General features: G+C 40.7%; 4 protein-coding genes across 18 annotated transcripts; 3 read left to right on the forward strand and 1 right to left on the reverse strand.

The window, feature by feature from the left end:
• Positions 1 to 11794: 11794 nt before the first annotated feature.
• Positions 11795 to 18084, forward strand: LOC132376420 (retinoic acid early transcript 1E-like). The gene is given in 7 exon segments (XM_059942084.1): positions 11795 to 11836; positions 12101 to 12480; positions 14358 to 14643; positions 14905 to 15067; positions 15070 to 15204; positions 15871 to 16011; positions 16405 to 18084. Coding segments are annotated over 7 exon segments (1233 nt in total). The 3' UTR covers positions 16491 to 18084.
• A 5249-nt stretch (positions 18085 to 23333) lies between these two features.
• On the forward strand, positions 23334 to 84276 carry LRP11 (LDL receptor related protein 11). 9 transcript variants are annotated; one of them, XM_059941008.1, is made up of 8 exons: positions 23334 to 24262; positions 29951 to 30108; positions 43401 to 43542; positions 47887 to 48012; positions 48869 to 49075; positions 61644 to 61739; positions 62320 to 62388; positions 82952 to 84276. In XM_059941008.1, the coding sequence occupies exons 1-7, from the start codon at positions 23629 to 23631 to the stop codon at positions 62367 to 62369; spliced, it is 1413 nt and encodes a 470-aa protein (XP_059796991.1). In that variant the 5' UTR covers positions 23334 to 23628; the 3' UTR covers positions 62370 to 62388; positions 82952 to 84276. The 9 variants fall into 9 exon arrangements, with proteins under 9 accessions (XP_059796991.1, XP_059796989.1, XP_059796990.1 ...); XM_059941006.1 differs by lacking the exon at positions 82952 to 84276 and adding an exon at positions 76599 to 77997; XM_059941007.1 differs by lacking the exon at positions 82952 to 84276 and adding an exon at positions 65847 to 65936.
• On the reverse strand, positions 71747 to 118889 carry PCMT1 (protein-L-isoaspartate (D-aspartate) O-methyltransferase). Of its 3 annotated transcripts, none has more exons than XM_059941015.1 (8): positions 118646 to 118889; positions 100632 to 100736; positions 99379 to 99410; positions 89457 to 89561; positions 87498 to 87618; positions 85347 to 85432; positions 80897 to 81066; positions 71747 to 72551 (listed from the first exon to the last, which is right to left on the reverse strand). In XM_059941015.1, the coding sequence occupies exons 1-8, from the start codon at positions 118872 to 118874 to the stop codon at positions 72539 to 72541; spliced, it is 861 nt and encodes a 286-aa protein (XP_059796998.1). In that variant the 5' UTR covers positions 118875 to 118889; the 3' UTR covers positions 71747 to 72538. The 3 variants fall into 3 exon arrangements, with proteins under 3 accessions (XP_059796998.1, XP_059796999.1, XP_059797000.1); XM_059941016.1 differs by having other exon boundaries at positions 80850 to 81066; XM_059941017.1 differs by lacking the exon at positions 80897 to 81066.
• Positions 118890 to 121222: 2333 nt separating this feature from the next.
• On the forward strand, positions 121223 to 134881 carry NUP43 (nucleoporin 43). Of its 5 annotated transcripts, none has more exons than XR_009506133.1 (9): positions 121223 to 121380; positions 121693 to 121815; positions 122469 to 122546; positions 124203 to 124383; positions 125679 to 125814; positions 126846 to 126997; positions 129010 to 129132; positions 130050 to 130354; positions 132068 to 132153. XR_009506133.1 is itself a non-coding variant. In XM_059941014.1 (9 exons), exons 1-8 carry the CDS (start codon positions 121261 to 121263, stop codon positions 129491 to 129493), a joined length of 918 nt encoding a protein of 305 aa, XP_059796997.1. In that variant the 5' UTR covers positions 121223 to 121260; the 3' UTR covers positions 129494 to 129522; positions 130098 to 130129. The 5 variants fall into 5 exon arrangements, 2 of the variants coding, with proteins under 2 accessions (XP_059796997.1, XP_059796995.1); XR_009506135.1 differs by having other exon boundaries at positions 130098 to 130354; XR_009506134.1 differs by having other exon boundaries at positions 122481 to 122546.
• The last annotated feature ends 2657 nt before the right edge of the window (positions 134882 to 137538 follow it).

A 137538-nucleotide genomic window follows, 5' to 3' on the forward strand; every position in this document is an offset into this window, starting at 1 on the left:
CAGGTTTGTACCTCTTAATCTCCCTCCCCTACTTCTTTCATGCTTCCACCCCCTGTGGCAACCATATGTTTGTTCTTTGTATCTATGACTCTGTTTCTGTTATGTTTGTTTTGTTTTTTCAATTCCACATGTAAATGAAATCATACAATATTTGTCTTTGTCTGACTTATTTCACTTAGCATAATACCATCTAGGTCCATCCATGTTGTCACCAGTGGCTGTGGCTATTTATTTTTTAAAGTATAGAATTAATATGTGTTTCCAATAACTAAAAGGGATTGGGTATTTCATTTAAAATATCTATCATACTTGTAATAAATCTAGTATTATGTGGGCTAACTTTATGAAATTCATAAACTATAAAAATGATAGTAAGTAGAGGTGACTTCACCTAGTTTTGGCATTCACTTTGTTTAAAAGCTCAAGCATGTTCACTGAGAAAAATCACTAGCTTTTTCACTTCTGCAAACCTGAAAATAGTACTGCTTGGAAATATGATTCTCTATAGAATTTATAGGTGGGTAAGATGATTCATGGCTGAAATAGTATCATTCATCTGCTTTTACCTCCACAGTCTGGGAACATGCCTTATAATTTTGCCAAATGCCTACATGTTTCTAATATACTCTCAAAGATAAAGGAATTTAAGCTACCTGTATTCAAAAAGAAGGGGAGTACTGTCTGTAAATTATACCTCAATAATTGATTTACATAAAAGATGGAAAGAGAGAAGACTAACAATAGCTGAACAAAAGAAGAACAATGAACTTGTCACACCTATGAGTGCATCTATTGATCTATTGGTTGAAAAAGGTTTTAAAACCTTCCCCCACCTCCACAAGACTAGATGGCAGCCTAGTACAGCACAAAATCACTGGTCAGAGCTGGCAGTGAGCACAGCCTTCCAGCTTGCCTGAACCCGGAGAAACCGCAGAAGTAAGAAGGAAACAGATAGGCAGCAGTCTCAACAGCAATCCTGGAGGACCAAGGAGCTTTATCTCCAAAGTATTGAAGGAAAAGAGCTTTGAGCCTAGCGTTTTATATCCAGACAAATTTTCATTTAAGTGGGAAGGTGTGTGTATTAGTTCTCTATTTCCGCCATAACACATCATCACAAACTCAACTGCTTAAATCAACACACACTTACTTTCACACACTTCTTATCTGTAGGACAGAAGCCTGAGCTGGCTCCTTGGTTTCTCTGCTCTGGTCCTCACAAGACTGAAATCAAGTGTGGAAGAGCTGGGCTCGTGGCCAGAGGCCTTGGGAGGAATCAGCTTCCCACCACATGTAGATCACTGAGAGAATCCAGTTCCTTAGAGTGTTGGGACTGGGAATGCATTACGACCCAGGACTGGGATGGTGGTGCACCCCGCCTGTGTGGGTTTGGGAACCTTTCTTGCAGGGTGGTTTCCCCGCCCCCTACTCATTCCCCTCCTCAGGGTCTTCCTCCTCGGAAAATTCTCAGGGGCTGGTTGTCACCCTCTGGTCAAGGCCAAGGCCAGATAAGAGAAATCTGGCAAAAAATGATGTGTGGAGGAGGGGATGTGGAGCAGGGAGAAGAGGGGAAGAGTGTGTGGCAGGAAATACTGCTGCAGCCCCCCAGGCCCCAGCCTGCCCCTCGGGAAGTGGGAGCCCCTGAGCCATGCAGGGAACGACAAGGCAGTCCCACCCCACGATTCCCAGAAACATCCTGAAAAGCACACACACACACCCCCATCTGATCTGCTCGCACAAGCCCTTCTCCACACCACTGCTTCTGCCCTTGAACTTTACCAGTGGGAAACTGCAGGTGCAGCCCCGGAGCTCACTTCCCCAAACGCTGGCATCTTATCCCCTTGCCTGAAGACACATTCAGTTCCTAAACTGAAAAGTAAAGCCCACAGTTCCTAAAGTAGGCGTGATGGGGAAGCAGAGTTTCCCGAAGTATGACGCAGGGAATGAGGGTGAGGAAGGGCACCCCGCCACTTCTACCTTTTGGTCCCAGACCCATATATTCCCCTTCTGGGGACACAAACATCATAACGGTTATTGATTTAGAAAAGACTCTGCAAACTTTTCCTGTAAACAGAAGATAATGAATATGTTCACCTTTGCAGACCCTTTGGTATCTGTCTCTGTACCCACCTCCATCTTCGTAATGCAAAAGCAGCCAAAGACAACACGCAAACAAATGGGGGGCCAGGTGTGCCACTGTCCTAGTTTGCCAACCCCAGATTTAGGGTATATAGTTTCCCAGATATGGGTGCCACACCGCCAGTGAACCTGCTGAGGAGGTCCTCAGCCTGGGTTTGAAGAGCCTTATCCTGGCTGTGGCTTCTGGGTGGAGTGAATGTGCTAAGGGCGTGGGTGTGCTGTAGAGTGCCTTCCTGGTCCAAGGTGCCAGGAGAGACAATTCATGACCAAAGGTGTGACCAGAGGGTGAGTGGTAGTGCAGCATTTCTGGTATGCGGTCTGGACCACCTGCTGGTGCAGCTTATTTTTTCCCTGGAGCCCCGCTCATAGCAATTGCGATGAATCATTTCTATCTTATGACCACTGAGCCCATCTGACCTAATGAGTAGTGGCTGAGGAGCCCAGATCACAATGGGCACCTCTGGGTTGCCAGGTCACTTGACATCCTATGACCAGAGACCTCATCTCTACCAGGCCCCAGAACCATACCAGGAGCCACTTTTAAATGGTGTGGTTTTCCCCACTGCAAGTGGCATGGCCGTGCTTCAGGGCACAAGGGGTCTGTGCTGTGGGCATCCAAATGGAAATGCCATATACTGCATGCAGCACTTTTCCTACCACAGACACCTCTAATGTCATAGGTTCCGCTGGGTTATCTGCCCAAGAAGCAGGTCCAGCCACACTCATCATTCACCAATTGTCTGTGACTGCTTTTGTGCTAGCACAGCAGTTGCAACAGAGACCTATGGTCTGCAAAGCCTGAAATATTTCATATGTACCATTCCAGAAAATCTATGGGTCACACTGGCAATTAAATGGAGATAGAATGGGGACCACATCCCTGCAGCCTCAGAGAGGTTGTAGGTTGGTACTCATCTCTGTCATTTCCTCCAGGATATGATATTGTTTTACAGATACTATTTGGGGAATGAGGAGGCAGTGTCAGAAGTTTGAACTTGGAAATCACTACTATGGTAGCCCTCACCCCACGGTAATTTACTGACTACAAAGATTTTCCATTCTTGTTGCAAATCCAATGTATATGAAATGAGCACTGTGTTGGATCTGTAGACCCAGTGACACCCCTGTAAGCAGGACCTGGGAGAGATATCTATTCTTTACCTGGCCCTCATGCATCACTTCAACAACAGGGGGGGCCATGATGATGCTTCAGATCCGGGGCACGATGTTGGTCACAAACTAGGCCCATATGAACGTGGCGGGAGCCTCTGCTTCCCAGGGTCCACTTACCCGAGTCAATGGCCATGTGGCTTCAAAAGATGGGAAAGGCCCGAAGGACTTCGGCACTTGCTGTGGTGATGAAAGGACCCTCCTTGGGTCTGACAACTGGCTCAGTTCTGGAAACTGGGCAAGGATCGGATGTTTCGTTGGGATGGCTGCTTTCAGCCTTCTGATCATCCAGCCTTGTGTTTGTCTCTCTCTGTTTCATTTCTTTCAGTCAAGCAGTTGGTATCCGGGTTGGCCGCCCATCTGTTCGCCTCTAGGATTGCTCTGTGCTATTAGCCAGCCTCACACTTTCTGCAGTCAGGCCCTGGCTAGCATTGGGACCCTTTAATCTCTTTGACCATTGCACCTGCTTTGCTCCTGACTCAGACCACCCTCACCTGGCATCTGCTATTTCCACATTTTCCATCTCTAGTACAACTGGAAGCCGATTGGGAACACCATCTCCTGCCCCCATTCCTGACCTTCAGCAAGAGCCATCCTTGAGCTGTTGGAGATGCTTCTCATCCGTGCTTTCCTCACAGGCTCGACAGAGTCCTTCAGGCTTTCCCACCGAGCGGGGTGGACTGGACACTTTTCTGCCCTTTCCTACCACGTCCGCCCTGGCAGATTCACCTCCCTGAGCCTTTTGATCCCCTCCTCTACCACATGCCTTGGAAATTCTAGATTTTCTCTTTCATGCAATGTGGGCCAGGTAGCAGATTAGCAGCATCTCCCCAGGCCTTGCTGACTCCTGTGCCCCGTAATTGTAAACTCCCTTCTCCAGCTTTGGGTTCTGTGCTCATCCACCCCCACTGGGATCCTGCTTCCTTGGGAGCAGCCCCACACATTCTCCATCTCCCTGCAGGACACTGAGCGAGATTCTGACAATCCTCTGCCTCTAGGCTTTTCCCGCATAGCAGCCTGGCACGTCTCTGGAAAGGTTACGTGCTGACTGATGCCGGGTACTGACCTGGTGGACAAGGGGACATATCCAGGATGTGTGATTTCTGCCAGGCGGGGGCCTCCTCCTTCTCCTCAAGGAAGGGAGGGGCACTGCCTATATGGTGAGGGGGAGGAACCAGCAGGGCAGTCCTTGCTCTGCCTGCCCAGGCCTACAGATTTACTTTGCTGTCCCATAACTGCGGTAAAGGGGGTATATGGGTCCTTCTCTCCCACCCCCAACCTCACCTGTATTTTGCCTTCACAGATGTTCACTCTCTTTGCTACAACTTCACCGTCCATCCTAAGCCCAGACCTGGACAACCATGGTGTGTGGTTCAAGGCCAGGTGGATGGAAAGGTTTTTCTCTCCTATGATTGTGGTGGCACTAAGGTCCAATCCATGAGTCCCCTGGGTGAAGAGGTGACAGCCACAAAGGCCTGAACAAGGGCAGATGGAAACACTCAAAGACGTCGGGGACTTGCTCAAGGAGCAGCTGCCTGATGTTACCCCGGAGAAACACATGGCCAGGGGTGAGTTAGAAAGTCCAAGTGCAGGAGGAGCAGACTGGGGACTTAGCTGCATTCATTGTTTGGGGGTAAAAAATAAAATAAAGTTGGACATTGGTCCTTCCCTAGTAGACCAGTGGAAAGAGCAGGCGTTGGAGGAGAGAACAGGGCCAGATTAGCTGGGCGCAGGGGAGGCAGACACAGGTGGGGGCAAAGAATTTGTCAAGCCCAGGGACTGAGCCCCTTCCCACGTTGGGGGCAGACCCTGTCACCCCGCAGGGCAGGATGACGTGAGGTGTGAAGACGATGGACGCACCAGTGGATCCTGGCAGTCTGGCTTCAACGGACGGATGTGGCTCCTCTTTGATTCAGAGAATGGACAGTGGACAGTGGTTCCTTCCGGAAGCAGACGGATGAAAGAGAAGTGGGAGAGTGACAGAGCTGTAACCAAGTTCTTCAAGAAGACCTCCATGGGAGACTGTAGGGCCTGGCTTCAGGATTTCTTGGTGCACTGGGAGAAAATGTTGAAGACAAGGGGTAAGTGAGAAGAGGAGGAGGAAGTGGCAGTCCTCTCAAGGGGACATGGACCCACCCCTGTGTGTGTGTGTGTGTTTGTGTTTGGGAAAGTGATCCATCCGAGGTGGGTTCTTCCTGGGAGAACAATGGCCCCGGGCATGTTCTACCATCCTCCCTTCCTCTTCCCACCTCCTGACACCTGCCTCAGTGCACAGGTCTTGGGACCATTTAACATGGATTCTTGCTGACCCCAAACATGAGGGCATCATTCTGATTTCAGAGATTTATTTCGTACTGTTCCCTCTTTCCAGAATCTTTTTTTAAATCTCACCTATTCCATTTCTGGAAATCTGTCAATAGCACCTCAAACGTCAGCTCGTGAGAGGACTTCTCTGTTCCCATCCTCATGTGTCACCTCCTCTTCTGTCACAGCAGGAGTGAGTGGCTATATTGGAACCCTTGCTCCCCCATTAGCTGTCTGAGTCCCGTGGGGACATGGCTCATCCCTTCCCCCCATGTCTCCTCAGGACCTGTCACGGGGACCGCCACGTGGTGGAAGAGAACTGCGTGCATAGTAGGGGAACCTGGGCCGGGGGGCTAAGGCGGGATCTCCTCAGTTTGAGGTCTGGACAAGGGCTTTCACTCTTCCTGTCCTTGCAGCATCACCCACCACGGAACCCCCCAAAGCCCAGTCCAGGGCCACAGCCATCAAGCCCATCACTTGGATCCTCCCCGTGGTCCTCTCCTGCTCCATCACAACTGGCATCCTGGGTGGAGTCCTCTACAAGAACAGGTACTGAGGGAGGAATTCAGAGGGAAGGAAGGGGCGCCTGGCCTGGTGTGAGGATGGGAGAAGGTGAATCCCAGCCCAACCCCTGCCCCTCACTGAACCTCCTCACGCTGGAAATGAAGCCAGGTGAATAAGACCTCATATCGCTCGAGAGCAATCACTTGGACGAGCTCAGCCCTGAGTTCCGATAGCTCCTCACTGTCACATGACAGTGGGAAGGGGGAGAAGCCCCCACGAAGGCTTAGGGCCTGTTGCTGATAAAAGAGTTTAGCAAAGTCTGCCTGACTCAACACAGACACCGGTTTGGCAGGGCCCAGTGGTAGGTGGTGAGGGGACAGCAGGCACACACGGTGTGGGCAGGACTCACATTGGGTGAGAGCAGCATGGCGGCTCCACGTGATGCGTCCAAGCAAAGGGGACGCATCCAGGGGGCTAAGAGGAGAGGGGCCGGGGTCTCATCCCAGGAGGAAGGGGCGGGAAGGCCTTTGCAGACCCAACTCCAAAGGCCTGTTCTCACAGGAAGTCGCTTGGGTCACAGCAGGCAAGACACAAGGCCAACAGTAGAGACCGTGCAGGACAGAACTAGGAGGGGCCGGTGCTCCGCGGAGCGGTGGGGATTCTGGCTCAGCCCGTTGCTCGCACGTGGCCCCAGCCTCCTGCGGACCCCAGAGCCCCAGTCACTGAGCGGCCCCTGCCTAGAGCAGAGGTGACTCGGGGGATGGGTGGGACTGACCTGGGGTGGACGCTCCCAGGAAGAGATGGAGTGCAGCCGGGACCCTCATACTGAGAGCTGGGTGTGCTGCTGGCTAAGAGGCCTGGAGAGGAGGGAAAAGAAGGAGGTTTGCCTGCAGCCCTCCCCAAGGCCATGAGGACGCAAGGCCCCTCTTCCACGGGAACTGCCACTGGGTCCTTTAGGCCCTCCTTCAGGGAGGAGCAGGACCTGAGTAAAGGGAGCAGATTGAGTCCTTACTGGCTTCAGTCTTGAGCCTAAGTGGGTGGTAGCAGGGCCTGGGGCTGACTCTGTGATGCAGGAAAGGAAGGAAGAGGTGAGAACAAGCTGCCCGACCCAGGGTGGAGGTGGGGGACGGAGGACATACATGCCCCTCAGTGAGGGCGGGGCTGGAGGTGGGGAGGGACTGGGGAGGGGCAGCCCCAGGAAGGATTGCCTCCGCCCTGTGGACCAACACCTGTTTCTTTTCTGAAGGCTGACGGTGCTCCAAAGCCTTCAGACAGGTGCTCTGTCTCCCTCAGGGACTTGGCCTTTGCTTGGCCACCTTTGATCTCCTGCTGTTCCTGCCTTAGACCCCAGGAGATCAGACCCTATGAATCCCGAGTCTGCCGTCCCATCCCGATGACACGGCAGAAGCACCATCTCGTGGCCTTTATCACATTTGGTGAACATCTTACTCAGCATCTTTTTTTTTCGACCATATTTTGCCACTTTCTCTTGGTGCTAAGTGATGGAATCCCTGCACTGAAACGTTCAACTGCTTGAACAAGAAATCTCCACAAACAGGACACTTTCCATCTTCTTCTAGTTTGTGCAAAATCAGACTCTTCTCTGCATCATGACCTCGTTCTTGCAAATGATGATATTGCAAGAAAAATATCATCTGCTATTACAGGACCTCAGGGATTCTTTCTATGTCCAGAGAAGCAACCTCAGTGTATTATCAGCAGAGTGAAGTAAGTCAGAAAGAGAAAAATAAATGTCGTATATTAACGCATATATGTGGAATCTAGAAAAATGGTACAGATGAACCTATTTGCAGGGCAGGAATAGAAATGCAAAGGTAGAGAACAGACGTGCGGACACAGAGGGGAAGGGGAGGGTGGGATGAATCGGGAGATTGGGATTGACATCCACGACCATGTGTAAAATAGATAGCTAGTGGGAACCTGCTTTATAGTACAGGGAGATCAGCTTGGTGCTCTGTGATGACCTAGAGGGGTGGGATGGCGGGGAGGCGGCAGGGAGGGGAGGTCCAGGAGGGAAGGGACATATGTATACATATAGCTTATTCACTTCATTGTACAGCACAAACTAACACAGCATTGTAAAGCAATTATACTCGAATTAAAAAAAAAGAACAAAATTTTATTTATGACTGTTTCCCTTAGTAATTTATTACACTATACTGATATTTAAATCAATATCTCTTTATTGCAAAAAACTTAATTACTTCAGATTTCTGTTTTATAATCCAGGAGAGAATTCATGGCATTTCACCATTCTCCGTGTTATAGGATTAAATATAACCGGTGATTCTGCTACATTTCTTGTGGAAACAGAGAATGCAAGGATTGCTCTTAAAGTAACATGCAGTCCAGCTGTCTGTCTCAGACATTATCCACATACCCTGGATGCAAATGTATATTCTGGAATTTAAACAATGAGATTTCTTTCGATTGTGCCCAGATCCCCGTCCCCCTCAGCGGTGACTCTCCTGTGATTCCTCCGCCTTGACCTCCCTTTCTCCAGGGAGAAGTCAGTCTTCACAGCACAAACACGTCTACTTCGAAAAGTTGTTTTATTTCCCCATGGGTAGAGGATCATATTCAGAATAAATAATGAACTCCTACAAATAAATAAGAGTAAGTTAAACTCTCCTAAGTTTTGGGCAAATGCTTGAGTAGTTCACAGACGGTGAGTAAGCCTGTGAAGAGACTGAACATATCCCAAATAACCAACATGACAAAAAAAAAACACTGGGATACCCTTACACATTCATATAATTGACAGCATTTTATTTATTTATTTATTTTAACATCTTTATCGGAGTATAATTGCTTTACAATGGTGTGTTAGTTTCTGCTGTATCACAAAGTGAATCAGCTATAGGTACACATATATCCCCATATCCCCTCCCTCTTGCGTCTCCCTCCCACCCTCCCTATCCCACCCCTCTAGGGGGACACAAAGCACCGAGCTGATCTCCCTGTGCTATGCGGCTGCTTCCCACTAGCTATTTTACATTTGGTAGTGTATATATGTCCATGCCACTCTCTCACTTCGTCCCAGCTTACCCTTCCCCCTCCTCGTGTCCTCAAGTCCATTCTCTACGTCTGCAAATTGACATCAGTCATTGCTGCTTCACTCTGCACTTTTATGTGATGGAGAGGGCTTCGTTCCTTCAACCTCATGAACCCAACCTCTGCCAGCTTCACACTTTTCTTCTGCAGCTTCTTCACCTCCCTCAGCCTTCATAGAATTGAGGAGAGTTAGGGCTTTGTTCTGGTTTAGACTTTGGCTTAAGGCAATGTTGTGGCTCGTTTGATCTTCTATTCAGACCAGTAAAACTTTTTTCTTACCAGCAGTAAGGCTGTTTTGCTTTCTTATCATTTGTGTGTTCACTGGAGTAGCACTTTTGATTTGCCTTAAGAACTTTTCCTTTGCAGTCACAACTTGACTGACTGGCACAAGAGGCCTAGCTGCTGGCCTGCCTTGGCTTTTGACATGCCTTCTTCAAAAGCTTAACCATTTCTACCTTTGGATTTAAAGTGAGAGACGCATGATTCTCCCTTTCACTTGGACACTGAGAGGCTACTGTAAGGTTATTAATTGGCCTAATTTCAATATTGTTGTGTCTCAGGGACTCAGGAGGTCCGAGGAGAGGGAGAGAGGTGAGGGAAGGGAAGGTCAGTGGAGCAGTCAGAACACACCCAACATATATCGCTTAAGTTTGCCATCTGATATGGGCACAGTTCCTGGCGCCCCAAAACAACTACAGTGGTAACATCAAAGATTATCGATCACACAAAAGCAAGATCAAGATGGCCGAATAGGAAGCCCTGAGCTCCCCTTTCCCATGAACACACCTCAAGTACAACTACATACAGAACAACTCTCTCTCTCTGTGAAGATTCTAATGCTAATGTCTTCCAGAAACACCCTCACAGACAAACCCAGAAATCATGTTTTACCAGCTCTAAGGGTATCCCTTAGCTTAGTCAAGTTGACACATAAAATTAACCAGGACAAAGGTTTCATACTGCTTGAACACAGTTACTTAGGCAAGCTCAGCTTTGAGTTCTGATAACTCCTCAAAACCGTCAAAAGCCTCTGGGAAAGGACAGAAGCCCACACCAAGTTTTATGGCCTGTTGATGCTTAAAGGGATTTTGCAAAATCAGGCCTGAGGCAAGCCAGCTTCTCCCTTTGGGAGGGGCCCATGTGGGGGTGGTGTGGAGACAGCGGAACACAAGGCATGAGCAACAGGCAAATTTGGGTGAGAGCAGCATTACTTACAGCAGCCTGGACGTGGAGCAACCTAGTGTCCACTGATGGATGCATGGTGAACGAAAGTGATATATATATTCACATAACAGAATAGGATTCCTCCACAACAGAGAAGGAAATCTTGTCATTTGTGACAACATGGAAGGACCTTGAGGGCATTAGGCCAAGCGAAAGAAACCAGAAAGAGAAAGACAAAGATCGTATTATCGTGATTGTGGAACCAAAAAAGAATTAAAAAAAAAACCTCATAGATAGAACATAGTGGTGGTGATTGTCAGAGGTGAGGATTGGGGAGGATGGGAGAAAGGGGTGAAGACAGTAAAAAGTACAAACTTCCAGCTATAAAATAAATAAGTCCTGTGGATGTAATGTACAGCATGGTGAGTATAGTTAATCAGACTGTACAGTTGACCCCTGAACAACACAGGTTTGAACTTTGTGGGACCACTTTAACTCGGATTGTTTTCAATAAATACAGTACTACTCCATCTGCCATTGGTTGAGTCCGGCGTTGGTTGAATCCTCCAATGAGGAATCGCGGATACGGAGGACTGCCTATGGGACCTGAGCACCAGAGGATTTTGGTATCCCAGGTGGGTCCTGGAACCAATCCCCAGTGGATACCGAGGGACAACTGGATTGTATCAATATATTTGAAAAGTGCTAAGAGAGTAGATCTCAGAAGTTTTCACCAAAAGGAAAAACAATTTTAACTACGTGTGGTGATGGTTGTTACCTAAACGGTTATGGTTTTCATTTCACAATATATACAAATATCAAAACATTACATAACATGGAGGAAGAGTGATAGCAGAACCACTGATTCTGCTAGATTTCTCATGGAAATAGACAATTTAAGGAAAAGCTAGATCACCCAAGGGGAGCTTTTGCCCAGACTGGAACTCTGGGATACTCCTCGCAAATTCTCGGTATTTATAGTCTAACTGTCCCTTTGCCGTGGTGGCTTCTCCACATGTTCTCATGACAAGCCACCAGCAGGGTCCCACGGCAGATGAGCTAAAAAGTGCTGATGAACCACAGCCGGTAAGACGACACTCTGTCACATCTTACTTCATTCTTGCATCAAACCAATACACAGCGTCAGTGCGAAGTGAGGAGTGCGCGTGTGCTGGGGAAGACCCGTGCGCCTGGGACCCTGGAGGTTCAAGATGAATGTGGGGACCACTGTGGATGATGAGCTGGGAGGGAATGTTGCTAGAGAGAGTGGGTGGTGCCCTGCCCCCTCTGACTTGTCCTGGCCTTGATCACAGACGACCTAGAAGGGCGGTGAGATTCATGGAACCGAAAGCAGGGAGGGGCAGTCGGAAGAATAAATTAGATGTCCGGTGCCATGCACTTTTATTTATTTATTGTATCTATTTATTTAGCTGGACTTACAATGAACGCCACCCAAGAACGACTGCCCTGTGGCCGCTGCCAGGTGGGTGGGGAGGAACGTCTGATTAGGAAGCGTGGGGGACGGGGCCGGAGTTCTGGGAAATGGGGCGGAGCCGACCCGGAAGTCAGCTGGCCTCCGTGGGAAACGCGCAGTGAGGTTGTAACCTGTTCACCCTGAGCTGCTCGTGGAGAGTAATTGGCAAGAAGTAGCTCTCGGTCTCCAGTCCCGGGTCCCCAAATCCCGCCCAGGTTGGCAAGAGGAAGGAAGCTCGTGGTCGCCCCGCGTCCCCGTCCCTTCTCGGCGCAGAGACCTCACTCACCCGGCTCCGCGGCCCGGGTCCTCCCACGTCTCCCAGAGGCTGTTTGTTCCCGGCCCCGCGAGCCTCCCCGGAGCGCGGGACCTCGGCCCGGGCTCCTCTTTGTAGCCGCGGCGGGTCCCGCTCCCCACGACGCCGCTCGGGACGCAGCCGGCCGAGCTCTGGCCGAGCCGGGGCGGCGGGACGTCGGGGAGACAGACATTCGAGAGAAGACTGAGGGATTCAAACTGAAAACCCCGAGGAGAGAGTTTTCGGAACTTCTCTTGTGCTTGCAAACAGCGACAGCCTCAAGCTGGGAAAGCAGCGTTGGGTGGACCGGGCAGGCGAGGACCGCGCCCCACCGATCGCAGGAGCTCGGCCCCGGAGACGGGTGAGAAGGGAAGGAGTGCGCGGCGAGTGGACCCCACGGCGGGTCCCCCAAGGGTTCAGTCCTATCCCGCCATCCCCAAGCCACCACCCCTGAGACCAATGTGTTTAGCCAACCGCGCGGGGGATGGCCGGGGCGAAGAGGGTGGGGTGAGGGGAGAGATGCGGAGGACGAGGGGAACTGCCAGGCGGGAGAGGTTGGGGGCTGCTGGTTGATAGGAAAGGAATGGAATTCCTACACCCTTGCTCTGAGCTTGCTCCTCCAGTGGCCTTGGAGGAGTTTGCAACGTGCAAAGAACAGAAGCTAGTGATAACGTCCCAGCTTTTCTCGAGTCTCGGCTCCAACAGGACGGTTGGACTCTATTGCGCACCCGCCTTCGGTGATAGACCAGGTGCGCTCTGCCTGCAGCTAGCTTGATTAACACTGGGGTGCACTTGGTGAGAGTGAATCTTAATCGTTAAAGAGAAAGTTGGAGAGGTTAGGATGGAGACTGGAGGTGGGAGAAAATGTGGGACGAGGAAGGGAGAGATGGGAAAGGGAGGCAAAAGAGGCAGCGGGGAGAAGGGGAGAGGAAGTTCGTTGGAAGGTTAGAGGAGGAAGTGGTTGGTGGAATGAGGGAAGAGGAGATCATAATCCCCAGCAGTTTTGCTCACGCCACAAAACGGGTTTTTTTTGGGGGGGTGAAGGGGGGTAGGTCATTTAAAGTGAATTTTTTAAATATTTATTTATTTATTTAGTTTTGGCTGCGTTGGGTCTTCGTTGCTGCGCACGGGCTTTCTCTAGTTGTGGCGAGCGGGGGCTACTCTTCGTTGAGGTTCGCGGGCTTCTCATTGTGGTGGCTTCTCTTGTTGTGGAGCACGGGCTCTAGGCGCACTGGCTCTAGGCGCACGGGCTTCAGTAGTTGTGGCGCTGGGGCTTAGTTGCTCTGTGGCATGTGGGATCTTCCCGGACCAGGGCTCGAACCCGTGTTCCCTGGATTGGCAGGCGGATTCTTAACCACTGCGCCACCAGGGAAGTCCTAAAGTGAATTTTTTTTTTTTTTTTTAATATCATCACTTAAAAAAAAAAAAGAAGAATTACATTTCGAATACTTGCAAAATGCTCCCTTGGTGTAGTTGTTCTTTGCATTGTTTTTCAATAGGGCTTCCTCAGTCTTGGACTAAAGACTTTGGGCGGTGCTCAGGGGTGGAGGTACAGATACACGCCAGGCTACCTTTTGCGGGTTACTCTCCTAAAACTGCCGGGAGGAATGCCTCTGGCTCACACTACAGGTCTTCTTTTGCTGATACTGCTGCTGATAGAACCCAGGAAGACTCTGGGCAGTGAGTGTCCTGGGATCTGGAGACCTGGCTGGGGAGGGGCAGGATGGGAGGCGGGCAGGAATGGAAAGGGCCCCACAGTGGTAGGCACCTGTCCACAGTACTCTTAGGATGGTGAGGGTGTGGTTTAGCTGGACTGGCTGCCCCGGAGGTGTGGGGACCCCAGCCTAAGGCAGGGTGCCTGACCTGTGCTCGTGTGGCAGCTCTCCCTCTCCTGCCAAGTCCCACCTCCTACTCCAGGAAGCCTTTCCTGATGACCCGGGACCCATCATGAATGTGGCATGTGTCATCCTATGGTGTCTTTTTTCCCTTTTTTTGAAAGTCCTGTCTGTTCAGATAGATTTTAAGTCCCTGGAGTACAGACACTGTCTTGTATTTTTGGTACCTCAACAGTTGGTACATGACGCTAAAAAGATTTGTCAGATAAATCCTCCTGTGTGCACCCAAGGGGTCCGTGGTGGCATCAAAGTGTTTAATTAAACCTCAGACAGTTAAAGGTGAGGCAGGACTAAGGACGCAGCAGGTGGAGGGCGTCTGGGATGGAGGCCCCTCCCTCTGCAGCCAGGCCCCTCATGGGGAGTCCCCGGGGACACACCTGTGTTTTTCTCTCGTGGATGCTCCCTCTCTCTGCCTCGACCTCACTGTCGGATCTCAGTCCAGACCTGGGCAGCCCTGGTGTGAAGTCCAGGGCTCAGTGGACACAAAGCCTTTCCTCCAGCATGACAGTGACAGAAGCAAGGTCAAACCTTTGGGTCTCCTGGGGGAGGAGGTAAATGCCACCAAAGCATAGACAGAATTGAGCCAAATGCTGGGAGAAGTGGGACGAGAGCTCAGGATGGTCCTGCCTGTCATCACACTGGACAAAAGGGAGACCAGGGATAAGTACGGGAAGGGGTTGGGTAGCTGGAGACAGTCAGCAAGAGAGGGGAAGGAGCAGAGCACGTGCAGGGAAGGAGCTTCGTGTGAAAGAACGGAACACGGTCCAACCTGAGAGACCTGGTGGACCTGATGGGCAGGAGAGGGCAAGTCACGGACAGAAGCGCACAGGCCTCTAGATGTGCAGAGACACACTTGAGCTACGGGGGAGGACGGGCTGTGGACAGTCCAGGATGCTTCTTTGTGTGGGGACACAGATCTGCCCACCCTGCAGGTCAAGCTGTGTTGTCAGCGCGAAGCAGAGCGATGCACTGGTGCATCCTTGGACTTCAGCATCAACAGACACACAGCCCTCCTTGACGCGATGAACGTGAACCGGACAGTCGTCAATCCTGAGCCACAGGGGTCAAGGAGGAGTGGGAGAACCAGGAAGTGGCAGAGTGTTTTAGGATGATCTCAACGGGAGACTGCAGTCACTGGTTTAGACAATTCCTAGTACACTGGGAGAGCATGCTGGAACCAGAACCCACGGGTAACTGAGCTGGGTGTGGAGGAGATGGTAGCTCTCTTCAAAGGTCTAGTGCCTTCCCTGTGTGGATGTGAGCACATATGTGTGTGCGATTGAAAATATGATGGATGGATGGAGTGATTGATGTCTTGGTGGACTTCCTGTCTGGAGAATCAGTGACGGGCATAGCATAGGATTTCCCAGCATCCTCCTCTCCTAGCCCACCTCCCTCAGCACAGGAAGGAGCCCCCTTCCCCGTTAACCAATGACCCAGTCCCCCGGCACTGCTAGATGGTCCCCAGATCTGTATACATATTGTGCTTCCAGGCCTTCTCTCCTTCCTGTTGTAGTGATCCTTTAACCAGCTCAGATGTCACTTAACGAAGCCCTCACCCCTCCCCAGACAGAATTCAGCACCCCCAGATGTGTCCTCCTCAAAAAGGACTCCCCACAGTAAACAGGGCCACCTGCATGATAATCAGATGGACACGTGCTGTCTCCCTCAGCAGTAATGTGAGCTCCGTGAGGACAGGGCACAACCCCTGTTCATCTTCCTACCCCAGTGGTTTCACATAATGGGTCAGTAACTTTGCGGGGGGGGGGGGTGACATGTGCTGTCTGGGGACAGTAGCTGCTGAGGAAGGTGTATTCTTAGGTTTCACACGGCTTTTGCTGTATTGTTTGTTTTAGAACCACCATTAAATGCCCCAGGTAATGACCAGTCTGCATCCATCCAATTAATTGAATGGATCATCCCATTGATTTTCACCTGCTTCGTCCTAATTGGCTTCGTCGTCATGAAACTTACGAAGAAATCAGGGACCACAGCAGGTGAGATTCAGGCTGGCCTCTGGCTCCTGGGCCTGTCATGTTCTGCTAAGGACTTGGGAGAGGTGAGCCACGGGTCTCACCCAAGCGCCTGCCCACTGACCCATCTCTACCTAGAAATGCTGCACTTTCTCAGTCTTGGGCCCCTGCACTTCCCAGTAGGGCTGGGGATTACTCGGCTGTAGAAGTGGTAGAAGAGGCTGGTATGGGCAGCAGGACAGTGCAGTGAGGGGAGGGGAAACCAGGCATCCGCTCCTGTGGGGGGAGGGGGCGGGCAGGGTCTAAGATCTCAAAAGGTTGGGGGGGGGTGTTGTCTTGCTGAGGTGGTACCCAGGGTTCCCCCATCCTCTGATGATAGAGTGATTTAGTTCAACAATTTACCTGATGTTCTAACAGCCATTCCATCATCTGATGTTTCTTCCCTGGACCAGGAGAAGGTGGAAATGTTAGACCAACCCTTGGTGGAAAAAACTGACCCTTGATGACAGTCTGGCTGCTGATCTAATATATTATCTTCTACTCAGAGGTGGGTTTACCAAGAAGGTAAAGAACCCTTTGCTTTCCACGGCTGTTGATGAGCTCTTACTGCAGGAGTTAAGCGAAAAGGAGACATGTCCAACCACCTTGCTGTACCTTTGGGAGGAGCCTCTCCACTGTGTCTCACAGGCCTTCCCGTCAAAGGGAGGATCAGCACCTGAAATAAAAGAGAGCTCTGTGTGCCCAGTTGTATTGGACCGTTACCTAACACAGTACACAAAAATTCATTCAGAATGGACAAAAGGCTTAAATATAAGACCTAAAACTATAAAATCTTAGAAGAAAACATAGGACAAAAGCTTCATGACATTCGATTTGGCTATGATTTCTTGGACATGACACCAAAGACGCAGGCAACAAAAGAAGAAAATAGATAAACTGAACTTCATGAAATTTAAAAATTTTGCACATGGAAAGACAGTATCGAAAGAGTAAAAAGGCAACCCACTGAAAGGGAGGAAATGTTTGTGAATCATATATCTGATAAGGGATTAATATCCAGAATATATAGAAAACTCCTAAAACTCAACAACAAAAACACAAACAAGCTGATTGAAAAATGGGCAAAAGACTTGAACAGACATTTCTCCAAAGAAGATATACCATAGGCACATGAAAATTGCTCAACATCACTAATCATTAGGGAAATAGAAATCAAAACTGCAGTGAGATTCCCCCTCACACCCATTAGGATGGCTTCCATTAAAAAAAGAGAAAATAGCAAAGAACATAACGAGGTTGTGGAGAAATTGGAAACTTTGTGCATTTTTTGATGGGGATGTAAAATGATATAGCTGCTATGGAAAACAATATGGCAGTTCTTCAAAAAATTAAAACTAGAATTGCCATATGATCCGGCGATTCCACTTCTGGGTATGTACCCAAAAGAATTGAAAGCAGGGTCTCAAAGAGATGTCTGTACACCTATGTTCATAGCAGCATTATTCACAATAGGTAAAATGTGGCAGCAACCCAAGTGTCCACTGATGGATGAATGAACAAGAATAATGTGTTATGTAGACACAATGGAATATTTTTCAGCCCTAAAAAGAAAAAGATTCTAAAAAAAAAGAAAAGAAGAAAATTCTGACATGCTACAACAGGGATGAACCTTGAGGACATTCTGCTAAGTGAAATAAGCCAGTCACAAAAAGACAAATACTGTGTGATTCCACTTATAGGAGATATACTACTCATATAAGTGAAAAAAACATAGGACAAAAGCTTCACGACATTCGACTTGGCTATGATTTCTTGGACATGACACCAAAGACGCAGGCAACAAAAGAAGAAAATAGACAAATTGAACTTCATGAAATTTGAGAGTAGACAAAATCATAAAATAGATTTTATGAAAATAGAAAGGTTGTTGCCAGGGGTTAAGGGGAGGGGGTAATGGGAGTTAATGTTTAACGGGTACAGAGTTACAGTTTTACAGTGATAAGATCTATGGAGAAGGATGGGGGTAATGATTGCACAGCAATGTGAATGTATTTAATATCACTGAACTGTATACTTAAAAATAGCTAAGACGGTAAATTCTGTTATGCATATTTTATCACACACACAAAAAATGTTAAGGGTGTCCACAGTTCCTGGCTCATCCCTGGTGCTGCATTCCTGGCAGCGAGCCTCTTTCCTGACCCCTCCTACAGGGCTCTGAGTGAACCAGTTTACAGCAGGACTGGCTGCAGAGAGAGGTGACGCTGAGATGATGATGAAGTGGTGTCCACGGCTGAGCTGGGTTGGTAGGGTAGGGAAGGGTGGGGACAGCTCAAGAGTGCCTACAACAGGGAACTGAAAATGTGAGCCTGGGACCTTACCTAAAGCTGGAAGATCCCTGTTCCTGGTGTGGGTTCCCCAACAGGTCTCCCTGGTCTTCAGAGCCTGAGAAAGGGGAGGAGATTGTGTGACTGCTACTTTGCCTGAACTCCCAAAACTTTTGGCAGCGGGGACTTCCATGGTGGTCCAGTGGTTAAGACTCCGCGCTGCCAATTCAGGGGGCCCAGGTTCGATCCCTGGTCAGGGAACTAGGTCCCGCATGCCGCAACTAAGAGCCCGCACGCAGCAACAAAGATCCCATGGGCCGCAACTAAGACCCAGCGCAGCCAAATAAATAAATAGTATATATATATTTTTTAAATTTTATTTTATTTATTTATTTATTTTTGGCTGTGTTGGGTCTTCGTTTCTGTGCGAGGGCTTTCTCCAGCTGCGGCAAGTGGGGGCCACTCTTCATCGCGGTGCGCGGGCCTCTCACTATCACGGCCTCTCTTGCTGCGGAGCACAGGCTCCAGACGCGCAGGCTCAGCAGTTGTGGCTCACGGGCCCAGTCACTCCGCGGCATGTGGGATCTTCCCAGACCAGGGCTCAAACCCGTGTCCCCTGCATTGGCAGGCAGACTCTCAACCACTGCGCCACCAGGGAAGCCCCAGTAAATAATATTAAAAAAAAAAAAAAACTTTTGGCAGGGACTGGAATTAACTCCTGGTGGAATGGAAGAGAAAGATGGTACAAGTCAGTGAACAGAGAGGTGATGGGAAAACAAAAGAAGTGACTCCCTGAAGAGGTGAAGAGTCTGGCTCTGGGCTGAAAACCTCTGTGATCTCTCTGGCCGGCCTTACAGCCTCATGTGGAGAGCTGCCCTCCCCACCCCGGACTGGTGACAGCAGGGCACTGCAGTCTCTCTCAGGGCCCATGCCCGTCATGCTCTTCGAATATTCACACTCCCAGCCCCAGAGCCCTCCTTCCTAGGTCTTATTTTCCCAGGCCCTGGGCCAAGGTTCTCTTCTGGTGCTTCTGCTGAGGCCTCCTTAAATGAAGAGGACGGAGAAACCTTGAAGACCCTTGTCCCCCCTCTGACTCAGACCCAGTTCTCTCTCCTCCGAGTCCTTCCCCTGCCTCCACCTCAGGGTCCATAAAGCTGCTGGAGCCTTCTACTCTGGTCTCTGAACGGTGAGGCAACCCTACACAGGCCATTCCATTGGGGAAAATGGAATAGGGGAGTTGGCACTGCCTCTGGGTTCAGACTCTGGCTGTGCTCTCATAGTAAATGATCAAAGGCTTAACTCTTTCATTTTAGGCTTGTCGCTTTAATCAGCTGGACCGTCTCCCAGCTCAGCTGAGCTCCTTACAAGGAGCTGTGGGGTGTGGTCTGAGATGTGGAGAGACTTGGAACGGGCCAACCATGTCATGACCTGACCCAGGTTGCCTCAGCTTTGAGGCACCAACAGGAAGCAACACACAACTGGTGTGAGTCACTTGTGCCCCTAATAGCTGAGGGCCTTGGCTTCTAGCCACTGCTCTCTCCCCTAAGACCAAGAGGAGCTGCGTACCCCAAGCTAATGTCAGAGGGCGCCATCGGCCAGGCGAGCTGGGCGCGGTCAGGCTGCGGCTTGACCTGTCACAGCTGCTCCACTGGGCCCATCCGGAGCTTCCAGGGTGTCCAGAGAGATTTCTCCCTGAATCATCCCCAACTTCACTCTCTCTGCTGGTGCTCACCCACACTCATCCGCAACAGTGACTTCACTTCCTACCCACATTACATGTCATACTGTCTTCCAGAGCTGCAAAGTAAATAACCATTTTACTGAAATAAAAACCGAGCCACAGTCAGAGGTGCCCATCCCTCCCCTCACCACTCCTTTCTGATTGTGACCTGGGTAAGTTGGCAGCCTCCCTTAACCTGTTTCCTCGTCAGTCGCTCAGGGAGAGAAGCAGGACACTCTCACTAAGCAGTGAGGAAAAAGTGAGATCACATTTGCAAAGCACTTGTTACCCAGAAGATGCTCAACAAATATCAGTTCTCTTCATTGATTGGGGAAGGCTTCAGTTACTTTTAAAATCTCCATGAACCCCCAGAGAGAAGCCCTCTACTCCCTCCTCTGACTAGAGAACCCCAAATCTCTCCCTTTACAGAAATTCTGATTTCCTTTCCTTCACTATTTTTTTTTCTTTATTCACCTTGGTGCTTTTTCTTCTTGGTGGACTTGAAATACATTATTATAAATATCATATTTTAAAATACTAAATATGCACATGGTAACACAATGCACTGTTTCTTTGTGCTAATAGTAGCTTATATTTTATTTTATTTTTTAATTAAAAATTTTATTGAAGTATAGTTGATTTACAATGTTTTGTTAGTTTTAGGTGAATCACTGAATAAGTGATTCAGTTATGTATTATATATATATGTATATATACCATATACCAATCTATATACCATATAGATTATATGTATATATACCATATACCAATCTATATACCGTATAGATTATTACAAAATATTGAGTAGAGTCCTTGTTGTTTATCTATTTTATATATAGTAGCATGTATATGTAATAGCTTACATTTTAAATGGAAACTCTGAGCTCAACATAAAAGAGACATAGGAATTTTTTTTTTTTTATTGGTTGTGCCACGTGGCTTGTGGGATCTCAGTTACTGACCAGGGTTTGGACAAGGGACACGGCAGTGAAAGCACGGGTTACTAACCACTAGGCCACCAGGGAACTCTGGAAATTTTTTTTTTAATTAATTAATTTATTTATTTATGGCTGTGTTGGGTCTTCCTTTCTGTGCGAGGGCTTTCTCTAGTTGTGGCGAGCGGGGGCCACTCTTCATCGCGGTGCGCGGGCCTCTCACTATCGCGGCCTCTCTTGTTGCGGAGCACAGGCTCCAGACGCGCAGGCTCAGTAATTGTGGCTCACGGGCCTAGTTGCTCCGCGGCATGTGGGATCTTCCCAGACCAGGGCTCGAACCCGTGTCCCCTGCATTGGCAGGCGGATTCTCAACCACTGCACCACCAGGGAAGCCCTGGAAATATTTTTTTTAATTGAAGTAGAGTTGATTTACAATATTGTATTAGTTTCAGATGTACAACAAAGTGATTAAGTTAAGTATATATATATTTATATAACATACAATAACCTATAATGGAAAATAATCTGAAAAGCTATATATACATTATATATATATAATGTATATATAGTTATATATAATGTATATATATTTATATTTAGTTTTTTATATATATGGTTTTTCAGATTACTTTCCATTATAGGTTATTACAAGATATTGAATATAGTTCCCTGTGCTATAGAGTAAATTCCTGTTGCTTATTTATTTTATATATATATATAGTAGTTTGTATCTGTTAATCCCATACTTCTAATTTACCCCTCCGCTGGAAATGTTTTTTCTGGTCACCTTTTCTCTCATCCCTAAGCTAGATTGGATAAAATTTTTAATATCTTTTAAAAATTAGCAAGTAAATAACACTTAAAATTTCTTTAGTTGTTAAACACAATCGGTTGTATTTTACATTCTCCATTACCTTACTACACTGTCCATCTTTGCCAGAACTCTTTTCACTGTTTCCTTTGCAATCCCTGTTTGCATATGTATAATAGTTTCTAAAATAGGGGTACCTGCAAATCAGTCTTTCCTTCCATTGTGGTTTTCAAACATATGTATTTCCCACCATAAATAGAAAAACAAACTTAATATAGGTTATAGAAATGCAATTTTCCCTTAAAAAAAGGAAGGAGAGTATATATTTTTAACAAATGGGATTCCACTGTGCATACATTGCTGCCTCTTCCGTGTATCACTTAATGATGTATCTGGGAGATACACAATGCAAAGTATTCCACAGCATGATTATACCAAAATTTATTTAACCAGCTCTCACTTGTGTAGATTCAGGGTGTTTCCAGATTGCTTTTGCAAAAAAAGCAATCACCCAGAAATTTTAAAGTTTCACCCACAGAAACTTTAAAATTTCTCCTTTTCGTGGAATGGCAAGAAATACTAGATTTTTTTTTTTTTTTCTATTTTTACTTTCTAATTTCACCTCCTACTCTGTTCTGGACCTGAAAACAATGGGTTCCTAAACGTCATCTGTGAAAATAAAAGGTACAGGAGAGACTGCCATTTTCCAATCCAGTTATTTATTCTTACCCTCCTACAAATTACAGACATTTTTAAATGTAAAATTCACAATGTTCAAGTTTCTAAAAAAAAAAAAAAAATTCTGGATGTGCTAAAAAGAAGGAAATGTGATTCATAATCGTGAGAAAAACGAATCAATAGAAGCAGACCCAGAAATAAACAAGATGCAGAAGCTGCTCACGGGTAGCTAGAACTCTCAGGTGCAGCCTTCCCTGGATTGGACGTCTTCGTATACCTTATTAAGTCACGTAAAACACGATTCCTCTAGATCTTACAAGACCTCAGCTGAAGGCCTGTGCTCACTCTGTAGAGTGAACTCATCAGGTCCCCATAAGCGACTGTGTTCAGATTTCTAGTTAAGTTTGTGGGAAACTGAGTGAATGGGACTACTAGTTGTGTATTTTCCCACAGCACTGCCCGCCTTCTGTTACCCAAGTGCATTTTGGGGACCTAAGATGGAAACAATCAGGGGCGCCGGAGGTGAAGGACTGAACATGGTGCCTGGTGGTTCCCCAGTTGAGCATGTCCCTTCGCTAGAGCCGGCCCTGAGGTCACACGGATTTGTGGAGACCCCTCCTCCCCTTCTCCCCAGGTGTCCGTATCCCTTGGAGCTGACAACTGAGCAGGTCCGGCTGGTTAATAAAGCCTGGCGCGCTTATACACGAGCCCCGCGCAGATGCGGAGGGCCCCGGGTACAGAGCCCAGCTCAGGGACCGCTACCCCACTACCAGGATACTTTCCGGGTCTGCAAAACAGGCGGGTGTGGGCGGGGTCCCTGCGAGCGAAGGGCGGGCCTGGGCGGGGCTTGACGCGCCCCGCCCCCGCGGCCGCTTTTCATCGGCTGGTGATCCTCGTCCAGGCCGCCTCATTCTCGCGGAGCTCGCGGCCGCTCGGGGCAGAGAGTAGCCGGGGCGCCCAGAAGCCCCGGGAAAGGACGAGGAGCGGGGCCGGGCCGGGCCGGCAATGCCTCCAGCTGCTGCGGCGCCTGCCGGCGACCGAGCGCCCGCGGCCTCGGGGGCGCAGCTGGGCCCCGGGGAGGCCAGGCTTTGAGGCGCTGGGGCCTAGCTCCCCCGCCTCCCTCGCTCTCTGCGGCCCCGCTTCGGCTCGCTTCCTCCGCCGCCGACCGCCATGGCCTCCGCCGCCCGGGAGAGCGCGGGCTCCGGGCTCAGGCCGCCGCCACGGCTCCCGGCGCTGCGCGGGCTGCTGCTGCTGCTGTGCTTGTGGCTGCCCAGCGGCCGCGCGGTGGGGTCGCCCTCCGCGCCACTGTCCGAGCTGCACGCGCAGCTCTCGGGAGTGGAGCAGCTGCTGGAGGAGTTCCGCCGGCAGCTGCAGCAGGAACGGCCGCAGGAGGCGCTGGAGCTGGAACTGCGCGCGGGCGGCGGCCCCCAGGAAGGCTGCCCAGGCGGCGGCGGCGGCTACAGCGCCATGCCGGACGCCATCATCCGCACCAAGGACTCCATCGCGGCCGGCGCCAGCTTCCTGAGCGCGCCGGCTGCCGTGCGGGACTGGCGGCAGTGCCTGGAGGCCTGCTGCCTCGAGCCGCGCTGCTCCGTGGCCGTGGTGGAGCTGCCCCGCCGGCCCGCGCCCCGGGCCGCCGCGCTCGGCTGCTACCTCTTCAACTGCACCGCGCGCGGCCGCAGCGTCTGCAAGTTCGCACTGCACCGCGGCTACAGCAGCTACAGCCTCAGCCGCGCCCGAGAGGGCGAGCAGGAAGGCCTGGAAGCTGGCGCCCCGGCCACCGCCCGGGCCTCGCCGCGGCCGGGTAAGCACGCCCCTGGAGGCCGGGGCCGGGCCGCTTGGGTCCTGCTGTCGCTGCCCTTGCACCTGTTGGTGGCTGCATCTGGGAGACCCGCCTAGGCAGGGCCGCTGGGCCCTTCTCAGTCAAGTCAGAAATGAAACACCCTCGATCCAAATTAATGTAACTTAGTTGCGGGCATCCAGAAGAGTGGCTTTGATTTCCCAGTCCTAGGGATGATTTCTGAGAAACCCCAGTAGATTGATCAGAAGCGGGCACGATGGGCTGCTTGTGGAATTTTTCTAAGCTTAGGGAGGAATGCTTATCTGAAAAGATTCACAGAAATTCGATTTAATGGAGGAGAAAAGTTGAGGGGGAAAAAAGTCTATTTTAATCTCAGAGGTTCTTATAAGGAAGGCATGGTTTGTGTCAGGTAATTACAAGAGCAAAATCTAATTAGCTGCCGGATTGCTCATAGCGCACCCTTATTTCCTAGCTTGGCTCTCAGGATTCATGATTCCACCTAAAGTTGCTTTCATCAGATAAAAATAGGAAGGGAAATGTGTCAGGTTATTTTGAAGTGGGTCCAACTGATTCCCATGAACTATGGTTCTCTTTTTTAAAGAGGGAAAAGAAGGGACTTGATTTGTTGAAAACAAAGTTTAAGGCACCTCTCTTTTGAAAAGGAGCTAAAAAATTTTCATTTGATGGTTTTACTTTCTGGGGATGCTCAGAATGAGAAGACCCAAACGGGGGGAAAAAAATTGTAGCAGTTGGACGTTAAGGTTCCTGAGGGAATAAAACCTTGATTGGGCCTGCCTGTGGTCGGCTCAGTGTGTTTGATTGCACTCTGTTGCTGTTTGCTTTATGATAACACAAGAGTGAAACCATAGCAAGATTAGAGGGGCGTAGCCTCTGGAGTCTTCATGACCTTCAGGTCCAAAGAGAAGGGTCTGGAAATCTGTGTCCACAATGGCCCACCTCCCTTCCCACCTCCAGGGGAATAAACATCAAAGTTCACCCTGCAACTGCTCAGCCTTGAGGCAGACACTGGGAAGGACCCCAAAGTTTTCTCCCTGAAGTGGAGGCAGGAGGCACTTTCACCTGGACCCTCACCAGCATCTCTGAGGTCGCCCGTGGGTGTTACACACACATGCGTCCTCTGCCCAAGCAGGGACTCAAAGATCCCAGCACCAAAGAAACAAAATCCCTTTCCCTTTTTCTCACTGCACATCTGGAAGAAACCAACATTGCCAAGGAGAGCTTTCTTATAAGCCAGGGGAAACCAAAAGGACATTAAAAAAGGAAAGAATATGCCCATGGGGGACAGAAACTTTAGTTTACTGTAGAAGTTTCTGAATCATTTTTTCTTCTACTTGGTTTTTTTGGCCTTCCCTTCCCTGGGGCAAGTTTGTCTAGGAATTCAGTTTTGTAGATGTTCAGAGGTACACACAGATGACCACTGGGCTTGGTCCTTATTCTGGAAAAGAACTGCCTTGCTCCCAGTTCTTTGGATCTCCAGTAGTATGGACACATGGAAGGGTGCTTCTTAGCCCAGTGCGCCAAGAAGCGGTCTGCAGGTAGGGCAAACGTTACCCTACCCAAATGTCCTGTGTTTTCCCTGCCCAGATTCTTAACCTCCTGAAGTTCTCTGTGCTTCTGAGACTAAGTTTTTCCTTCTTGAGTGTTTTTTGTGTTTCTGAATCTTGTGAGCATGTGTAGTTTAAGGCTAAAGGAGCATGAAAATGGTTTAGAGAAGCTCTTGCAGAGAATTTGTTAGGGGTGCATTTGAGGTGAATAAGAAGAGCATGAAGAAATGGTGGAGGGCCGGGTGGGATGGGACAGCACACATTTATAGCGGACCCCATCAGCCCTGTTTGTTGCTGATGTTTATTGTTTGATGGGAAGCACTATTAACAAGCTCCTTAGACAAGTGAACTCACTCTGTCCTCACAGCACCCCAAATCTAGGTTCTTTCGTAATCCCCAGCGTACTGGAAGGCTTGGTGAGAGAAAGTAACCTGCCCGAGGGTCTCATAGCACCTAAGTTGTGGAGCTGTGCGTTATGAGCTGTGTTCTGGGTCAGCTGGCGTGTTTTTCTCCAGCAGCATCGGGCCACCTGGAAGCAGAGATGCCCTTGGTTGGGTTTCCAGGGTGGGACTGACGAGGTGGCTGCAGGAGATCATGGAAGAATGTGCGAAGGAGCGGAGGACGCTTAGAGAGGTGTGTTGAAATGACAGAATCTGCCTGCAGTTGCGTGCAAAGGTCAGGGCTGGGGACTCGAGGTCCTGAAACCTGGGTTTGAGCGCCAGCTCTTCTACCTGAGGGTCCCTGCTCGTCCTCTTAGGGCTTGAGTGCTTGCCTTGCCTTCCAGACGGGCTGTCATGACGATCAAGGGTGGACATGCTTTGTGAATTATAAAGGTGGCATTTTTTTTAGGAAAATGATCCATGCTAAAGAAAAAGTATGAGCAAAAAAGTTTATTATAGCATTATTTATGATGGTGAAAAAAATTGGTAACAAAATAAAAGGTCCAGTAGTAGAGGTTAGGGAATCAAAATGACAACTGTGAAGTTTATGTAGTGACACAGGCAATGGTAGGATATATGAATAAATATCAAAAATAGAAAATAAATTAGTAGGTTAAATTCAGGATGTAACTTTATATTTACTGTAACCAGAATACACATCCAGTGCCCCCAAAGTATAGTGGGAAGGACAGAGCCTTTCAGTTTGACAGATCTGGGCTGACATCTGAACTGACAAATTTATCACTTGTGTGGTCTTAGGCAACTAAGTTAGCCAATCTGACCCTGGTTTCCTCATGAGTATGACGCAGATGACAACACTTACCTCAGAGACCTGTGAAAGTTGAGTGACTTTACAGCTCGAAACACTAAGCATGGTGCCTGGTACAAAGAAATCACCCAAGAAATGGTAACTATTAATTATTATTATCAGCAGCTCAGATGGAGAAAGACAAAGAGTACACACCAGAAATGATGATAATCATATTGGGGTTGTGAATCATTTTTTCCTAACGTGTTGCTATTAAGAAAAACACACAATGGAAGAAAAAAAGACCACAAAAGCCAACAGAAAACTCAAGATGGATTTTGACCTGTAGTATCTAAGCCTCTTCCCTTAGTCTGGCCCTATTTCCATATCCTCAGCCTCGGCTGTATCATTTGCACCCACGCAGCAAGACCCAGATGCCAGACCTCTTCCTTGTCGTTAAGGCGTTGGTCAGAGCAGCGTGTTGTAAATCAGCGTAGCTAACGGTATACTTCTCTGTATAAAATGCCGCCTTGATATGCTCCATTAAAATTGGTATGAGTTTTATTTCGCCTCTGTGGATCTTACCAAGTGTGCTTAGTCTTCAAAAGAAATCAGTGTTTCCATAGTACTTAACATTGGCTTGTTACATTTTTATAACAAAAATTCCAAGTTACATTTAATCTTGTTCTTCATCAGCAAGTCAAATTTTTTGAATGATAGCATACTCCTTTCCTCTTCTCGTCATTTGTTTATTTTTAAGACCTCTTTCTGGCTTAAGCCAGCTTTGCCTGGACTTGAACTGAGGAGGAAATACAGCTCTATTATTTCAAATACAATGACCAATTTAGAGGATATGAGGATTTCACTGTGTTCATAAATCATATCTTTTAAGCTTACCTAAAGAAAAGTATCAATAAATGACTAACGCGATTATTTTTTTCTTCCAGGAGGGCCAGGATTAATTAGTTTTATAGTATATGGGATATTTCAGAGCTTACCTGATTTTTCCATCTTAAATCTTTCTTGGTTAAATCTTTGAGGACCTAGGACTTCACTGGCGGTCCAGTGGTCAGGATTCCGCACTCCCACTGCAGGGGCGCAGGTTCAATCCCTGATCGGGGAACTAAGATCCTACATGCTGCACGGTGCAGCCAAAAAAGTTTTTTTTAATTAAAAAATTTAAAAAAGAGAAGAGAGTGTGAAACCTTAGTGGAAGGACAAAAAAAAAAAAATTAAAAGCAACGTTTAAAAAAAAAAATCTTTGAGGGCCTAAAAATATATTATTAGTATCACTGCTGTTTATATCAGATAGGTGTATTTTAGTTTGTTTACTTAAAATGGTATTTTAACATAAATTTTAAAGCAAATAGCTGCTAATTATAATGTATTACTGCTGAATTATAGGATTCCAGAATTATGGGACTTCTCTGGCTGTCCAGTGGTTAAGACTCTTGTGCTTTTGCTGCAGAGGCCATGGGTTCAATCCCTGGTCAGGGAACTAAGATCCACCAGCTGCACAGCGCAGCCAACAACAAAAAAAGGGTTCCAGAATTATAAAGTGGTAAAACATTGTGTGGAAAGTGATGAACCTTCCAGAAGCAAAGGAAATACTCTATAAAACTATAAAAGGGCCTATTAGTAATGCAATTGTCATCTCTCTCCTTACCTGGGAGGAGCAGAATAAAGTCAACAGGCACTGGATCTTTGCTCAGGTGGAAAAAAGCAGATCAAATGTCTTCTAAGGCAGGGGTTGCTTATGTGGCTTATTTAATTCAGTTACTAGTCCTCATTGTTTTAAATGACTAAAAATGGGACTCATCTTCTCAGTGGACACATGTCCCCTTTGGCAATAGCAAGTGTGCTTATTCCTTGTAAACTAGCTCATGAAAAAAAAAGTCATCTCTCTTGGAGGCTCGCAGAAGCATTCTCATTCAGAAAAGCCACAGCTCTAAGACCCACAAGCCCCTCATGTCCTCTGTTGCTGGGCGTTGAGAGGAACGATAGATGAGAAGATAGAGCTACACAGGTAGGTCAGGTAGGTCTCTGAACATCCCCTGAAGCAAGGAAATGACCCAGTCAGGTTAGCATTCCGGAAGAGTCCTTCCAGCTGCAGTAACCACCCTTTGTTGCCTAATGAGAAGCTAATAGGATTGCTGCTAGCCCCAAACCTCAGGCACTGGACATCTGGATTGGCCCTTAGAAGTTTACTTGGGAGACAACTTCGACTGCGCAGAAAGAGAGCAATGTCTTAGCAACATCATTCGGAATAAGCTAAGGAAGTCCAGGCCAGAATTTGGACCAAGTTTTGGAGCTGGAGGAGGGAGGAAATAGTGGATGCCAAAAAAGATGTATTACAAAAACCTGTAGGGTTTTTTTCCCAGCTAAATTACTAAGTTTCTTTAAAATATATGTGCATTTGCGTAAGCTTACTTATAAGATGCTTAAATCCATTAAAATATTCACAATTCTGCTCTTAGAAATATTTTCTATATCTAATGGCTTCTATCAGTCACCACTGGAGCAGCTGTCAGTCACATATTACTATTTAGTGAACACAGTGAGCCTTAAATTTAGTACCATGAAGAACAAAAGGTAAATACATACTTGTTCGCTATTTTAGGATATCTCAAACTCTGTGCCGGTTTCTTTTATAAAAACTAGTTAGAAGCTGTGAACCTTTTGTGTTTTCCTAGATGAAAAATTGGATTCCAGAAAATTTCTATGTGAGTTTTATGTGACTCCAAGAACTTGCCTTAACTTTCCAAATTTAATTTATTACATTACAACGAAAATAAGAAAATAACTTTCAGTTGCTATACATCCTCTTGGCAGTTCTTTGCTGGACTACATCTAGTCTAGCAAACAAGTTACCTCTCTTAATAAGTTAGAAAAAAAATAGGGAACATATGTCTTGTGAATTATTTATTTTCTTTCACAGAAAAGGACGAGCCTCCACTTAGCAAGGCCGGGCAAGATGTTGTTTTGCACCTGCCCACAGATGGAGTGATTCTGGATGGCCGTGAGAGCACAGATGACCACGCCATCGTCCAGTATGAGTGGACACTGCTGCAGGGTGACCCGTCAGTGGACATGAAGGTAATTCATGTCGTAATTGTAATGAAAACTAATGTTTCAGTGCAGTGGTCTTTCTACTTATGTTACCCAAATGTCTGTAAGTTGGCAGAAGTGTAAAATGGAGAAAGCATAAGAATGATTGTTGAAAAAAATGTTACTATATGAATTTACTTTTCTACTGAGTAAACAGTGATCCTGACCACGTGTTTTATTTTTATTTATTTATTTATTTTTTGGCTGAGCCTCGTGGCTTGTGGGATCTTAGTTCCCCAACCAGGGATCGAACCTGGGCCCTCGGCAGTGAGTGCATGCAGTCCTAACCACTGGACCACCAGGGAAGTCCCTGACCATGTGGTTTGAAGCTTACCCTCGTTCTTGCTGCTTTTTTGTTGACTCCTCCAGAACACAAAAATGCTTCAAGGAAAAAGACTCATGCTTTGTTTTGTTGACTCCGATTACTTTAAAAAATTTTTTTCTGTCTTCTTTTTTGAGTTAAAATCCAAGTAGGAAATTTGAAAAATACAAAGGAACATAAAGAGGAAAATAACAATAGAATGAACTTACTCTTCACATGATCCAGAAAGCAACCATCTTACCTCGCGTTAGGCCTGCCTGAGATAGTTGAGTTAATTAAGTGAGGTGGGGTTTGGAGTCAAGGGCTCCTATTCAAGCGCTCCTCACTGATTTTCATCAGGCTTATCTGGGCTGGAATTGCTGCCGATGGCAATGTGCCACTTACCCAGTGGCTGCCTGTACACAATTAAGATACAATTGACATGTAACATTATGTGAGTTTCGGGTGTACAGCACAGTGACTTGATGTATGTACATATGGTGACGTGATCACCAGAGTAAGTCTAGTCCACATCTGTCACCACACAGAGTTACAGTTTTTTTTCTTGTGATGAGAACTGTTAAGATCTACTCTCTTAGCAACTTTCAAATATACAAAAGTGTTATTAACTGTAATCACCATGCTGTACATCATATCCCATGACTTATTTATTTTATAACTGGAAATTTGTACCTTTTGACCTCTTTCACCTGTCCCTTACCCCATGCCTCTGACAACCACCAATCTGTTCTCTGTACCTATGAGCTCGGTTTTTTTGGGTATTTTTGTTTTCTTAGATTCCATAATAAGCATAAGATCATACAGTATTTGTCTTTCTCCGTCTGGCTTATTTCACTTAGTATAATGCCCTCATGGTCCATCCATGCTGTTGCAAATGGCAAGATTTCCTTCTCTTTACACACCATATTTTCTTTATCCATTGATCCGTTGATAGACATTTAGGTTGTTGCCATATCTTGGCTATTGTAAGTAAGGCTGCATTGAACATGGGAGTGCATATATCTTTTCGAATTAGTGTTTTTGTTTCCTTTGGATAAATACCCGGAAGTGGAATTGCTGTATCAACACAGGGAGTCTCGAGTCGTGAGGAAAGTGGCTTTTTATTAACCCTGCCAGGACCCTTTGTAGTATTTCCTGGCTTAGGCAGATAAACTTCATCCAAATCACTTCAGTCAGAGGAGGTGGGGAAAATCTGTGTTGGTTTGCCAGGGCTGCCATAACAAAGTACCACAGACTGGGTGGCTTAAACAACAGAAATTTCTCACAGTTCTGGAGGCTAGAAGTCCAAGATCAAGGTGGCAGCAGGGTTGGTTTCTTCTAAGGCCTCCCTCCTTGGCTTGTAGTTGTCTGTCTTCTCCTGCCTGTGTCTTCACAGGCTCTTCCCTCTGTGGGGAAGCACTGACTTCTGTTTTCTTGGGACAAAGGCAAGAACGATAATCAGCTAGTCCCTCAAGACTAATTTAAACACACTGACTTACCCAACGATTAGACAGTCTTAGAACTGGACCAGACCCTCGATCAGCATCTTACCCAGCCTCCTATCCATACAAGAGCTCCTGCTTTCACATCCCTTCCAGTGGTCATCCAGTCTCTGCCTGGTATTTCCAGAGATGAAAGCTCATTAGTTCACATCACGTCACGTGACATCTTTAATCAGCTCTAACTGTTGGGCCAGTGGGGTGTTACTTCTATGCATTGGTGTTGAATCTTCTTTTTGGAAAAGCACTGAACACATCTTTTTTTCTTTGTATCAGCCGTTAAAGGTTTTTGTTTTTTTTTTTTTAAATGAATGTCACCACTTGGGATGGTCTTCTCAGAACTAAACATTCTCATTTCTTTCAGATGTTCCTCATATGAATTGATTTTTAGACTGTCCACCATCCAGCCTTTTTTGGATTTTCTCAGATTCATCCATGCCCTTCTTAAAATCTGACACCCCTAATTGAAACCCATAAACCGTGGTTCTTCCTGACACAGACTGTTACATCCTGTGATCCAGACATTGTCTCACTTCTATTAATGAAGATTCATTTACATAAACTATTTTAGTAGCTGCTTCACACCATAGGTTCATGTTGAGTTTTCCATTAGCAGGATCACCTAAAACCTGCTTCATCTTTCTACATGAACTGCTGTCCTGATGGCCTCCCCCATCCTGTGTTTGTATAATTGATTTACTGAACCTGAGTGCAAGACTTTATGTTTACCCTTTTTATATCTCAGTGTTTGGGTTTTCAGCTACAACAGAAATAATTTTGAACTTTGAGTGTCATCCATCATATTTATTATTCTTCTGTGCATTGTGTCAGCTGCAGAATTAATGTATCTTTACTGAAATCTCTGAGAACTAAGATTGATCAGGAAAGGTGCATGGGCAAGCCATTGGTCAGCCTGCTATGAGAGTTCCCTTGAGATGACACTGACAATTAATTGGCACTTGTGGGATATATTTGTTCAGGCAGCTGCAAATCTGTCTCTATTATCATCTAGCTTTTCATAGTTGCTACTAAAGGCTTTACTCTGTAAACAATGAATTATGGATATAAATGCTGAATAAAAACAATGCTGATGATTCAGTATTTATTTTATTGAAGATATTTCTAAAGAAGTAACAAGATTAGGCATTTCTTATAGAATTTTAGGGCTGACTGTGATGCCATCAAGAGGAAAATGTGTGGGACTTCCCTGGTGGTCCAGTGGTTAAGACTCCGCACTTCCACTTCAGGGGGCACGAGTTCGATCCTTGGTCGGAGGAACTAAGATCCTGCATGCCGACTGGCGGGGCCGAGGGGAAAAAAAAAAAAGGAGGAAAGTGTGGACTAATTCCCCAGCCAAGTGTATAACGGCAATGGCAGATAGACCTAAAGCTATAAAGCCAACATCTAAGTGACAAAGTCTGCAATAGAGGAGTCATTTGCTATCAAACTGCAACTGTCTTATAATGGTGTATATTCATGAATGCCCCCAAAGTTAACTCAACTCTCATTGGTCAGGCTTTCCGCTGAGTGCCTATCCCAACCCCTTCTTGAGCCCTCCCCTCTCCTCTCCCCTTTTCTCCACTGTCTGCAGGGTCCTCACCCCCTCCTCTCATCTTTGGTGGTAGAATAGTCAGCCCTCCCTTTGTTTTGGGATACTTTAAGACCAGGTTGTAGGACTATCCTTTCACATCCAAATGACCCATCAGGTATTCAAAAAACAAAAATAAATGAGGTTCTCATCCTAAGAGGAATTACGCTGCCAGCTTAATTATGATAAAATTAATTGCTAACCTTCTTTAGCATCTAGTGTGTGTCCAGTACTGTACTAAGCATTTTTTTTTTTTTAATTTTTTGGCCGCGTGACATGTGGGATCTTAGTTCCCAGACCAGGGATCTAACCTGCACCCCCTGCATTGGCAGCGCAGAGCCTTAACCACTGGACCGCCAGGGAAGTCCCAGTACCAAGCACTTTAAATCGACTAAACATATGGGAAAGCTCATGTTCTGACTTGGTTTCCTCATTTATGAAGAAAATGAATAAGAGAGATGATTGGTCAGAACCAAGAGGTTCTGATTTTTTTTTTTTTTTTTTTGGCCACACCCAGCAGCTTGCTCTGTCTTAGCTCGCCAACCAGAGATTGAACCCGGGCCTCCGAGTGAAAGCGTCGAGTCCTAACTACTGGACCACCAGGGAATTCCCAAGAGGTTCTGATTTTAAAGTCATATATTTTCTGCCCTCTAACAGGATATTCTACATCTGTTTAACTGGGTATTAATCTATAATACATTCTTAAATGTAAGAAGACACATTTTTCAGGTAGTCCATTAGATGTCACTGAGTTTCACAACATAATACATTTAAATCTGAAGTCAGAATGTAAAATATGACATTTAGGAATGTGATAACAGAGTATGAGGACGTTCAGGGAGATTTGAAATTCACAAATCTGTCGATTGATTTCCATTCATCAGATGTGGAAAATTTAACTAAACTGTTTTAGAATACCATGTGTAATGGAAGCTTACTAAAGGATGGATATTGTTTACACCAATAACTTCATTATTAACTTAAAACCAGTTGCACATTGGTGTGCCTGCTGTACACACTTAATTTTTAAAAACAGATAGGTGTATTATCATCCACACTGAAACATGTTTGGGAGTGAGAGGAGGTGGTATTAATAATTACACCAGAACCACAGAGATAAACTGAGACTGCCTTGAGCAAACAGAAACATGAGTCCTTGATAAAACCCAAGTTCCACGAGACTGGATGGTCTATATTTCGTCTCCCCATTAGTCTCATTTTTAGACCACCCTCAACGCATTAACATAGTATATTAAAACTGAGCCTTAGAGAAAAGGTTTTCTGGGCAAGGAACATAAATAGAAAGAAGAATATTGGCTTTTTGTCATAGGGAAAGAGAACGCAAAACCAATGTTGAATTTCAAACTGCCTTCTGTCTTACGTAGGAGATATTTTGTCATTTACTCCTCCTCAGTCAGTTTCCCTGGATATAATTTGGGTCAATACTGAAAATGCCTACAAAATGAAAGAATCATATACGTTAAGGAGATGATTAAAAAACATATTGAAAGACTTTATAAAAATTTAGTAAGCAGGATTTTCAAGGCAGCCTGGTTATTTAACCAATACACAAAGTACCAGAGAACCTATGGTGATCTTTGAAGATTAAAGGCTAACTGCATCTGTCTCCTGTTTTTCACCTGTGTTTGTTGATAACAGGTCAAAGATATATGTAAAATTTATAATATCACAACAGAATTTATAAGGATTATGAAGGATTTCTTTAGAATTATTTTCAGCGGGGGACTGAGTGATGGGTGGAAAAGGGATTTCAGCTGTCTGGGATGATGTCAGGATTTCTCCCCCCGACCCCCCCCCCGCTTCTTTCCCTCCTCTCGCGCCTCACTTCCTTCTCCCATTCCTCTCTTCCTTCTTTCCTTCCTCCTCCCTCTCTTCTTTCTTTCTTCCTTTCTTGATATTTTTTCCCTTTCTCTCCTAAAGCCTAGAACTGTACTTTGTACTCACTAGGATTCTAATAATACTTGCTAAATTGATTGGTTCCTTTTTAAAAAAAGTGATTGACTATTTTGCTAACCTTTCAAAAAGTGCCCTTTTAAGCCTCAGATTTTTATCATCCTTCCTAGCAAGGTGGGCAGGACAACATTTTTCCACACTCTGGCCTCAAACTGATGTTAGGAAGAGCTGCTAAGTGTTGTCTAACAATGACTTTGCTTCTCATCAAGGGAGATCCTAGACACATGTCACCTATTATTTTTTCTTGGCTATTGGACAATATCTAGTCTTCATGAAAACAAAATGTAAATCCCTTCAATAAAATTTATCCTAGATATTCGAGGCCACGGGGTGGGGTGGAGGAGAGAGGGTGTAGACTGTTTGTAAATTTTAAAAAGAAAGAAAAATGATAAGTAACTGAGAACGCTTGGTATCACATTTCAACTATTTCCTTCCTCCCTCAGTGAGTCAGTTTAACAGTGAATGAAAGAGATCAAATAGGTAATTCTTCCAGCACAGCTTCTACTTTGCTTTGGTTTTTGAATCCTCGCTTCACCACCTCCTCTGTGCAAGATGGGAATAACCAAAGCCCTCCTCTCAGGGTGTTACTACTGGGATAAAAGGAGGTAATGCAAATAAGACCCCTGGAACAGTGAGCAGCACATAGTAATCAGTAAAATACGTTATCATTCAATTTATTCTGAGATCATCTTTCCTTTGATGGTGTCCATGCGGTCCCTGGTAGCCTTGTCTTGCACCCAGGCAGGCTGTGTTGGTGCCTGGGCAGTGTTCTCTTAAAGATTCTCCCATGGGCTTCCCTGGTGGCGCAGTGGTTGAGAATCTGCCTGCCAATGCAGGGGACACGGGTTCGAGCCCTGGTCTGGGAAGATCCCACATGCCGTGGAGCAACTGGGCCCGTGAGCCACAATTACTGAGGTTGCGCGTCTGGAGCCTGTGCTCCGCAACAAGAGAGGCCGCGATAGTGAGAGGCCCGCGCACCACGATGAAGAGTGGCCCCCGCTCGCCGCAACTAGAGGAAGCCCTCGCACAGAAACGAAGACCCAACACAGCCATAAATAAATAAATTAATTAAATAAAAAAAAAAAAAAAAGATTCTCCCAAGGAACCCCAAACCCCAAATACTTATCCATGTGCTCCCCAGTGCCCAGAAGGCCTTTAATAGGGAAAAAACCCTCACTCCTCCAGTGCCTACAGAGGAAACCCTTCAGAGTCCGGTCTGAGTCAAAAAAGGACTTTTAAAAAAAATGTATTTTTTTGACACTGAAAAACCAGAGGGTCTAGTTGTTTCCTGGAGGTGAGAACAGAAGGAGAGAGGGAGAAGCAAAAAAACACCATACCCCAGGGCACCAAAACAAATCTGAACCTCTGCAAAATTTCACCTGCATCACTGCCCGTCAGTTATTTTATTCACCTGAAGCTTTGAATAAAGGACAAAAAAGTTATGGCAGCCCACAGAACATTTTTGAGACACAGAAGATTATCAAGGCTGCAAATTTCCTGAGTAATATCTGGGGATAAGTTGGTGCATATGGGGCTTCCTTGGTGGCGCAGTGGTTAAGAATCCACCTGCCAATGCAGGGGACGTGGGTTCGAGCTGTGGTCTGGGAAGATCCCACATGCCACGGAGCAACTAAGCCCGTGTGCCACAACTACTGAAGCCAGCGCGCCTAGAGGCCGTGCTCTAAAACAAGAGAAGCCACCGCAATGAGAAGCCCACACGCCGCAACCAAGACCGCGACTAGAGAAAGCCCGCACGCAGCAACGAAGACCCAATGCAGCCAAAAATAAATAAATAAATTTATTTTGGGGAAAAAAAAAAAAGTTGGTGCATACGAATGAATATTCCGTTGTGGCCTTAAGTATTTCTTTGTATCTTGCTTCAAGAGTGAAGGGTGTGGACTTCCCTGGTGGTGCTGTGGTTAAGAATCCGCCTACCAGTGCAGGGGACGCGGGTTCGAGCTGTGGTTCAGGAAGATCCCACATGCTGCGGAGCAACTAAGGCCGTGTGCCGCAACTACTGAGCCTGCACTCTAGAGCCCGCAAGCCACAACTACTGAGCCCACGTGCCTAGAGCCCGTGCTCCTCAACAAGAGAAGCCACCACAATGAGGAGCCCAGGCACCGCAACGAAGACCCAACGCAGCCATATAAATAAATAAAAATAATTAAAAAAAAAAAAGTATAAAGAAAAAAGAATGAAGGGTGTTATTAGTCAGGAAAAAAAACAACAACAGCAAATCCTAGGACTTACTGCTCCAATTAAGCAGGAAGACACATGAGAGCATAATAGATGAATAATTCATACCAGTTGTGTTTCAGAATTAACCGTGAGCCTTGATGTAGACTGCCCTTTAAGCATGAATTCCTTTTACGCAATAGCTCAGGGCCTTGAATGTTTAACTGCATTTTTTTCTTTAAGAAAACTACTTATAAGGAAATGATGAAAAATAATCTCCCTGGGAAAAAAAATACGTACCTCATGAAAAATAAATCTGGGTAAATTGAGTTGTGAAAGCTCTATTCCAATAGCAACAGAAGCTTTGAAGTCTTTTTCCTGTTCAGAAACACTCAGCTTCCCAGACAATAAATTTATAGCACAATAGGCTTCCGGCATCACAGGAATCTGCAGTCAATCTGGGCCTCCAGGTCCCCTTGGGTTTAAACCTGAATTCCTGTCACTGTCCCTTCAAAGGTCCTGGCACTTCTCTTTGGGGGTGGGTAGTGGGGTGAGGATGTGGGCGGGAGAAGCGCTTTTAGAGGTTTTGAAGGACTTTGTGTGTGTGTATGAGGAAGTATCTTGCTTTTTCAGACCACAACAGCTAGCTGGTTTGTGTATAAGCCGTGACTCAGTGCTTTCTAGGAAATGATTCTTGTAATAAGGACCTGGAAGGCCTAGAGCTCTGCTAACTCAGAGGTAGAATTCTACAGTGGCTACGAGCATGGAATTTGGAATCATATGGCCTGGGTTCAAACCCAGTTTTGCCAATTCCCTCGTGGGGTGAACTTGGGAAAATTACTTCATTCTTTAAGCCTCAGCTTCCTCAATTGTAAAGAAAATAATACTACCTGAGAGTGTTCCACTGGGGGTTAAAATGGGAAAATGCAAATAAAGTGCTTAGCACATTGCACAGCACAGAATGAGCACTCGTGGAGAGGTAACTATTGTAGCTAATTCTAAACATCTTGGGATGTAAACTATTTGTGGGGTCTCGTTGACCAATAGTTTAACTGAACCACAGTCAGAATAAATTTACTCACATATATAAACAAACAAAAATTATGAGAACCTTCTACTGGCAAGGAGCAAGGGAGTAAGGCCCTATGAAGAATTTGTAGGGTATTTTGCCCTCAGGGAGCTGCCTCCCATTGAGGAGATTAGATGTGCCCCTAATTAACGATGATACCAAATAGAAGGTGGCAAGGCCAAAAGCGAATGTAGATAAAGTGCCCCTGGAATTCAGAGGGAGGGAGAGATTATAATCTAGCTGAGGGACATCAGAGAAGACTTTGCAGATGCGAGCCCTGTGGTACATGTCTCTGTACTCTTAATATTTTGACAATAGGACTCATAATTATATTGACGTGAAAATTTCGGATTGAAAAGATCCACATTCTATAGTGCAAAAATTTTGAACATGTGTGAGGGCTTTCAAGTTCAATGTATATCCTCTGATTATGGTAACCTAGGACCATGAAAATCAGTATCCTTTTAAAATGAGAATCAGGTATGGCTTTCCCTGGAGGACAGTTGCCCATTTGCCCAGTGGTCTGTGCAATAACATACTTCTACAAACTTCCTTGGTTTGGAAAGAAGGGAAGGGCAGTAGGAGAAGAAGCAAGAGGGCAGCAGTGCTGATCTTTTGTCTGTAGAAACTGCATATGGCCAGGTGCAAGAAGATTGGCTCACGCTCTCAGGGAATGTCCTGCTCTTGGTGGGAAGGATGGGAACTTTAGTGTTACTCTCTTTCTCTGCTCTTGTTCCAGCTCTCTCTCATCTTCTTTTATGTTATTTGCCATTCTGTTCACTCTTTCGTTCATTCATTCATCAAATATTCACTAAGTTTCTAGTCTTAGAACTTAGGTTCTAAGACTGCTGGAGGTAAGAAGAGGAATAGGACTTCCCTGGTGGCGCAGTGGTTAAGAATCCACTTGCCAATGCAGGGGACCCGGGTTCAAGCCCTGGTCCGGGAAGATCCCACATGCCACGGAGCAATGAAGCCCGTGCACCACAACTACTGAAGACCGTGAGCCACAACTACTGAAGCCTGCGTGCCTAGAGCCCGTGCTCCGCAACAAGAGAAGCCACCGCAATGAGAAGCCCACGCACCGCAACAAAGAATAGCCCCCGCTCACTGCAACTAGAGAAAGCCTGTACACAGCAACGAAGACTCAACTCAGCCAAAAATAATAAATAAAATAAATTTATAAAAAAAAGAAATGCATAATAAAAAAGAAAAAAAAATGAATAACACAGAGGTAAAATTGGGTTGTAACAGGAAGAATAAGTTCCTTTTTCCTCTCTGTACTCTACTTCAAGAGGCTTCTAATCATGGCTAATTTTATAAGTGGAGCACGATTTACATAACACATTTTGAGAGAATTTGAAAAGTAGGAGAAAAGCCCCAGTCCAAAAATATTTCTCCCTTTGATTCCTGAAACCTCAAGATAAGCAATGTAATTGTCTTAATTACTGCCTTTTTGGTTCTGTTCTTTTGAGAGTTATCCTCCTCTGGTGAGGATAAGAGAAATCCCCAACTCTTGAGGAAACGCTCTTAAAATCACCTTCCTGCACAATTGGGAAAGATGGGCACATCAGAGTTTTTTGTGACTATGATCTAACTCCATTCATTTGACCATATATAACTAAGAAAGTACAGACAGTTGAATTCATTTTGCTTCTTTTTTATGGAACTTTGGGTCATATTCATGATGAAAAGTAAATAGAAAAAGGAACATATAACTGAAGAACAGAACCTAAGCATGTTCACCTGAAGTTTCTAGACAGTTGTGGTGCCAGTTTATGTTCTGGCCTCTGCTGATCAGGACAGCTGCCCTGTGTGTCTCCTTCACTCTGTATGTGTGCAGGGAGATGGCTTTGGATTATAACAAGAATCGTAATGGCCTTCAAATCACTATAGAGCTCTCATCCGGTTTTGCAAGTTGGATTAGTTGACACGAGGCAGAAGGCTAGAATGCGTTTGGGTTCATTGGTTCAATGGAGTTTCTTACTGAAATATTTTGTACCACGTTATCTTGTCACTACTTTGTAACTGACATATGCCCAATGCCTTATATACTTTAGAAGCAACTGTGTGGGTAGGGGAATAGACAGGCAGTACTCATTTTGTAACTCATCATGTATGTATGTATGTGTGTGTGTGGTATATAAATAAACCCAAACGTGTATTCCTCGCCACTAAATTACTATTTTAGGGAGGTGCAGTTGAGCCAGATTAGCAGAGTGAGTTATACATTGATTTAGCCAGAGGCCAGCCATCAAAGGCTCTGTTACTGCTGAATAGGAGATCTTGGGCAGAGATTAGAAGCTCTTTGTTTTATTAAAGGTAATATCTCTCTCCAAGTTACAAATTGGGTATGTTGCATATACATTTATGTGTGTGTGTGTGTATTTTTTATCCTGACACTTGGGAAATGTTTGTAAAATACTTTAAATCCTTTCCAGTGTCATATAAATGTGAGGAGATGTTCAAAAAGATGACCTGGGTGCTTGAAGGGAAAACGTCCATCTTACAGTTCTATATATTCTAATATCTGATTTTGAGGAAAGATAACCTTTGTTAGCCAAATAACTAAACTAAAAAGGGCCAGGGAATTAAAAGTACAAATTACTATGTTTGAAATAAATAAGCTACAAGGATATATGGTACAGCACAGGGAATATACCCAACATTTTATAATAACTATAAATGGAGTATAACCTTTAAAAATTATTTGAGTCACTATGTTGTACACCTGAAACTTAACCTGAAATTGTATATCAACTATACCTCAATTAAAAAAAAAAAAAGGACATGCCAAGCTGTGTTATGAAAGGGATTAAAAAATCAAATCAGATTAATGTTTTATCTTTTATGGCTTCAAAATGTTTACTTCCTTTTCTCACTGGCTCTGGGAGACTTAAGGTGAAACAGCAAAAGCTTTAAACAAGTTACTGCAGAAGAAGGGGAGGGGAGCCTTTTGTAGAAGAAATTTCACAGGAGATTAATAGGATCTTATTGACTTTCTCAGTTACCAAAATAAGCCTCAAACAAAGACCTTGGTATTAAGTTACTGTACTTAGTTTCTGCTCCTAGAGGCAAGGCCTGCAGATGTGGTGGTGCCGAACGCAAAGCCCTCTTCGGAGGCCCTTCGGGCAAGATCCATTCTCTGTCAGCAGTTGTCAGCATCTCCCTTTTCTGTTGGTGTCCAAATCCAGCAGCTCTCAGAGCTTTCCCATCGAGACAGTTGATCGTCATTATACCCATGGATAGCTGAGCCGCAAAATCTGACAGAGCTCTCCTTCCCCTATAAGCAGATTTTTCAAACTCTATTTATCTTAAAAAGTTTTTGAGACAAACTTCTACACACCTCGGCTATACTTGTTAGAGCGCTTTTGCCCCACGAGGGCCAGGTGGAAATTTGGCTCATTGAAAACCATATTAATTCTGCCAAGTGAATAAGGATGACCAGAGTGGCCATTTAATAAAGATCATCAACCAACTCCCCCCCCCAAAAAAAAAGACGTCAGGGAGGGGATATTTAATTTGAAAAGACCTAAATTTGAGTGCACCCAAGATGTTGAAGGTGATTACCATGGTCTGGATCTGGATATGGTGTTTCCTGCATCAGAGAAGAGGTACCTAGGAAGGCTAGAGGGAGGCATCCAAAGCCCAGGTGGAGGGACTGGCCCCTTAGTCGAGGGATCCTCCGTCCTTCCAGCCCCAGCGTTGGAAAGAGGCTTCCCAGGGAAGGCCCGGCCCGCAGAGGTTTAGTTTGACGCTGGCGTGCTGAGTGTCGACACCCAGAAGCCCAGTACCTCACTCGCCTTCCCAAAGATGTGACCGGGGCCTGGGTGAGGATGTGTCTTGTGTGGATGGCCCCCCCAGCCTCCAGCCTCAAGGCTTCCCTGGTCTCTTAAAATCTCCATTAACTTCATCTCAACCTCACTCCTATGGCCACACTCAGCATCCCCCTGTCGCACCCACCTTAAATCCCTACTCTGACTCAACCCTACAATCTACCCTCTCCTCTCATACACCCAGGGCAGCAAACCCCAAGGCTGCTGGCCTTCGGCAGTCTTAGGTCTATGTTCTGGCAGACCAGCTGGGACAGAGGACAGAGCTGCTCTCTCACACCACCCTGCCCAAGGCTGCAGGGCTTCACGTCAGCACGCTCCAGTGTGGTCATCATCTGCTCCCATGTTCCCAGGCATTCCTGTCTTAAGTCCCAAGAAGCGATAAACAGTGGTGTCACCTGTCGCATAGCTGCCACCTCGCACAGCCTGCCTGATTCTGAGCCAGAGGTGGAGAAAGTGGGAGCCCGCCCTGCCACCTCCACTTAGGCAGATCCATGCTTTAGCACCTGCACGGCCACCGGCTCCCCTCAGCTTAGCCTGGCACCCCCGTGGCCATAGGAGAGGTCATAACTGACCCTTCCAATGCAACCATGTGGATGGGCGTGAGAGGGGAAGTTTCCAGGAGAAAGGGGGTGTCAGGCCCCAGTCCCACCGGAGCTCAAGTCTTCTGACCAATCTGCCAGAATTGTGTGTGATTAGTATTCTGCAACCTTGGACCAGGAGTGGAGAAGTGGGTCATAGGACTGCTCCAAGGATGACACTGATTTCCAGTTCAGGATGATGCTGGACTCTGTGCCTCAGGTTCTTAACTAAATACGATGTTTCCTGTTTGGGGATATATCAGGTGCCTCAGTCCGGAACCCTGAAGCTGTCCCACCTACAGGAAGGGACGTACACCTTTCAGCTGACGGTGATGGACACTGCTGGGCAGAGGAGCTCTGACAACGTCTCGGTGACTGTGCTTCCCGTGGTCTTCTCCACAGGAGGTGAGAAGAAAGTCCTTCCCTCACTTTCACAGTGGCCAACAGAAACCGGGTTATCGATGGAAGGATGGTATTAAATTGGCATTTTATATTCTGACTGCATTACAGGGGCCCTTTCATTTTATTTTGGCTGTTGTTGAATGGGGAAATCTTTACTAAAAATATGATTGCAAAAATAGGCTGCATTATATTTTGGGCTAAGTGAGACTGCTGAACTGGGGTGGGGTAGCACTCCACACCCCAGGGGTTGAGGGTAGGCTGTGTGAGCCACGGGACCCGAGAGATGCTCCATCTTTCCGTGACTCAGTTTCGTAAAAGACATCTGGCTTTTCCAGGAGAGGATCTTGTTTAAAGGAGGGTGGTCTATTTGATATGTATGTTCAAAGAATGCAGCCAAGGAGTACATTTAAAACAAGTTAAAATATATGCAGTGCATGTGTCAATTTAAAAGGACTGTTTAAAAACTTTCATGGACACTTTACACAGATGCACAGATATGTTAATAACATAGCTCGACATATATATAATGCTTCTCACGTTCTGTTGCCCAATGTAAACTCATTTCTCTCATTTACCTGTTTCTTACTTTCCCAAACATCTACATTTCTAAGATTAGCTCATCAAGTTAAAAAAAAACTTATATGGAACTCAGCAGCACTAAAGATATAGGGGTATGGCAGAGGGAACCCAGCCCCAATTCACTCTGGAGAAGTGCTGAGATAGTGTATGTGTGAGGGTCCTGTCACTCGGTCAGCGGATACCTTCCCAGCATCTGCAGTGAACGGGAACTGTGTGCAAGGCAGTGGGCGTGGGTACTGCGCTCCACAGACCTGATCCCTGGCCTTGTGTGGGGACCCTTCACTAGCCGTGGCTCTGGCAGACTTGTAGCCTGTCTCCTACATCCTTGATTCCTCAGTATTTGGATGGTAATCAAGCCAGCAGTCGGGAGAGTAAGAATAAAAAGATTGGATTTACTTGTACTTTGACTGATCTTCCATCAAAAACATGGGTCAGTGTGCATATTGGACATGAGGAAGGAGACTTTAGAATCCTAAGAACTCCGCCACCTTGATAATTTGCCTTCCACAAGGGTACAGCGCATTGGGAACATTCACAGTTAGGTTGGCTGACTCCCGTCCAGCCAAGGTTTAAGCTGACCGTGAGGAAGGAGGGGTGACCGCCAGTGGGCAGGCCAGACCCCGAACTCCAGTCCACTCACCGCAGCAGCGTGAGTCAGCCACGGGGAGTGAGCCAGCCCTGCAGCACAGCCCACATTCAGGCAGTCCCTGCTTGCCGATTCATTGCAGCTGCACAGAAGAGCCAGTTACCCAGAACATACCTTGGAAAGCTGACCATGTGCCAGGGCCGCTGCAAACAGCTGAAATCATCAGCAGTGGAAAACTCCTGGGCCCCGAGGGCTGTGCTCCCGGGAACAGGGCTCCCTGGGCGAGGACCAAGTCAGCTGCTGGTTCTGGGAGGAAAGTGCTCCTGGGAAGCTGTCACCCCTGCAGAAATTAGAAAAGGGTTGTTTTTGTACAACTGAGGTGCATCGGAGGGAGAAACGGCCTGAGCTAATGGAGGCAAAGGGCTGACACCTCACCAGCTGCCTGTTGCTCTGGTTTACTTACTCAGGCCAGTTTTCTGGGGCTCCCAAGGCCAGTTGCCAGTTGTACATTTCCGGCCTTTCTCAAGATGACGATATAGTGTATTTGAAGATGCAGAGAGTGAGTGATGTGATTCACCTTTGGTGACTGAAAGGCCAGTTGGGTATAGGTCTTACGTGTGTAACTTTACAGAAAATAAAAAGAATGCTGTTGTATTAACTGCTGTCTGGAATCACTCACTGGTTAGACTGGAATAACCAACTATGAATTAAAGTTAATAAGATACTACATCGACACATGGAAAACAAGAGGTGGGGATTAAGAGGGTTTCTGTTCCCTCTATTATATATACGGATCTTGTAGTTAATGACTAGCTTTCATGATAACCAAGGGTGACACTTTCTGGGGTAAACAGACAAGCACATACCCCTGCTTCTGTGATAAGTTGGTTCAGTTTTGGATATAGAGGCTGCATGTTTTCCAGCTTTGCAAAAAATAACCTATTCACAGAACAAGCCAACAAACACCTCTAAGATGATCCAGATGTGTGGTCTCCGTAGAGAATCCCAAACAGACAGTCAAGACATTTTTAAGACAGAAAAGAAAATACCAGAACTTATATATTTTAATTAATTATTTATTTGTTTTTGGCTGCGTTGGGTCTTCGTTGCTGCGCATGGCCTTCTCTAGTTGCGGTGAGCGGGGGCTACTCTTTGTTGCAGTGCATGGGCTTCTCAATGCGGTGGCTTCTCTTGTTGTGGAGCACTGGCTTTAGGCGTGCAGGCTTCAGTAGTTGCAGCACGTGGGCTCAGTAGTTGTGGCTCGCGGGCTCTGGAGCACAGGCTCAGTAGTTGTGATGCACGGGCTTAGTTGCTCGGCGGCATGTGGGATCTTCCCGGACCAGGGCTCAAACCTGTGTCCCCTGCATTGGCAGGCGGATTCTTAACCACTGCGCCACCAGGGAAGCCCCAGAACTTATATTTTTATTAACTTTTAATCTTCTTTAAATTTTCAATCTATTTTATAAGATGTATAATATGTTAATATGGTGGCACATGCATATGATTTATAGATTGGAGATAAGTATAGTCAAAAAGGTTTGGAGACCACTAATCTAGAAATAGATGGGTAAATTACTAATATGGATCTAGCTCCAAAACTACCAAGGAGTAAGGAAAGCCTCGAGATAGTTAGGATTTTCATGTCATGAGTTTAAGAAATGTAAGCAGAGGCTGTATCCTGCTTGGTGTCCACAGAGTTTCCCTTTACTTTTCCTCCCAACCCCTTCCCTGTGTCCGAAGCAGATTCTCCTTTCTAGGCCCAAGTTCTCAGCCATAACTGCTGGTTTCCTGCGTCCTCTTCTTTCTGCCACCATTTCTTTTCTTTACCTCTTCTTCCGCCATAATCAAGGTATCTTCGAATTGTCTTCCACCCAGATGGACTCCTCTCCCAGCATTTTAATTGAACTTCTTTCCAGTAGAACGTTTCCAAGACTCTCTTGGGCGTCTATACTATGCTCGGCCATTTGTCTCAGAAATATCATCACGTACCACTCTCCCATGAGCTGAGACAATTGTCTAGTCCATCTGTCCCTGGAGAATTACAGAATCCTTAAGACCTCCTTTTAGCCTGATACCTTTAGTCTGCATCACTAGTGTCAGCAGTTGTTATGTAGCTAACAACTGTAAAGTAAAGTTGGCTTAATCCGGAGCTGGGGGGTGCAGGGAATGCCTTTCAAGAAAATACATGTAGCTCTGAGGGTTAAGAACTCTTAAGAGCCCCAAACGAAGGGAATTTCATTATTTGTAGAAAATAAATTCTCACCAGCTAGTAGCTAAAGATTCTGTTTATTCTTTACAGCACCATGGATCTATGGTGGCCAGCAAACAGGGTTCAATAGTAGAAGGTGGATCTCAGTAAAAATTATTACTTAGGAAACGTGAATGCAAGAATAGCATGTAGAAAGTGGTGTCTCTGATAAAACACAGTCAGCCAGCCAAGTACTGTGCAAGGGGTGAACCGGTGTTAGGTGGCCTGCTGAAGAGCTGATGGACGAACGAATGAATGCAGAGTGGGTCACCTGAGGGAGGAAACCCAGGGCTGGATGGGGAAGACCAGAGCTGCTGCTTCTCTGTTCTCACCTCTTAAGTATCATTGGCTTAGAGAAGGGCCCTAAGACGAAGAGCCGGGGAGGGGGAAGGGTGAGCTGGGACGAAGTGAGAGAGTGGCATGGACATATATACACTACCAAATGTAAAATAGATAGCTAGTGGGAAGCAGCCACATAGCACAGGGAGATCAGCTTGGTGCTCTGTGACCACCTAGAGGGGTGGGATAGGGAGGGTGGGAGGGAGACGCAAGAGGGAGGAGATATGGGGATGTATGTATACGTATAGCTGATTCACTTTGTTATAAAGCAGAAACTAACACACCATTGTAAAGCAATTATACTCCAATAAAGATGTTTAAAAATAGTAATAATAAATAAATAAATAAGCTGGGAAAAAAAAAAAAAAGACGAAGAGTCCATGGTGATTCCTAAGAATTAAGTCAGGAAGGTCAAGAAGAAACCCCCTAACCTTCCCAGAACCTATTGCTCCAGCACAGACTGTTAGGTGTTCCCTCATTATCTGCATCTCTTTATCCAAATGCATTTCATTATATGTATAGTCTCTGTTAATCTTGACACGGTGGAAGTCTTTCTTTCCTGCACTCCTGTGACTTGAGACTTGTTTACGAACAGGATGCTCGAATGTTTGCTCACGCTACCACTTCTTTTGTGATGATGGCTGTTGCATTGACATCACGCTGGCTTGCGATGGAGTGGAGCAGTGTCCTGATGGGTCTGATGAAGCTTTCTGTCAAAATCGTGAGTTGACTGCATCACATTTTGGGGTAGAAGGGATGTCTGTATTGTCACAATAAATGCAAACTCAGTAGTGCTCTTTTTCTGCCTTGTTTCAGGTATAACTTCATGTGAATGAGCTATGCCTTAAATTAAATGAGCATTTACTATGTCTTTAATGCGAGTTACAAATGTCAAATTTTGATATTACTTACGTTTTTAAGAGATTCTTTTCAATTTTCTAAAAGATTCTTCCCCATCCTAAAAATGCTGTTTAGCATATGCTTTTTTAAATACTGAAATGAGGGACTTCCCTGGTGGTCCAGTGGTTAGGATGCGGTGCTTCCCATGCAGGGGGTGTGGGTTCAAACCCTGGTCAGGGAACTAAGATTTCACATGCTGCACGGCCAAAACAAAACAAAACGAAAAAAAAAAAAAAAAAAAACTGAAATGAGCTAACGTTTTCTTTTGATAGATTTTTTAGAAAATTTATGACATGAGGGTGTGGTTAGTCAGAGCTGTAAATCAGTCTTATAATGCCATGTATATAAACGCTCACCGCAAGAAACGAAGAGCTGTGGAAAGTTTAATAAAGTACTGGTTTGAGCAAGGATGACGAATCTCAAAATCTTAGGTTTAAGTTGTGTCTTTGTCTCTTTATGTGAACTTTCAGAAAGCTAATTATTAGAAGAGACCTGATTACTCATTTGAAAACAAGAACAAATAGTTTTTATGGGGCTCTGATATATCGTAGATGAATAGGTTATCATTCCCAAATGTCCATGACTTTAAATCTACTGCAAATTTAGTGGTTTAGCTAAAGTTTAGCTAAAGTTCAGAAAAGAAACCCAACAACTGATAGTAGCTCTTTCACCCTCAGTGAGCCTTGACCGCAAGATGGTGACCCACACGGCTATGGCACAGCCTAGACCCACCGGACCAAGCAAAGATGCAGGCAGGGGCTCCTTGCGGGAAAAGTCCCAGAAAGCCACCGCCCCAAAACAGCCACCTGCGTCATCAACCACGGAAAAGAGGAATCATTCCGCCTCTTGGGGACCAGAGAGTCTCATTGATCCTGGGATACCAGGTAAGGACTTGAGGCAGATTTTCACAAAGAGTCTCATTTTCTATAATGACACTTGGCTCAAAATAAGGTTCTATTTGAAGAGTGTTAAGGAAATATCTTAAAAGAAAGGACGGAGTTAAAATGAAGAATTTGGCCAAAAAGAAAAAAAACTTGACATTTTCTCTGATTATTTATAGTAAGGAACACCTACCAAATACGTTCATACATACGTACATATATACATACTCCAGAGGTATCAATACATTTATTTGTAAATAAGTTAGAGTTTAAAAGTTTCAACACCTATGTTAAGGAAACTAACGCCCTAAGTGTTAAATTTTAGGTCATTTTGAGGTGAAGCAGCATAACCCCTACCTATTTATGTAAATCCTCTTCACACCAAGCAAGTGAATGTGAAGAAAATATTGTATTATGTTGAAATGGTTGCATGTGCTAGTATCTCAGTATTATGCCTCCAATTTAACTAAATCTATCATCTTTTGCTTTTTTAAAAATATGGCTAATAATATTTTAAAATACATGCATACTCCTAAAGCATTACAGGATTCTATTGTTTAAAAATTTTTTACACATTTATATTTGCATGATTGTATGACATAGGAGACAAAATATAGATTATCACATTTCTGTATGCTTTTGTGAATGTCTTTCAGTACTCAAACTCTGCATACATTTTACTGAAATAATCTGTCACTATTTCAATAACTACTTTATGAAACTTTTTTGTTCATTATAGAAGATACAGAGTTTGCAAATAATTAAAAAGGAAATGACTTAAAATACCACCCCTTTATTGATAACAACTTTTAATATTTTGGTATATTTCCTTCCAATCTTTTATCTACTTTGTAGATTTTTTTTTTTTAATTTTTAAATTTTTTTTCACACTTCACAAAGAGCATCCTTTATTGTGCATAAAAGTCACTGAGAAAAATAAGAATCAGAGTCACTGGGATTTTCAAAGAGATGAAATGCACATAAACATAAAAAGGAAGAAAAGCCATCAGATATGGTCTGATATTTCTGTTCTTTAGGAACTATTCTGTTTCTGTCCAAATCAGGAAGGATACTCTAAAAACACTCAAGTAGTAGACATTTTCATTCCTATATATATTATGTTCTCAAGGCATTTTGTCTTGTTTGATTTAAATTACATATCATGATGTGGTCAAAAACAGACATATTTCTATTTTGAATTTTGAAAGTCAGAAAGGTCAAATAATTTTCAAAAAGAAACAGGTCAATACCAGAGTCAGGACTCATCATTAACATTACTAATTCTCTATCTCAAAATTTGACCATGAATGTTATCCATTATAAAATTTGAAAAAAATAACAATTGCCTTAGGTTGTCCTATTTAAAAGTTAGATCACAAAAATGACTTGTAAAAATTGAGCATTGAGGACGAAATGTAAGATAATTTTATTTCTTCACATTTCTGCTCTTATAAGAGTCATCTAAAGTGAGTATTTCTACAAGTCTCCATTCTGACCAGGGCATGTATTCTGGATAATATCTCTATACATATATCCACTATATGGTTGTATAACTTACTGTTGATTTAGCATTTATTTAAATGTAAGCAATAAAGTACTTTAAATTGTTATAGACAAAAGAAAATCAATAGGTAATCACCAAAGAAGAATATCTGTTCTACTCCCTGAAACAATATATTATCTATAAAATGTATTTATGTTAGAAATGGAAAACTTGAGATGCTCTGTCTCTTCAAAGCTTCCTGTAAAATAAATGTATTAAATTCTTACTTATATTTCCCAACACATGTGCATGCTCACATACAGATGCACATACAACATACAGATGCACATGCAAACGTTCAATAAGTAAAGGGAAAAATCACCTAAATAATCACATAAGAAAGATCTTTTTAAAGCCCTCAGAATGTGTACTATCACTATACAGGTTTGTGATTTGTTAAAAATAGATCTAAATTCACCAAGTAAGCAAGATAACTTCATGATCAGTCTTCAGAATAGTTCTTAGAATTTAAAAATTTCCTATAAATAAAATGACTTACAGATCTCTTTGTTACTCACATCACTCTGTTATTGGTCAAATCAGTCATACAATCAACTGGGTCATTCCATCATTGGATGACTTGAATAATTTTTTTTTTTTTTAATACAGCAGGTTCTTATTAGTCATCAATTTTATACACATCAGTGTATACATGTCAATCCCAATCACCCAATTCATCACACCACCACCACCACACCCCCGGACTTTGTAGATTTTAAAGTGCTTCGATACAAATATGTCTACAAAATATCCTACAAAAGGCTTTTCTTTCAGACAGTTTAGTTTAAGTGCCCTTCGGATGCCTGCTTTTGTTTATTCCTTGCTGGTACTGCCACCTAATGGGAGAATTTTGCCACTCCTTCCAAACCTTGGGATTTGTTTGAATCCATTTTCTCCATATGGAATGTTTGTATGGAGAAGACAGTCACCTAAGAAACAGAGTAAGGGGAGACCAGGTGTTTTGGGCAGCAGGGATGAAGTTGACAGAGAGAACTGAGTTCTTGGAGGCCACAATGGGTAAACTCTTGCTCCGTCACTGTGGACGAGAGGCACACATGAACTTGAATGAATTAGCTGAAGGCAGAGTGGAGACCAAAGGCCAGTCTCCTTTGTTAGGTTCTAGTCATGGCTCTGCCTTTAGAACCCTGAGTAGTTGCTTCATGTCTCTGGACCTCAGTTTCCTCATCAGTTAATAAAAGCTTCAACCAGATGACCCCTAAGGCCCTTCTAGCCTGGTATCTGTTTTGGGGAATATGAAAAGCCTGACGCTCACGCATGCCTCCATTAGCTCTTGTCCATGCTAGATATTGCTCTGTGATCCCAGCTTTATCTCCTGGGGGTTGAGGACTCAGCCTCAGAACCCTTTTGCAAATAATGCTCCAGGCTGCCACCACCAGTTAATGATAGTTGACACCCAATCTAAAATATTTTTGCATTTCTATTTTTTAAAAAATTTTTTGGCCTTGCCACATGGCGCAGCAGCATGCGGGATCTTAGTTCCCCGACCAGAGATCAAACCCGTGCCCCCTGCAGTGGAAGTGCAAAGTCCTAACCACTGGACTGCCAGGGAAGTCCCTGCATCTCTATTTTTGTTCTTTTTGATAATAAGCCTTTGACTTGGGCTATGAAGATGTAAAGAATGGAGTTTCACAGATGCAGAGAGATTAATATCCAGTTATTATTTATACTATGTATTATTTTTCCTAATCACTAAAGTAATATGTATTTACTGTAGAAAATTTGGAAAATATAGAAAACTATAAAGAAGAAAATTTAAATCATCTAGCAAAACTCACCATTAACATTTTGTTGCATTTTCTTCCAGTTACTTTTACTTATATACATACACACATACATTTATTCACTTTTAACAAAATTAGGATATTATTTTTACAAAACTTTTATTTTTCTCACTTATGAGTATTTTTATACGTTATTAAATGTCCATCAAAAACACAAATTTTGAAAGTCCAGGGTGGGAATTCCCTGGCGGTCCAGTGATTAGGACTCTGCACTTCCACTGCAGGGGGCACGGGTTTGATCCCTGTTTGGGGAACTAAGATCCCGCATGCTGAGCAGCACAGCTAAAATATTACATAAAAAAAAAAAAAAAAGTCCAGGGTAAAGAAAGTGGGAAGGAAAGAATAGAACCTTGAAAGTGTTAGAAAGGGCTCCCACAACACGTGGTTTCTGTTTGGACAGCATCCCCCTTCTCCCTCCTCTTCTGTTAATCCCTGAGACCACCAGACTGGAATCCCCAGCCTCCAATTTCATGTGATTTGAAATTATGTTATATTCAGCATAACATAATAGACTTAAAAATGCATTATTGTTTGTGACCTATGCCTGAGTTTTACAAGGATCATCAGCTAGTACAGTAAATATGAACAAGTTAATTTTTCTGCTGCCTCCTTCCCCCGCAGACTTGTGAGGATAAATAACACTTAACTCATTGAAGAGACGCTAAAGAGATACTAAGATTAATACTAATAATGTGTACAGAAAGTAATGAGATGCAGTTTTTCATGTATCACATTGGCAAAGGCGAAAACATAATAATAATGCTTATAAGAGTACAGAGAGGGAGATACTGGTGGTCCAGTGGTTAAGAATCCATCTTGCAATGCAGGGGATGCCGGTTTGATCCCTGGTCAGAGAACTAAGATCCCACATGCTACGGGGCCACTGAGCCCACGAGCCACAACTAGAGAGAAGCCCGCACACTGCAATGAAGAGCCCGTGCGCTGCAATAAAAGATACCATGTGTGCAACTAAGACCGGATGCAGCCAATAAATATTTTTAAAAAAAGGAAAGAGTACGGGACTTCCCTGATGGCGCAGTGGTTAAGAATCTGCCTGCCAATGCAGGGGACACGGGTTCGAGCCCTGGTCCGGGAGGATCCCACACGCTGTGGAGCAACTGGGCCCGTGCGCCACAACTGCTGAGCCCGTGCGCCACAGCTACTGAGGCCAGCACGTCTAGAGCCCGTGCTGTGCAACAAGAGAAGGCACCACGATGAGAGGCCCGCCCACTGCAGTGAAGAGTGGACCCCGCTCTCCGCAACTAGAGAAGGCCCACGCGCAGCAACGAAGACCCAACGCAGCCATAAATAAATAAATAAGACTTGACCTTTAAAAAAAAGTCTTTAAAGAAAAGAGTACAGAGAAACAAGTTTCACATACTTTTGGTGGGATTCAAATTAGTATAGTCTTCCAGAGGGCAGTTTCTGAAGCTTTGTATGTATGCCTTGACCCAATTATCCTGCCTTCGGGAATTTATCCCAAGCATGTTACTAAGGATGAAGTTAAGGGTGTGTGCGAATATTCAGTTCCACCAGTGAACACACACTCCGACCTCTTAGAATCGTCGGAGCGGATCACAGCATCGCAGCGGGGCTTGCGCTTGCTTGGGATGCAATAGCACAGCGGCTGTGCTGTTGAAGATGGTTGCAGTTGCAGGGCCTGTTGCCTGCATGGCCCAAGTCATCCATTCAAAGGCTGTCTGTCCCCTTGTATCTGACCCAGCCGAAGGAAAGAAATCTGGTTTCCAGCTCTGCAGAGTGCTAGAAAAGTGGCAGTGTATCCACATTCACACTGAATCTGCTTTTTTGTTTGTTTGTTTGTTTTTGTTTTCGAAATGAGAATTCATGTTCAGCCCAGCAGGTTAGCCAAATTCTTTAAGGATCCAGATTAAGGCATGGATTTAGTAGAACGCACAACGTTCTGTATAGAGGTGAGGGTTTCTGCCTGCACTTTCTCGGATTCCCATGCTAAATATGCCAAAGCCTCGCTGTTTGCCTTATCTCTGGAGGTAATGAGCGAGCAACTTCTACCTTTGCGTTACTATGGAAAGTATTTTATTCAGAGAGGACATTCTCACAAAGGATATTTAAAGGAATTTTTTCACATGCCCCGTATTTCATATTTTCATTCCGTTGAACTATCTTTATTCTAATTGAGAAACCATTTTGAAACTATATAGCAACACTTCTGGGAAGGTGGTTTGAATGTGTTGAAGCCTATTAAGCAGCACAGCTGAATAGTCTATTATGTTCCAACATGGTGGCAGGAATCAACTGGATTCTCAAATGAATGGAAATCCAGTTAAAGGAAATGTACTTATCACAAATGAAGATAATCAGATGGTTATTTCCACAAACTTATTTTGAAGGGAGTCGTCCTCTTTCATTGACCTACTCACTTCTTTGGACAATGTCATCTAATGAGCTATAATCAGCAGATGCCTTTAAGCATACCCAAGTATTCTGGGGCACTGAGAGAAACACTGGTCTTGGAAAAGGCACCTCCTACCTTCTACGAGGTATCAGTCTAAAAGCTTTGGTCACTGTAGTGGGGACTACATAATTTTATTATTTGAAATCTATAGATGGTTTATACAGTAAATTCTATTTTGTGACATCTGACCCACTTGGGTCAGTCCCAAGGAACCACTTGGTTTTAAACAAAATGACACGGTTTATTTTATCTAGAAGTTAGTTGAATACCTGCAGCATTCTGCTAGGATTAAAATATTACCCTCCAGCCAAATACAAATATGTTCGTAAACACTGATAGTTTTCTTAGCCTGCCTCCAAAAATGAACTTGGAACTCCTTTAAACTAATCTTTGGCAAGCTGTAGAGGCTTTTTCAAGGCTGCCTAGTACAAACAATATGAAAACGAGCAAAGAGAATGCCAGTGAGTTTTATGACTATAATGAGGCCTAAATAACATTTCCAGTATGAGCAGACCAGCTGTCACTGGTTAGCTGTGATCTCGTCCTAGGACAATCCAGAGCATTTCCTGAAGAGAGCTTCCTCTTACCTGTTTTGCACACATGCAGTGTGGTCTACCAGTGAATAGTGAGAAAGGACAATTCTGTGGTCTGTGTTAGTTGGCAGGGGTCACAGGAAGCTATAGAACATTCTGGAAGGCAGGCCCATATGGTAGCCACTTTCCCTGTTGGTTTTCCAACTTCCCTCTGGAACATGCCTGCCTGTTCTATGGTGACTGAAAATGAAATTAAAATAACTTCCATCCAGCTTCCAGCTCTCTCTGTGAATGCGTAGCTATGCATGATAAACATAACACAATAGATCATTCAGAAGAGGGGAAAAATAATTTCCTAACCCTTCTAAAAGGATCATTACCAAAGTGGATTATTTGCATAAGTAAATGATGGAATTTTCTTGTTTTGTTCTGACTGCTGCGTTGGTTAGAGCCTATGATAGGATGTATGGAGGTGAGGCATTTTTCTGTGCCATTCCATATGCTGATGTCTAGGAAGAGTGAATTAGGCAGTCTGGGAAATTATGGTCAGTTCCTTCAAAAATGTAGAAAACAGAAATTCACATTTCAAATACCAAGAGGGCAGGGAAGGTCCCCTAGGAAATTCTAGAGTCCATGACGGTTGTGTCTTCTGAAGTCTCCTGTGTGCACTGCCCTCTCCCTAATACCTGATCTCTCCCAGATCCTGTATCACTGGCTTTCTCTCCCCAGGGAATGAAGGCATTTAAGAAAATACTTTTCAAATGTGACAACTGAAGATTCAAAATGAACTTGTATAGTTGTTTAAATGAACCCATCTCCAAGGCAAGGTCTCCTTTCCAAGAACAATTAACCTATTTCTCTACTGCATCCCTAGTACAGCCTTGTCCCAGACCTTCCTAAGGAAACGTAAATTTGTGATTTTGCCTAGATTTGAGTATTAGTTTGCTAAAATATGAGTAAATAAATATGGTATCGACTATCAGTTCTCAGAGCTGTGACTTTGAGAGCAGTATGGTTCAGTGGAAAAGCTCCTGCTTTGGATCAGTCCTGGGTTCTAATTCTAGTACCACTGAATTAGCAACCAGGTAATTAACATCACTGAACTTCATCTCCTTACCTGTAAGAAGATAATATCTTCTCACAGTGTTGCTACAAAGATTGCATGAGATATTATGTGTAAATATAATTTATGTCTCTCAGTAACTGCTAGCGCTATATGAATTTTTGCTAGAACATTCAAGTCCAGTGGCAAGAGAGCTACCAGCCTATAAGACCGTTACTTCAAATCAAAAATGGAAACAGTGTAGGGGTGGTCCCAGTCCTGAGTTCCTCTCCAGAATTAAGATGAACGATCTCTCATCTCCATTGGAAAGAGACAGAGGGGGGAAATTGTGAATGCACTTATAGGCATACCTCGTTTTGTTGCACTTTGCAGATACAGCATTTTGTACAAATTGATGGTTCATGGCAACTTTGCGTTGAGTAAGTTTATTGGTGCCATTTTTCCAACAGCATTTGCTTACTTGGTGTCTCTGTGTCACGTTCTGGTAACTCTTGCAATATTTCAAACTTTTTTTGTCATTATTATTATATTTATGGTGATCTGTGACCAGTGATCCTTTTTTTTTAGTTGAAGTACAGTTGATTTACAATGTTGTGTTAACTTCTGCTATACAGCAAAGTGACTCAGTTATGCATATAAATACATTCTTTTTTTTAATATTCTTTTCCATTATGGTTTATCATAGGATATTGAATATTGTTCTCTGTGCTATACAGTAGGACCTTGTTTATCCATTCTATCAATATATATAAGAGCTTACATGTGCTCACCCCAACCTCCCACTCCATCCCTCCCCCAACCCCTCCCCCTCGGCAACCACCAGTCTTTTCTCTATGTCCGTGATTCTCTTTCTGTTTCGTAGACAGGTTCATTTGTGTCATATTTTAGATTCTACATATAACTAATATCATATGGTATTTGTCTTTCTCTTTCTGACTTACTTCACTTAGTGTGATAATCTCTAGTTGCATCCGTGTTGCTGCAAATGGCATTATTTTGTTCTTTTTTATGGCTGAGTAGTATTCCATTGTATATATGTACTACATCTTCTTTATCCATTCATCTGTCGATGGACATATACGTTGCTTCCATGTCTTGGCTACTGAGAATAGTGCTGCTATGAACATAGGGGTGCACGTATCTTTTTGAATTGTAGTTTTGTCCGGATATATGCCCAGGGGTGGGATTGCTGGATCATATGGTAATTCTATTTTTAGTTTTCTGAGGAACCTCCAGAGTGTTTTCCATCATGGCTGCACCAACTTACATTCCTACCAACAGTGTAGGAGGGTTCCCTTTTCTCCACACCCTCTCCAGCATTTGTTATTTGTTGGCTATTCTGACTGGTGTGAGTTGGTACCTCATTGTAGTTTTGATTTGCATTTCTCTAATAATTAACGATGTTGAGCATCTTTTCATGTGCCTCTTGGCCATCTGTATATACGGCCAGTGATCTTGATGTTACTATCACAAAAAGATTTCGACTCACTGAAGGCTCAGGTGATGGTTAGCATTTTTTAGCAATAAAGTATTTTTTATTAAGGTATGTACATTGATTTTTTAGATATGTGCTTTTGTACACTTAATAGACTACAGTATAGTGTAAAAACAACTTTTATATGCACTAGGAAACCAAAAAATTCATGTGACTCAGTTTATTGCAGTAGTCTGGAACTGAACCCATAATATATTTGGGGTATGATTGTATTTTATATTTTTCCATTGGATGAAAGACAAGCCAGTTAATCTTCTGAAAAGAATTGGAGACTGGTACATTTTGGTGTTTTTATTTCTGGCTCATTTTTAAAAAATTAGACATGAGTTCTCAGCCATGTGATCTTTCCACTTCCAAATTTATCACTGGTGACAGTACTCACTGAGTGCCTGTCACTGTCCACTCCTGTGGTCTTTACAGCAACCTAGTGATGTGTTCAGATCATTATCCACATCTTTAGATGAAGACAGTGAGGCACAGAGGGTTTCAGACCTCAGACAAGGTCACACAGCTAGTAAATGATGAAGCCAGGATTTAACTTAACAGTCTAATACCAGCCCCAGCGGGAGGATGGCTTGTGCAGCAAGCCTTGCTGTGTGCTCGAGGACCTTCTCTCTTAGCTACAGAGCCAGGAAGCAGCTACAGCGCCATTGAGCCCTGCTTGTATGTACTTTCTGTTAGGGCATTAGAAGCACAGAAGAAAGAGATCCATGAGCACTGGAGTAGTTGGGTTGGCTACTTGTAGAGCTGTACTATGACTTTCTGGGCCCTAGGCACTTCATGGGCCCCTTCCTCCATTTAAAAAAAATATATATATATATATATAAACACACACACACACATATATACGTATATGTATGTGTGTGTGTGTGTAAAATTACTGTGCTGGTATAGAGATGAATATGACACCGGCTGGATTCACTATTATATATTTATTATTATTATATTCCTGTTTTTTGTGATTTTCTTTTTTTTTTTTTTTGGCTGCACTGCCCTTGGCAGTGAAAGTGCAGAGTCCTAACCACTGGACTACCAGGGACTTTCCTGGTTTTTGTGATTTTAAAAGAAATTAAAGGGAATTCCCTGGCGATCCAATGGTTAGAACTCGGCACTTTCACTGCCGTGGCCTGGCTTCAGTACCTGGTCAGGGAACTAAGATCCTGCAAGCCTCGCATCGTGGCCAAAAAAAAAAAAAAAAGGAAAGAAAAGAAATTAAAACCTTTTTGTGGGCCCCTAAAAGTAAAAGTACCATGGGCTCTGAGCTCTGTGCCCACTGTGCCTAGGGGACAGGTGAGCCCTGGCTTTGTGATGGTTGTAGGCGTTCAGTCATGCGCCAAGGTATGGGTAGAAAGAACCTGAATAAGTGGAAAGCCAAGGTTTCAATTAATGGCGTGAGCACGTGGAATTGGGAATGAAAATTGCTTAAGCAGGGTACCCCAGCTGCCCAAACTGATGAGTGCTTGTCGGGAAGAGAAGGCAATATGGAGAGCCTTGACGATTTGACCAAGGGTTCTTGCACAGGCTGAGTCAAAAAGGATAATAACAGAATTTAGCGACTTCAGTACCCAAAGCTAATTGAGAAGGAACAGTACCATCCATGATAAAGCTTTCATCGACCCATGACAAAATGAGAAAAGTAAGCACAATGTAATGAGTTTTTTATAAGGCTAAATTTATTCAGTTTAAAGAACTGTCCTTTTTATGTATTAAATCCTTTATGATTTGGGCTTTTAGACATATCCTTACTTTACAATGAAGTGAAGGTGATAGCCTTAGTAAATGGTCATTTCTTTTAATGTCTTTACTTGGCAAAATTAAAAATTGACAACCCTAAATTGGCCCCCAAAATTACTTTGAATTTTCATTGGTCCACAAAATCCGAAGGTGTTGAAAACACCTTGCCATGTGGACAAGAGCCTAACTTTACTATGGCCCCAGTGCTACAGCAGCCCTGTCATTTAGATTCAATATTCCCTGTCCCCATCTTACTGGGACACAGGTATCCACAGCCTCAGGTGACAATCACTTTCCTTCATGGACTGAGAAGCCCAGCCACTAATAGCAGTTACCTGGCTGTCTCTTTCCCCTTTGGTTCCTCGATGGTCACCGTCTTCTTTTACAGTCTCACCCTGGATGTTCCTCTTCTTTTTCCTCCCCTCCCTGTTTGGGAGGGAGTGGGGTTTCCACCACTACAGTAAAGTAGACAAGGGTAGAATTCAATTTGAAAGATACATCTGGTTCTCTAGCGTACAGGAAATTGCTTATGCCTTACTCATCTCTCTCCTCGTTGGGCTCGAGTTTACGAAGGAAGCCCAAATTATCGGCTATATTTAGGCTGGCACGCATGGTCTTTTAGAGGCACGGTAGAATGCAGTGAACCTGCTGTGACCTTGGCCGAGAGAGGCAGACATGGGCTGATCTAACTGCACTGATGCTGAGTGAGTGGGATGAGTCGCCTTTGCAGACACACTCCAGTAGGAATGTCTGAAAGCAGAAAGGCCAGGGAGGAGGCTCTGGCAGTTCCCGAGGCATAGGTGGTGGAGACCTAAGGCTGCGTGCGGCCCAGAGGCGGAGAAGAGGTTTGCTTGCTGTGGTGACTGATAGCATGAAGGGCTGAGTTTCAAAGGAGCATTAAGGATGCCTTAATGAAATAAAGGTATTGACAGCCCCTTCTGTTTAACAGCATTAACACGTGACTACAATGATCATTTTAAATCATTGCTTTTTCTGGCTCTAGTAGGTATCTGGAATAACTTCGCAGTTTTCCATTTTGCAGTTGATTTTGTGATCCTTAGTGAATTCATGTATACTTCTTATTACAAATTACCAAGGAATTTTAGGTACTACTTTTGAATAGTCTTATTTTAGTTGCAGGTGTTATGAACATTTCTGTTGATGCCAAATGAGTAAAGAAGCTTTCATTTTTTTGTTTGTTTCTTCATAAAATTCCTCATGTCAGCAGATCACTTCCAGTTCATTTCCATTAAGCAACATATTTTGCAAAAATCTCACTTGAAATTAAACTACAGCCTGAGGGTAACTCCTTAATTACCATACTGTCAATATAATAAGCACACAAATGCTATGAATTCCTAGATGGCAAATAGTAGAATGACACAGCCATGGCTCATCAGAACCTGAGATAAAAATCCTGAGATTTGATCTTTCTTTATATTTGCTCTCAGTAGTATAACTGAATAGAACAGTTAAACAGTTAACAGCCTGTCATTAAATCATAAGTGCTGGTTTCCACCAACAAGCAGTTAGACACACCTGAGTTTAAATCTCAGCCCTATGATCCACTGACTACTTGAATGAACCCGGGTAAGTGCTGAACCTCTCTGAGTCTGACCAGAAAAAAATGCAGCTATTAATGCCTGCCAAGCAGCGTTGAGGTGAGAAAGTGAAGTAGCGTGTCTGAGTGCCTTGTGTATGCTCACCGTTCGTTTTCTAAAGAAAAACGTTTCTGGACTGTTTCTGCATTCCATGGCATAAAGTCCAAGACTACCCTTGACTTCTCTAGCTGAAGTCTTTCCTTCCTTCTCTGGGTTGGGGAGGGAGTTCTGGGACAGTGTGCTTTTTCCCCCATCTCTGTCCAGTGGTTTTAAGTCCATCCTTAAAAAATAAATAAGGATCTATTTTCATGTCTGTTCCCTGAAGTTTCTGATGTACCTTCAATATGTTTTATTTATTTTCCACAGATAGTGGTTCCTCAGGGAAGCACAGAAAAGAGGAAAATTATATTTTTGAGTCAAAGAGCAATCGAGGAGGAGGGGAACACCCAGCCCCAGAAGCAGGTAAACGTTTACCTTGGAAATTCGTTGCAGAGTAGAAACATTTACAGAACCACATATCCTGTAGCTGAGGTTATTAGATGAATCTGCAAGAGTTTATGATAAGAACAGGGATCTATAGGTCAGAAGAACTAGTATATTCTCATCTCCTATATCATACTTCATCCTGGGACTCTTGAACTAGTATCTTCACATCTTGGACCTCAGCTTCCTCTTCTATAAGTTGATTGGACTGGATAATCACTACAGTCCCTTCCAGGTGTAACATTGTGTGGAACGAGTGATACTCAGGACACAGTGGTTAAGAACCAGATGCCAAGGTTCAAATCCTTCGTCCATCACTAACTCGATGACCTTGGGCAGGTTATCTTCTCTCTCTGGATCTCAATTTCCTCATTGGTCGATGAACATAATAACTATACCTGCCTCACAGAGCTGTTAGGGAGAATAAATGGGACAGTCATTATAGAGCATTTAGCATATTGCTTGGCTCATGCAATAAGCCATATAAATGATGGCTATTGTGATTGTTATTTGTGATCAACAAGGGCAGAGGTCTTAGAGTACCCAATTCTCTCTCCAGGTGCTCCAGTGACAAAGACGGAAGACAACAGGAATGGGGAAAGGGTGTAGGTGGTACAGGGGATATTTAGTAAGTGGAAGAAGAATACTGTAATTTCATAATTTTGGTTATTTTTAACTAGAAAGAAAATACTTTCAAGATAGTCCTGTAGAAAGGTAAGTTTTAATCCTAAATCTCACAAGCTAATTAGTAAAAGAAAATTTAGGAGAACAAAATATGATTATTAAGCTATGGATCTAAACATTGAGAAAACTTTCTTTTTACCCTAGAAGTAGTCTTCTTAAATAATAGATGGCTAAAATAACCCAGGTATCAAGTACCTAGATGCTGCCCAGGCTGCTGGCCTGCTGGACTTAGCCTGTCCCAGGATGTTTGAATAAAAACACCCATCCCCTGTCGACATACAGAGAGAACCGGGCCTGCCCCTTACCCCCATGCCCAGATGTATCCAGAGAGCCTCAGTTCTGATTGCCCGGTGCCTGTCCTAATTGTTACATATTTGAGTGTCACTCCCAGTTTTAGGAACAGAATGCCGAATTCATCCCCTTAGCTGGTTTCTAAGAAAACTATCGTGATGTGTTTTAGAAGGGGTTGGGAAATTTTAAATCTCAAATTACCTAAACTAAAAACACTGAAGAAACTATGCCAACTGAGTATTTAAAAGTCAAGAATAATTTTCAGTATCCTAGCAAGTACTTTATGGGAGACTTCATCTTCTTTGTCATCAAAGCATTAATCAGGAATCAGATTTGACAGTTCAGCAACCTCATATCTGACTTTGGCAAACAGAAAATTCCCCTAGATTGTATGCGGTTTTATTGTTGCCATAGCTACCTCTGAGCCCCAGACTTGGGACTGGGGTCTTCAGCCACAGCTCTCTTCCCCTGCAGCCTAAATGCTGGTGTTTTTAACAAGTTGTGCGCACTTAGAAGGGCAGCCTCTAATCATTTTCCTACCCTGAACAAGCAGAACTGGGGCTGGGTATTGGGTTCCAGTTGGTAAGAAATGGTTTGGGGTTCCCAGGGTTTCTTTGGGGGTTGACCAAAGTCTCTTTTTTTTGCCCAATTCCTTTGTAACATATCCATCTTTTGTGGCTAGTACAGGAAGATGCAGGGGGAACTGGCACCCTCAGGTCCAAACTTAGCCCTTTCAAAACTTCTTTCCTCAAGGTCGCCATTAGGAAACTGGAATGTATGTGCCAGCTCTAGAATCAAATTATAGACTGTTGGCTTATCACAGATTTTTATCTTTCATAATTCTCTATGGGAATACTGGCCTCACCCAAAAGACTGTCTTGTACCAAGAGTCACTAATGCAACTTCCTCATCCCACCCTCCTGAACCCAGACTGAACTCTCAGACTGTTCCTGAGAATCTTGTTCAGGAGTTTTACCTAGGATTCCACAAATAAACCAGAGGTTGAAATGCCATTAGTATGTACTCAGCTCCAGGCCCTCTTGTCTTAGAGAGAAGGCCAGCTATACCTGGGACTGGTTTTAAGCTCAGAAAATCAAAGCTATTAGGAGTGAACTTCATCAGTTACTTACCCCCAAATGTAAACACCTGTCGGTACCCACCCTCTCTTCTTTTCCTCCAGCACTTGAAGGAAAAGGTGTCCCCTCTTTCCAAGGTCAGTCTCTCCCCCTGACCTTGATGCAGCTCCTTATCTCCTCGTCTGTTTCTCCATCATTTATTAACTCCCAGTGTTTATAATCTCTACTGGTTCATTCCCCTAGACGCATTCAGATCTCTAAAAACATATAAAAAACAAAACAGCATCCCTCAGCCTTCAATCTCCCTGTAAATGAATTCCCAGTTGCTAAGTGCAGCGGCCTCTCCAGGCTTCACCTCATTTGACCTCTCCTTAGGATTTGATTCCGCTGACCACTTTCCTCTTGAAATAGCCTCGTCCCTCTGCTTCCAGGACTCCCTTCTCTGTTGGTTGCCGACCATTTCTCTGACCTGGCTCTTCCTGTGTGCCTTGGTTCTCCTCCTTGTCCGCCCTCTGAAATGTTGGTGCTCCCTGGGGCCTTGTCCCTGGCCCCCTTCTCCCTTCCTCTCTGGCGGTCTCACCTGCTTTCATCCCTGCAACCATCACCTTAACGCTGAAGGTCCCCACATGTTCAGGCCCAAATCATCAAAGAGCCTAGAGAAAATTCTACCTGGGTTGGCTGTCGGCATCTCAATTTGAAACTGTCGAAAAATAATCTCCCTCACCCACCCCAAGCAAGCTCCATCATACATCTAAGTCACTTGAGAAAAAATCCTAGGAACGAGATACATGGACCACTCCTTTTTATATCTGTACTTTGTATATAATTCTACCATAGTAACTGTAATGCTTTATTGTATCTTTTCATGTAAATGTCTGTCTACCCAGACTTGAAGTCATTAAAAAACAATCTCATTTAACTTTTGGAGAAGTGGTATACCATAGTAGTTCTGGAACAGTACTGTCTGGGGCCATATCCTGACTCTTCCATACTGAGAGATATCAAGTCACTTAATTCTCAATGCTTAGTTCCCTCATTTGTAAAATGGGGATAATAAAAGTACGAACTCATATGGTGGTTGTGAGAATTAAATTACTTAATCTATAAAGCGCTCTTTATTATCTTTGATTACCAGTGTCAGGCACATGGCTGTTAATTTATGCAAAATGAATAAGTAAATGAAAGAAAATGTTATGAAATCAGCTTATGCAATGGAGGTTTTTGCTCCTGTAGTTCCACCAGTTGGCAAGACCCCTGTAGCTAAAAATAGTTCCACCATATCATCTCCAAGCCTGGCCTGACTACAGAGCAGATCAGACTAAGAATAGACCCTGCTGAGCTTGATAAGAAAGAAAGACTGATCTGGGGTACACACTGTTCCTTCCAGACTCCTGAAGGAGGAGTAAAAGCTGCTTTTAGTCTAGGTGTCTAGGATCAATCCCACAGGGAAGAAAACCTATGAAGGAGAACTAGAGATTTTTTTTCCTCAAGTTTTCAATAATGGTTCTACTGGCTGAGAGTAGGTTCTTTGGATTTAGGAAACAAAAATTTCTTAAAGCCCTAACCAGAGCAAAAAATCAGGAGTTAGTCCATACTTATTTTAATGGTGAATGATCATGTATGAATCCATAGATGTAAGCTATGACTGCAATGAAGATATTTCCTATGGTCACAATGTCTTTACAGTTGTCTATTTACAGAATGTCTATTACAGTTGGATATAAGGGTAATCTGACTGCAACGTTTGTACCCGCTGATGGCATATAAATTTTATAGGAACCGGGTACACAATTTGGTTTTAAGGAACTCTTCGTTTGAGACCTAGACCTGCAACTTACAAGCTATGTGCTCTTAGGCCAATTACTTAATCTTTCTGCACCTCAGTTAATCTGCAAAATGGAGGTAATATAAGTACCTACTTGAGTTGTTCAGATTAAATAAAACAGTGCATGCACAGTGCTTATCATATAGTGGATTGTGGCTGTTATTGGTATTAACCACTGACCTACCCTGTTCATTTCCGACCTTTGCACAGGTGCAGTGCTACCCCTGGCCCTGGGTTTGGCTATCACTGCTTTGCTGCTTCTCATGGTTGCTTGTCGACTACGGCTGGTGAAACAGAAACTTAAAAAGGCTCGTCCCATTACATCTGAGGAGTCTGACTACCTCATAAATGGGATGTATCTATAATAAGTGTAATTTAAATAGCTGAGGGCAAGGACATGTTTCACTTATAATTTGTATATATTTGGGGTTCTGATATTTATAACCTCTTCTGTTTTTTGTTTTGTTTTGGTTTTAACCTCTTCTGTTTAACTAAGGAAACTACTGAAAACGCTGAAGATTCTGCAAATACTAAACCTTTGTTTTTATTTATTGATTTTCCTTGGGAAGTATGTGAAATATTTTGAAATTTAGAGAGGAGTCCATATGATTAAAGACTTTTACAAATCTAATTCTGATTTACATAAGCTATCCCTAAAAACAGAAATTTGCAATTAGCCAAGGCAGAAAATTCAGAGTCTCTAGAGGTTCCTGAGAAAGGCAGTGTTAACTCTTTACTTTCTAGAAGCCAGCCATTGGCACTTTATACCACCCCACTTCCCTTGTCCTGTGGCCCTCCCATTTCTCACTTTAAGCTTCCAGTGTTCTCCTTTTTCTTCTCCTCTTCAAAACCTATTTATTTCTGAGGATGGAGCTCAAGTGAGTGTACACCTTCAATGAGATGTTATCCACGGCAGGAATATCTAAGTTATAAACCTAATGAACAGGTCAATAAGGCCTAGGGAAGGTGCATATGAGTTCTTCCCAATGCCTGACATCGTGTCATGTAAGTGGCTCCTTCATTCTCCAAAAGGAGAGTGACTCAGACTTTGAATTACAAATAGCTCTAACATGGTCATGGAAGCAGAGAACCTGGCAGGTCAAAACTTTTAACAGAAACCTAGCTGAGGGAAAAATGAGCAAGGAGGATGATTAGTTCTTGTATCTGCTCAACACTGCTCGATGGTCCAGAACACAGCAGCTCATTTATATAGTCACTGGTTTTCAGCATTAGTATGTGTTGACGGAAGAGAAAAACTGCATTCAAATTGAAAAACAGAACACTGAATGGATTTCTGGGTACAGCTTTTGTAAAAATGTCACGTGTTTTAAGTATCAGCGGTTCTTCCATTCAGTGGAGTGATGCAGTTTTTCCGTTATTTATTTAATGCTCTAAAATGTTATAATGTGCACACAGCTAGTGCCAGGCTTATGTACTCCCAGAGCATAAGGGAGTTTTGCACAAATTCATCTTTACAGAAAACCAGCGTCTAGCTTAGCATCGTTTACCTTTTTTTTTTTTTTTTTTTTTTTAAAAACCCCAAATCAGGGCTTCCCTGGTGGTGGCGCAGTGGTTGAGAATCTGCCTGCCAATGCAGGGGACACGGGTTCGTGCCCTGATCTGGGAAGATCCCACATGCCGCGGAGCAACTGGGCCCGTGAGCCGCAATTACTGAGCCTGCGCGTCTGGAGCCTGTGCTCCGCAACAAGAGAGGCCGCGACAGTGAGAGGCCCGCGCACCGCGATGAAGAGTGGCCCCCGCTTGCCGCAACTAGAGAAAGCCATCGCACAGAAACGAAGACCCAACACAGCCATAAATAAATAAAGATAAAAAAATAAATTTATAAAAAAAAAAAAAACCCAAATCAGTAAGAATCCATTCTATACTTTTTTTTTTTTTTTATAGCTACTTTTATTTTTATTTATTTACTTATTTTTGGCTGTGCTGGGTCTTCGGTTTGTGCGAGGGCTTTCTCTAGCTGCGGCAAGTGGGGGCCACTCTTCATCGCGGTGCGGGGACCGCTCTTCATCGTGGTGCGCAGGCCTTTCACTATCGCGGCCCCTCCCGTTGCGGGGCACAGGCTCCAGACGCGCAGGCTCAGTAGTTGTGGCTCACGGGCCCAGCTGCTCCGTGGCATGTGGGATCTTCCCAGACCAGGGCTCGAACCCGTGTCTCCTGCATTAGCAGGCAGATTCTCAACCACTGCGCCACCAGGGAAGCCCTACCTTTTAATCTGTAGGATTTTAAAGGCATATTATTTCCACCATTGCTTAATGCTGGGACTATGCACATTCTAGAAATTATTCTACTGAGAGGAATGTATAATGTGATGTTCCTATTCACATAATAGGTTTTTTGTTTTTTTTTACCATAAGTGGCAAATCTTTTAAAATACTTGAAAACCCTCTAGAAAACTATTTTTAGACTGGACCTGATGTAAGCTGTTCCTTTAGCAAAGACTTAATTTGGGTCAGAGATATACATTAACAAATGATAGCTAGTTCTAGGAAAACAAAGAAATTGGTTATTTTTATTTCCTAAGAAACTCAAGCATGAATTTTAGAATTGAGCAAAGATTTAAATTTCTCCTTAAGGAGTTTAGAGAAATGACTGTGTGAATGAACTTAAGATGTCTGTACTCTGTATGTGATGCTGTGCAGTTTGTTTTTATATAGAAGGATGTCACCTATAGCCATATCCAATAAAATAAAAACTGATGAGGCATGCATCTTTCAGCACATCTTTTATACATGAAGAAACTAAACACAATTTAGTATTGCTATGGTGTTGAAACACTGGATAATAGATGTCCCATATCTATGTGTACAATATTCTTTAATAAATTTTATTATATTCCTAAGCCTTTCTTACAACTTTTAATATAATCATAGCTGCTAGTACAGATGGTCCCTGGCTTACGTTGCTTTGACTTACATTTTTTTTTTTTTACTTCATGATGGTGCAAAAGTGATACATTCAGTAGAAACCATACTTGGAATTTTGAACTTGGATTTTTTCCTGGGCTAGTGATGTGCCTACGGTACATCCTCTCTCGTGATGCTGGACAGTGGCAGCATAGGTCTTTTTCCCTAGAAAATATCCTTTTCACTATTGATTTAAAACTGATACAATAGTGTTAACAGGGAAATTCTGCAGGCTCTTTGATCCATAAGGTAATTTCTAGGCAAAATCCTGACAGGATAATCACCTAAAAGTTAAAATAAACAAATAATGCTGGCAAAACAAATTACTCAGTGTGATGCAGTCCTTTAAAGGGCACAGTAAAAAGTGTTCAGGGCATGGAATTCAAATACAAACGTCCTCAGCTGCCCTAGGCCCTTGGACTGCTGCCTCTTATGCTTAAGGTGCCCTCAGTATTGCCGTCACCTGCCCTTTGGCCACAAGTGTTATTCTGTGATGCCCATCCTGGTGGCACACTCCACCCAAGTGACAGTGAGTTCTTGAGACCCAGCAGCCGTAGAACTTCCTCTCACGTTAGGAAAGAAAAAGGAAAGGAGAGGAGGGAAAGGGAAGTGAAGAACAGGAAAAGGGAAAGAGAGAATGAGGAAGAGGGGAGGGTTTCACTGGCCCAGCACAGCACTCTGGCACTAAGGCGAGGGAGCACTTCTCAGAGTCCTGGCCCCAGCAACACAAAGTCAGTTAAAAAGATAAAGCCTAAAGTGGGGAACCAACAACTACCGCTGTAGCGATGATATGAGAAGGGTTAAACAAAAGGAAATTATCAGACTTTTTTTCCTTTTTAGTACATTATAATTCATAAACACAAACTTCCTTGGGCCCCATGGGCCAGCCAGTTGTCTTCAAGCAGGATTTTTTAGTGGCACTCTATTTGGACCACCCTTTCAGTACAACAGGGACAAAATATTGTCATCTTCCTGGAAAGTGGTAGGAGAAATTGAGACAGGAAACTGAAAGCTGATTAGAACTTGTTTGTTTTACTGAATATAGTTCTTTAAGAACACAGTAAGCTGTAGGAAATGATTTATACCCTGAAAGAATTTTACTACTTACCTAAGTTATTAGCCTTTTGAACCCATTTAGAACATTTAAAAAATAACCCATATTTGTTACTTCATTTGCAATACTAGTTTTCAATTACCATAGTCATGAGTTATTTTAGTGCTATACCAAACTATTAGAAAATTTGTTAACGTTTAGCTGAAAATCAGAAATGGCTACCTCTCTAACGAAACAAAATTAAAGGACCTTTATTCCTTGCTGACAATCAGATGCCAAGAATACCTTCAAAGAATTCATGAGTATTATTATTTTAAAATGTTATTGTATTTTAAAATACATTGAATTTTTAAGATGCTTTAGTATAAGTAGCTTGTAGTCAATTTAAAAGTGTAATCAACTTTTTTTTTTGAACAACGCAGATTTCAAAAATTAGGGCAGTGGGATTTAAAATATTTGTACAATGTTAATGTATACTTTTAACCCAAATGTCATTTTTAAATACTACTTGGGAAAGGGATGAAGCCCTCGTTAGAAAATAGAATTCTTAATTTAATTCTTAATTGAGAGCTAGATTTGGCTTTAATAAAATCAAATCTGTAAAAATCACCTTGTTTCAACAGGACCCCGCTAGGCTGGAACTTTTAAAAATGTTTTTATTGTTGTCCTTCGTATTATGTAAAGAAGTCCTTCTAATAAGGAAAAATGAAATGCTAAAATATTTTAGAAATTATGAATACTAAAGATTAAAGAGACATTTCTTCTCTCTGACCAAAACATATATTAATTCAATTCTTTTCAAGAGAAAAGTTCATAGATAGAATTAAATTCATTATTTCCATCTTTACCCATTTATTGATGCTCCCCTAAAATCCATTCCTCTTTATTCAACATTTAAAAAAAAAATTTTTTTTTTTTTTTTTTTGCCACGCCACGCAGCATGCAGGATCTTAGTTCCCTGACCAGGGGTCAAACCCGTGCCCCCTGCAGTGGAAGCGTGGAGTCTCAACCACTAGACCGCCAGGGAAGTCCCTAAAAATTTTAATTCAAAAAGTTCAAAGTCCAAGAGCAATGCTTGGCATAGCATTTGTCTGTACCAATCAGATGCCACTTAGTTTGTCTTATCAGATTTATAAACTGTCCCCTCAACCAGACTGCAAACTTCTTGAGAGTAAGGGCCTTTTTCTATCCCCAAGACCTAAAAAAGGGACTTACATAGAGTAAAATGTTGATAATGGCTAGGAAGGATACAGACTAGTGAATAAGTTGAAGAATTAATTTAAAGTCCTAAAGAATACTTGATGTTTGAAACTACCGCCCGCAAATGACAGAGTCCTGCATCAAAAGGGTTCATGGCCTGAGTCCAGAAGCAACAATAACAACAGCAAACTGAAGCCAGCAACGAATTCACAAGTTTTGGCCACCAACTAATGCAAGTTTCCTGTACCTAAGACCCTGCCCAAGAAGAGACACTGGTAAAAACATGCATGCATAATTTTTTAAAAGCCATTTTCAAAGAAGTAATATTTAAGACTTTAACTTAAGATGTGGGGAGAGGTGCCTCATCCCCTCACTAAGGATCTATTTGCCAGAATCATACACACTTGCACACAGCAGAGGGAAGGGCTTTGCTGGGAGTGCTAGTTCTGCTAGCTCTAGAGCTTATATCTCTTCAAGTTCTAGAACCCTTAGAAAAACTAAGATCCTAATATAAAGGTATAAAATCACAACATTTAAGCAAGATCCCAATGTGTTACTGCCTTCTTAGAAACTCATTTTACAGTCGTTATATTAATAAATCTATTTATAGGTAATGGATGGGTTTTGGTAAATTTATCCTCAACCCTGTTCTTTCTTGACATTAAGTCAGTGCATTCATTCATTCTTTCATTCATTCAGCACTTATTGTACATCTACAAGAGGCCCTGTGTTAAGCAAAGAACAATAGTAAATGAGGTGTCGCTCTTGTCCTTGAGAAACGCAGTCACATTGCACAAATGTACAGTTAGATTAATGCTCTTAACCTGCTCAGATTTCACAAAATGGAGCATCAGAGAAACCACCTTTTCTCTGTGATCTTGGCATTGTGCACCTGGTGGACACGCGATTCTTCTATGTTCAAACACCGCCAATGCCTTTCACTTTTAACTTTATTTGGCAAAGCAGCACTGCATCAACTGTTCAGTGACTAGGACGCAGCTTACACAGCATGTTAAATCCATGTACATTGTGAGCAGCAAATCAGAAACAGGAAAACAATACTGAGCTACAAGTCTCCTAGAATTTTTAAAGAGAGAAAGGAAGAACTATGTCAGTTATGTCCAATCTGAACAGCTGAGTGTTTTAAGGGACATCACCTGTCATCTTCTTAAGTTTTAATATTTACAAATGCTTAGTTTTAAGGTAACAAAGCAGCCGATTGTATCTACAACATGCTATTCTATGACACCACATCAAAAGCTTTAAAAAGGAAGCTCATCTCTATTTTCTTAGTAGCATCTAACATACACCCAAAAACCAAGAATCTTAACTTATGAATGGTGGTGTTACCTGATGCACAAAAGCAATCTGATAAATTAACATCTGAAGAGAATTAAGTGTCTAAGAAAAGAAAAACCACTCCTCAAAAATCAATTCACAAACTATGTTTTCCATTTTGCAGAACCCTTTCTTTTAACATTTAAAGTAAAACGTGGGCATGTTAAAGTAATAATACACAAATTTATATTTGCATCTTTCTTCTACCAATTTGGCTTCTGTGCCTCTTTGAAGAATTAGAAACCCCACAAAACCACACATTTTCATGCTGAAAATAGTGTAAGAAAGTCCAAAACAAGCTGTGATGCTGTTGATTTTCAAAAGCTTTGAGGACTGAGATGAGCAATCCACTGTAATATTATATACTGGTCAAGCTGATGTTGCTTTTACAGTTCGTCCCTGGGGGGGAGAAAAGGAGAGAAATATATAAGTAGGAGTTACATATTACAAAACTTGGCTTTCTAATAATTTAGATACAACTAATAAATCAGTAAGAATACACTGATCCCCAAGCATTATTAAAAACAAAAACAAAAACAAAACTGAGCAAATGATCCAAGTCAAAGCAAAAATGGAAATCAGCCATTTCAGACATCCTTCGTGCTACTCCAGAACGAAGAATGAAAACTAAAGGACCTGAATTCTTTATTTTTTAATTCAAAAGTAACTTTCTTCCTTCAAGACCAAATATTCAGAGAAATGATAACTTTTAGATCCAGGATCTTGCTAATACTATTTATTGTAAAATAATAATGAGTATTTAGAGTTCAGATAATTCTTTACAGCTACATTCACAAAATTGGACAAAAATTTAGTCTTTTGTTTAGGGTATCTGTTAGCAATTGTCGAGTGGGTCAATCTCAACCCAAACTCTTTGTGAGAAAACGCATCATCTGTAGGTATAATATACCTGTCAGCTGATTTCATAAGGCAGCTTTATCAGCTCCAAAAGAAACCATTCGCTCAGCCAGGTGCAGCACTGTACCAGCAACTGCCAGTGAGAGGAAGGAAGGAATAAAAATGCAGTCTAAAATAAATTGTATGGTATATAAATTATACCTCAATAAAGCTGTTAAAAGTGAAAAAATAAAGCTACCAGAAAAGCCTAAAAGCTTCTTATTTGAGGGTAATCTGAGTTAAAAAAAAAAAACGTTGTTAAAGATTCAAGTACTTTAGGGGTAAAGAAGTATGATGTTTGCAACTAAATCTCAAATGACTTAGGAAAAAATGTTACATGTATGTATATATATAAAGAGGGAGTGAAAAGGAATGTGGAAAAATGTTAATAATTGATAACTCTGGATGAAGATTCAGGAGCTCTTTGTACTATTCTTGCAACTTGTCTATAATAAAATTTTTTAAGTTTTTTAAAAGCTGTTAAAATAAATTTGAAGGGAAGGTAAATAAAGAGCTAAAATTTCCCAGGTAGGTGAATTAAGGGATTATTGGCCAGTACAGTATTTTTTATAAAATATGAATTTATGAATTGTGCAAGAAAATATTTTTAAAATGACTTCTCCCATGAGCTGTGTTTGTCATACAGCACTGGATTATCTGTTAAATGGTAAGTTATCAGTTCTTGTTCCTCTTAATATAGTCTTCCAAATAATTTAAGTACTGTAATTCTCACAAAACAGCTTTTACTTAAATTCATGCAAGCATTAAAGTACTTAATCTTCAAAGAGTTCACTTGCAAAGTGCTCTATTCATAAATTAAATTCTCTTGTGCTTTTTAAAATATGGATTAAAGATACTATTGTTGTTTTTTAATAATTTTACATTTTATTTACCTGTTGCAAGGCATTAAGGATTTTGTCAATAAATATCCTTATTGCCCAGCAATACAGTACATATCCTCTCCATTTAAAAATTTTTTTGAAAAGGGAAAAAGATAAAAACTCTCAACAACCTGGGTATAGAGGGAACGTACCTCAACATAATAAAGGCCACATATGACAAGCTCACAGCTAACATCATATTCAACGGTGAAAAGCTGAGAGCTTTTCCTCTAAAATCAGGAACAAGACAAGGATGCCCACTCTCGCCACTTTTATTCAACATAGTACTGGAAATCCTAGCCAGAGCAATTAGGCAAGAAAAAGAAATAAAAGGCATCAAAATCGGAAAGAAAGAGGTAAAACTGCCTCTCTTTGCAGACGACAACTAACTAAAATTAGCTGTTTCTATATACTAATAATAAACTATCAAAAGAAAAATTAAGAAAACAATCTTATTTACAATTATATCAAAAAGAATAAAATATCTAGAAATAAATTTAACCAAAGAGGTGAAAGAGTTGTACACTGAAAACTATAGAAAGTTAATGAAAGACACTGAAGATGATACAAATAAGTGTAAATATATTCCGTACTCATGGATTGGAAGAATTAATGTCGTTAAAATATCCATACCACTGAAAGCAATCTACTGATTCAATATAATCCCTATCAAAATTCCAATGACATTTTTCACAGAAATAGAACAATCCTAAAACTTGTATAGAACCACAAGAGACTCCAAATAGCCAAAGCAATCTTTAGAAAGAACAACAAGACTGGAGGCATCACACTTCCTGATTTCCAACTATATTACAAAGCTATGGTAATCAAAACAGTATGGTATTTGGCATAAAAACAGACACAGAGACCAATGGAACAAAGAAATAAACCCATGCATATATGGTCCATTAATTAAGGAGCCAAGAATATACAATGGAGAAACAGTCTCTTCAATAAATGGTGTTGGGAAAACTGGACAGCCACATGAAAAAGAATGAAACTGGACCCCTATCTTACACCACACACAAAAAAATTAACTCAAAATGGATTCAAGACTTGGATGTAAGATCTAAACTTACTGTGGTGATCATTTTGCAATATATACATCTATCAAATCACTATGTTGTACACCTAAAACTAATACAATGCTATATGTCAATTATATCTCAATATAACTGGAAAAGATCATATTGTTAAAAAATGTTTAATGATGTGGGACAATGTTGATGACATTTTATTAAATAAAAAGAGATTACAAAATAATGCTACCATATGATCTCAGGATTACAAAAGAGATTTATACAGATCTATGGATAAAAGAAGAAAAAATCTACAAAATGTTAATAAGAGGTTATCTCTAGATTCTGGGATTATGGGTGACTTTTATTCTTTGTATTTTTTTCCTATTTTTACAATGCATATACATTACTTTGGTAGTCAGGAACAGTGTTGTTGAAAACAAATAGAAGTCTATTTATAGCACCCCCCTCCAAAAAAAAGGAAAAGAAATCAAGTTTACAGACCTGAGTTTGTAACATTTAGGGTGCCAAGGAAAACCAAAAATTTGCTGCCATGGCAAGTATAACCTTGTCACATCCTAAGACTCCAAAATCCATTAACCTTATTAATTTTTCCTAATATTTAAAATTCTACATAACCATATTTTTCTTTATCTGACTTACATGCATAGATCATTTACAGTAAAAAATAGTACATCCTAAATTTCTAAAAAGGCTCTTTAAAATTGTATATATGTGCTAATATTTCATTAGATTAATAACTATATATTTGTTACTTTATTGTATAATAAGTAATTATACATAATTTAATTATTAGGTTAATAACTCTAAGTTACTAACATTTAGTATTATATATTCTTTATCAAGAACAACTGAAAATATGTACTACCAGGAAGTAACAATCAAAATCCATGAACATTTTCTAATTAATGGGCTTCCTGAGGTAATAAAAGCTTTGTACAATTAACTTTGTACAAAGCATTATGAGAGACATAAAAAGAATTCCAAAAGCAACAGAATATATTCCTGCCTTTAAGGATGCAAAATATATCATAATGCTATAACATATGTAAAGAAATTAAAAAGGGACAGTATAGAACAATATGGAACACAGGATCAGCTGGATATCCTAGGACCTAAACTGTCAATCCTAGAAATGCCAGTCAATTCATAACATTTTTTTCATGTGTACATGGCACTTTAAGAAGACATCGATAGACAAAGTACTTATGGAATGAGAACCCTGAAACATTCCTCAGTTTCACAAACCAGAGATGGACTTATTCCTCTGACTCTTGTGGCTATTAAAAACAAAAATAAAATAAAACTTACCAGAAGATTAACAAAATGTTGATTTCTAGATATATAAAATAAATATACTTGTATAAAATAAAATACAAATTTAAAACTCATTAAGTTTACAAAGCAACTAATACAACTATTACATATCCACAGTCTTGAACATAATACCACAGATTCTAAGTCTATAGCCTATCTCTCTGACATTCTCTCCCCTTTTATTAATCCACCAAAATCACAAGGAACATTTTTCCAAGTATAAAGGGACAAAAGTCTACATTCAAGTTTTGGGCTTTATTTGGCACTAGAATTCAGCATGCCCACTAAGTTCTCTTTTTTTTTCCATCTAGTTTCTATCACACCTTCCAAGAAAAGATTGGATCTCACTCTCACAGAGCACTCCAACTAGCTCTGGATGCCTCAGTTAGAGAAGGATGGAAAGCTGGTGAGAAACAAGAGAATGTTCGTAAGAAAGCACTAGGATGAGTTCTTGAATTAATCCTGAAGAAAATTTGAAAGAACAGAAATCATCTAGCCTGGCAAGAAACTGACTAGGGAGCTTTTTACATAATTCTCATGTGAGCTGAGAAAATGTAAGCAACGCTTTTTAACCACATTCTATCCTTACCACCACTGCCTTAATTCAGGCCACCATCACTGTACCCCTGACTTGCTACGGGTACCTCCTATTTCTGACCCTAGTTTTGTCCCTTTCCAATCTACTCTCTACCCCACTGCCAGAATTATCTTTCTGAAATGGAATTCTGATTGCTTCACTGCCTGGCTTAAACAGTCACTCCCTACCACCCTCAAGGCAGAGTCAACACACCACACTCTAATTGCCTATTTGTCTTGTCTTTGGATTTTTTTTGGATCCTCTACTTGACTGTTAGTTCCATGAGAATGGTCAGTTTCAAATTCACAGCTGTACATTCCTGGCCCTAAAGCAGTGCCTACATAGTGGGCACGCACACACTTGTTGAATCAATGATGTATTAAGAAGGTCCTCACACTGAAAAATATTTAACAAACTTAACAACAGAACAAATTGCCAAAGAAAAGTATTAGATATTGCTTTTCCAAAGGCAATTTAAAACAAAGGCTTTTTTCTTTTTTTTCCTGTCTAGAACAGTTTAAGCATAGATTAGCCTGACGGGGATAGAAATAGGGCACACAAAAACTAGATGTCCTCTCAAATCTATTCCACACCTAAATTTAAAAAGAAGCAGAGGGGGACTTCCCTGGTGGTGCAGTGGTTAAGAATCCGCCTGCCAATGCAGGGGACACAGGTTTGATCCCTGGTCCAGGAAGATCCCACATGCCGCAGAACAACTAAGCCCGTGCGCCACAACTACTGAGCCTGCGCTCTAGAGCCCACGAGCCACAACTACTGAGCCCACGTGCCCCAACTACTGAAGCCCTCGTGCCTAGAGCCAGTGCACTCCAACAAGAGAAGCCACCACAATGAGAAGCTCACGCACCGCAATGAAGAGTAGCCCCTGCTCACCGCAACTGGAGAAAGCCAGCACGCAGCAACGAAGACCCAACGCAGCCAAAAATAAATTAACTAATTAGTTAATTTAAAAAAAATAGGGGGCTTCCCTGGTGGCGCAGTGGTTGAGAATCTGCCTGCCAATGCAGGGGACACGGGTTCGAGCCCTGGTCTGGGAAGATCCCACATGCCGCGGAGCAACTGGGCCCGTGAGCCACAATTACTGAGCCTGCGCGTCTGGAGCCTGTGCTCCGCAACAGGAGAGGCCGCGATGGTGAGAGGCCCGCGCACCGCGATGAAGAGTGGTCCCCACTTGCCACAACTAGAGAAAGCCCTCGCACAGAAACGAAGACCCAACACAGTCATAAATAAATAAATAAATAAATAAATAAATAAAGAACGTGAATTTCTAAAAAAAATAAAAATAAAAAATAAAAAAAAATAAAAAAAATAAAAAAATAAAAAGAAGCAGAGGTATTTGCTGCATGGGAGGAAAGGGGAAGGAAAGAGGTGGTGAGAGCTGACTTCAGACTACATCTGGCACAGGGCCTCTTCCTCTCTGACTTCCAGTTAAGTCTGCCCCATACGATGCCCTGGCAGAGAGAAGAGGGCGGGAGGAGAGAAAATTGAGGTGATTCATAGATGTGGGAGTAGCTGCTTCCCTCTATTGCTACAGCTCCTGTCAGTGACCACACCCCACCCCCGCTTCTGCTGTCCCTGCTCTCAGTGGGTTCCAGTAAAATTGTTTCCTTACCTTTAGGTCTAGAGTGGTAATAGCTTCCTACTATCACCCTGGGAACCCCTGGTCCCTGGGTATGTCACATTCTTTACTGGTTCCCATAACCTTTCCCATATTTCTTTGAATAGTCCCTTCATTAAAATCACTTCAAAATCCTAGCTGAGCGCACTTTCTGTTTCCTGCCTGTGACCTTGATTGATAGTTTATGAACACAAACAGAAATAGCAGATTAATGGTCTCTTAAGATTTTAAGTTAACCGTTGATGTTTTACCCTTGCAAACATCCTATTTTCTAGTAATTTCTTTCAGTACAAATTAATTTTTTAATGTGGCAGTTGTTTTTTTCCAATTTCGTTTCCAGATTTTGTTTTACCTTCATATTCTTTAAACTTCATGATTTACAACTAAGTAACTGATTATCTCTGTAATTAGAACTACATCTTTGGATATAGGAAAACGTGTTTGAACAAACAGAAAATTTGCAATAGAAAAAAATTAGAAAGTCCTCCTAGTACAACTAGAGAAAACTTTCCAATGATGCATACATGTAAAATTGCTCAATGTTTTAAAAAGTTGAAGGCCAAAAAGAAAACCAAGTGTATATATATATTTAAATATTTGGTAAATGATTGAACAATTGTCCATAGATTTAAAAATTATTCTAAATTTAATACAAATAGTTTAGTCTTATCAAGGGTAAAATACAGGTGTGTGGAAGCCTGAAGCTTATATAATTGGGTAAGGGGGGAACCTCTTTATGAAGGAAAAAAAAAGGTAGACTAAAAATAAGACTATGCATATAAAATTTGGTATAAGGCCATGAAGGACCCAAAGCAAGTTGAGGGCCCTGAAGCTTAAGTTTCATTAGCTTCAAGCTAAATCCACCTCTGGTTATAAAAACAAAAATCCTTTTTGTAATTCCTTCATCATTAAATTATGGTACTAATAATGTGTATAAAAGGAGAAATTTTAAACTTATTAATGAAAATCTGAACTCTTACTTGATACCAAATTTCAGTAATTTCAGTGATATGTTTGCCCCTTTTATACAGCAGCAATCATACAATTATGTAGTTATATAACCACACTAGAAGCAAAATGAACTTCGTAACTATATCTGATTCTAATTGACAAGACTGATAGCTTTTTAAAACTTTTTTTTTTTAAAGAAGTGGCAGTGCTCCAGTTAGAATTCAAAGAAAATAGCTATAACTACATTAGGTGAAGAACTAAAATGCAATTCCTAGTAAGGTATCCCAGAAATGGGCAATCAAAATTAGTCAAAAGTAAAACTCAATTTTGAACAAACTGAGTTAGATTCATTACCATTTTTGCCATTACCATTCATTCAAAAGGTGCCTTTCCTCTTTCCAGAAAACAAAACTGAGAGGTCTATTAAACCTATAATCACCAGTTTACTTATTAAGAAATCATCTTAAAATAAGTACCTCTGTCAAATAAAAGTAGATTCTAAAACAAGGAAGCAGTAAGGCCTTTCTTATTTTGGCATTTAATTTCAAGTAGTCTTGGCTAATGTCACTCTTACTGATCTCACTCCCTCCCACTGAAGAGAGTGGGAAGGGAAAGAAGGAAGAGAGGAAAAAGAGAAATCTTGGCTTCAAACGAAAAACCCAGATTATGTTGAGACATAGACACAAAAGTGGGCGTTAAAACGAGCCATGCGGTACTGAAGATTAGGCTGCATGCTGCTGGCCCTTTGGGAAGGTGTGTGAGACCTGGGCACTCACGTACAGAATCTCCTCCCCTCTCCGGGAACTTAGAGTAGATTAAAAATTGGCCAGCCTGTTCTATAAAATGGTGAGTTTCTTCCTTATAGTGGTTCTGAAACAAGAGTGGAATGTAAAACAGGCACAGGTTGTCAGACGTCTATGAACCTGATTGAAAGAGAGAAATCAAGCTGAGAGGGAGAATGTCCTCTCTGGGATTCTGACACCTTTGAAAACTGGGACAAGAGTATCTTTTCCCTTCTTTCTCTTTACAACAATGGTATAATAGAGATGAACTGGGGCAGGAAATGATGACCCCTTCTCTTCAGATGACAGCCTTTGTTTCCATGACCGTACAGCAGCTATAAAAACGAGTTGCAAATATAGAAACAGGGTGGCTGATACTAAAATAATTTTAGAAAGTGTGGCTGAAAGCCTCTTTAAAAAGAAAAACACCTTTGTGCCAACCAAGTCTCACCCCCCTTTCCCAAAGATGAGTTAAATCAAAAGAAGGACAGACCATGCAAAATTTTTCTACGTTTTTAATGTAGTGAATTTCTGATGTTAAAATGGAGCAGCAGAAAGGTGACAACCAAAAAAGCGGCTCTTGTAGTCTCATCTCTTAAAATCCACACCCTTTCACCTTGCATGTGTGGAAGAAGAAAGAGCAGAAGATAAAATCACTTCCACCTGGACCACTGCTTTTCTTTATCTGTTAAAGGCACGTATATCACTCCCATCAGAGGTTTCATTTTGACACTGCCATCTTGTAGCTTGTCATACTGCTCCAACATCTGGTTTCCACCTGCAGGACCAACTGGCAATATCAATCTTCCACCAGGCTTTAACTGGTCTATTAGCTAAAAGAAAAAGAAAAGCACATACACACCAAGCTATAGATTTTATGTTAATAGTCATTTTATATCACTATACACAACTTTCAGTGTCCATGGGCAGAAAGCAGAAATGTACTTTATTTAGTACATACAGACTTCCACTGTTAAACCTGTTACTCAATTACCCACTCACTCATTTACCTACTGACCTTCCCTACTACAGTACAAATGCTCTGACGACAGGGACTGTGTCTTATTCATCTTTGTGCCCTTAGCATCTAACACAGTACCTGGTACAACTGCAGTGCTCAAAATGTTTGAGTTGAACCACATAATGTAGGACTATCCTCTTGGGAAGGTCAAAGGCAAGACAGGAAATTTCAATTCCTGTATGCCTATTTTGAATCTTTATAGTTTGGAGGGGAGGAGGGGAAGTGTAGAAAATCAGCAAGGAATCCCTATCCTATCTAAGAATTTAAGGCATCACTGAACCAAAAATAAGGGAACCTTGGTTTTATGACTGAACTTAGGATTACTGGCACCATGACATGACGAAGGAAGGTAGGGCTGGAGTCTCTGCAGCATTAGAACGAGGACGCCCTGTCAATGAAGAACCAAGACTACTCAGTGAAAGCCCCTCTAGTCAGAAAATTTTTAAGTCGCATGTCACAATTTGAATGTAGCCTGACAGGTGACCACTGATCAAAAACAGTAAGGAAGAAACCTTACTTTGGATAGTATTATCCCAGGGAAGGGTGTCTTTAATTAAAATTTTTGTTGTCAGCAAGTCTACCTTATTTTTTCCCTTTTAATTTTTCTAAATGTCAAGGTTTTTAATGAAAAAATAGCAGACTTCTTCCCCCTACTCCAATCTTGCTCCCTAAATCCACTCATTTTAAATCCTTTTAGCTGTCTTCTTTCGTAGTGCTTACTTCTAAAGCATGTCTTTTATTTTTTTTAACTGAAATATAATTGGCATATAAATATTGTATTAATTTTAGGTGTACAACATAAAGATCTGATATATGTATATAATGTGAAATGATCACCACAATAAGTTTAATTAACATCCATTATCACACATAGTTACAATTTTTTTTCTTGGTATTTTTTCCAAAAAAAAATTTTTCTTTTCTTGATGAGAACTTTTAAGGTTTACTCTCTTAGCAACTTTCAATTATATGGTATAGTATTAGTAACTTTGGTCACCATGCTGTATAATATTTCCTTTTTTATTTCAAATCATATGCTAGATGAGGACTAAGCTCTCATACATAAACAGCTGTCCCTCAGTATCCAAGGGGGATTGGTTCCAGGACCTTACTCCTGATACCAAAATCCGCAGACACTCAAGTTCCTTATATAAAATGGTATAATATTTGCATATAACCTATATATCCCATATACTTTAAATCATCTCTAGATTACTTATTATACCGAATACAATGCTAATACCATGTAAATACCAGGTGTGACAAATTCAAGTTTTGCTTTTTGGAACTTTCTGAAATTTTTTTTTCTGAGTATTTCGATCCATGATTGGTTGAATCCTTGAATGTGGAACCCTCAGATACAGAGGGCCAACTGTATTCTGCTCCTTTCCCCCAATCCAACCAATATCATAATTTTTTATTAAAACCATTTTCAGTTATGACTGTGTAAATGTAATTTGCAGCTGAGCCAAGAGGTACCCAATGATTGTTTCCTTTCTTATATAATAGCTGTTTTCCCTGCAGTTAAAAACTGAAGGTTTTTCTTTTTTCATTCACTTAATTTTCTTTGCAACTGTTTCTAAATCTTGGTACCCTCCCAGCCTCTTAATGAAATTTTCACACAGTCAAATCTATCTAATTAGTGCCTGCCTTCCTTTTTTTTTTTTTTTTAACTGCTCTTTTTTCTTTTTTGGTAGGCTCCCTTCTAGTACCTTCCTCCTCTGCTCTAAATCTGGACGGGTTATTCTCCAGGCCTGCTGCATAGTGTTCATACTGGGACTTCCTTTGCAATAATCCTGGAATCCTGGGAACTCTTACCACCTCTCTCTTGAACAAGATGTCCTACTTTCCTAGATACCATGGCTGCTTCTTTTCGGTTTTTCCTATGTCTCTCTACTCCCTCATTTTTTAATGATATAATTAAAGCAATTCCTCCAGAAGTATTCTGTGAAACAGTATGTGGAATATTTTTAAAGACAGAGATTGAGATGGGCAAATCTAAAATTATCTTTATTCTATGTATTTAGTGATATGTGTGGGTATAGAATTCAAGATTGGAAATCATTTTCAATTCAGAATTGTGATGGTTTGCCTCTGACTTGTTCATTCTAATGTTGCTTTTCTATAGTCTGATGCCTTTCTGATTACTGACCCTTAAACGGATTATCTATTTTGTTTTTCTGGAAACTTTTGGAATATTCTCTTTAGCTGTAACATTCTGAAATTTCATGGTGATATTGTGGCTTTTTTTTTTTTTTTAATTCATGGTACTAGGCACTCAATAGATCTTTTCAAACTATAGAATCATGTCTTTCAGTTCTCAGAAATTTTCTTAGGGCTTAGGGCTAACTGTTCCTCATAAAGAATTTCAAGTAGCAGCCCCTCTTTTCAGGCCAAAGCGTCATCTCTGGTTTCCAAGGTCCTGATGCCTCCAATTTCTAAGCTTTTTCTGAGTTCTGCAGAGCAAACTGCTTCTGCATTGATACCCCTCTCTGCAGTCTCTTTGGTTCAACTTCCTTCACCCTTCCAGGTCAGTTATTACTCTAACTGCTTTCTGTCTTCACACACTGTAGAGTTCAGGATTGAAGGTATAATCTCCTAGATAACTGAATATGGAGTTCGTGTTTCCGTTTCTTGTTTTTCTAGTTGTTTTGGGGTGATATCCAAAGGAGGCATAAACATCTTTATTCACTTAAAACTGGAAAGCCCCTTCAGCATGCCTATCTTCAAATTTAATCAGATGTAAAGAGCCTCCCCACCCAACAATACTTCCAAGTGCTACTACAAATGTTCAAATTCATTCTGAGCTAAAGCCAGAAATACCCTTCGAGATCATCTTACAGTCTTAGTGGGGAAGATGAGCCCTGTACCCAAGACCTTTCATTTAAACACAGTTCTGTTTCAGATTTCAGTTGTTCCTACTAGGCTGCCAATATTAAAAAAAAAAAAAAAAAAAAAAAAGTTTAAAAAGTTAAAAAATCTACTGATCATGTGTTCATGTATGAAAATTCATTACGTTATTCACTTATGACTTGTACACCTTTCTACATCATGTTAATACTTCAATTAAAATATGTTAAAACCACTGCTTTGGTCTTTTTTTCAAACAGATAACAGGGTCAGAGAAAACAGTTGATTTTCCTAAGGTCATTCAGCCAATGAATAACAAGTCAGTGACCAGAACAAATCCCCTAACTTTCAGCTTCTCATAACTGTGTAAACACACAAAAAAAACCACTTGCAGGTTGGGGAGTAGATGAGACTGGGCGGAAGAGACAGTGTCACTTTTAGCCCCTTGCCATCTAGTCAAGAACTATGAAAAAATCACATGTAATAGAAACCTAAGCCAAGGAATATTTGGGCTGACATAAGTTTATCAGAGTCTTACTAAAACGAAAACTCAATTTTGTGCTTAAATATTTCCTTGACTACGTAATATATACTACTGGAATATCCTTCCCTCTCACTGCAACTATGCAAACCCTACTAGTCTTTAAGATTCAGTCCAAATTCCATTCCTGTAAGAAGTCTCCTTGACTATTCTATGCAACATACTCTCCCCCCCTTGAACTCCTACAGTACATGTTTTCTTTTCCCTTCAATGTCTATCATATGCTGATACATGTATGACACAGCTTTTCTAGAACATAAGGTTTGTGAGGATAAATGTATGACAAATACTTGCTGGTCTTACCCATGCACCTAACATAGTCTTGCACATTCTGGTATTTAACAATACACCAAGTGATTATCAGATCATGAACTCCAGAGGGACTGTCCCAATTCTATTGGTGCACTAGTTCTTAGCCGAATCAAATAGTGCTTTATATAAGACAGCCATGAGCTGCGGCTTAGCAATTTTCATGTCATTTATACAACTGTCTGCATATGAAAAAAAACTGCCTACTAACTGCAACTAAAATGCACACCGTTTCAATTTTTAAAAAGTTGAGCATAACTGTCAACCAAAAAGAAAAAAAAAGCACAACGTAACATAGATGATATTTCGAACATCAATAGAAGTCATTTCCTATAAATTTTTAAGAGCTTTAGTTGAATAAAGCATACAAACACAGAAAAAACCCAACTCACTGCCTGAGGCACAACTGGGGCTGCAGCTCCTACATGAATACCATCATAAGGGGCTTCTTCGGCATATCCCATTCTTCCATCCCCCACTGAAAGAAAAAAAAATGCTTTAAAAATCTGTTCAGACAGAACTACCCAGTGTGAAGAATTATAGGAGATTTAAAGCAGGGAAAGGATAGATTTTTAGATAAATGATGCTGGGACAACTGGATATTCAAAGAAAAAATAGATACTTGGACCCCTACCTCACACATACACAAAAATGAACGTCACAAAGATCAAAGGTCTAAATGTGAAAAGTTAAAATGATAGTGCTTCTGAGAACTAATATAAGGACATATCTTCATGATTTCAGAGTACCTTAAACAGGATACAAAAAGCACCAGAAAAAAATTGGTAAGTCTGACTACATTAAAATTAAGAATTTCTATTTATCAAAAAAGTACAGTATGAGAGTGAAAAGGCAGTTCACAGAGTGGGAGAAGAGATTGATAATATGTATAAACAGACACAGGGCTAGTCTATAGAAGTCCTACAAATCAAAGAAAAATATACGTAACTCAATATCTGAATAGGCATTTCACAAAAGAGGAAATCCAAATGGCCAAACATATGAAATAGTGTTCAACCTCACTGATTAATAGGAAAATACAAAATTAAAATCACAGAGATACTGCCATACATTAAGTGGGCAAAAAGAAAAATCTAATAATACCAAGTACTGGTAGAGATGTGAAGCAATAGGAACCCTGATACATTACTGTTGGGAATGTAAGTTGGTTCAGTCACTTCAAAAAACAGTTTTTGCAGTATCTTTGGTCACTCTATGAACTGTAACAACACACCTACAGAAATGAGTGCTTGTATGATGAGTGTATGTAAGCATCTGGACTTACGTACATTGTGAATATATCTCCAAATCAGAAACAACCCAAAATATCCATCTACAGTAGCATTAATAAACAAATTCTGGTAATGTTCCTACAATAGAATGCTATACAGCAATAAAAATGAACTATATGCAAAAAGAAGGATGAATCTTACAGACATAATAATGAATAAAAGAAGTCATTCATCATAGAATATATACTGTATGGTTCCATTTAGCTGAAGTTCAAGATTAAATTAAACATCACTTATGGAAATGCAATTAGGTAGTAAATGCATAAAAGTAATAATACTAGTTACGACTAGGGAAAAGGTAGGGAAAAGGGAGGTAGTCATGATGAGGAAAAAGCAAGCAGAGAACTTTCCAGGTACTAATAATGTTCCATTTCTTTTTTTTTTTTTTTTTAATTTATTTATTTATTTATGGCTGTGTTGGGTCTTCGTTTCCGTGCTAGGGCTTTCTCTAGTTGCAGCGAGCGGGGGCCACTCTTCATCGCAGTGCGCGGGCCTCTCACTGTCGTGGCCTCTCTTGTTGTGGAGCACAGGCTCCAGATGCGCAGTCTCAGTAGTTGTGGCTCATGGGCCCAGTTGCTCCACCGCATGTGGGATCTTCCCAGACCAGGGCTCGAACCCGTGTCCCCTGCATTGGCAGGCGGGTTCTTAACCACTGCGCCACCAGGGAAGCCCAATGTTCCATTTCTTGATCAGTGTGGTGATTAAACAGGTGTTTGTTAAGCTTCACATTTATGTTTTATGCATATTTTGATGTCTGTTATTTTTCACAATATAAAATGTGCTCACATGGAAATGTGTCCATGCATACTGCTGAATGGAAAAAAGCAACCTAAAGGACAATATGTAGAGTAGGAGTCAATTTAAAAACCATGTGTGTGTGCAGTTTATTCATATGTACATTTATATGTCTAAAAAACTTCAGGAGGAAAAAGAGGGGCTTTTTTATCTTACACATCTCTGCACTGTTTAAATTTTTTATATTCGACACTTGTTACTTTGATACTACTTCTTAAAAAGCAATGAAGAAAGAACTCAACATGGCATTTTCTGAAATAGTTAAGTCATGTCACCCATGGTCAAGGTAGAACCAGTGTAACATTTTAGAGTAATTGCTTTTTCTTGCTTAGTACTTAAAAGTGAATGTTAAAAAAAATGCAATAATTAGCTCTGAGTATTATTTAGCTTGCATGGGATTTTTCTGAAAATAAAAATTCTCCAGAGAGGAAATTTTAAAAGTTTTCTGATACTTACCAACCAGTTGCACTCTCCCTGAAGACAAAAGCATTGGATCATCCTTTCTGACATTATTTACTGAGTCGTCTACTAGCTCTTTAATGTGGTCAATTCCTATGACTTTTCCACTAGGTCCAACCTGGAAGTGAAAGAATAATTCAGTAGTTCACTGGTCTAAGTTTATTTTTCTAAAGCGTCATTAAAGTATTTCTTTATCCAAAGTCATATTCTGCAATGAGAAATCAGGACAAATAAACAGCTTAAGCCTCCAACTAGATTGTTAAACACTCAGTTTATTATAAATTATTTGGCAAATACAACTTTCTCAACTATAACCCTCAAATGAATAATGATATTTCAGTAATTAAGAAGCTAGGATAAATTACAAAAACTTGTAATACTAAGAAAAATGATAGCTTTCTTCAATTTCTAATTTTTAAATCCAGGATCTTGAAGTGGGACTTAGCTACCAATATTAAATGGTACTTATTAGTGCAACCATTTTTTATTTAAATTCCATTTAAAAGTGTGATTTTAAATATTAAAATGTTACATAAAAAAATTTTTTATAGGGATTTCTATACCTGATTCTACTGCCACATGTGGGAAATATAAAAATACATAAGGCCCCAAGTATAAATATTAATTGTAAAACAAATTTAACACAATAAAGACTCTGAAGTCAGACCACCTGTGTTCACATCTAGGTTTCACCACTTACTTACAACTATATAACCTTGACAAGTTATTCCATCAATCAGGTTCCTCAACTGTAAAATGAGGAGGAAGGGGGTACATACCTCATAAATCATGTGAGGAGTAAATAAGAGAATACAGGAAAAGCATTGAGAACACAGACTAACACATGGTAAATGTGTGAAAAACACTGATTAGTATCATTTTCAAAAAGATAACTCAGAAATCTAATGATATTTTAAAAAATGATTATGCCTCTGAAACCATAAACATGTCAAGTATAGAGAACAAGTCATTAATTAAATACCATTTCTAGTATATGGTTACATCCCATTAGTGAGTGTTTAACTTGTACAAAACAAGTCAAACAACTGAAAAGAAATATCTGAATCCTTATTGTGTGCCTGGCACTGTTCTGGATGCTTAGGATACATCAATGAAAAAAAATCAGACAAAATTCCCACCTCTCTGGAGCTTACATTCCAGTAGTCTGCCAATTACATATTCATAGCAAATTAAATGGATTCTAGTCCTAAAGGATCCATAAATCCTAACTTAACTAAACCATACCCTTCCAAGCTGGCCTACAGGTACAAGATTTTTCATAATCAACCTGATTTGATTATCTGAACACAGATAAACCTTGACTTCAAGGTGCCTGAGTGGGCCTCCAGACTTATACCCTGGGTAGTCATTTACCAGATAAGCCTCTGATGATAAAATCTGAAGTATAACAAACAACGCATTTTTATAAGAGCATTTTTCTTAATGTAAAAAAAGCTCTCCTTCAATCCCAATAAACCTGTAGGAGTGTTTGGAAATCAGGCTGTATTTTGTTCTGCCAGAAGAGTACTTGGAAGACTGAAGTTTGGGAGCTACTGGTTGCCACTTTGTGATCACAGAGAAGAGCATATCTGAAAATGAAGCCAACATGTGGAGGAAAGCAAAGTCAAACCAAGAACCAGAGAGAAACCCATTGTCCATAACAACATTTGATCTTCTTCTGAATCCAGCCATACAAGAAGTCAGTCAGATATACCTCTAGACTTTTCCATTATATAAACCAAATAAATTCCCTTCAAGTTCTGCCACTTTGACTGAATGTTCTGTCACTTCAACAACAACAAAAAGAAATCCTAAGTGATACATATTCTAACTGCTATCTTAATAGAATTTAAAAAGGAACATAGAAAACCTTCGAAAACTGCTAGTGAAAACAATACACAGCCAAATCATATAATATGCTTCTGTTGGGGTCAGAATGGTAAATAAAGCTCTTACCATACGTGCAAAACATGCAGTAAGGATTCCACTTCCAGATCCTACATCAAGAGCTTTAGCTCCTTCATGCAATTGATCAAATAGAAGTTCTAGTGCATATGCATGCTGCCAAAAGAAAACAAAGCAAGTATTCATTTTTTTTTCAAGACTCTATAAAGTATATATACCATGGCATACAAATAAAGTTGCTAACTTGTCACCAATTTTTCTACTATTGTCATCTACCAAAACAATGAAAACATAACATATAATATACTTATATCTACACAGGAATTACATATAAGAAAATTCTTGTTTGATTAAAATTCTTGTGTTTTAGATAAAGTGTTCAGTAATTTTAGATCTCCAGTGTGCGAATTTTTTAAATTTAATTAATTCAAAGTCAAAAGCTACAAAAAGATTTACAGCGAAAAGTCTGCATCTCACCCCTATCTCCAAACAGTCTCACTCCCTAAAGGCAACCAATGTTACCAGTTTCTAGTGATTTCTTCCAAACATATTCACTTCATGCATATATAAGCAAATACATATGCATTTATAAATTTATTATACCTTGAAGGAGCTTCCTTATCACTATTTAAAGTGTGTTCACTCTTTTTTAAGGCTGAAGAGTATATTTTTGTATGAATGTACTGTAGTAATAAATATACCTGATGAGAGATATTTAAGTTAGCTTCAATCTTCTATAACAAAAGAGATAAAATAATCTTAAAAGGTGTACCTGTAAGATAATGTAATAACCTTTTTAATAATCTTATGAAGTATATCTATAGGACAAATTCCTACAAGTGGAATTAAGGGGGCCAAACGATATATATTTTTATATTTACAGTATATATAAACGACAAATCAAATAAAATCATGTTGGTTATACTTTGGACCAAACCAAGAAATAAAGCCTTCTCTACTCCATCCTCTTTATAAACTTACATTTTAGTGCTTTTCCAAAATATGAGGTTAGAATTAATAAATGTTATCTCAAAAGCTGTCCTTAAATGCCTGGTATATTCATTATTAAAAATCATCAGATCCAGTAGCAATAAGCACATTCACTATCAGATCTTGGTTGATAAAAATACATATCCATGAATCCATAGTGACAGTAAGTAAATACATCCTTCCATACATACATAAATGGAGAATAAGGAGAAACTGTTCTCAACTGTTTTTGTTTTGTTTTTTTTTAAGTTAGGGTTTTTTTTTGTTTTTTTTTTGTTTTTTTTAATTAATTCATTCATTTATTTTTGGCTGTGTTGGGTCTTCGTTTCTGTGCGAGGGCTTTCTCTAGTTGCGGCAAGCGGGGGCCACTCTTCATCGCAGTGCGCGGGCTCTCTTGTTGCGGAGCACAGGCTCCAGACGTGCAGGCTCAGTAATTGTGGCTCACGGGCCCAGTTGCTCCGCGGCATGTGGGATCTTCCCAGACCAGGGCTCAAACCCGTGTCCCCTGCATTGGCAGGCAGACTCTCAACCACTGCGCCCCCAGGGAAGCCCTCAACTGTTATTAAATATAGATGAAATGATGAACTTAGAAAACTGCCATTTGGCAACCATTTCAGTAATAACTGATTGAGGCAAAAAATCACAAATGGATGCTAAAACTAGTGTATTATCATTTGAAGAGTAACAAGATACTTACATACTCTCAAAGTGTTTGCCCCAGACACTTATTAATTACAAAAGGGAAAAGTAGTAACTTTACAATGGAGTTCAGAAGTTTCTTGGTGGAGAAACCTGATTGACACGACCTCAGTCAGATGATTAGAGTTAATATCACCAATAATGGGACACTCTGACATCACATGACATCTGCTAAAATACATCACTTCTGGGATATTCCAGGCAAAAATGCATAACTCATATCTAATCAAGAGAAACATTAGACAAACCTAAATTGAGAGGCATTCTATAAAATAACTGGCCTATAACATTCATAAACATTTTCAAGACCATAAAAGAAAAGACTGAGGGATTGTTCCAGATTAAAAAGACAAGGCAGTTGAATGAAACTCCTGATCTGCAACTTTCTTTTCCTATAAAAGACATTATTAGAACAACTGATGAAATCTAAGGTCTGTAAATTGGCTAAGTGTTTAATCAATGTTAATTTCCTGATTTGGACAACTGCACTGTGGTTATTTAAGTGAATGTCCTATTTTTAAAGGTAAAGAGCATTCTGCCTGCAAATTACTCCTAAAGAGTTCATGAAAAAGGAAATATATATATACGTATATATATATACGTATATATATATACGTATATATATATATATATATACGTATATATATATACGTATATATATATATGGGGGAAGGGAGAGAGGGAGGAGAGAGAAAGAATAAATGATAACGCAAATGAAGTAAAATGATAACATTTGGGGAATATGGGTAAAAAGTATACGGGAATCATTTGTACTATTCTTAGAACATTTCTGTAAGTCTGCAATTATGCCAAAATTAAAAAAAAAAATTTTTTTAATCATCAGAAACAGCTAACATTCAAAATGGAGGATAGAATGGAAACTTCCTATTCTGGAAAACTAACTTAGGTGATAAAAGCTAGAATACTGGTTACCTTGAGGATAGAGGCTGACTAAGAAAAGAGGCCTTTCTGACTGAGGGAGCCTCTTAGGGTGCAGGAAATGTTCTGTATCTTGATCTGGGTAGTGGTTACATATACATACACACGTAAACATTCATCAAGCTGTACACTTAAGATGCGTGCACTTTATTGTGTGTATATTATAATTTAATAAAAATTTTTTGAAAATACTATTTATTCCAATCACTAAAAGTGGAGAATCAGACATTTATGTACCTCCTGATGTGATGAACAGAAGAATCATTAAGGAGTTTTCTTGAAAAGAAAAATAAGGAACAAGTTAAACACCGCTAGGAAACATTTAACCAAGTTCAGAATATGGGAAATTCTATAGGATAAATGAACAAATTTTGTCAATTAATAAATGGCATTTTAAAAAGGGGGACTGTTAAAATTAAAAGAGACTAAAAAGACTAAAAAAGACTAAAAAGGTGCAATGTAAGGCTCTTGTTTGGATCCTGATTTAAACAAATCAGCTGTAAAAGAATTTTCTGAAACACCTGGCAAAGTTTGAACACGGACTAAATATAAGATAATACTAAGGAACATTGCTAGTCATGATATGGTATTGTAGTTGTGCTTTTAAGTCTTTCAGATTTATACTATTTAGGGGTAAAATAATATTAGGTTTGGGATTGCTTTAAAATATTTCAGCAAAAGAGAAACAATTATATAAGACAAGATTAGCAAATTGTTGGTAATTACTGAAGTTGGGTGATGGCTACTTGAGCGTTCATTATATTATTCTATTTGCATGTGTGGTGTTGAAAATTTTCCATATTAAAAAGTTAAAAAGAAAAGACGTTAAGGTTATCTTTTTCCACAATTAACGTAAAAAGGGGAGAAGGCCATTAATAGATGTAGCCTCATATAATCCGAGGATTTTCAGACCATGTTCCAGAAAGTCATTAAGGTTCCACAGAACCCCTTTAGGAGTAACACACAAATGTAGACCAGTGGTTGGTGTGTTTGGGAAAAGGGTAACAGAGAAATAACTAAAATTTTCAATTTTTCATATAGATTCTTTTGCAAAGAGCTTCTTGCCTAATGAGTGGAAACCACTAGTACTATGAAAAAGAATCCTGGATTAAGTGTTCAAAGTACTGGATTCTACTGGTTCTGCATTTATTACCCCTTGACTTTGGAAATTATTTTTAGCTCATTGTTCCTCAGTTTCCACATCATTAAAATAGAGAGAAAAAAGTTGTTCCTATTCTGCCTTCTCCATAGCAGTACCATTGTGAACAAAAGTGATGAAGTATGAAAGCACTTTATAAATTCTAAAGGATTTATGAATAAAAGGTATAATATTCACATTAATGAAAATTCAACCATTACAGCTCAATGACCTGATGCTGCTATTCTTTAAGATACTTCAAAGTCATTTGTGAAGGTAAAATTAACAGTTAGTTGATCTTTTACTTCCATTTAGTGTATTTTTGGAAAAACTCTCTCTTAGGAAATCTTGCATATAACTGTCAAATAATCAGTGGCTTCCCTCTTTTGCTTGGTTAGAGAACAAAATGACTTGGTTAATCAAAAAATTCTGGTTACTACCTTCCTTTCCCTTTTCTCCTGGTATCCTGTCCCTTCTATTCCCTTTCTGAACAAGTCGATCCTAAAGCCATTAAGTTGGGCTGAGTAAGGTAGTTGCCCATACCCAGGTGGCAGAGAGAGTAGCTGCAGTGTCCAGTTAGAAGTGTCAGAGCCCAAGCAGGATGAGGAGGGCATCTGTGTTCACACAGGGAAGCAGATCCAAACAGGAGTCAGAGTCCAAGCTAGACGAGGAGGATTTCTGCACAACACAGTGGACCAGTGCCAGGTGTCAGACATAAATGATGGAGGATGGGGTGGTATGAGAAGGGTCGGGGGAGAAAGTGACAGCAGCGGGAAATTGGCTATATACAGTCGGATTGATCAAATAAATAAATATATCAAGGAAAAAGGAACCATGTTTTTCACTGTTAGAAGTTAAATATGGAAAGGGAAAAGACAGGAAACCATGCATACTGATATAAATAAATAAATAGGGAACAGACACAGAATCTCAAAGTACCCCCTCACAAAATAATTATTAATTACAAAAGCCAAAAACAGTAACTCTACAGCGGAGAAGGCTGGCAGACACCACCTTTAATCAAGTGAACAACATCAGTAATGGGACAAATCAAAATTGTATTGTGATACCATGTAATGAAAACCCAGCATCACTTCTGTGATCTTCCCACCAAAGAGGCATAACCTGAATGGAATCATGAGGAAACGCTAGACAACCCAAACTGAAGGACATCAACAAAATAACTGGCCTGACTTCTTCAAAAGAGTCAAGGCCATGAAAGTCAAAGAAAGGCTGAGGATCTGGTTCAGATGGAAGGAGACTAAAAGAGCAGTGGTTCAGCACTGGATCCTTCTGCTATCAAGGACATCATAGGGACAACTGGAAAAACTGAAAAGGAGTCTGAAGATTAGATGGTAGTAATGTGTCAGTGTTCATGTCCTGGTTTTGATGGTTATGTTTTGGTTGTATAGCAGAATGTCCATTGTAGGAAATACACTACACCCTCAAGTATTCAAGAGTGATGGGGCATCATTTCAGCAACTTACTCTCAAAAGGAGTAAAGAAAGGTTCGTGACAGTGTCCTTGCAACTTTCCCATAAGTTTGAGATTGTTTCAAAAATTTTAAAAATATCTGACTAACCTTACCTTTCTTTGATGCTTCAAAATGATACAGTGGAATACTATCTCTGAATCATCATTATGAACATCAACCAGTGGAACTAGAAAGTGTTAGTTAATGAGGTTTCTATGAGACACATTGGATTAACTTTTACTGAGGAAACTACTGGGGACATTTTATTTAGTCAAAGCTATTATTCTTAGACAAGAGGCTTAGCCCGAAGAATGGAGTCTCTAATAGAGAGTTCGTGAACTTTTTTCAGGAAGAAGCTTTCATTGGATTTTTTAAAATGATCAGTATCCCCTGAAAGTTTAATAATTTCCATTAATAAAATAACAAGTATCATATTTGTATGAAGTAATCAAAGAAGCAAAAGAACTCCTGTAACACCTGGGCTTTCCTGAGTCCAAAAAATGAAAGGACTAGAAGGGACTTCTTTAAGGTGCCAATCCCTAATCTATAGGCAGTACTGTCCCAACTTAATTCCAAAAGAAACTCAGGAATGTTTTTTCAGTACTACATTTGCATAAGATTTGTTTTTTTTAAAGAGGGGTATGCTAAGTTATTATTAAAGTCCCATTCAGATTTAAAATGTCAAGGCCTTCAATCACAATTATTAGCTTTTTACATGCTTTAATCACTACAGCTAATATTCTTCTGGATAATCCAGGCTCATCTCTAAATCTAAAAATTAAGTTTTTTAAAAGTTCATTTTTATAATTATGAGAAATTTCAAACCCACAGAAAATACAATGAACATCCTTTTCTCCTCATACAGTCACCAACTATTTATACTGTGCCATACTATGTTACCAAGCCATCTGAAAATATGCTGTGGACATCATAATACTACACTCCTAAACACTTCAGCACGCATCTGCCAAAAAACCAAACTAGGACATCCGCCTTTGCAACCACATCACCATTACCACACTCAAGAAACTCATTAATTTAGTGTCATCCAACATAAACACCACACTCAAATTTCCTCATTTGTCTCCCAAACCTCCTTTACAGCTGTTCCCCCCACCAATCCATTCAAAGTTCATGCACTGCATATGCCAATCTAGAATATTCTCCCCCAACTCTGTTCCATCCACCACTTTCCTTTGTCTATCAGAACACTGACTCCTTTTAACAGACCTGTCCAGTTGTCCTACAAAATACCACAAACATTCTAGATGTGTCAATTTCCTCATGGTTAGATTTAGATCAAAGAACTTGAGCAAGAACACCACACAGGGCTTGCAGGGCACCTCCTATTGCATCACATCAGGATGCACATAATACTGGACCATCTCACTACTGGACTGGCCAAGCTCAACCACTCAGTAAATGTGGTAACCACTAGATCACTCTATTTTCAAGGCATATTTTTCTCTTTGTAATTAACAAGTAATACGTCGAATAATAATTTCAGACTACATGGATATTTTTGTTCCCCAACAACTTTCCTCTTAATGGTTTTAGATTAATTGATGATCTTTGCCTAATTCAATTATTACACTGATAATTACAAAGAACTGATTTTTAAAATTCTATTATTATTTCCACACTTAATTGGTATTCTTCTGTTCTTCATTTTTTTCCCATCTTGCTATTTTTTTTTAAAATCCCTATGGACTCAGAGATTTTTGTTTCTGAATTCACTGTGTTATAATCCATTATCTTCACTATCTACCATTTTTTGATTCTCAAATTGTCCCCAGTTTGGCTTCTGGGAGTCTCTTTAAACCTGCTCCTATGTCCTCCTGACATTACCCCATTAGCCTCTGAGTACTTCTTCACTTTCTGGAATTTAGTCACTTTTCCATGAAGCTCTAGTCTCTTTTAGCAAGAAAGGGAATTTGGGGTTCAATATCTGGATGCTAAATATGTTCACTGCTACCAGGACATCATTTCACATTTTTCTGTAAGTAAGACTTTGGAAAATATTCCAGGGTTGTAGGTACTTCCAAACCTGTGACTTTGAGGTTCATTAAATGCAGATATAGAAATGGTCAATAACCACGTGAAAAGATGCTCAACATCATTATCACTGGGGAAATGCAAATCAAAACCACAATGAGATACCACTTCATAGCTACCAGGATGGATAAAATAAATAAAACATACAATAACAAGTGTTGAGAAGGAAGTAGAGAAATTGGAAACCTCATACATTGCTGGCGGGGTTGTACAATGGTGCAGCCACTTTGGAAAATAGTTTGGCGGTTCCTCGGAATGTTAAACACAGAATTACCATATGACCCAGCAGATTCCACTCCCAAGTATATACCCAAGAGAACTGAAAACATATGCACACAAAAACCTGTAAACTAATGTTCATAGTAGCATTATTCATAGTAGCTAGAAAGAGGGAGGAACCCAGATGTCCATCAACTGATGAATGAGTAAACAAAACGTGGTCTATCCATACAATGCAATATTATTTGGCAATAAAAAGAAATGAAATACTGAAGCATGCTACAACATAGATAAACCTTGAAAATATTGTGCAGAATATAAAAAGCAGTCATAAAAGGCCACATATTGTGTTATTCCATTTATGTGAAATGTCCAGAATGACATAGAAACAAAAAGCAGGTTAGTAGTTGCCAGGACCTGAAGAATGAGGGATGGGAACTGACTGCTAAACAGGTATAGGGGTCCTTTCTGAGGTGATGAAAATGTTTTGAAATGAGATAGTGGTAATGTTTGTACAACTCTGAACAGACTAAAAACCACAGAACTGTATACTAAAAAGGGATAAATTACATCTTAATAAAGCTATTATTTTTGTTTAAAAATGCACCATTTGCTGTGGAGTTAGTGCCATGTCTCATTTGGTGGTGAACTGGACACTCAGCACCACACTTCAGAGAAAAGAAAAATTTCATGCAGTGTTTCCCATTTATCTGAAAAACACCCCTCCAGGCAATTTCCCAAACATGTTGGGTACCAATTCTCTAAAATAACTTTTATGATTAAACGAATACTTCCATATACATTTTTCTTTTTAAGTAGCACTTCAAACTGTATTCAGGGATCTTAAGACTACAATTTTTTTGTTAATCATTAATTTCTTTGACTAGGTAATGCGTACAAAAACCACTCCTACTCCATAACTAAAAGAAAAACTCTAAATACTCTTCTGCACTCTACTTTTATGATGTTTCTTGAAGATCTTGCCATATTCGTATTTACAGAACTTTATTCATTTCACTTCACAGTATTTCACTGTATGTATCTACTATAATTTATTAACCATCCACTATTAGTGGACTATTAGTGATTACTGTTAATTTTTTATTATAAATAGTGTACCAATAAATATCCTCAGTTATTTTGTACTTGTGCAAATATATTATGGGATAAATATCTTGAAATAAAACTGGAGAGTCTAAGGTATATTCATCTCACATGTTTTAGCTATTGCCAAATTGCCTTCCAAAAACACTATCAATTTACTTTCCCAACCAAAAAAATAATTTAACTGTCAGTTTCCCTTTTCTAATACAAAGTAATAAACTTTTGATTTCTGATGATAGGAGAAAAATGGTACTTTATTGTAGTGCTAATTTGCAATTTACTAAATATAAGTGAAGATGACATCTTTTCATTTGTTTAAATGCCAATGTCATTTGTATTTCTTTTTCTATGAACTACATTCTTGTACTTTACCCACTTCCTTTTGGGCTTAGTAGTATTTTACTTCTTAATATATAGGATACACACATACACATGTGTATATATGTATTCCATATATGTAAATATACGGAGATTTGCCATATACTGTCATATGTATTTCAAATATTTCCCTCAGTTTTTTCCTCTTTTGATTTTGCTTATATTTTCCATCTACAGAAATCCAAGATTTTAATGTTTCAAAATATTGAATATATCAGGTTTTTTAATGGCTTCTAGGTCTTTTGTTATGTTTAAAAAGTCATTTTTATTAAATATTTATAAATACATTGCCTATTTTTTTCTTTGAATAAAATTATTAGTTCACTGTGAATATACATGTAGAATTTATTTTAGTATAAAGAAGGCTTTAAGTTTAAATAAGAGTTTCTCCAACCCCAAATACTTGCAGAGAATCAGAAAAGCTATTGTTCTTTTCACCAAAAACCAATAGAGCACTGATTCAAGTAACTGACATTTAAAACCCAAGAAAATTCGCAACAGATTAAAAGTGCTAAGTAACTTAAAACAGGTCCTTCTCAGAGTTATACAGCTTCATAACTGCTATACGTGACCAGTCCCTAATGAATTATCCAAAAAAAATATGAAACATTATTCAACTTGAGATTTCTTTAATATGTCTATTATATTTTAAAAATATTCTCTCCCTTAATTAACTCACCTCTAAGTAAATAACCTTTTATATCCAATTTTTTTATATACAATTTTTACATGATTAGATACTAATGACAACCACCAAAAACTTTAATGAGTTTCTACCAAAAAGAGTTCCTTCTACACATCTTGTATTAAGAATAAGATTATTCTTATTAATTCATTACCAATTTACATAATTCATAGATGATAAAACTCATATAATTAAAAGTTAAAAATGTTCTTTAAACCGTTTTTACTGAAGAAAAGCACTCTTAGAGGAAATATGTGATCCATTTGTACCCAAATGACCAAAGTTAACTTACCATGTGTGGAGCACTGATTGTTGCTTGGAACCCTGCAAAAGAAGAAGAGAACTACTGATACATTCAGCTGTAAAAACATATGAAATGCTCCATGTCATTCCTTTTCTAACACCCATAAGTTGCTTTTCATAATAATTATTTTCACTTTTATGATCTCAAGAAATAAAACTCTTATTTTGTACTTTACAGTGCTGTCATGCACAGTTAAAAATTAGAAAATATAATCATGCCGAAGGCTAGCATGCCCAGTACAACAGTCCCACAATTTCCAAAACTTTCTTCTCCCACATAGTTAGTTAAGGAAGACTTTCATTAAGTTGAGTTGATATTTTATGATGTTTTTTCTTTAGATTTATAAAAAGAAAATAAGCTTCCATATATCACAGAGTATGCAAAATCCTTGCAAAATTACATGGCTTCATATTTTTGGCACCTTAAAAAAAACTAAAACTGGCAATCAGAGCAGCTTAAGAGACTAAGAAGCTACTTCAATTTACTCTTTACACTATCAACTAATGTTAATTAAAACAATCTTTTCTCCATTTTTAGCTTTTAGTTTTTTCTTCCAGTGTTGCTCTCTCAAAACTTATTTACCTGCTTCTGCGTCTGAAGCAATTTTCACTGAGCGGTGGTAGCAGGTGCCTTCGGGGTTCAGAAGCTCCCCAGGATCTTCTCTGCTGACTGTTAAAGTGCTTCAAAAGAAGGCAGCACGGCAGCTGGCCCACAGAATCCTGAGGCACTTCTAAGCCTCAAAGGCGCCCACTGCCAAGGCTCAGCAGTTCAGCAAAACCTGCTTCAGGAGAAGGAGTTAAATATGGAACTTTCTAAAAACAAGCACAAACCAAAAAATTCAGGGCAAGTGAAGCAGAGAAGTCAGTAATAATTTAGTTACACATTCCCTTTAATACTGATTTTGAAAATTGATGCTAAGGCAAAAACCAACCTTAGTCAACACTGAAGACCCTAAAGAAAAGTCAGCACATAGCTTAAACTGTAAGTTTTCATTTAAAGTATGTTTTAAGAGTATTTTTATAGAATTCTTATATGTATCGTTTAAGAAAATAGAAAAGATACTTCATATATAACATCATTTTATTAAACTGGGTGAGTTTGGGATTATGAAACTTACTAAGGCATAAAACTCAAATTAGCAAGGTACTAGATACACATCTGGGTCCCAGCCTATTTTTACTTACAAAGATTACAGAGTAAATGAGTAAAATTTGTGACGTTTTCAGAAATCCAAAGCTTACCTATTGATTGTGGAGAATCCATATAAGGGTTACATTTTGCATAGTGAGAGCGGTCTGTGGCCAGCATTACTTCAAATACTTTATCTGTCTTGATGATTCCATTTTCTGAAATGAATGAGGCAATATTTTAAGCTGGAAGTGGCATCATCAGACATATTTTAGAATAATTATTCTGGCTACACTGTAGAGACTATATTGGAAGAGAGCAAAATTGAAAGTTGTTGCAATGGCTCAGGTAATCACAACCTGGTCTTTCATAATGAAAGTAAGGATGAAGAAAAGTAGAAGGATCTGAGTTATATTTAGTAGGGAATGTATACCTGACTGACTACATTTGGAGGTGGGAGGGGGGTAATGGTTGAAATGTTGATGTCATATACTGATTTGCGAAATCCTAGACAAGGATCAGAGCTAAGGAGAAAAATGACAAGTTATTTATTCAGTTAGGAGCTATGGACCATACACATGGAGATATACAGCGGTCAGTTGGACAAATGGATCTGGGGCGCAGGAGAAAAACCTACAACAGAGATATAAATTACTAGTTGTACAGATGGCAACTAAAGCAATGGAAGTGAACTGAAGTGGCCAGGTAAGAATACACAAAAGTGTACATTTAGGAGAAATGCAAAGGAAGTAGAGCCTTCAAAGATTATGACAAGGAGCAGCCACCAGAGGTAGATGAAAATCAAGCAGATATACTGTTACAGAGCCCAAGAGAAACAAATTTGTCAAGAAGGAAAGCAAGGTCAATACGGTCTTCCCTCAGTGTCCATAGGGGGTTGGTTCCAGAACCCCAGCAGATACCAAAATTTGTGGATGCTCAAGTATCTTATATAAAATTGCATAGTTTTTGCATATAACCTACGCATCTCCTCCCATATACTTTAAATCATGGTTAGACTACTTATAACACCTAATACAATGTAAACGCTATGTAAATAGTTGCCAAACATGTGGCAAATTCAAATTTTGCTTTTTGAAATTTTATGGAAATTTTTTTTTCTTCAAATATTATCAATACACAGTGGATTGAATCCATGGAGATAGAATCCATGGGTATAGAAGGTTGACTGTATGTATTTGCTCCCCCAACTATCAATTCTTTAAGATTAAATATAATATGTTAAACTTCAATAACCCTTATTAACCATGCACACAGTAATTATTCAATAAAGGCCTTATTAACTCACTCAATAAGTTTACTGTCTGTCTAATACATACCAGACACGGTGCTACATACTTAGGGTGATAATAAACAAAATAGCACAGTTCTTATCCTTACAGCTCTAAAATCTGTAAGATTAAATGTATCAACTTGACTTTAACGATCCAGAAATAAATTTTTTTAATCAAAACATGCTTTGCTTAATTTGGCTACACTATGAACAACTTTTTTTTTCAGATTTCTTTTTTTTAAATTGAGATATAATTGACATACAACATTATATTAGTTTCAGGTATACAACATAATGATTCAATATTTGTGTATGTTAGAAAATGATCACCACAATAAGTTAACATCTATTACCATACAGTTACAGAATTTTTTTTCTTGTGCTGAGAATTTTTAAGATGTACTCTCTCAGTAACCTTCACATATGCAACAGAGTATTATTAACTATAGTCACCATACTGTACATTCCCATGACATTTATTTTATAACTAGAAGTTTGTATCTTTTGACCACCTTCACCCATTTTGCACCCCACGTGCCTCTAGCAGCCACTAATCTCTTCTCTGTATCTATGAGCTTGGTTTTTTGTTTATTTTTTTAGATTCCACATGTAAGTCAGATCATACAGTATTTGTCTTTCTCTGTCTGACTTATTTCCTTTCGCATAATAGCCTCAAGGTCCATCCATGTTACAAATGACAAGATTTCATTATTTCTTATGGATGAATAATACTCCATTGTATATATACATCACAGCATCAATATCTATTCATCCATGGATGGACATTTAGGTTGTTTCCATAGCTTAGCTATGGTAAATGATACTGCAATGAACATGGGGGTGCATATATCTTTTCAAATCAGTGTTTTTGTTTTCTTTGGATAAATACGCAGAAATGGAATTGCTGGATCATATGGTAGCTGTATTTTTAATTTTTTTAGGAACCTCCATACACAGTTTTCTGTAGTGGCTGCAACAATTTATATTCCCACCAGTAGTGCACCAGGGTTCCCTTTTCTTCATAATCTTGTAAACACTTGTTACTTCTTGTCTTTTTGAGAACAGCCATTTTAACAGGTATGAGCTGACAGTACCTCATTGTGGTTTATGATTTGCATTTCCCTGATGATTAATGATGTTGAGCATCTTTTCATGTACTTGTTGGCATTCTGTATGTCTTCTTTGGAAAAATGTCTATTTAGATCCTCTTCCCATTTGTTTAATGGGATTGTTTGATTTTTTTTGCTATTGAGTTGTATATACTTGGGATATTAACCCTTTATCAAATATATGATTTGCAAATATCTTCTCCCATTCAGTAGGTTGCCACAGCTATTTTAAAATGAGACTTAAGCATCATGAGGAGTTTCAAATATTTATGCAAATGAATTTAACGTATTCATCAACTGTGGAGCCTCCAGGTTCTAGAGGGTAATGGTGGCCACCAGAATCTGAATTTCTCCACATAGCCATTCAAAAAACACCTAAACCTAAGATCAAGAAGGGTCATAAACAAAACCACACATGACCCATGCCTTCACATTACTAGGAGATAGAGAATATCCAGACTTCATATTACTTACCAGTAGAAAAATAAACAACACATTCCAACAAAGCTTCTGCTATTGCTGCAAGCCTGTGTGTATAGAAAGCAAAGGTAGGGACTGAAGTTTAAAAGACTAAGTAGAAGGAAGTAGGGAATGCAGATGAAGCACGGACAAAATTATTCCCAGAAAGAGAAAATACAACACTAAGTACTAAAATAGTGAACACAGGTCTGGGACTTAGAAGTTCACTGTACTGGCTACGAGGAAGGAACTTAAGCTTCAGTAGGTTAACAAAGGTCCCAATACCATTCAATGGCGAAAGAACAGTCTTTTTCAACAAATGCTGCTGGGACAACTGGATAGCCACACGAAAAGAATAAAGTTCAATCTTTAGCTCATATCAAATACAAAAATTAACTCAAAATGGATCAAAGATCTAAACATAGAACTAAAATAATAAAAATCATAGAAGAAAATACTGGGGTAAGTCTTCATGACCTTGGATTTGGCAGTGGGTCCTTAGACATGACACCAAAAGCATGAGCAATAAGAGAAAAAAAAAAATGGATAAATTGGATTTCAGCAAAATTAAACATTTTTGTGCTTCAAAGGACATTATCAAGAAAAAGGTAACTCACAGAACGAGAGAAAAATAATTTGTAAATCATACAACTGAAAAAGGACTTTTATCTAGAATATATAAAGAATTCTTATACTTCAATGTAAAAGGACAAATAACTCAATTTTAAAATGTGCAAACGATCTGAACAGACATTTCTCCAAAGAAGATATACAAATCGCCAATAAGCACATAAAAAGATGCTGGACATCATTAGTCATCAGGGAAATGCAAATTAAAACCACAATGAGATACCATTTCATACCCACTAGGATGGCTATAATCAAACTGTCAGATAATAACAAGTGTTGGCAAGAATGTGAAGAAATCAGACCCTTATGCACTGCAAGTAGGAATGTAAAATGGTGCAGCCACTTTGAAAAACAGTCTGGCAGTTCCTCAAATGGTTAAACAGAGAATTACCATAGGACCTAGCAATTCTACTCATATGTGTATACCCAAGAGAAGTGAAAACGTATGTCTATACAAAAACTTGTACACAAATGTTCACAGCAGCACTATTCATAATACCCAAAAAGTGGAAACAACCCAAATGTCCATCCACTGATGAACAGATAAACAAAATGTGGTATATATCCATACAATGGAATATTATTAGGTCATAAAAAAGAATGAAGTACTGATTCATGCATCCTATTAAGTAGATGAACCTTGAAAACATTATGCTAAGTGAAAAAACTCAGTCACAGAAGATCATATATTGTATGATTCTATTTAATGAAATTTCCAGAATAGGCAAATCTATAGAGAAAGAAAATAGATTAGTGGTTGCTTATGGTTGGGGGAATAGGAGGGCAAAACAGGGTAACTTTTTGAGGTGATGAAAATATTACATGACCATGGTAGCAGTTGCACATATCTGTAAATATATCCAAAATCACCAAATTTTACAATTTAAATTAGTGAATTATATGGTATGGAACTGTACTTTAGTAAAGCTATTTTTTAAAAAAATTTAATGGGACCAGGGGTGGCAAACACAAGAAGCACTGCTTCTGGGGGAGAATCATACAGGCAGGGAAAGGATGGCGCCTCTTGATATGGCAATGAAGGGAAAGAAGGAAGAAAATTAAGGATCCTACAGAAACAGAAGAGCAACAAGATATGCCAACTCCCCCCCTTTCCTCACCACTATTACCAATATCATTATCCATTAAAGAAACTGCAAGTCACTATATTGACAGAAGTGCTCTTGAACTGTGTCCACAAAATGCCTAAAAATAGGAAAAAGAAAAACAAACAAACAAAAACTCCAGTCAAAGCTACTATAAAAAGTGTAAAAAGAAAACAATACGCGGGGCTTCCTGGTGGCACAGTGGTTAGAAATCCACCTGCCGACAGGAATAAAGACACAGATGTAGAGAATGGACTTGAGGACACATCAGGGGTGGGAAGGGTAAACTGGGACGAAGTGAGAGAGTAACACTGACATATATACACTACCAAATGTAAAATAGATAGCTAGTGGGAAGCAGCTGCATAGCACATGGAGATCAGCTCGGTGCTTTGAGACCACCTAGAAGGGTGGGGTAAGGAGGGTGGGAGGGAGACGCAAGAGGGAGGGAATATGGGGATATACGTACGCATATAGCTGATTGACTTTGTTATACAGCAGAAACTAACACAACATTGTAAAGCAATTATACTACAATAAAGATGTTAAAGGAAAAAAGAAAAAACAACGTGAACTACCTCTGTAGGCTAGAGATTAAAGCAAAATGACCATTTGAAAAAAAAAAAAAAAAAGAATCCACCTGCCAACGCAGGAGACACAGGTTCCAGCCCTGGTCCGGGAAGATCCCACATGCCGCAGAGCAACTAAACCTGTGCACCACAACTACTGAGCCTGCGCTTTAGAGACTGCGAGCCACATCTACTGAAGCCCACAAGCCACAGCTACTGAAGCCTACAGGCACCACAACTACCAAAGTCCGCACGCCCTAGAGCCTGTGCTCTGCAACAAGAGAAGCCACCGCAATGAGAAGCCCGCGCACCACAACGAAGAGTAGTCCCTGCTCGCTGCAACTAGAGAAAGCCCGCGCGCAGCAACAAAGACCCAACGCAGCCAAAAATAAATTAATTAATTAGTTAATTAATTAAAAAAAAAGAACACTGTGAGAAAGGGAATAAACTTAAAAAAAAAAAAGAAACCAATATGCAAATCAAAACATTTCAGCTGGGGGGGGTCCAGTGGTTAGGACTTGGCGCTTTCACTGCAGGGGGCCTGGGTTCAATCCCTGGTCGGGGAACTAAGATCCCACAAGCCGTGAGGCATGGCCAAAAATTAAAAAATAGAAAACTATCAGACTAAAACAAGGGAAAAAATGTCAAGTCTCAAGGCCAAAAATATCAAATTACCTAATAAGAGTTTAAAAAAAAGGCAACCATTAGCTTTCTTAAGAGCAATGTTCAAAGCAAAGCAAGAATGAAGGAGCAGAGTTTTCAAGAAATTCAAGGAAAGAAAGTGCAAGTTAACAATTAAAAAGGAGCAAACTATTGATATACCCAACAACATGAACAAATCTCAAGAGCACTAATCTCAGTGAAAGAAGCCAGGAGATTTTACACTATATGAGTCCATCTAATATTAAATTCCCGAAAAGTCAAAACCATAGTGTCAGAAGGCCAATCTGCAGTTGCTAGGAGTCAGGGGTGAAGGGAGGAGATTAATTGCAAAGGGGCACGAGAAAACTTTGTGGGTGAAAGAAATGTTCTGTATCAGAGATCAGCAAACTTCTGTTAAGATCCAAACAGTAAATATTTTAGGCTTTGCAGGCCGTAGAGTCTCTGTTGCAACTACGAGACTCTGTCATTGAAGTGCAAGAACAGCCACACACGAGACATAAATGAATGGGTGTGGCTATGTTCAAATAAATCTTCATTTCTAAAAACAGGCAGCAGGCCAGATTTGGCCTGTGGGATGTAGTTTGCTCACCCCTGTTTTACATCATTAGGGTGGTGGTTACACACCTACATTTGTCAAAATTTTCAAACCATACTCCTGAAATTGGTGCGTTTTTACATAAATTATATCTCAATAAAGCTGATTTTTTAAAAGTGTAAGCCAAGGATTTTATACGCAGCCAAAACTGTTCTTCAAATATCAAGGTTATAGGAAAAAAAAGTCTTGAATGTGCAAGAACTCAGGGAATGCTGTACACACAAGCCCTTCCTAAGGAATCTTGTAGAAGCTGTGCTTCATCTAACCAAGAGATTACCAGGGATACATCAGAAAAGGACACATAACCAATTTTAGAGCAAAGACTAAAATTAAAAGGGTGGATTGGTCTGCCTTCAGCAAGAATCCTGTCAAGTTATTTTAGCCAGAATCCCCCATGACCCCTGATGTTTCCTCTTAGTAATTTTCCATCCACTGACGCCCACCCTGCTCCTAGGCTATAAATCCCCACTTGTTCATGCTGTATTGGGAACTGAGCCCAGTTTTATACTGCGGTCTCTTTTCCCCTACTGCAATAGTTTCTGAATAAAATCTGTTTTAAACTCTTTTTAAATTATTTTATACTATTTTTTAATTAGTTAATAGTTTTTTAAACTATTTTTTTAAAAAAACTAGAAGGGTAAAGACATCAGTGGAATAATAATACTTAAACGTTATTTGTTCTGACAAAATAGAAAGAAGGCAACTAAAAACAATGGGAAGAGGAAAAAAAGGGGAAAGTAGAATTAGATCATTGAGTCATATAGGTGACAGGAGGAATCAAAGGATACCACTTAATACCGACTGACCAGACAGTAAATAGTTAAGAAAAGGTGGTTTAAGGACACTATAAAAGGTATAAATACAGACTCTCCAAATAACAAAAGAATATTTTAAAAAATCAGCAAACAAGGCATACCAACTAGAGAAACACTTAAATAGTCACAGACAAGGTTATATTAACAAATCATCTGTCCATTTGAAAATATTATAAACTTTGGATTAATTAACCTAAATAGAAAGTACTGTTTCTACACAAATAAGCTTAGGCAAGCTACCTGTAAAGATCATTAAAATAAAACAGTGAAAGCATTTTTTAAAAAGTTTTAAAAGCAGCGTAATAAGAGAGATATCGGACTTCCCTGGTGGCGCAGTAGTTAAGAATCCGCCTGCCAATGCAGGGGACACGGGTTCGATCCCTGGTCGAGGAGGATCCCACATGCCGTGGAGCAACTAAGCCCGTGCATCACAGCTACTGAGCCTGTGCTCTAAAGCCTGCGAGCCACAACTACTGAGCCCGCATGCCACACTTACTGAAGTCCGCGCGCCTAGAACCCGTGCTCCGCAACAAGAGAAGCCAATGCAATGAGAAGCCCTCGCACCGCAACGAAGAGTAGTCCCCGCTCGCCGCAACTAGAGAAAGCCCGCGCGCAGCAACAAAGACCCAACGCAGCCAAAAATAAATAAATAAATAAGTAAATTCAAAAAAAGAGAGAGATATCATTTACAAAATATTTACCATGTGCCAGACAAAATCCTAAGCACATTACATACACTATCTTTTGAGGTACGAACTTAGGAACTATGAAACAATCTTATGCTGTCTCTAACAATCCTATAAAGTAAGCACTATTATTACTCCATCTTACAGATAAGAAAATTGAGTTCAGAAAGACTAAGCTGTTCCAGATCACAGAGCAAATAAGGGGTAGGGCCATTCAAATTGAGATGTTAGACTCCTGTTGACCAGTTCACTGTACTGCTACTACCATATTCAAATAGCTTAGTGACTTCTACTAATTCATTTCCCAAAATACTTCTTGAGTGGTTCATTTGCCCTGAATTCAATTCAAATTCCAGAGGGGTGATTCATAGACTCTCAAGGTCAGAAGGGTCATCAAGTCTAACTTCTTCATAAATTGGTACCATGATCTCTACCTGAAGAGTTGCACTGATGTGGAACAGCCCTTTGCACATTCAGACCATACTAATTATCAGAACACTTCCCTGTATTAAGAGGAAATCTCCCTCTTTGTAACTCACTTATATAAACCCTTAGCGCTACGCTCTGCAGTCACAAAGAATATACTGAATTTTCTATCCAACCAACACTTTTTACACACCTGAACATATCATGACCATTTCAAGCCTTATCTTTTTCAGGTTAAGCAGCCTCACTCAATACATCCAATTACCATCATATTCACTTACTCATTCTTCTCTAGTTGAATATTTGTGACATCTAAAATCAAACATATTGCTATAGGCACATTCTAAAAATAAAGTAAATTAAAGAGATTACTTCCCTTAAGCTAGATAATATACATCTACCAAACTCATGTGAGTTTCTTTGGCTGATTTCTTACTCTACAGAGGGACACAGAATTTACTAAAAAAACCCTAAATAGTTTTAAAAGCATGTCACCAGTCATTTATTAAGAAGCTGAACACATAAAGCTCAGGATAAAGCTTCCTTAGACCATTACTGGGTGGTTTCCAAAATTTTCACTACAAGGTTCTTATTATTTGCTTTTTCCCAGGATTCCATATTTTGAAAGATGCCTAAAGCAAGCTACATTTACTAAGTTATTAAATCATTTTCCCATTTTTGACCATCTGACATATACAATTGCCAGTGCCCTGAAATATTTCTAGCAAACAGCAAAGTAATTTACCATTTCACTTTGCGTGTATAGCCTAATTATGAGTAAACATGCAATTACCGTTAGGCTTTCTGAATTAGTGAACAGTTTTAAAACTACCCATGCCCAATTTTCCTGCACCCTAGGGACCAAGGACCCTAATTAAATAACTATAATAATGGCTAATGTTGATCCAAATATGCAATGGATCCAAATGAGAAGTTAGCAGAATTCAAAAAGGAGAATGCAATAGAATCCAAGCTATAAACCAAATAATTTAAAAAAATTGAAAAAATTAGAGCCACAAAAAAAAAAAGAAAAGAAAAAAAAATTAGAGCCACGTTAAGAAGGTATCTGTTCCTCTTCTCAAGCTGAGGAGTGGGAAGGGTGAAGAGGGAGATAAGTTCCAGGAAAAAGACAAAAATACTATACAAGAGTCATGATTTAGATAAGAAGAATACTAAACTGTGACATGATTTCAAGCAACTGATGAAGTGTAAAAAAAGGAAAAACAAGGAATTCCCTGGTGGTCCAGTGGTTAGGACTTGATGCTTTTCACTGCTTTCAATCCCTGGTCAGGGAATCAAGATTCACAAGCCACACGGCCAAAAAAAAAAAAAAAAAGGAGAAACATTTGACTATTCCTCCTCAATACTAGAGGAGACTGTGATATTAGAAACAAAGAGCAGGGAATAAACTCTTGCATGCTACGTAGCTCAGCAAAGTGTTGACCCAGTCATTAATGTTTGTGATGATGGTTATTAATTTTCAACACAAAAATCAACAAAGTGCAGAAGATTTATTTACTGCTCAGAACAAAATGAAATGCTATCAACTCTGACAATATAAAAGAGCCCCTAATAAGTTGGAAAATGAGTATCCTTTCTTACAAAGTGGAAGGGTTAAGGGATAGTGTCAGTTTATAAATTATGGAACAAAAAATTGAGGTTAAAGTATATTACTCAAAGTTACAAAGGTAACCACAAAAGAGGAAGGAAAAATTACGGTATAACTATATGTGGGGAAGGGAGTAAGTTTAGAGGGTATAAATACTCATGCATCTTGGCAGGAAGTCAGTAGATGATGTCTAAAGTTGATAAAGAAATAGCAGTTTAAGCATATGCTTTAGAGACTGAAGACAATCACCAGAAGACCCAAATAAGCAGTTAAAAGTGTTCACTCGAGGCAGTCTGGGAGCGGGGAGGAGCAGGGCAAGCAATTGTTATTTTTCATTATAAACCCTTCTGTATTATTTTATCTTTTAAACATGTACACATGGTTACTCGACTAAAAATTAATCTTAATTCTCCTAACCTTGTTATCACAGATGGATAGTACCTAAAGAGATGTATATACAATGTGTATTTGCTCTAGTGAGCAAGATGTAAGATGTGGCAGGGACTCCTTTTCTTTTCTTTTAATTTATTTATTTTATTTACTTATTTTTGGCTGCATTGGGTCTTCGTTGCTGCGTGCAGGATTTCTCTAGTTGCGGGGAGCGGGGACTTCTCTTCGTTGCGGTGCACAGGCTTCTCATGGCGGTGGCTTCTCTTGTTGCGGAGCACGGGCTCTAGACGCGTGGGCTTCAGTAGTCGTGGCTCGCAAGCTCTAGAGTGCAGGCTCAGTAGTTGTGGCGCACAGGCTTAGTTGCTCTGTGGCATGTGGGATCTTCCCGGACCTGGGCTCGAACCCGTGTCCCCTGCATTGGCAGGCAGATTCTTAACCACTGCACCACCAGGGAAGCCCCAGGGACTCCTTTTCTTTCACAGTGGTAGAACTGGGTGCATTATCTATCCTCTCTGTAGTTATGTGTAGCCTTATGGTTAAGTTCTTGTCAATTAGAACACAGGCGGAAATTATGCATGCTACTTCAGATAATGCCCATAAAAGGAATGCGCGTTTTCTCCTTTCCCCATTTTTCTCCCCACCAGCTGGAATATGGAAATGATGGAGGTAAACTATCTTCAACTTTGTAGATGAGGGAAAGACTTTAGGAAGCACATCAAGAAAGAAGGAGCCCAGGTCCTCAAGACCACAGAACCACCATATTAGTTCTGAACTGCTTATACTTGGATTGTTACAGGAAACAGAAACTTTCATTTTGTTTAAGCCATTGTTATTTTGGTCTTTATTAGAGCTGACGAACAGGTACCCTAAAACACAAGGTATCTGAGGAGTAAAATGAGATCAGTCTGAAGAACAGGATTGGAGTTGGAGTATGGCAACAGGTTGTAGAAGACCCTTAAAAGGCCTGAAAGCTAAGCGAGAGGTGTTTACAATTGATACAGTAAGCAACAGAAGTCTAGGCAGAAAAGAGACATAACAGAAAGCAGTACACTAGAACAATCAGTATAATGTGTAGAATGAACCTGAGGGGAGAGAAACTGAAAGTGTGATGACCAATCAGACACTTGAAGGCATATCACTCCAAGTGACAGCTAAGAACCTAGGCTAGGATAGCATCAATGGAAATACAGTGAAAGGCATGACTATGAAAGGTATTTGTAATAACTGTTGAGTTAATTTGGGGACAGTCTGAAAGAATCAATAACTATTCCAAGACTTTTGATCTGGGAGAATAGAAGACTAGAAGCAATCCTGGCAGAGATGGAGAAAGAAGAGATCCTGTGCTGGTATGAAGCACTGAAAACACAGGTAAGAAAATAAGCTGCAGATGGATTTCAAGTCATGTGGAAACATTCTCTAAATTTCTGTAAGTAACTTGTTACAAAGTTACATCTCAATAAAAGAAATATTACATAATTATATAGTTTTATGACTTGAACAGTTGTTAATCATCTACTCTCTATTTCTCCTCCACTAACAAAATGCCAGGGAAAACAGTAAGAAATGAACAAAATGGTCCCCTTTTATTTCCCATCTAGAATGATTAGGCGTGATAAGGGGTAAGTGGAGCCTGAGACACTCTCCATACAGAAAATCTGAAAGGGATTAGTTTTAAATTCACACTATAATCAAAGAAGAATTTTAAGTGATATCAAGTTATGATAAAGCATATCATCTAAGACCAGAGATTATTCAAAAATACATCTTTCTCGGGGGTGGTGGTGGTGATGAATTGGGAGATTGGGATTGACATATATACACTATTGATACTATGTATAAAATAGATAACTATGGGCTTCCCTGGTGGCTCAGTGGTTAAGAATCCGCCTGCCAATGCAGGCGACACGGGTTCGAGCCCTGGTCCAGGAAGATAGCACATGCTGCGGAGCAACTAACCCTGTGCGACACAACTACTGAGCCTGCACTCTAGAGCCCGTGAGCCATAACTACTGAAGCCCGTGAGCCACAACTACTGAAACCCGCACACCTAGAGCCCGTGCTCCGCAACAAGAGAAGCCACTGCAATGAGAAGCCCGCTCACCGCATCTAGAGAAAGCCCATGCGCAGCAACGAAGACCCAACACAGCCAAAACTAATATATAAATAAAATAAAATAAAATAGATAACTAATGAGAACCTACTGTATAGATCAGGGAACTCTACTCAATGCTCTGTGGTGACCTAAATAGGAAGGAAATCCAAAAAAGAGGGGATATATGTATACATATAGCCAATTCACTCTGCTGTACAGTAGAAACTAACACAACATTGGTAAAGCAACTATACTTCAATAAAAATTAATTTTAAAAAATACATCTTTCTCTAAACCATTATCAGTCTTAATAAATACATGTAATTAACTATCTTGACACTTTCTCAAAAGAGGATGTTCCTTGCACTCCTCACATCTCTGACAAACTAAAATGTTATGCAAAACTCTAAAATATAGGTAACCAAATGTTAACTTCTGTGGCTCTCTCCTAAAACACACACACCCACCCACCCCCAACATACATACCCCACAGGTGATTTCATGCAAACCATGATGTGATTAAATTGACAGAATCTTGGATATGGAAGGGTCCTGAGAGGTCTAGTATACAGTGAAAGCAGATGACAAATCTCTTCCACAATATCCCTTACAGTGAAATGGTCAACCATTCTTTGCTTCAACATATCCAGTGACAGAAAACACTACTTTTCAAAGCCAAATCTTTGACTGTTAGGATAGCTTTGTGAATACTTCCTTATAATGAGCCAAAACGTGCCTCCCATTTGTCCTGGTTTTACCCTCTACTACATGATTTCCTTCAAGTATTTAAACACTACTGCTCTCCGTAACTCTCTCATTGCTAAATCAAACAACCTCTATCTCATCAAATCATCATATAAAATGCTGATGCTCTTGTCATCTTGACCACTCTTGTCTAATAATCTTCGGTTTTTCACTGCTACGCTTAAAGCGTGTTGGCCAGAACTAAATGCAACACTAATAAAAATATGTGGAACAGCACAATGGAACTAAGATCACATTGAATAGAATGTAATACAACCTATTATGTAGATTTAGTGCTGCCCAATAGAACTTCTTATGATAAAGGAAATGTTCTACATCTGCACTGTCCAGCAGGTTAGCCACTAGCCTCGTGTGGCTACTGAGCTCTTGAAATGTGGTTGGTATGACTGAGGAACTGAATTTTTAATTTTAGTTAAATTTAAGTAGACACATTGATATTAAAATTCTCCCTCAAAATCTTACCTATTAAATCTTATTCAATGCACTGTAAGTTTACTTACTAGTATATACCCATAAGACTGACTTGATATAAGTTAAAATGAGGAAGTATTTTCTGGATTCTAAATGAAGCCCAAATTTCTGAAAAAAAGTCACTTAGGATTTTATTACCTGGCTATATTTGGCCCATGAATGCACATGATAAAACTAATAGACTATTCTCTGTTCCACTATTTATGCTACTAGTTGATAAGAACTGACACTCTAAATAGAATAAGAATAATTTCAATTTATTTGCAGAGATAAATAAGGATACAAAAGCTATAAATTATCATAATTCTTACAAATTTAAGTGCCTGCTGAAGGTCTCCACTTTAATGTCTTATAAGCAACTCAAACCAAACATCTCCCCAAATAAACCCCTGCTCTCCCACACTTCCTTGCATCCCCCCACCCCCGCAAAATCCCTGCTGCTCACTCACTTATTTCCAACTCAGAAAATGGCAAATCATTCCCATTGTCCAGGTCTAAAACCTTAGTGTCATATCCTTGACTGCAGTCTTTCTCCTACACCGCAAATCCAAATCTAGCACATTCTATTTTCTCTGTCTAGAATGCCTGTTCCCCAGCTCTACCTGCATGGCTTGAATTTCTTCCCCTTCACCAAATCTTAACTCAAATGACACCTTAGTGAGGTCTTCTTGCCTACAACTGCCAATCTACTACGCCATACTCCCTATCCTCCTTCCTTACTTTGCCACTTATCATGTGACATATATTTTATTTGTCTGCTCCCACAAGAAGTAAGCTACAAGAGAAAATAGATGTTTGTTTCTCATTGCTGTATCCCCAGTGTCCTGCATATAGAAGATAGTCAAATATCAGTTGATTGATTTGACAAACTCTATATACATTATACATGCAAAATGACACAATCAAGGATGCAAAGGAAATATAAGTAGAAATAACTGATGGATTAGAGTAGTGGACTGAATTTTTTTTTACAAAAATAAAATAGGTAAAAGAACAATTGTTAGCTTTGCTTTAAGTGGCCAGTGCAGCATTTGAAGTCTGTTAAGAGTTAACCTTTCACAAACACTCTGGTTTGGACATCCCTGCTCTAGGAGACCACCTCTCTCAAGCTCATCCACTCCTGCCCCCTTCTTTTCCTTTTACCATGGTGTGAAATTATCCCAACAAAAGTAGAAAATAAACTCTAACATAAACATTACTTGAATTGTCCCATTCCCTGGACTAAATAGGCTCACAGTTGTTTTGAATTAAGTTAATTTGTTTCATGAGTACCTTATCAGCCTATAATTATAAAATAATACTTTTCATTTCTAAACACCTGTAATGTCCAACATGTGGCTAGTGGTTAAAGTTAATTTAAATAACACAAAAATCCAGTTCCTCAGTTGTGCTAACCACATTTCAAATGCTCAATGCCCCATGTAGCTGGTGGCTATGGTATTGAACAGCACAGATACAGACATTACAAGCAGCTGTGTTGGGCAGGACTGCTACAGACTTTTTTCCTAAAATTTTATTTTAAAGCATAAAACTGATTCAGCTGAAACACTGGCAGGGTTTAATCTTGTAATTTTCAGTTCTCTATGTCAGTGATTCTCAAGTGTGGTCCCCAGACCAGCAGGAGCATATTACTTAGGAACTTGTTAGAAATACAAATTATCAAGAGCCCCAGCAATCTGTCTTAATTTGTTTTAACAAGCTCTCCAGATGATCCAGGAGATTTTGAAGCATGCTCAAGTTTTAGACCACTGTTCTCAGTCACTTAGGAGCATTTATCATCACAACATAAGCTATGAGATATTATGAGATGTACCATTAGAGTCTAAAGCAATCTGTAAATGATATCTCAAGTATGAAATCATAAACAATCATATTTCTATTACATCTTAGAAAAACCTCAGTAGGTATTTTCAATAAAATTATTATAGTAATATTAAAATGAAACCAATCGTGAACTTTATTTCGTTAAAAAAACCCATTAAAACTGTAATTTGCTTCCTCTTCCAATTTGCAGACCCTTTTTCACTTCAATATCAGCATAATCACATTTTAATCTTTTTCTAAAGATTTAGTTAGAAGTCTTTAAGTTAGGAAGAATACACAAGGGTGGAATAACCTGTAAAGAGTGAGAAATTTTCAATTTGTGCCAACTGAAATTTTCCCATGAGCAAACATTACTGTTGTAACAAACTAATAAAAATGAAATCTATTGGCTACAATCAATTCAGCAAGAAGTTGAAACTAAAGTTGCACAAGTGTTACAAAAGAGGCTAAACAATTTGAGCACTCATTTCCTCTTACCAATCACAGATCTAGTATAAAATGAAATATCTACAATATCAACATCCATGTATGTTAAATATTTCTCATTAAATTTTCTGATAGGAAAACATCCTTAGAAATTTCAACTAAGAATAGTAATGCAATACATTAAAGTAACTATAAAACCACTAGGAAAAGATCTAGTTTTGGCTGACTACAAATTTGGCCCAGAAAGGAGAGACTTTAAGAGCCTGATTGATTACAGTTTCTGCCACAGCCAAGTGTCTACTGCGATAACCTACCGGTGGAAAATTACTTAATCACAATTCAAGTACAGAATGTTTCAGGTGTGTATCCTGTACTAGCAGGCACTAGATCATTTTAAGAAATTTTATTAAAATATTTACAACACATTGAGCTTCTGCTCGATCCGTGGGAACCTAAATCACACTTAATATTGTCTCAGCACATAAATTTCCACTTCCAATCAAATATCCTTCCATAAAGTGAATACTGGCAATGCTTGACAGGATTTTTAAATCTAAACATTCATTACTAAACGCTAAGGAAACAAGTTTTAAATACTGTTTAAAAAAAACAGTCAAATGACTAATATTAGGTATTAATACTAACCATGTGCCAGCCAATGTTATTTATTTCTCTCACTAATCTTGGTATTCCTAGTATAGATCCAAGCATATAATATATATTTAATTGGCATTTATGAAAAAAGGAATGATTATTAAGTTGTTTGAGAGGATTCAAAGATACTAAAAAAAAAAAAAAAAAAAAAAAAAAAAAGCCCCAGCCCTCAAGGAGGTTACAAATCGAATTAGGAAACATGACAAACACGTGAAAAGCTAAATCATCCTTAACAATTAAAAATATCACGTAGGGCTTCCCTGGTGGCGCAGTGGTTGAGAGTCTGCCTGCCAAAGCAGGGAACACGGGTTCGAGCCCTGGTCTGGGAAGATCCCACGTGCCGCGGAGCAACTGGGCCCGTGAGCCACCACTACTGAGCCTGCGCGTCTGGAGTCTGTGCCCCCCAACAGAGGCCGCGATGGTGAGAGACCCGCGCACCGCGATGAAGAGTGGCCCCCGCTTGCCGCAACTGGAGAAAGCCCTTGCACAGAAACGAAGACCCAACACAGCCAAAAATTAAAAAAAAAAAAAAAAAAGAATCACGTGGCAGGATTGTGATTATTTGCAAAGTCAGTGGCACAGAAGAGTGCTATAAATTCTGACCAGAGTGAAAGTATGATGGACTGCGGTCCTTCTGGTCTCCCGACCAGACGGCGACACTACATTTCGATTTAAAACAAGAAAGTGACACAGCACTCGTCCCACCCTAAAATTATCATCAGAGGCAGGAATACAGTAACTAAAGATAATGGTGTAAAGAAACTTCCATACAAGGCTTTTAAAGCATATGGTAGCCCTGAAAAAAGTTAGAACATTCCACACACACAATCGTTTGCTGGATCCCAGGACCTCTAAAGGCTCCTGAAATACGCTGTCCCTCAGGAAGAGCATCCCCTAGTTATCTCTTCCTCCGCCCCCCACGAAGCTTTCCACTGGACAGCCGCCCCAGAAATTTCTCCCAGCATCCGCAATGACATTACTCTCATCTCCCTCTCCCTCTCCCTCCCCTCGCCAGTATCAGACGGTGGCATCTCCCGCCAGAGGAAAAAACGAAGGGCGGGGGAGGCAGAACAGGGGAGAAAGCTTGCAGCTAGGTCGACTGATATGACAGAGAAGGAAGTGAGAAGACGCGGGGGTCGAAAGGGGGTCCCCTCAGTTCCAGCCCAGTCTCTACGAGCCCTGGCCAACATCCCACTCCCCAAGGCACGCCCCTCGCCCGCCGGACCCGGACAGGGAGGTGGCGGACTCGAGTGACAGCCCCACCACCTGTGCCGCGCCCCCTTCCCCAGGCCCGCGGGGAGACGCCTGCCCCTGCCCCACTAGCAGCGGCCCCTGGCTCTTTCTCTCTGGTTCCTGTGCACGTCGCCGATGAGTGACAGGTCCCGGGGGAGGCAATCGCCAGCGCTTGCCGTTCCGGGCCGCTGGTGCAACCGTGCGCCGAAGCCCTCCAGCAGGCACGGGGGTAGACGGAACGTTCCTAAAGGCCCAGGGGATCCGATCCAGGCCTGGCCTTCCCCAGTTGCCCCACACCGGGCGGGGGTGGCACTTACTGCGGAGGTTGTGGATTAGCTCCGAGTGGCTGGCGCCGCCGGATTTCCAGGCCATCGCTAAGCACACCCGGAGCAGGTACAGAACTACCTTCAGCGCGGCGACAGTGCCCAGCAGCTTCCCCAAGAGTGAGACCACCTCCCACACGGTCACCGCCCCGCTCGCGTCCCCGCTGTAGCTGCCGCTGCTACTGCCGTCGCCGCCGCTGCCGCCACTGCGCGCTCCCGGCATCCCCCGCGGCACGCATGCGCTTTATGACGCCGCGCGGACTCGGGTGCGGCCGGGTGGGGCAGGAGGCGGGGGTGGCCTCACGCCCTGCAGCCCGCGCGAGGGGCCGCTGCGGCCGCCCGGGACTGGCGGGTTGGTCCCGCTGAGTCAGCGCCACCGCCACCGCCACCTCTGAGTGGCCTTTCTGAGGCCTCGGGCTGCGCAACGCCTCCTTGCTGAGTTTGTCCTGCGGTCAGGCGGGGTGGGCCCTGGCGCGGTCGGTGGCGAGCCTCGCTGCGGCTCTGGTCACCGAGCGCGGTGGCGGGTTGGCAGGGCGGATCTCGTTCCGCTGCTGCCGGTGGCTTCGCAGTCGCAGCTAGATTAGCTGTTGAGAGCGACGGGTCTGCTCCTATAACTGTTCAGATTGTTAGACGGTGGGCTTCCTTCGTCCTGCCTCACCCAACCCGATGAATGACTAATATTTAGGTCAGTTGGAGACAGAGCTCCCTATGGTGGAGCCTCAATAATCTTAATAGAACTGGAGGGCAAAGGTCTTCTCTAACCCGAGTACTCCAGCCTCTGGCTTGTGACAAGTACGTTAGTGTTTCGTTAGCAGAGACTTTGGGACCCTGATTTGTTCTCAACTCTAAAGCACAAATTCAGAGAGTGGAAGAATACCGAGACCTGGGGTGGGGGGGGGTGGAGCGTGGGGAATCCTTTGCTCCTTAGGACAGCGCACTTGGTTAAAAATACTACAGTATCCTATGGCGAATGTGTTATTCGCCCAACACAAGTGTGCGTTTTCAGCTATTTAAGCCTCACAAATTCCACCGTTAGACTGGACACCAGGTTTGTTGCTATCAGCTGTGCAAGACATTGAGTGAGAAGCTGACAAGGAACATTGCCTGTAGCATCCAACTTGCTGACTCCTGATCAGAACTGAGACTGGAAGAATCCACTCACATTTAGTCCAATAAACTTTTAAGGAAGGAAACAAAGCTATGTCAAGACATCGATGCTACTGCGTCAGCAACAATTTTCATATTCTAACCACACCTTAGCAAATGTGGTATCTAGTCTACTTCCAATCCTAAATATACTTATATATTAACTATTTCCCTGTGTTCTGCGATAATAAATGAAACAGTATTCTTTACTTCAATATTGGGAATAAAATTGTCAGTTTGGGACTAATAATTTTCTATTTCATCTCTCTGCAGTTTCCTAATAGTCTTCCGGTTAAAAACAAAACAAAACGACACCAGTCAATTTTCAATTAAGAACCTGATAACTCTCTAAAGCTGACCTAGATGGACTGCATTTCCATGAGGTGCTTCCATTAGCTGTGGCTAGGAAGTAGGACTGCCAATATCAGTTAGAAACAAAATCATGGCCCCTTTTAAAGAAACAACCAACACAGTTATGAATATAGTATAAAGGAGTTTTTTTTTTTAAGATGAATAAGTCATACCTCCTGTATGTAATAAGATTTACATTCAAAGTGGGGAGATTTGCATCAAAAGAAAATTAGCAACAGGGGGCAAAATATAAGTGCTATTAGTGGTCTAGATATTAAGGGACATGTTTATTTAGATCATCATGGGCTGGAGTAATAGGAAAAGATAGAGGAAAGAACTGGTCCTTGAAGGATGGACAGGATTCTGAGAGACAGGAATTTTTTTAAAAGGGGGGGAGGGTGTATCATAGGTCTAATCAAAAACACGAAGGAACCTAAGGCTCTGATTCCTGAGCTGTCGACGTTACAATTAAAAATCATTCTTAATTATATACATAAATGAATTGAGGATGGTCACACAGGCAATGGGAGTCCAAATTAGAACTGGGGTCCTCAGAATTGCAACTCCAGTTTCTGACAGTGTGTATTAACAACGTTGAAGAAAAGGATTTGTTTGGGGGACGGGGAGGGAGAGGTTTTGAATAACAAATTGGTACGTTGATGGACGTACTTCCAGGAGAATTTAAGAATTTTGAATATTTTCTATGCGCGGTGAAATGCAAGACAATGCTTAGGTGTGGCTACTAGGTCGTTTCTCTTGCATTGATTTTGTTTTGTTTTTGCTCTTAAATTTGTCTTACATTGCAAAGTTATTGCACAAATGTATTGTCTCGGTGTTCCTATACCGATTTTGCAGATTAGGAGCAGGTCCTACAGCACAAGAACGGGCAACACCCTTGCCTGGGTTCAGAGCCTCCTGGGTGGGGCAGGGCGTCCCAACTTCCTCCCACTTGAGGGTTGGTGGTTCGTTCCCGCACTGCCGACAGAGGAGAATTGGCTCTCTGCAGCCACCGTCCCTCGTACGGTCTGTTCCAATCAGGGCTCAGCAGGAAGGGGCGGGACTGAGTGGCGCGCGCTGTGCTTCTTGCTGCCCCTGGCGTGGTTGCTTTCGGCATGGAAGAAATTTATGCTAAGTTTGTGTCACAGAAAATCAGCAAGACCCGCTGGCGACCGGTACCTCCGGGGAGCCTGCAGACCACGGAGACTTTCGCCACGGGCTCTTGGGACAATGAGGTACCCCCGCTCCCGGCGCGGGAAGCCCCTGCCTTCTCCTTCCCTCCTGGAACCGCGACCCCGGCCGCCGGCGCGTGAACCCTCTTGCTTTCTGGCTCCTCTCGCCCTTCTCTGTCCCCCGAATGCACGTCTCAGGCTCGGTTGCCTTGTACCTCAGAGCCATCGATGGCCCCGTATCTCCTGTTTTTTAATGAGTATCATTCCATTTGCCTGGGATGCTTTTAAAGCAAGGTTGATTGAAGGCAGTGCAAATTTTAATTTCGGAGAGTTTGACATATATTTCATCTCAAGATAACATTTTCTGCTTTACAGGAAAATTATGTTTCACTGTGGTCTATTGGAGATTTTGGGAACTTGGACTCTGATGGAGGATTTGAAGGAGACCATCAGTTATTGTGTGATATCAGACACCATGGTGATGTAATGGATTTACAAGTAAGTCTGTGTAATATCCAAAAACTAACTTTAAAAAAACAGAGTGATCTTTACATTTAGAGATGTAAAGGACCTTAAAGTTTGTCTAGTCTCACCCCAGGTTTACAAGAAACTGAGTTCCCTATAGGTTATGATTTGCCAACATCATATAGCTGCTTAATGGCAGAATCAGGACTGGGGAAGGGGATGTGGAATTAATCCTAGCTTGTTTGTTTGCCTAATTGACCATCTACTATGTGCCAAGCACCGTTTACATAAGTTAATTTCATTCTCATCGCATGCTTGTTGAATCAAGTACTGTTATCTCTGTCTTAATGAGAACACTGAGACTAAGATCTTTGGAGCATGTACTATGTGACAAATACTGTGCAAGGCACTTTACATGTTTTTGCTTTTTGAGTTCTCATAACAGCCTAGCAGGGATTAGTTATCTGTTTTGCAAGTTTACCAAGCCTTAGAGAACTTAACTTGGCCAAGGTCTCAAAGCTGGTAGTTAAGTGGTGGGAATGGAATTTTGACTCTCACATTTTATTTGCTTAGCATTTATAGGCTCTTTGCATTTTAAAATTGTTATACTACTAATTGAGTCAAACAAATGGCTTCCTCCCTGCTAATATTTATGAATCTATAACAAGCAAGAATCTTCTACTTAGTTTTTTGACCAGGAAAGAATTGTAGCTGCTTCATCAACAGGATGTGTAACAGTGTTCCTTCACCATCCGAATAACCAGGTAAAGAACTTTTGTTTGAAATCTCAATTTGCATTTTAATTGTTTTTAGGAAGGTTTAAAGAAGACTGTACTTAATAATGACACAAATAATAAAGCTTTTATAGTCTTAAAACATGGAGGGGAAAAATCATTGTATTACCCATCTTTTAGTAGATTAATTCTAGAACCATGTTTGTGTGAACCTTCATTCAAATTGGGTATCTCTTATATTCTCTTAGGTTAGATCTAACAATATGGTATTCTGGCAAGTACTTTTCCTGTAATTCTCTTTTAAGATCCTAGTCTGGTCTTTTGAAGAAAGAAAGAGCACTTTCTAACTCAAGCATCATGAGAGAGAACAGGAACAGCTACTTTGCTTTAGATAGAACCTAAGTTTCAATTGAAAGAGAGGATATACTATATGAAGGCTTGACATTTTTTACAACGCCTTTCTTGTGTGTGCCAAAGCCTGACTGCTGATCTTCAGAGCATAGTGGTAAAGGCAGTCCTTTAAAATAGCCCCACTTGAAGTAAAAGTTTTAAGTTGCTAGAGGAGAATGCTTATTTAGGTTTGGGGATTAATAAAGGTCATCTTACTAATAGGCATGCCTAGTAAATACAAGAGCCAGATCTAGTTACCTATTTTTCTTTTTTTTTACTGTTTATTTCATCAATGCTTTTATTTTTTATTTATTTCTTTTTTTGGCAGCGTTGGGTCTTTGTTGCTGCGTGCGGGCTTTCTCTAGTTGCGGCGAGCGGGGGCTACTCTTTCATTGCGGTGTGCAGGCTTCTCATTGTGGTGGCTTCTCTTGTTGCGGAGCATGGGCTCCAGTAGTTGCAGCACGTGGGTTCAGTAGTTGTGGCTCTCGGGCTGTAGAGCGCAGGCTCAGTAGTTGTGGCGCATGGGCTTAGTAGCTCTGCGGCATGTGGGATCTTCCCGGACCAGGGCTCGAACCCGTGTCCTCTGCATTGGCAGGTGGATTCTTAACCACTGTGCCACCAGGGAAGTCCTATTTTTCTTTTTTCTTTTTTTTAATAAATTTATTTATTTATTTATTTTTGGCTGAGTTGGGTGTTCGTTTCTGTGCGAGGGCTTTCTCCAGTTGCGGCAAGTGGGGGCCACTCTTCATCGCGGTGCGCGGGCCTCTCACCATCGCGGCCTCTCTTGTTGCGGAGCACAGGCTCCAGACGCACAGGCTCAGTAGTTGTGGCTCACGGGCCCAGTTGCTTCGCGGCATGTGGGATCCTGCTAGACCAGGGCTCGAACCCGTGTCCCCTGCATCGGCAGGCGGACTCTCAACCACTGCGCCACCAGGGAAGCCCCTATTTTTCTTAATGGAGTCATTTGGAAAGCACTACAGAGATTTTCTCTTAAATGTAGGCCAGTTCCCTTAAGAATTTAGAGTTGCCTTTGAACACATAATTACCTGATACCTAAAAACCATTTCTTTAGTTTGAGATAAGTTTGGGATGTTATTAAAAAGTGTTTCTTTTGAATCTAATCCGGTATATACAGAGCTTTAATAGAAGTAGTTTCTAGACCTTAATGCTTGGAAATACAAAGGGAAAAGAGTTACTATGTTTCTCGAAAGGTGTGAGACACAGTCTTAGTTGGGGAAAGCTGTAGTGTTCTGGAGCTTTGCTTTGGTTAATCGTAGCCCCATCTGTGACCCGTAGACTCTGTCCGTCAGCCAGCAGTGGGCAGCAGCTCATCGCCACACGGGTCCGGGCAGTCCTTCCTGCAGCAGTGCGCCATGCACCGGTGTCGTGTGCAGCAACCCAGAAATCGTCACAGTTGGAGAAGACGGTCGAATAAATCTCTTCCGAGCTGATCACAAGGAAGCTATAAGAACTATAGGTAAAAAAAATCCTATTTCTTTGGTCTATTGCATAGTAATTGAGCAGCTACCATGTGCTAAGTAAATGCAATGCTAGGTGTTTGAGGGATTTAAAAATAAACAAAGCAGGATCCCTTTATCAAGACAGTATGTTGATAAGGCCTGTATGAAGGAGTGACTAGAAGAAAAAGAAATTTGTGGAGAGGAGAGCCAGAGGGGATTATCAGATAAAGAATTGAGGGGCAGGTGGCAATCCATTTAATCTAGGTTCCAAACCATAAATAATACTAAAAGGTGGCACACCAGATAAAGGGAACAGCATGGAGGCAGGGTAAGGCCATTCAGAGAATGACAGAAAGTGTAGTTTGACCTGACTTTAGATATTTGTATAGGAGAAGTAAGAAATGAAACAAGAAAGGTAAATTGCGGTCAGGTTGTGAAGAATCTAATGCACAGCCGTAGAGGTTACGTTTTGTTAGGTGGGCAACTGTGGAGCCATTGAAAGTTTTTGAGCAAAGGGGTGATGTACCGCCAGTCATGCTTTAGAAGAATTATTCTAGTGTAGTAGTTCTCAACCATACTTTGCACAGACTTGCCTGAGGAGATTTTTAACAGCCCATCACCATAGACCTCCTAAATCAGAACGTCTGGATTGAGCCCATGAATCATTTTTTTGTGTTGTTATGATGTTTAGTTCTGAGGAACACTATTTGTTTAGCTTTTAGGGACCACTGCCTGGTGGCAGTTTGGAGGAGGGTCACAAAACAATTTAAGTGTATAGTAAATTAAGTGGTATAAGTTTAAACACACTATGAAAAGGAAAAGGACAGGTAAAGCAACCAGGAAGGACTTCATGGAGGAGGAGGGAGCTGATGAGGATAAAGATGACTAGATTTGAGATAAGTCAGCGGAATAATATAGGTCAGAATGAGCTCTGTAGGAAGCAATGGTGTTTGGCTCAATAGAATGGAGGTTCTGGGTTAAGCAGTAGAGGGAAATAAAATTGGATATAAAGGAACCTGAACAGCTGTCTCAGAAATGGAGGGTAACAACCTAAAGTGGAAATAGAGAAATAAGTGAAAACTTAGCCCTCTGTTTGGAACACAGTTCAGATGTCCTGTGAGTGATATAATTTTTCTATTAAAGGAGAATCCATTTTAACATGTATATATTACTGCATTTTTCTACGGAAATTAAACTGTGACTTATTTAAAATTTCATTTGTAATATTTCAATCAATGGAGGGAATGCAATGTAAAATTTTCATGGAAAAGGGGGACCTGTTAACACACAATGCTGTCTTCTTCGTTTGTAGACAATGCAGATAGCAGTACACTCCATGCTGTAACCTTCCTTCGAACTCCTGAGATTCTTACAGTAAATTCAATTGGACAGTTAAAAATATGGGATTTTAGACAACAAGGAAATGAGCCCTCTCAGATATTATCACTGTAAGTTTGATTTGTAATTTCAGTAGCGTGAAGCAAATTTGCTTGACTGTTTATAGCAACTGACTTTAAACCATATTGTATTTTAATTGCATGTTAAGAGAATAATCTCTGACTGAATTTGATAAAGCAAATACAGTTGACCCTTGAACAATGTGGGGGGTAAGAGTCACTGACCCTCTGTACACCCGAAAATCCCTGTATAACTTACAGTCAGCCCTCCATATACATGGAATCCTCTGTATCAGAGGTTCCACATCCCCAGATTCAACCAACCTCGGATCATGTAGCACTGTATATTTACTATGGAGAAGTATTCATATGTAAGTGGACCCATGTTGTTCAAGGGTCAGCTGTATAATTGGATGGGCTTGATAGTACCATGCTGCGTTTGGTAAATATTTGTTGTATTGATTCAGAAGTTTATATTAATCTCTTTGAAGTTTGTTATTTAATGGGGAATTTCTTTTTGCTCATCCAATGATTCTATTAATAGTGGGAATATTCTATTAATATATTGATAGAATATTCTCTCCTACTAATTATATACTCTAGATGTGATTGGGAGAAAAATACAATCCAAGATATTTTTTCTGAGCAGAAATCCCCTTTCTATGTGTGCAATCTTCTCTTCTCTGATTAGAAAACAGCATGTGTCAAGCTGGAAAAAAAGTTATATAAACTAAGCATTAAATAAGGTAGAGCAGAAGTAAGGAATATGCTGTTTAGTTGATATATAATGTTTTTAAAAAGCCAAGAAATGGAAATGTTTTGCATATCTTACCATCAAATTATCTTGCTCCTTATGTGTCCAAATTGAAGAGAGAATGAATAACTCTGGCCTTTAATTCCCCCTCAAAATTTTAATATTTAGAGATATATTTAACGTCAGTTTTTTGACATGATTTAAGTTTAGCCAGTAGCTCCAGCCACAAAATTATCGTTTAGTTACTGGAAAGAAACAGGTTTCATAGGTTATTCAAAGATAAATTATACTTTACAACTGTGTGAAGTCATTGTATCTCCCATTAAAGGACTGGTGACCGAGTGCCACTCCACTGTGTTGATAGACATCCCAACCAGCAGCATGTTGTAGCTACCGGTGGTCAGGATGGAATGTTAAGTATTTGGGATGTTAGACAAGGTACAATGCCCGTGTCTCTACTGAAGGCTCATGAAGCTGAAAGTAAGTATTGTGGTGATACATAAGTTTTTGGTGGGTGAGCTATACAATGTATTATAAGCAGCTGTCCATAATGATACCTGTGGATCATTCTACACCAGAGTTTTTGACTGAATTGTATAAATTTGTAATAATTAACTAATCCCTTTTTATTTGAAATTTACGTTCTTTAACATGTTTGATTATTATACACAAAACCATAGTGATTATCCTTACATATTCATCTTTATGTGCTTCTTTTCTTAGGATAGTTTTTTAGAAATAGAATTGATGAGTCCAAAAGTTTGCATAATTTTAAAGCTGTGATTCATGTTGTCAAATTGTTCTACGTAAAAATAATACGAGTTTATACTGCCACACCCAGTATGTGAGAATGCACTTTTCCCATGCAAACGCAGGCTTTTATTTTTTATATTTGCTAATCTGTGTGTTCTTCAATTTATTATTGTACCTTTTTCTTTTTTTCTTTTAACAAGAACAAAAGATATAGGCTCTTGCCTTGTTTTTAATGTTTGTCATTTGATTTTGGTGGAGATTTTTTGGCTGAACAGAAATTTTTCATTTTATCACCACATGTCAGGGTGGATTATAGTTTTAAATTCTGACTTAAGAGAAGTTGGTATTAATGCTTCAATAAAACTATAAAAGAGCAAACATTATACCAGTATTGCAACTTCTAAGTTTGTTTCACATTATTAATACTTTGGAAAGATAAATGATTTTTAAGATTATATTTAAGAAGCAAATAGAAACTTTTTCCCTCTTCCAGGTATGGCTATGTCCAGGAAAAAAGAATAAAAAGGAATAGGTGTGCCCTTAGAGTCTGTTGTTGCTAACCTAGTGGTAGTTAGAATTACAAACTTTCAGATCTCTTCTCACCAGCCCATTTTTAAACGCCAGCCTGTATTGTTCAGCAAAACGCAAAAGCGTAGTGGCTTGTAGTGTATTTTGAATTCATCTTGACTCTTGGCTAGAAATAAGATGTTTTATAGAGGTTTGTTTTCTAATTTGAAAGTATATAAATACATAAGAATCTAGATTTGGGCAGTCTGCTAATGGCTCTATAGGCTGTTTTGTTTTAATGAAACAGTATGAATGTACTTTACACAGGGACTCACCCAGCATACATTCCTTTCCGGAGGAAGGTGACCTTTTTGTTTTGCGGCATGTTGAATTGTGGTAACTGTCAGAATGAAAATGCCAGCTTGCAAACATGTGCCTTGCACTTTTTATGCTACACTCTGAGCACTTTCTATGCTGCCTCTCTAAGGTTACCTAACCCAGAATCACGAAACCCTTGTTCACAGACTACTGTTTTACCTTCACGCTGCAGCTGTCTTCCTAAGGAGTCCTGGGCAGTCCTTGGCTCCCAGATATCTATTGGCACACAAAGTTCCCTTAAAGTTTAGAGCTTGAGGAGTCCCCAGTCCCAAGCTGGCTTCTTAAAAGTCTTTCATCTAAAACCGGATCCAGATTTTTGGAGCATTTCCAGGTTTTGGTTTGCTGGGAGCTAGTTGCTATTTCTGTGATACAGGCCTGAAGTATCCAGAGTCTTGGCATGAGCCAAAATTGGACTATGTCTCTTAGAAATTCATTTGTATTCTACTTTTATGGTCTTCTCTCTCTTTCCAATAATATAACCTTCATGTGTTAATGACACAGGATTTGAAAAATAAGAGAACTTAACAATTTTCAAAAAATCTTTTCAGAATTATTCCATTGTCATACTTTTCCATAAAAAAATTGTAATAGGTCAAATGACTAGCATTTATTTTCATTCATTTGCTGGCCCAATACACAAGTAGATTTACTTGACTTCTTTATCTTATCTACATGTTTTAGCTATTTGGAGAGTTATGTCTTTTCTTTGATCCTGAAGCCTTTGATTTTTATCACAGGCTTGGAGTTTGAAGGTGTGTGATGGAGGTTAATGGAAGGTGATGCCTAGAGACAGGGTTTTGATGTCTGTTCAACTAATCTACACAAGAATAAGCTTCTTGGTTCTTATCTTTTAGTGTGGGAAGTTCACTTTCACCCATCCAACCCAGATCATCTATTTACTTGTTCTGAAGATGGATCTCTCTGGCATTGGGATGCCTCCACAGATGTACCTGAGAAATCATCACTCTTTTACCAAGGTAAAAAGTTTTAATGAAGATTCTTGTGTGTAATTTTATTACATTTTTAAATACCATATTAGAAATTCTCATATTTTTAACATTAAGGAATGTTTCCATTCTCTGGCCTCAGGGTAAATTCTAGTATCACAGGGCTTGAAATCTGACTGTCAGCTACTGACCACTATACTGCTGATGACTAGAAATGCTGTTAGCTGGCTAACTGCAGACAGCCAGGGGTCTTGTTTGTGAGTACGTTGTTGTGGGCCCTCATGCCATAGGATAGGCATTGACAGCTCTCTTATACTACATTGTCAAGGGTGTATGGCAAGACAAAAGTTGATCTTTTATGCATTAAGGTACTGGTTTCTCCTCAGACTAAAAGGCCCTATCTCCTGATTAAAGACAGAGGTAAGTAAAGGTCAGCCAGAAACTATACACTTAAAATCAAGAGGTATTTTTGTTTCTGTTTTTTGCACTTTCTCAGCTTCTTGTTTTTGAGTTTGTCTGTGGTTCAAAAGTTTATTTGTTCATTCATTCAGCAAATGTTTATCAAGTGCCTACCACGTGCTAGGCACTCTTCTAGGTGTTAGAGCCCATGACAGTGAGCAGAAAAGCCTTGAGGCACAGAGAGCAAATATTCCAGTAGACAGTAAGTAAAATAGATAATGTCTCAGTAAAAGTCCAATCAGAAAAACAGAAACTACCCTGGATTTAGAAGGAATCGGTTTCACGTGTGTTAGAAGGGCTAGAAGAACAAAAGGGAATGGGAGGGATGCTGGAAGAGCAAATAGCAAAAAAAGAGGAATACCCAGAAATCAACAGTTGTTAATACCTCTGCTGTACTGTTGGAAGTGCTGTCCAGGTTGGTCCCGGATCAGCAGAAAAGGTGCCACCTCGGCTGGTGCTGGAATTACTGCCTGTGTTGTTGTTGCCAGGAACCTGGAGCCTTTTCCTTCCCCGACCCCACCCCATCTGCCTTCCAGTCACCCACAGGAGTACCTCCCATGGGCAGGGTCTGCCTGGAAGGCAGATGGCAAGGGAGCCTGGAAAAAGGAGTTTGTCCCTGCAATACATAGTAGAGCACAGCAAAGTAGGAAAGGAGACAGCAAGAAGGAAAAGATCTGGACCAAATACCCTGATGCCTATGAAGAAGAGTGAAGAGAACCGGAGGATGAAGAATTAGTGGAGGAGGGGCCGCTTGGCAGGGAGAACATTTGAGCAGAGACCTGAGGAAGTGGAGGTACGAGTCATAGGAACGCATGCCAGGTAGAGGAAACAGCAAATTCCAAGGACCTGAGACAGAACAGCAAGGAGGCCAGTGTGGCTGCAATTCAGCAGTTCGGGAGTGCGAGGAGGTAGCAGGAGTTGCGGGGCAGGACTTTGCAGACTGGGATAAGGGCTTCAGGTTCTATTCTGAATGTGACAGAAAGCCACTGGGGAATTTTGAGCAGGGGAGTGGGGTGATCTGTCTTACGTTTCCAAAGAATCACTTAGGCGACTGTGTAGAAAATAGACTGGGGAGAGGGATGGAAAAAGCAGAAGCAGGGAGACCAGGGAGGAGACTTAGCACAGTGGTGCTAATGTTAATTTTCACAGTATTCAAGAGTAATATAAAATATAGGAGCAGTAAAAGGTAAACAAAAACTAAGAAGGAAAAATCTAAAACGTCTCCAGAAAAATTCTGGAGAAGTATGGCATGTGTAGAGCATGCGGCACGTCTATGCTAATAACTTCATGTATGGAGAAACTAAGAATTTTATTAGTTTCTAATAAATAATAAGGATTAGCTAAGCACTTGGTTTTTTATTTCTTCTTCCCCTACCCCCACTATCTTGCATTTGAGATTTTACTGTTTGAAGAACCTTGGTTAGACTGGAAAGAGCCATTTACTATATTCTGTGCCTAGTATCGCAAGGAACAATATTAGACACTGTGAAAAGGTAAAATAAATATAATCTATACAACCTGCTCTTAAGAAATACTTAATTTAGTTATGGAGAAGGGGGCATGCAAAGTTAAATCATATAAGAAATGTTACAAGGTAGTATGTTATTAGTGGTGCATATAAGTGCTGAGGGTTCCAGGAATGAAAAGAGAAGCATGAACTAGAGTCATCTTCAAAGGCTTCTTAGAGAAGGAAGTTGAGCTGGACTTTAAGAATCAGCAAGATTTAAACTCACTAATCTTTAAGCTTCAAGATATGAGGGACTTTGCCTTGTATTCCCAGCACTTAGCACACAGCCTGGCATATAGTAGGTACTCAACCATTTATTGAGTACATGAAATCTGTCTTTATTTGATCTGGCAGAAAGTTGAAAGGAAAGAAAATTTCAAATGAAGGCTAAAACTGAAATATACTGCTTCTGCCCCACTTAATCCTGTATTAAATGCAGAGCACTGTCAGACATAAAAGTTTATAATCTGGTAGTGTTCTTAAATTCTACTTTTAAGAACATTTACCTGAAATAAAGGCGAAGAATAAAGGGAGATCTAAAGCAAGTTGATTATATGTTTAGACATATAGAAATAAATATATTTTTAGAAATATTCATCTAGAAATACATCCAGAAATTTTCATTTTTTGATTACCTAAGAACTTAGATTTCCATATATTATCTACATTTATTCTACTTGTCTTCTAGGCATTTTGGTACATTTCTGAGACTTTCCATTAAAGAATAAACAGGAAGACAGGGCCAAAATGAATCTTGTGCTTTGCTAAAGATTTCAAGTTTGATAGCCATATTATCCCATGGAAATTTGAGTATTTAATATCACTGACTAAGCCTTTAGTCAAAAATGGTGATGTGTTATAATGGAATTATCAGCCAGTTATTCTTGAGAATTAAAACCAATATATATCATCACCTTCTTTAAGTATTAGAATTTCAGATGTTTACTAGGATAAAATTAGTCTTGAAAGAAGTTTTCACCTTTTCTTTTCTTTTCCCAGGAGGAAGAAATAGTACTTTTTTGTCTCATAGCATTAGTAACCAAGCTAATGTTCATCAATCTCTTATAAGCTCCTGGCTCATCACTGATCCTACCAAAGACCGTATTGAAATCACAAGCTTGCTTCCCAACAGGACTTTGTCTGTGAACAGTTTGGATGTTTTAGGTCCTTGTCTTGTTTGTGGAACTGATGCAGAAGCAATTTATGTTACTAGACAACTTTTTTCATGAAGATACTAAAAGATTTCATGTAAAACATACAGTTATAGCCTTTCAAATTCCAGCTTCTCTATGCAAATTTTTATTATTGGAAAATGTGAAATTTGCAGGGGAAGCATCCATAAATTATTGTTAATTTTGATGCCCAGTTTCAGCTTTTGTTAGTTGAATATTCTTCTGTTAGTAGCTAGAGTCTGATGAATGACTGATGGCAAAAGAATTGGACCGTGTGGAAGAACATCAGAGGGATCCTTGTGCTGATAAATGCACTGCCTTCAGAACAGTTCTGGACAGCTCATGGAACCAACTCTTCATTTTCGATGTTGTAGGGCTCGAAAATGTCAAACCACCAATGGGTTCCTATCCTTTTTATCCACGGTATGTGGAGTATACCCCTCCCTGGTGGCCTTAGCTAGTATTTATTCTTTTTACTACAAGTATTTTCTTCAGTTCTTCCACATTTTATTTCCTTAATAATTTTTGTAAACTTTTTTCAGAAAGAATTGAGAACAAAAATGGCAAAATTTTTGTAGTGTTCAAATTTTTTTAAAGGTGAAAATGTTCTGACAGTTTCCTTTATTAGAATGGGTTTGAACAGAACTGTCAACTCCTTAGACCCAACTTTATTTCTCTTGAAAAGAAAAAAGACAAGTACATTTTTCCTAAGGATTTTTGCCTTTATTTAGTTTTACAACGTAGTTGAAAATTGCTGAATTGGACATTGTGCAATAAAATAGGATTTGACATTGATAATGAGCTGACTTACAAACTAAAATTTGATAGGTAACATGCAGAGACTAGTATGATGATGTGGTAGGAGAACAGAGTTTTGCCATCTTTATTTTTAATGTTAATGATGACCTAACATGCAGTGTTTTAAGACAATTTTATGATATTGTCTTTCTTAAGTTTGTTAAATTAAATGCATTATTGAACTGTTAAGACCTTAATGACAAATCACTCCTATTACACAACTGAAGTGTATGTTTATTTACTTTACAATTCCAACAATAATTACTATGAAGTTTTGTCTTTCCGTCCCAATAAATATTTGCAATTTTTTTATGCTGCCTTACCTCAGGGTTTTTTTGGATTTTGTTTTTTTGTTAACATTTAAAAATGGAATACATATATGCATCTGCTGTTTTATATATATTTGGCTCAAAAATATTTGACTGAATGGACTTTCCTCGCGGTCCAGTGGTTAATGCAGGGGGCACAGGTTCGATCCCTGGTCGGGGAACTAAGATCCCACATGCTGCACGGCACAGCCTAAAAAAAAAAAAAAATCGACTGAAGATAATTAGTAACTTTGAATTCCAAAGAATCAGAGAAGGAAAGAAAATGTTGCTGATAGGAATTCTTAATCTGTTTATAGTTTTATTGCTGGGGCTAATTTTTAAAACTTTCTGTTATTACAAAAGTCATTCACTGTAGAAAAGACAGTCAAAAGAAAATTTTAAGTACTTAATCTCAAAGAGAGAATTCTTTTCATACTGTCTTCTATCCATCAATGTATATAGTTTTTCTGTAAAAATGAAGTATACATGTTATATTTGTAGATGCACATTCTCTAGCAGTCAACACATGAATTCAATAATAAAAATATAGCTAAGAATTTTCTTCTGACTTTATATTGCCCTTTGTATGAATGTCTTGCTGCAGCCTAAGCTACAGTGTCCCTCTCTTCACCCGGTACAGGCATCCTCCCATTCTACTCGGCAGGCTAACATCTTTGCTTTGAATGGTCCAGAGTTGATCTCATCCCTGGAAGACCCTAGCTCCCAGGTGGCACATTTGCCGTGTACAGTGAATGGCAAACTTGTTGTGCCTCTGCTTCGATCTGTATTATCTGCTGCTGAAAAGTTTGAAGGTTACATGTACGTTGTTAGCACCCTCCTCAGTTTCCAGCAGCAATGTATACAATTTCCCTTGATCACTACAGTAAATAATTGGTAGAGGGAGGGAACCAGACATACAGGCTTATCATACTAGCTTGGAATGGAAACAAGTCTGAAGCTTTGATTTGATTTAAGGGTATTTGTAACCATAAGTAGAAGGAAGTACATTTGAATAGTGTTACATTTTCTATCAATTGAAGAGTTCTGCCAAACTTAATAAGAAACATAAGATTTAGGTGATAAAAATAAAACCCTAATTTATGAATTTGTTAATTCTCACTGCTTTTATTCATGAAACTATCAAATAGAATTTCCTTTGAGGGCTGTAGGATCTCAGAGGTGAAAGATATCTTGGAGGGCATCTCCAACCTAAATTTAATCAACACTTCCACAGCATTCCCAACAAATTATCATCCAACCTCTACTTGAAAATATACCATGATAAAGTGTCCCATTTCCCAATGTAGCCTCCTTGTTTGGACAGCTGTAATTGATATTGCATTATGGCAGGGTTTTAGTGTGTGAGTGGGATCCAAAACAATCCTATCAAAAAAGGTAGAATCATATTATTGTGGGTTAATGAAATGATCATGTGAACCTATGAGATGGAACCAAACACCAATCATTTTACCGAATTTGCATTCTGTTGGGGTGCTTTACTATAAGGTTCAACTAAATAAATGAATTTTCACATACTGAACTGAAATTTGCTTCCATTTGTCTTCTTAGGAGCCACAAAAAACAAATTTAATTCTTTTCATCATATATTCAAATAGAATTACGTATTGTAGCTTCTTTGGGGTAAACTTTTAAAATCCCTTCAATGGTTTCTTGTGGGCAAGGTTCCCTTCCCCACCTTTCTTGCCCTTCTTGGCTAAATCCTCCGTACCTTTCCGGACTCCTCTTAGGTGTCATTTTCTCAAGAAAGCTCTCCCTGGCCTCTGACAATCTGGGCTAAATTGTACTGTGCATCAAAAGCCCATTGTGCAGAGCTTATATCGTGCTTACAGCCATTTGCTAAGCAGCCTGTCTCCCTCTACTGCACCACAAGTTCAAGAACAAGGCCCATGTCTGAGTGTTGTATTAACAATGTTTAACACAGTATCTGATACATAGTAAGCCCTGAATTAGCCTGAATTGAACTAAACTCACAATTTTGTTTTCCCTTTAAAAAATAAAAAGGCCATCATTAAAGTGTGACTTTCAAAATGAATACTTTTCCAGTGGTGTCTGCTTTGCTGAGAGTATGACAGAAATCTACCATCCTGGTTCTGGGTACGATATTCCTTTTTAATGCTGTCTCAGCTTATTTTACCTATTCTGATATTTGTTCAATTGACTGCTGACTAGTTTAACTTAAACCCTTAACTTTCACACCTGATACTCCCTAAACCATACCTCCCTATTCTTGAGTTAATGCCGATGATTTTGATTCTTACTATAGGTCCATCCTTCCTGTTTAAGAAGACAAATTTTGTTTCACTTTAGGAAAGAGCTAACAATCACCTTTGAATCTTTTCTGTAGAAGCTGATCGTTTTCAGAATTGCCCAGCGTGCTCTCTACACCCTCATCCCATTGGTAAGGAGATAGGTTAAATGGACTTAGGCCCATTTCCCAATTATCAGTGACATACGAATCATTGGTATTTGGCTACAGTAGTTGAAATATTTATAAACCAACCTAACTTATTGACACTCTGCCACATTTATCTTGTTCATAAGGCTATTGTGAGAAAACACCTGTGCTACAGCTATCATCCTATCAAAATTTTGGCATAATTGAAAAATTCCTTGTCCTTTGTGAATAACACTTCTATTTCACAGTATTGTGGAAACATCCTTTTAATAGTCCATTTTAGAATCTTGTCTAAGAAGCATACTAAGTTCATTAGTGTACAGTTTATATCAAGCCTTCATTTAAACTTATGGTATCTATGATATCTAGCTCAGACTAATTAGATGGTCTGAAGCAGTAGCGGTGCCCTTGTTTTACAGATAATGTAACCTGGGGAGAGCCAAACTATGATATGCAACTATTTAAACTATTTCATTGGTATCATTCTGAACCACAATTAATGTTAAGTGGCAACACAGAATAATTAAATAACTAACAGCCTAGACTACAGTCATCTTAGCATCAAAACAATTACAACATTTCACTATATTAGTAGAGGGAGAAAACCACAAAGGGGGTGGGGGTGAGAGGGGAGAAGTAGAATGACCAGAATCTAGCTGATCAGGTAATAAACCTTAATTAATTAAAAATAAACTGATGGTCAATTCCAAACTGTCATGACTAACTGGACTTTGGGGGAACAGTAGCTGACAGACCAGCCTAACATAGCCATCAGACATGCATCAACTGTCAAAACAATTTTTGTACAGACCATGGTTATAAGAAGCTAAACTGTAATTAATACTAGACTGTAAAATACTAGCTGCAACAAATCAAAACACAGATATTACTCCTGCATAGTATGGAATCAACTTATTAGCCAGAGAGATCCTACAAGCAAGGATTCCCCAGTAGCAATGAGCACACCAAGAACCCAGATTTGGTTTCTAATACCATTCTCCAGTGAAAGGAACCAAGGCTCCTTGGAGGGGCAGGAAATAAACCAGATAGTTTGGAGCATTTTGTAGTCCAAGAAAGGAAGAAAGTTAAAAACAAAACAAAACAAAACAATGATGGGAGTATGTTATAGGGACACGGAAGCTAACTGGTAGAGCTCCAATAGCCAAAGTTGGAACAATTTGCTCAAAAACAAGAAATACCCAAACTATTAAATAAATATCCATGAGTCCACATTGACAAGAATAAATGTTTGAAAAACATGGATGAGAGACAAATCTGCTCAGAATTCCAAATAATTTATGTAGATTCTCCACTCGCAAGGAGGTGCAACACAATTCACTCCAAAGTGTGGGCTGCTCATAGTTTAGAGCCTTCCCCTCAGATAGTATGAATTCCTGGGAGAGCCTGTGTTCTCAGGACCACAGTGCTCTCCAAACTTTTTCCATGTGTGCTGCCTCTGTTCCTACAGTCATCCAAGCATGAGACTTGCCCCTTACATCTGTTGATAAAAACAAAATGAGACAACCTACTATACATAAAATAGATAAGCAACAAGGATTTGCGGTACAGCACATGGAACTACATTCAGTATCTTGTAATAACCTATAATGGAAAATAATATGAAAAATATATATATTTAGAACTGAATCACTTTGCTGTATCCCTGAAGCTAACACAATATTGTAACTCAACTATACTTACAAAACAGAAACCACACAACTACAACAAAATCAAAATACCCCTCTTCCATGAAGCACTGAAGAGTTGAATAGGCTG

This window comes from Balaenoptera ricei, chromosome 12, assembly GCF_028023285.1.
Source record: "Balaenoptera ricei isolate mBalRic1 chromosome 12, mBalRic1.hap2, whole genome shotgun sequence".
Classification (NCBI taxonomy): Eukaryota; Metazoa; Chordata; class Mammalia; order Artiodactyla; family Balaenopteridae; genus Balaenoptera; species Balaenoptera ricei.

Bases quoted from the DNA above. Each gene is read 5' to 3' on its own strand.
- PCMT1 (XM_059941015.1), bottom strand. From the start codon at position 118,874: ATGCCGGGAGCGCGCAGTGGCGGCAGCGGCGGCGACGGCAGTAGCAGC. The intron at 85,433-87,497 runs GTAAGTATCAGA...TTTTTCTTTCAG, and splicing joins AGGGAGAGTGCAACTGGTTG to TGGGGGATGGAAGAATGGGA. The intron at 81,067-85,346 runs GTGAGTTGGGTT...TTTTTCTTTTAG, and splicing joins CCCCAGTTGTGCCTCAGGCA to CTAATAGACCAGTTAAAGCC.
- LRP11 (XM_059941011.1), top strand. From the start codon at position 23,629: ATGGCCTCCGCCGCCCGGGAGAGCGCGGGCTCCGGGCTCAGGCCGCCG. The intron at 48,013-48,868 runs GTGAGTTGACTG...TTTCACCCTCAG, and splicing joins TGAAGCTTTCTGTCAAAATC to TGAGCCTTGACCGCAAGATG. The intron at 49,076-61,643 runs GTAAGGACTTGA...TATTTTCCACAG, and splicing joins CATTGATCCTGGGATACCAG to ATAGTGGTTCCTCAGGGAAG.
- NUP43 (XM_059941012.1), top strand. From the start codon at position 121,261: ATGGAAGAAATTTATGCTAAGTTTGTGTCACAGAAAATCAGCAAGACC. The intron at 122,547-124,202 runs GTAAAGAACTTT...TGTGACCCGTAG, and splicing joins TTCACCATCCGAATAACCAG to ACTCTGTCCGTCAGCCAGCA. The intron at 125,815-126,845 runs GTAAGTTTGATT...CTCCCATTAAAG, and splicing joins CCCTCTCAGATATTATCACT to GACTGGTGACCGAGTGCCAC.